The following is a 140,384-nucleotide window of genomic DNA, read 5'->3' as shown; positions in this document are numbered from 1 at the left end:
ATGACCAACTATCAGATGTTCAAAATAATTTGAGCAGCTATGGTAAGTCCTCTAGTTTTTGCTATTGGTAACGGTTGTCTTGCTTTATTCAGGGCAGTCTAGCTCCGTGAATCCCCTTGCAAACCTCCCGTCAGGCTCATTTCCCTCTATTGCCATGAAGACTTCTGGAGACTCTGACAAGCTCCTATGTCAAGTCCAGGGCCTTGATGTCTGCAGACCCCACCTTGCCTTCCAGGCTGCCGTCCCTGCGGGGAAAGAAGCGAGGTCCTGCTGATAGGACACCTTCTTGGCCAGCCCATGCAGGGGCTTCATGATCTCACTTCTTTATCTCAGGTCATCCCTACTCTGCAACCCCCACTGACACCCCCTAGCCCCGCTGCGTCCCCATAGCCCTGAGCCCACCCTGCAGCCTTGTGGATGAGGCTCAGGTCACCACCCAAACTGGTGGGCCCAGGTCTTCTCTGAGTCTCCTTCATGGCGGGGGAAGGGGGAGGGCTCTCTCCACTGTGGGCCAGCAGAAGGCTGGGTTCAGAGAAGGAAATGGTAAAGAATAATGACCTGCCAGGGCAAGAAGTGTCCTGTGACTGTCACCTCTCTGGGCCCTTGCTGTCAGGACAGGCACGCAGGCAGATTTACAGACACAGTGGAAGGGGTCGGGGTGCTCAGCCCCTCCCTGTTGGGGACATGGAGGCCCACTTCGGGGCCTGGGCTGAGTTGGGCACAGTGTCCTGCAATCCTGTGAATATTTAGCTGGTTCTGTCCCCTTTGCTGGCTCCTGCCTATGTAAACAGCCACCAGAGTTGGGGAGGCAGAAGCCGGTGGCAGCGGCGGGGACAGGAGACCGTGGGGAGGGAAGAGGGCCGTGGGGAGGGAACCGTGGGGGACCGTGGGGAGGGAAGAGGGCCGAGGCTCCCAAAGAGGATAGGACGGAAGGACGCTGACTGAGGGAGCCACCTCTGAGCCCCACCATGGACAGCAGGGCATGGGGTGCCTTCATCCTCTGCTTGCTGAGCCCATTGCCAATTGTGAGTAGCAGACACAGACCCTCCTACCTCTCCTGCTGGGCTCCAGATCTGGGAGCCACAGGGCTATATGGGGGGTCTAGCTGGAGCCTGGTGGGGCCCCCACTGCTCTTCCCCAGCACAGGAGTTTCTTCCTATTAAGCAGGTTGCTGGCCATGGCTCAGAGACCCCCTGCCCCCTCTCCCCCCCTTCCCTCCTCCCCTCTCCTTCCTCCCTCCCCTTCCCCTTGCAGCTGCTTGGCTCCAGGTAGCTCTGACTAGGAAAACCTGGCTAAGCTGAGTTAGCCTCCGTTGCTTCCCTCCAGGCCCTGTCTGGGCCCTCCGGGGGAGGCTGTTAGGGCCTCTCCGGCTCTGCTCGTGTCTCCCAAGTCTTCTCTGAGCTACAGGTCTCTAATTCTTCCACAAAATCTCCAGACCCCTCCCCATTCCCAGCATCCCAGGAACCACATTTGGTTGTGGCCTCTTAAGAGGGTGTGGCCGGGGACCCGGTAGGTCTGCGCAGTAAGTGGAGAACAGCTGCTCCCTTCCCGCATTTGGGGGACTGTCCCTCTCTTGATACGCCCGGGGCTGGAGGAGCTCTGGCAAACTGATGTGCTGGAGAGTGGGGTGCCGGTCGGGGCCCTCCCTGAATGTGTTGCGATTTCCCAGCATGTTCCAGGTATACCGCATAGCGATTTGACAAGTTTCTATGTTCTGCTGTGCTCTCCGCAAGTGTAGCTCCCATCTGTCACCCCACAACGCTAGTACAATACCCTCGACTTTATTCCCTGTGCTGTACCTTTCCTCCCTGTGCTTCTCCTTCACCTGTTTTGCCCTCCCCCGCCTTTTTTTTTTTTTTTTGCCATACAGGTAACTTCTTTTGCCTTCCCTTCTGCAGTGAAGAAGTCTTCTTCATCTCATCTGTGTGCACCCCACCATAACCACGCGCGCTCTCTCTCACCTCCCCACCAACCCCCCAGCCTCCCCCCGCCTCCCCTCTGCCTCCTTCACATCTCCTTATCTGGCTCTGACATTCCTGCCTCCCTCTTATAAGGACCTCCTGTCCACCCAGATAAGCCAGGATAGTCTCCCCATCAGAAGATCTTTAACTTAATAATCCCCAGCTACAAAATCCCTTTGGCCCTGCCAGAGAGCATATTCAGTTTTCAGGGATTAGGATGTAGACATTGCGTGTACGAGGGACATTGTTCCGCCTACCAAGGTACTCTGTGCAGAATTGCATCCAGGGAGCAGGAGTGCAGAATGGAGGAAAAGAATTGCATCCAGGGAGGAGAGCAGGGATGGAGGAAAAGCCCCGCACAGATGAGTTGTGGGCTCAGCCAGCTCCAGGAGATCTTTGGAAGACTTGTGTTCAATGTGTCTCAGAACTTACTCCCATGAAATGAAATCGGGACACATCTGTCCAAATGTCCATCTTTCTTTCCTTCCTCCCTCCCCCACTTCCTTCCTTCCTGTCTTCCTTTCTTCCTTCCTCCTTTCCTTCCTTCCTTCCTTCCTTCCTTCCTTCCTTCCTTCCTTCCTTCCTTCCTTCCCTCTTCCTTTCCCTCCTCCACCAAATGCCTTTGCCAGTGCCATGAGCCAGGCCCTGTGCTTAGGAGCAGGGGCGCAGAAATGCACCAGGCTTTGTCTCTGTCCTAAGGTCACTGGGACCAGAGAGCCCCGAAGGAGCAGCCGATCAGCTTGGCCTATCCCCTTACCTCCTTCCCGCAGGTATCCAGCCATGTGCACCCAGAGTGCGACTTCATCACCCAACTGAGAGAGGATGAGAGGTCGTGTCTGCAAGCAGCAGAAGGGAAGCCCAACACCACCCTGGGTACGCCGCTTGGGAGGGAGGGGGTGGCTTCTCGATTCCTTTATCTCCTCCAGCCTCATCACTCCGAATGCCGGAGGGGCCCGTCCCCCCGAGTCTGCTCTGCTCCCATCTCTCTCTGCAGGCTGCCCGAGCACGTGGGATGGGCTGCTGTGCTGGCCGATGGCAGGCTCCGGCGAGTGGGTGACTCTCTCTTGCCCCGATTTCTTCTCCCACTTCAGCTCAGAGCCAGGTGAGGGTTCCGGGTGTGGTGGTAAGTGGGGGAGATGAGGTGGTTTCATCTGGTGATGCCAGAATATGGCAGGCACATCCTGGCTTTGGGCGCAGTAGATCTGGATTTGAACACCAACTTCCCATCTTCCTATGTGACCTTGGGCAAGTCACTCAGCCTCCTGACCCTCAGCTTCCTGACCTGTGACCTGGGGAAAACAAGAACATTAACCTTATAGGGGGTGAGGATTGGTGGGCAGAGCATGGAAGTGCCGGACCCAGGCCCTGACCCCAAGTGAATGTTCTGTGGGTGTTAGCGGGAGGGCTGTCTATGGGGTGGAGGGGGCAGAAGCTATCTGACTGTTCAGGTGCTACCAGCTGCCTAGTGGGGGGAGGGAGGAAGGGCTGCACCTGGAACCAGGACCCTGGAGGGAGGAACACCCCCTCTCTGCCAGTGGGAGGAGCTGTCTGCAGACCCTGCCAGTGTCACTGGATGGTCCACAACTCCCCCACCCGTCCTGGAGAGAGAGAAGGAGCGATAACCAGTTCTCTGTTCCCACCTCTGCATGCCTCCCAGGGGCTGTGAAGCGGGATTGCACTATCATGGGCTGGTCTGAGCCCTTCCCACCTTACCCTGTGGCCTGCCCTGTGCCCCTAGAGCTGCTGACGGAGGAGGTAAGAGGCTTCTGGCATCTTGGAGGAAAGGTCATCATGGATGTTTGTAAGGATGGTGGCCTGCATAACTGGAGGGGTTACCATTTCCATTGTAGCTAGCAGGTTGGAATACTAATTGCAGAAGTTTCCAGAAGATGGTAGTGTCTGGAAAAAGAGGGCCCAGGTCTTTTGCTAATTGCCCAAGGGTGACACGTGGGCCACGTGGGCCATGGTGCTGGGAAAGAGGGGAGGCAGAGGGCAGGGTGGGAGTTGTGCTGGCTGCCTTCTCCCTGGCATGCCCTCTCTGTGCCCAGGCCTCCAGGGCAGGAGTTTTGAGTGGTTCCAGGGAAACAGAGGCTCCTAGTGGTCCTGGGCACGTTCCTTCCCTTCTCTGGTCCTCAGTCCGTGGAGTGGTGTGCACGCCCTGCACTTCCAAATTGAGCAGGGCTTTTGCAAAGTGCTTCTGTACCCCCAGTCCCGTATCTCTTTCCCCTCAGCCCTGCAAGGCAAGGCATGAGTCTGACCATTTTTCCGATGAAAAAACAGACAAAGTTTGGTGATTGCCTGCATCCCTCAGGGGTCCGCGATCCCCTCCCTCAGGCTGCACCCTCCATCTCCATCTCAGGGTGGGGGTAGGGTGCCCAGGCTGGACTTTGATGGATCCAAATACTTGGTCATAGAAAGAACTTTTCCCTGTGGCTATTGCTGGCTGCACCCTTTCTTTGGGGGACGTTGTGTGCCCAAGATGGTGAGGCAGTAGGATGTCAGTAAACAAGCCCCATTTCCTTGTGAGCTTTTCTCATTCCTCAGTGAATGAAGAATATACCAATGAATGAAGCTGTAATTTCTCTGCTGTCTGTCCCACCCCAGGAACAGTGAGAGTCAATCGTCTCCCTGTCCCCTCCCTCACCACCCCCCCACCTCCACCGCCCACCAGCAGGTCAGGTGCGAGACAGGCTGTAAGCAAACACTTCTGTTCCTGAGGGAGCTTGCCACGGTTCCCACGGGTGCCCCTGGCCCCAGATGGGGAGTTCTGGGGTAGAACTGAGAGCCTTCGCCTGCTCTATCATCAAGCCTCCCCTTCCCCAAAGTGCAGCCACTGAGACTTTCTCTGTCTCTACCCTCCCAGAAATCCTACTTTTCCACAGTGAAGATCATCTACACCCTGGGCCATAGTATCTCCGTCGTGACCCTCTCCGTGGCCATTGCCATCCTGGTTGCTCTCAGGTTTGCCGTCCTCTTCGCCTACTCGAGAACCTTCACTGCCTCCTTATTGCCCACAGCACTAAGCCTGATTCCTTGCCTGGATGTTCCAGAGGTTCCCGGATCTAGGCACCATGGCCATTCCTGGCTTTTCCTTTCCTTTCCCCAGCATGTCCTCTTTCCACCCCTTGCAATCCAGGACTCCCTGCCATCTCTACACCTTTGCTCATGTGGAACTTACTCGATTGGCTTGGAATGCCCAGTTCCTTTGTTCTTGATATACTGATGTCTGTCAAAATTCGAAGCCCAAGTCCCATTTGCTTTAAGAATCCTCTTTGCCTCTCCCCATGATACCCTTCTTGACAATCCCAACCCTTTGACCATTGCCTCTCTTGAGACCCCCCAACTTCAGAGTCTGAGCCCCACAACATGGCTTGTGCTGTTGTCTGTCTCATGGGGCTGTGCCTCATCTCTCTGAGCATGTAGGAGGCTCCCCTGGGCAGCACCCTGCCCTTTCTGACTCTGTCCCCCGCCTCTGAGCTCCCCAAAGGCAGGGGCTGGTCCTCTCTGTCTTCTCGCCCATGCTGAGCCTGGGGCAGTGGCTGGTCAGCTGTCCTGCATGGCTACACCTGAAGCTCCAAGTGCAGCCCAGTCTGACTCGAGTCAGTTCGGTTTGCCTCCCACCATGCTCACCGTCCTCCCTCCCTGCTCCTCCAGGAGGCTGCACTGTCCCCGGAACTACATCCACACCCAGCTGTTTGTCACCTTCATCCTCAAGGCGGGTGCTGTGTTCCTGAAGGACGCCACCCTCTTCCACGGGGAGAACACAGATCACTGCAGCTTCTCCACGGTAACAGCTGTGGCTGGAGGGCCCCGGGGTGGGTTGGGGGGAAGAAAGACTGCATTAGAGACAGAGATGGGCCCGTCCAGTCCTGGGGGCTGACCCTGGGGCCCTGCAATTGTCAGTTACAGGACAGGAAACACCCTCTCCCTTCCCACTCCTCCCCAGAGTCAGGTCCTAAATCCCCATGCCAGTTCTTGGATCCTGGGGCTGATCCATGTCATTTCCATATCCCACGTTCCCCTTCCCGTTCCTTATTCTGTACTCCAACCTAGCCCACACTTCGCCCCAGCAGTCTTTGCATTTCCTACCTCCCTGAACATGCCAGCCTGTCTGTGGCTGGGTGTGGGTGTGTGCAGGGGTGAGGCAGAGCTGGGTCCCTCCCTCAAGAAGCACCCAAGGGGCCTAGGGGACAGAATGTACCAGGTTATGGGACCACTGAGTGGGGGAGGGAGTGTTGAGAACTGGGCCTCAGGGAGCAGGTGGCTTTGGAGCTGGGAGGGGGTGAGAGGGAGGGAGGACACGTTAAATGGAGGGACCAGGGTGAACAGACTCTCACAGACAGGAAAACATGAAGCATGTCCAAGAACCAGAGAAGGCATAGGGGGACAGGAAGGTGGGAGAAGCAGAGGAGAATGAAAATAAAAGACAGCTGGGGGCAACATGGAGGCCCTGCACTCTCCAGGCACACTAAAACTGTGCTGGATATGGACAGATACACAGGCGGACAAACCAACAATGACCTTAATGAACAAATGAAAGAAATAATAATAATGATACATATTGAGCACTTACGTGGTGGCATTGCACTAAACGCTTTGCATATATTACCACCTTTTATTTCCTACGTGTATTTTCATTTTAGTCCCGTTTGTACGTGAGTGGGCCTGGGGCCAAGCTCAGGCCACCTGAGCTCAGAGGTGGTGCTCCTCACCCCCGACCGATGAGCAAGTCTTGCGGTGAATGAGCGAATGCAGGGTGAGGGCCCGTATGTTTGCAGAAATGAATGGGGATCCATATCCACAGCTCTGGGGATGGACATGGGGTCAGGAAGGACTGAATGCAAGTGAAAATAGTAGCAATTCATATGCAGAGTTTCCATCCAATCCTCATGATGAGGCCATGTGAAAGGTATTGGAAGTATTTCCTTTGACAGATGAAAAGGTGAGGTCTGGGAGGTTACCCAGCTAATACCTGCTAAATGTGAACGCAGATCCCAAATCTGTGCTCTTAACCACCACATTATTCTACCACAGCCCCTCTGGGGCAGCCCAGGGTGGAGGGGCCTGGGTCAGGTCGGGGCCCCAGTGGGTGTCCAGCTCTGAAGAAGCCAGGCCCCCGGCCCACAGGTTCTGTGCAAGGTCTCCGTGGCCTCCTCCCATTTCGCCACCATGACCAACTTCAGCTGGCTGTTGGTGGAAGCCGTGTACCTGACCTGCCTCTTGGCCTCCAAGTCGCCCAGCACAAGGCGAGCCTTCTGGTGGCTGGTTCTTGCCGGCTGGGGTGAGCACCGAGGCTGGGTAGGGCACCAGGGGCTAGGGGAGGGCTGGGAATGCACAGGGAGCCCACCCAAAGGTCCCTTCAGCTCACTGATGATGACACAGGGCCCGGGGGGGGGGGGGGAGGGACAGCAGCCTGTAGTCCTCCAGCTTCCGGGTCCCACCTTCCCGGTGCCCCATGTGGCTGGCAGTGGCGGTGGCAGGTAGGGACAGATCTCTGAGCCGAGGACGCAGACCCCTTACTTGTGTCTCCTCTGTACCCCCACAGGGCTTCCTCTGCTCTTCACTGGCCTGTGGGTGTGTTGCAAGGTGACCTTTGAGGATGTGGTGTGAGTCTGGGGGGCTACCTCATCCCACGGTGCTGGGTCCCCCTGGGGTGTGGGCTGGACAATCAAGCCGTGTGGCGGTCCTCCAAGCTGCGGAGAGGAGGAGGAGACCCCAGTCCTGCCTTCAGGGAACTCCCAGGCTCGGGCGCGAGATGGGAAGGCCACCGCGGACAGCATGGAAGGGGCAGGACCTGGGGTGGGAGGGGCCCTCAGATTCTCAGGGTGCTGGGTTCAGGGAGAGGTGAGGGTTGGGGACACAGTAAATAGGGGCCTCCTGGAACAGGGGAGGTTTGGGGGCCAGCAAGAAGCAGCTAGGTGGAGAGAGAGAGAGAGGGTAAGCCTAGCATGGATTGACACGTCCCTTTGGAAGGGGGTCCCCCTGGCTGAGAGAGGAGACCAGGCTGGGTGGGCATTTTTGGTGCCCCCATCAGTCCCGGCCTGTCCTCTCCTTAGGTGCTGGGACCTGGATGACAGCTCCCCTTACTGGTGGATCATCAAAGGGCCCATCGTCCTCTCTGTTGGGGTCAGTCCCTGGGGCAAGCGCCCTCTGCTTTATTCTCCCTGGGTCGGCCGAGGGGGTTTTGGGCAGGAAACATGACTCCTGGCTGGGAGTCAGGATACCGGGGTTCTTCAGCCTGGCTCTGCCAGCTTCTCTGTGAGGCCCTCTCTGGCCCTCAGTGTTGGTAAAACTAGGGGGGTGGTCTCCATAGTACTTGGGCGCCTTCTAGCTCAGAGTTGTGATGTGTCTGGTGCCTGACTGTAGATCATGTGCCACCGCAGTGAGGCTGCTGTGGGGGCAGTGGAAGGAGGGCGGTAGCTGAACCCACCCCCGGCCGCCATGCTGAAAACAGGGCAGCCGGGTCTGGTTTGCATGGCCTTGGGGAATGTGCGCTTGCCCCCAATTTTACCAAAAGTGGGGGACACCTACTTTGTGTCAGAGTAGACCCTGGGAGGCACTGGAGGCAGCATGACAAGGCCTGACCCCCCCACCCTTTATTCCAGGGGCTGGAGAGGGAGGGGGACCCTGAGCCCCTGAGTTCCACATGGGACCCCCCAGTCTCTAGGATACAAGTTCTAGAGCAATGACCTATACAGCCCTCTACCTGCACATCCCCTCTGTCTCAAGGATTTGGGGTTTCTAATTCCCAAAGAGGCCCCGACCCAGGCCACCAGGGCCACTCCTGACTCTTGCCTTTTACCTTCCCACATCTCTATTTCCAGGTGAATTTTGGGCTTTTTCTCAATATTATCCGCATCCTGCTGAGGAAACTGGAGCCGGCTCAGGGCAGCCTCCACACCAAGTCTCAGTACTGGTAATGTGTGTGCACACGTGTGTGCATTCGGGGACACTGGGGAGATAACCGGAGTGGGAGTCAGTGTGGTTCTGTTTCATTCACTCTCCTGAACCGTCCTCCTCCCTAAGCTTCCAGGGAGAGAGTAGATCTGGTCCCTGCCCTCTAGGAGGTTCCCCCCAACCCCCAAGTGGGGACGATGGAGTCTCCAAATACCCAGTTACCAGGCCAAACGGACTGATGAGTGCTGGGGTCCATTTCTGTGGGATCCTGCGGAAGGAGAACTTTTCTAGATGAGGGGATGGGAGTGAGGTTTGGTTAGGGAAGACGTCCTGGGGGAGGTGGTCTTTGAACTAGGCTTTGATGCATAGATGTTGACTGGAAAAATTTGAGCATTTGGCAGTGAGAACAGCAAGATCCATGGTCCCGAAGTAAAGAAGCCCTGCATTGTACCACACTGTGTTTGGGGAGGCTGGTGTCCTCCAGGGTCCCTGGTGCAGAGAGTCTGTATGGGGAACTGATGGAAAGTGGGAGTGAGCAGGGGACATGTGGGAGTCTCTAATTCCAGCCTTGGGTGCCTAGGGCTTGTCTTCCCCTGCAGGCGTCTCTCTAAATCAACGCTTCTCCTCATCCCGCTGTTTGGAATTCACTATGTCATCTTCAACTTTCTGCCTGACAGTGCTGGCCTGGGCATCCGCCTCCCCCTGGAGTTGGGACTGGGCTCCTTCCAGGTGAGGGCCCCCAGAGGGACTCTTCCCACCAAGTCCTTGGGCAGGAGGGAGGCAGTGCTGCCCACAGGTTTGGTTGAGTTCATGGTAGGTTGAGGGTTACGAGGCTGGTTATTCTTTCTTTCATCCATTTGTCTTTCTATGCATTCAACTTTCCCTGAACCCATCTACTCATCCATTTACCCATCCATCCACTGATCATCCATCCATCCTCCATCTATCTATCCATCTATCCATCCACCTACCTATTTACCCATGCATCTATCATCCACTCATCTGTCCATCCCTCATTTACTGAGCATCTCTTATGTGCCAGGATCTGTGCTCAATACTGGGAGCTGCAGAAATAAAGAAAATCAGAGAAACAGGATCAACAGTACAGCCTTAGCAGGCTTGTTGTGATGATTACATGAAACAATGTGCCTGGCACCTCCTTCCCTTTCCCCAAAGACGTGGCCCAGGCCACAGCCTGCGGGTAGGTGGAGGAAAAGATAGTAGAAAGGTGGTGGACATCTTATGGCCAGGCCATTGTATTCTGATGTGGTCCTTTCTCTTTGGCCCCACAGGGCTTCATCGTTGCCATCCTGTATTGCTTCCTCAACCAAGAGGTATATAACTCTCCAAGCTATCCTTAGTCATTGAGTCTTCCCTCCCACCAGACCTAAGGCCACTTCTCTTCTTTCCAGGCCCTGTAAATTCCAGCTCAAACCTTGACTCCTATGATTCTTTGGGAAGCTTAGTCTGCCCTGAGCTTCTAGATCAAGATGAACCTGATTGCTTCCTGTTAATGTCCTTTATCCATCCCTCCTCTGGGTTGGACTAAATATACTATCCATTCAGGACCAGGGATGGTCTAAAAGGATCCCCCAGTTCTGTGCTCCTAAAACTGAACAAAAGTGAGAGTGGAGGAGGGAATAAGCCAGCTCTAGGAGAGACAGAGAAAACAGAGACAGAGGAACTGAAAAAGTCAGGGCAGACATAAAGGGGACTAGGAAAACAGAGTCAGGTGCAGCAGCAGAGACTACGATGGAGAACAGAGCCAGGGATCCGGAGAGAAAGCACCTGGAAGAGAGGGCCTTATGAAAAGAACAGACCAAACAGAGGAGGACACACCCATGACTAGACAGATAGTGCCGATATGCTTGTAGAAATATGGAAAGATGGCAGAGAGAGGAAAATGAAAACATCCCACCCAGGAGGCACCTTACACCTGTCCCTTGGGACAGACTAGCTTTGTGGGAGAGGTGGGAGAATTTAGCTTAGTGCCCTGGACCCCAGGCCCTGCTGCTGTGTGCACGGCAGAGTGATGGGCTCCCTCTTGTGGCATGGATTTGCCGTGGGCTCTGATCTGCCGAAGACCTGGGTGCATGTGCCATCTGTCAGCTGTGAAATGGCGCTCGACCCTCTCCTGCCACCTCTGTCCCTGACTGGCTCCCCCTCCGCTGACTCTTCACTCCCACCCCAGGCACCCTGAGTCTCACGCAGCCTTACCAGGTGTCTGGGTGCACACACAGTATTGCAGTATCTGTTTGTAGTGGCTGTTGGGTCCTGTAGGCATTGATAGGGGTGAGGAACAGCCCTGGCTGAGGCTGGGGGGACCTGGGAAAGAGGCTTCCATGGAGAGCTGTGAAAGGATCCGTCCTGGGAAATCATATTGAAGACCAGATAGTTGTATAACTCTGGTGATGGGGAGTTTACTACTCATAAATAGCTCTTCTGTTGTTAAGCACCTGTGGGGAAGCTCACCTTTACGTTGAACAGAAATTTGTCTCCCTTTTGTCTTTCACTATAGCCCAAGTTCAGCTGTCGGGAGGGGGGTTGGTCACAGCCTCTCAGCTCCCTCTGACCCCAACAGCCCCTTGGAGATGTGACAATTCAGATTCCCCTGTCCTCCCCCACCCCCACCCAGGTGCTTTTCTTTCAAGAATCCCAGTCCCCTCACCTGCAGCTCCTTAGACAGGGTTCCGTCTTCTCTCCCTTTAGGTCATATCCTCTGGACAGGTTCCCAGTGGCCATAGTTCAGTTCAGTGGGCAGGGAAGGACTGAATCCCAGAGCAGGGGATGGGAAGTACTCAGGGAGGACAGTGTGGTTAGTTGGCCAGAAATGGAAGAAAGCACCCATAGAAAATGTCTTTAACCGGACTCACATAAAGGCAGTGCTAAAAGTTAGAGAAAAGAGCTAAAGGGAATGGCCAGGAATACTCACAGGAAGGAGGAAGTAGTATCTTCCAGAGATAATACTTAGTGGTAGCTACGGCCAATCATGGCTTCTCCTCTCCCAGGAGTCCATGTCTATGTCTCTCCTGTGTGGGTTCTCCCTATACCCTGGAGTGGAGCACAGAAGTAGAAGTGGGACCTTCCTAACATCTTCTCCCTTGCCCCTGGAGGTGAGGACTGAGATCTCGCGGAGGTGGCATGGCCATGACCCTGAGCTGCTGCCCGCCCGGAGGGCCCGCACCAAGTGGACAATGCCTTCCCCCTCTGGGGTGAGGGTGTTGACGTCTGCCTGCTAGGCTGGCCACATCACGTGACTGGAGCCCACACCTGAACTTGGGCAGCTCCAGTGGGCCCACCACTCTCTGCAGGAGCAAGAGGGACGAGCGCCCCGGAGAGCCCTCAGGCCACACCTCCGCCACAGCTGCTGCCCCGCCCTGGGCAGGGGCAACCCTTTCACCCTGTCCTGTACCTGTCCCGCACCTGACCCTGGGTCCCTGAGTGTCTACCTCTGACCTCCTCAGTTGCTCTGCCTCCATTCTCCTGTTCCTCCTCCTGGACTCTGGGCCATAGCCAAAGGCCAGAGGAGCCAATAAACTTGTAAACGAATAGATACGGAGTTTGAGTGAATACACGTGCCCCAAGGGGAGGGACCTACAGCCTTGATTTGATCTCTGGTGCACAAATGCCTTTATCATTCCTCTGCTGTGTTCCATCCCCATTATTAGTCTGCGCAAGAATCCTCCTGCTTAATTTATTCTTAAGATGTATTCTTTTTTTTTTTTTTTTTTTAGATTTTATTTATTTATTTGACAGAGACACAGCAAGAGAGGGAACACAAGCAGGGGGAGTGGGTGAGGGAGAAGCAGGCTTCCCAAGGAGCAAGGAGCCCGATGCGGCACTTAATCCCAGGACCCTGGGATCATGACCTGAGCCGAAGGCAGATGCTTAACGACTGAACCACCCAGGCGCCCCTCTTAAAACGTGTTCTCTCTTGTCTCTATTTCTAATCCCATCCCTCTCCTCCCATAGGCAAACACCCCAATGTGTTTAATGTGAATATTTGTGTTTCTGTGTGTTCTTGCAAAATAGGTAGTATTTCGTGTGTGTCTGTACTTTCGATTTACAGAAATTTTGTTGGTTATATGCTCCATCCTGCTTCTAACATTTTCCCCTCAGCATTCTGCTTTGAAGACATCTACCCGTGTTGCCGTGTGCTCATCTGGTCTCTTGTTTTGACTGCCATATGGTGCCACATGGTGTCATCACCCACGTCTGACCCGTCCTGTCTCCCCCTCTCCCCCGCAGGTGAATATTCACGCACTTGTCCCCTCATGCACCTGTCCAAGTCAGCCTTTCTCCAGGACACAGACCCAGGAGCAAAAGTGCCGGGTCATCTCATATGCCTTTTCTTCTGTGATGAGGCACTGCCAGATTGTGCTCCAGAATGCTTGCAAAATCTGCACTCCCACCAGCAGCTCCACCAACACTTGGCATTACCCAGCTTTTTAATGTTTGCAAGTCAAATGGGTGTAAAGTGACATCTCATTGTTGTTTCAGTTTGCATTTCTCTGATAACTAATGAGTGTGAGCATCTCTTCCAGTGCCTGTTAGCCTTTTGGGTTTGTTCTTCTGGAAATCGCTTGGGTCCCTTACCCTATTTTCCTCCGGCATGGAGATTTCCCAATTCTAGGTCTTTCCCTTATGTTCTCTCCATTGTGTGCCTTCCTGTGTCCTTACTGCCTGCTGCCCCCAACTCGGGTGAGGGCCCCTGATGTAATGCATCATCACGGTCAGTCCTTCCCCCACCCTAATCCTTGGCGGCAGGGAGGAGAATGAGAACTGGGTGCTGTCCCTGGGAATGTGTTTGTAGACTGATGGGAGATTTGAGTGCAGAGAACAGGCAGAAATGGACCCTGCAGATCAGGATGAAATCGTTCCCATTCTTGGTCAGCCCACAGCAGATCTGTGGTGTGAAACTCAGCTCCATTCCCTGGCCTCCAGGAAGCCTTCCAGTCCTCTCTGCCATTCTTGCTCTGATGCACACACCCCAACCCTCAAAGTCATGAGGGTTCCAGTGAAAGGAGACTCAGCCAGATGAAACCCAAGGTCACATTGGTGGCCACGATGCCCAACTACTCAGCACCTTCTTGGTCAGACAAATGTCAAGGTGTGATTCCAATCTAAGAACCTTCCTTTAGCCTCAGATCATAAAAGTAATTCATATTCATTGCAGGGCATTGAGAGATGTAGACAAGATTTAAAAAGAAAATAAAAAATCAGCCATAAAAATCAGCCATAATCTTATTACCCAAAGATAGTCACTGTTGATATTTTGGTATGTTTCCTGAAAAATTTTTTTTCCTCTGCATTTCTGAACCATCTTGAGATCATACTGTATTTATAAATTTGTATTTTTTATACTTAAAACAAACATATACTGTATAAAAATGGCCAATAAGCACATAAAAAGATGCTGACTGTAATTAGTCTTTGGGGAAACTGCGAATCAAAACCACAATGAGATATTGATTCAGCCCACTAGGACGGCTGGAAGGAAAAAATAGATAGCAACAAGCATTGGCCAGGTTGTGGAGAAATTGGAATTCTTCTACATTGCTGGTGGGAATGTAAAGTGGTGCAGTTGGCTTGGCAGACAGTTTGATGGTCCCTCAAAAAGTCCAGCATTGGGTTGCCATACAACCCAGCAAATCCACTCCAAGGCACATAGGCAAGAACATGGAAAACCTCCATCTGTACAAAAACTGGTATATGAGTACTCCCAGCAGTGGTATGCCTCATTGCCAAAAGATGGAAACCCAAATGTTCACCATTTGGCGAATGGATAAACAAAATGACATAGATCCATATAGTGGAATATTATTCTGTAATAAAAGGGAATGAAGTACGGACACGTGCTACATGGATGAACCCTAAAACATGTGCTCAGTGAAAGAAGCCAGGCACAAAGGGCCACCTATCATAGGATTCCATTTCTGTGAATTTATGTCCAGAATAGACAAATCTGTAGTGACAGAAAGTAGGTTTGAGGTTTTCAGGGGCTGGGGGAGGGGAAAATGGGAACTGACTGCTGGTGGCTGTGGGGGTTTCTTTCAGGGGTGACAAAATGTTCTAGAATTCGCTAGTGGTGAGAGTTTCACCCTCTGTGCCTGAAACCCCTGAATTGTACAGCTGAAAAGGGTGACATTTATGACATGTGAATTATCATCTCTCGATAAAGTTACTTAAAAAGAGTCAACAGGTTGTTGCTACAGAACACTGTAAGACTTTTTTCCTGCCACATAATTTGGGAGGCCTATCGAATATTCTTTGTTTAGCCAAAAATTACTTGACAAGTCTTCTACTGGTGCAAGTTTTAAAAAATCCATAGTTGCAATGGCAAACTTCCTTGCAGACAATTCTTCATGTACATCTCAAAAAGAGAAAAGCTTCAGAACAAACTCCTAGACCTAGCATGTTTGACCCCATGCAATGCACACGAGAAGCCTTTTAATTCCTACTGGCAAGCTGTCTCCCCGAAGAGCTGGCCTGTGCATTCTTGCACAGGAGGGGTGAGTGTGACCGTTTCTCTGCCTCGTCATTATCCTCAACAGCTTTGTCAGCCCAAGAGTCAAATGGTGGGCTCTCGGAGCTTCGCTGGTGTTAGCAGTTAGTGTTAACGGTTAGTTCATGGTTAGTGTGAGTGGTTAGTTAGCAGTTAGCCTTCGCAGTTACTTCGTGGGGGTAGCAGTGGTGGAAGTGGAAGCTCGTTCCCTGAATTGCTCATCCCTTTGCTAGAAGCTTCACTCGAAGCTGGAAGTCTACACCTTGCTCCCTTCCGGTTTCAACTGGAACCTCAAATTCCTGCTACGTTTCTAGTCTCTTCCACCATGGGACCTGGACTGGGGCTACGGTGATGGTTCCGATGGTGACTGGGCCCATTCCTTGACTGGCCAACCCTTCCCTTCTCACGGCTCAGCATGCACATCTGCAGCAGGAGGAGGAGCTTATCAGGCGACTTCCGAGGGCTCAGAAGGGACCTTGAACGAGGGGAGTTGAGAAGAGCAATGCTCAACTTGGCCACCAGGTGGCGGAACAACCGCGGCCGAGAACCCTGGCTGGGCTGAGGCAGTGCCGTAGGAGGACCGACCACGGGAACAGGGCGCTTGCCTCCCAGGACCTAGCCTGGGGCACAGTGGGCCCAGGGGGCTGCTGGAAGAAGGCGCTTCTGCTCTGGCCAGCATAGGACGGCTCCAGTTTTGAGGTGGACGAAACTGGGAATCGGAGGGCGTGCCGGAGAGAGAGAACTGGTGTTCATTGGAGTCTGTGCAGAGTTCCGATGCGAAGGGGGTTGCCTTGGGCCCCTGGTTTTGTACGGGATGGCAGGGCAGGATTTGCCATCACCCACATTGATCTCCCTTCCAGCAAGCTGCTCCCTCAGGCCCTGAAAGGAGTTTCCGAAATGGAAGGAAGAAATTTAACTTCTCTCGTGTTGTGGTCAGCCCGTGTTCCTTTACACTGTGCGACAGAAGCAGGGATAAAAATGAGTGGCCCCCCTCACCCCAGGAGTGTTGGGGTGATCCCCAGAGGTGAGCCCTAACCTGGATGTAAGACCAGGCATGTGAGACTCAGACTCTCTGGACCGTGGGAGCTCAGAGGACAGAGTGTGGGTGAGCGTAGGAACAGTCAGGGAAGGCCTCCTGGGGGAGGGGACTTGTGTCCCTTGTATAGACCTTAGAACCTCACCAGGCCAAGTGCCACCATCTGCTGGGCAGGAAGCAAGAATGTGGCTGGTTTCAGCTGGGGGAACAATGCTTGGAGGAATGGTCCGGCAGGATGGGAATGTGAGCATTAGATCCAGGCTTGGCTTCCCCCAGGGACGTTCATGGGCATTCCTGTTAGGGCTCTGGGCCCTGCTGGGCTGCCCATTCTTTCACTTGGTAAGGATTTCCAAAGTACTTGCTTAGGCAGCAGGCACTCTGCTAGAGCCTAGAAATAGGGGCAAACCACTCCAGAGCGTTCCTGCACAGGAGGCTTCTGGTCTGGTTAGAGCAGATAAGACTGAGGACTCTACTGGGAACAACAGGACCCCTCAGGCTGGGTTAAACAGAAACATGGTGTATTCGGGGACATGAGGGAGCTCGCTTGTCTCCAGGAGAGCGGCCAAAGCAGTGCGCAGCCCCACCAGGGGATCACTGTGACGAATTCCCCACTGCACCAATTTTGCTAGCTGACACAGCTGCTCACACCAATAATACCGTGGACAGAATGCCAGACACACTCACGGCTGTCCTGAAAAGCCGAACTCCTCCACTGCCATGCTTGCTAAAAACTTGATTCCACCTGGCCCTGGCTTCCTCTTGTTTTTCTCTTCCCAACCTAAGTCTACAGACTAGGTCCTGACCCTGCCCACCAGGGGCGTGGCGGGGAGGCTGGGACAGCCAGTTCTGACTTCTGCCTTTGGACAGGGTCTGCAGACCATGGCAAGCTCCTCAGACGTAGGAAGGGCATTCAGAATATGCTGGCGGGCCACAAACATGACAGATGTCCAGTGCTGGGAGGCGATCGTGCCACTCAAACAATTGCATAATAATGGTGGCAGGTAATGCCAGGAGAAATAGAGGACCCTAAGAACAAATATCTGAAGGACCAAATCTAGTCTGAGAATGTTAAAAAAAAAATGCTTTCTGGGGAAGGGACATCTAAGCTGAGAGCGAGAATTTGGGGTGATACCACTTTCCTTGGGGGGCACCACCTGGCAGAGAGAGTCTTCTGGGGTTTTGCCCAGAAGACTTCACTGTATTTGCAAACAAGGGTCTGTGCTGGGACCTGTGGGTCAGGGCGCGGAAGAGGCAGCAGTTTAGGTGAGGTGTTGAGAGAGAGATCTGGCAGGACGGGCGGGTACGTCGGAGGGGAAGTGTGGGGCTGCTTGTGGGGTCTTTAGCCATGGACAGGCCCCCACTGGAGCAAAAGGCAACGCTGTTGGGAGTCTGGGAGAAGGGCCCTGGAGGGAACGACAGGAGGGGCTGCATCCCCCAGGCACGGGGGTTCCCCAGCATGAAGGCTGGTGATGTCAGAGGGGGCCCAGCCAGGGGTGGGTGACGTGGAATGGGGAGCACAGGACGAACTGGATAGACATCCAAGACAAGGCCGCAGATGCAGAGGCCCCCCGAGCAGGTGGCAGGGGTCACGGAAGACCCAGGCACTTGCCCCCACCCTCTGGAAGCCTAATGTGTCCAGCCTGGCAGTCCCACGATGGCCTCATCCTCCCAACTTCGGGGCTGTCAGGTGCCCAGGCCCTGGAACCATTAGGAACAAGCCTGCCTACAGAGGTAGAGCCAGACTTTGGAGACCAAGAAATCACAAACCACAGGTGATGTCTGGGAGTTTTGTTTTTGAGAGTCCGTTCTGTCTCTGTGTGCTGTATGCATCTCTTGGGTGGCTACTTCTCTTCCAGAGAGCTCCCACTCTGGGTCTCTGTGCCTCCGCCCCCTACCCCCCTTCCTTTCTCTCTGTCTCTATCTCTCTGGTTCTCCCTCTCTCTGGCCCTCTCTCTGTCCCTGTTGGTCTGTTTCTCTCTGTTTCCATCTCCCTCTGTCTTTCTTTCTCTTACGGGGCCCCAGCTTCCTGCCGTGGGAAGCGGTGGGACAGCGCATGGGGTAGCTGGCCTGTCTCTATGATCCTGGCTGTCTGGGCGCCGGGGCTGGCCGGAGGTGGCTGGAGCTTTCTCTTGCATCCAGATGGGCCAGCTGCCTGCATCTGTCAGAATTCTTCTCGGCTCCCCTCCACCCAGCCCCCACAACTGCTTTTCTCTGTCCTCCCTGTCTTCCCTCCAGACTGTTCTAACCCCTGCATGCCTTCCAGAGCCGGAGTGCTGTGTGTGTGTGTGTACTGGGTACCAGGGGAGGACAGGTGGGATGACACAAGCCAAGTTCACCGACCCTCCCTGTGGGCGTCCCCGGGAGCAGGTCAGGCTGCTGGGGCTGCCGGGCAGCCGGTCCCCTGCCTCAGAAGCACCGTGTAAGTGGTGCAGCCCGGGGCACATTCCCATGGTTACAGGGCTGGGAAAGGCCAGCAGCTGGGTGGCCCCCAGCTCCACTGGGTGTGGTGCTGGCACGGAGCAGCTCTGGGCTCCCGCTGGGCAGGTCTCCCCCCCGGCCCCCCCACCCCACAACAGCCCATGGCCTGTGGAGTCAGGTGGAAGGCAAACAGCCCCTGGAGCAGCCTCTGGGAAGGCCGAAGGCTCTGTGGGGGGTGGATGGCCATGGGAACGAAAGCCTTGCGCACCAGCTGGCTCAGCACAGACCTGACACCGAGTCCTGGCCTTGCCCCCAGGCCAACCCCTGACTGCAACCCAGATCCCTTCTGCAGCCCCTTCCTCAGTCCGAACCGGGCCGAACTGGAGCCCTCACCAAACACAGCCTCAGCCCTCCACCTGGGCCCTGCCGAAATCTTGATCTTGACCCTGACCCCAGCTTTAGTCTTCTGGTCTTCTGCATACTCCCACTGGAGCTGTGCCCTGGGGATCAAACAGAAAGGAGGGAAGGATCTGGAGACCTAAGTCCTGCTTTTGGGGGCAGGTATGCATGCTGAGAACAGATGTGGGAGGGACTCGGGCCAGCCACACTGGGGGTTCAAAGGTCAGAGGTCAGTTGGGGGGTCAGAGCAATCCGAGGAGTCCTCCTGGGAGAGGCAGTGGCATGTTGGGCCCAAAAGGATGAATAGGATTAGAAGAGGGGAAAGATCCTGGCAGGGGGAGCAGCTGACACGAAGGTGGGGAGACCCAGAGCACACGGCCCGTTTGATCAAATTAGGTCTTTCAGAAAGGGATAGTGCTGTGTGTGTAGAGGTTTCTCTGGGTTTAGTTGTGCATGGCTGGAGCACAGGAAGTGTCCTGGAGGATAGGGTGAGGGACAGTTAGCAGGGTCCAGTGAAATCTCTTTAAAAGGAGACTTGCAGAGGCCCTGGCACAGCCTCGGTGGGAAGATCTTCATGCCGGGCGCCCGTGAGCCTCGACAGCTGGGGCATCTCCCACTTGGCAGGGGCAGGACGGCTCCTCCTGCTGGTGTCCCAATTCTGGAAGCGTCAACCTCCTCTGCCTGGAATTCCGCCCCCCCCCCCCCCCCCCCCGCCCCGGGATCCCAGGAGTAATTCCTGACTCTCCATTGGGAGGTTCTGAAGCCTCTTCCCGACGTGACAAGGAAGTTCCTTTCCACAGCCTAGGCTGGACCAGCACAGCTCCCCAGCCTCATCCTCTTTCACCCCCTCCTCCGCTGCTCTGCCCTGGCCATGCCCACCTTCTCCAGGTCCCCAGAACCCCTGGGGCTGTGCTCCTATCAGCTCAACTGTCACTTTCCCTGGCACCGCCCACAGCTGCTGCCTTCCACTTAATCCCTATTCAGCGTCAATGTTACCTCCTCAGAGAGGCCTGGCCTGACTGCCTGGTGACATCGCTCACTGTCATATTGCATGTGCTTGTTTTTATTTTCTTCATGGCACTCAGTGCTAATCCCAGTCGATTCTCCATATTCGCGGTAGTTATGTTCCATAATGTGGCTGGGAACATTGAATTAGCAAATACAGAACCGTTGCTCCCAGGAGAGATGCAGGGCGGGGCAAAGCCTCTGTTCACCACATTTTCGTCCTCCAGTCTATGTGTAACCTTGTTTTCTGTGTGCTTCTGTTTGCAGACACCTTATTTAATATGCATTATTGACTCATTAACATTGAGCTCAAGGCCAGTGGCGCTGTAACTCCTGAGTGAAAGAAACTTGCCTAGCACACGTAATTTTCTCCATGAGGCGCATCACCGCCCCCTGGCACCGAGGAACCCTGGCCAGCACATCTGCACTGGGCTTGAGGGCCATTTTAAATAGCAGGATCACCAACAAACAGCACAAAAATGTGAAAAACGTGCCAGTAAACAGACCATGAAAAAGATGGCTTGTTTACAGTGCGTGAGCTGAGAAAAGAAGATAGGGAGTCTCCTTGCTGCACCTCGGCCGGAAACAGGTGCTTCGGGCCCCTCAAGTTCTCCACTGCTCTGTTCGGGTCTGAGGTGACTGACAGGTTGAGTATTGACTTGGGCTACAAACAACCTTAGCTGGCAGGCAAACGCGCGCACACGGAATCTGCAAATAACAGGGGTCGACTGTATGTTAGTTATGTTTTCATGTTCATGGCCAGGCCTCCCTATGTCGTCTTCATTGCCCCATTCCCAGCACCAGAGTCAAGGTCAAGATTCAGAGTAGGCACCTGATAAAGATACACTCACACCCACACCCTCACACATTCATTTACACACACGCATACGCCCAGAGTCATTAGGAGCTCTCAAAGTAGAAAAGATGGGACATCTCTCTTCCTGCTGCCCCTCCCTTGGGCACCGCAGGCAAGGGAGAAAAGGAAGATTCTGGAAAAGGGCGGTAGGTGAGAGTCCTTGCCCTAAAACTTTCCCTCTCGCTGGCCTCCCGTCCTGACGGCCATGCCTGCCATCCACCGGAGGGAAAGCGCTGTGTGGGCACGTGTGCTGTTTAAACTCCCTCCCGTAGGAATCCGTGTGGACCCACGCAGCGGGTAGGCAGCCTGGCCGAGGTGCTCTGGGTCCCGGCCGAGCAAGAGCAGGTCGTGCGTGCGCGCGTGCGCGCGTGCGTGCGCGCTCGTGTGGAGGCGTGTGCGCGGGCACGTGCTCCAGCCCAGCCCTGCCGAGCGAGGCCTGCTGGCTTGCCAGCCCCTGGCGGAGCCTGTAATCATGGGAAATTTCCCAGCCCGGAACTAAAATGAAGGCTGCCCCTGCCGCCACAAGACCTGTTGGGCAGCCAAGCAGCCGGGAGGAGGCTCTGCTAGGAGCTGGGGCTTCTGGGGGGGCTGGGGTGGGGACCGGGCGGAGAGGCCGCGGAGCGGAGAGGCCGCGGGGCGGAGAGCGGAGGGCAGCCTCTTGCACTTGCCCTGCACCTACGAAGTGTCAAGCCCTGGGGCCAGTGAGTTCTGCGCCTCGGCCAGCTTCAACCTCCCAGCAGCCGTGCGACGTAGGGACTGTCCCAGTCGTACCGATGCTAGACCTGGCCTCCCAGAGGTTGTTCAGGCCATGACGCTCCTAACTAGCAGAGCTGGGGTTTGAACGCAGCGCTGGGCAGGGAAAGGGGTGCCCTATGGGCCAAGGAGGAACGGGTCCCCTTGGGGCAGGTTTGATTCTCTGCTTTTTAGTATTTGGTGTTTGGCGTAAGGAACGCCCAGAAGAGGCCCTTGCGCACCCCACGGTCCCCCGCAGGCGGCTCTGCTGGGCCGGAGGGCCCTCCTTGCGAGGGTCTGAAGCAGCCTCTCAGGAGCCTCTGGCTCTTGGGTGTGTCTGGCGGGCCTCTTGATGGCCCCGCGGGGACCTAGTGAGGATGGTCACGTGGCCGTGGACACGTGCACCACCAGTCCACACAACCCCGAACCAGGCTGGTGGCGAGCCCCACTGCTTCACACCAGCCCCTCAGTCCTTTCCGTGTTTGGGTTCCGACCAGCATTTCATGTTCTTAATGAAATGGAAGAAAATAGAGCACATCACACCTAGTGGGGGTAAGTACAGTGTCTCGAAATGTATTTTACATATAGATGCATGTTAATGCTGAATCACAATGAAAACTGTATTTTGCACTGAGGGTGAGGTAAAAACAAGTCTGGGAAACAGTCCTCTAGGTTTTGGGTCCTATTTAGGTTCCTGCAGCCGCTGCCGCGGACGGGGCTGAACCCGGAGGCCCCCAGCTCCCCCGACTGCTGAACCCAGCCTGGCTGGGGTAGGGGCACGCAGGGAGAGAAGCCGCCTGATTTATTGATGGGTCCTAGCTAAAAGGGACCACTGTGCAATCATGCTCACTTTAGTTGTAACATCTCTTCAGCCTTGTGGAAATCAGTAGCATATCCTCTCCGTTCCACAGATAAGGAAACTGAGGCTCAGACAGCTTCATCCGCTGCCCAGTCATGCAGCTCATGCACATCCTAAGTGGGTTCAAATCTAGGTCTGAATGACCCTCTTCACGTGTGATTGCAGCACTTCCTCTGGGCCCCTCTGGGACTCAGGTAGGCAGTGACCAGAATGTACCCTGAGCCTCGCACCCCACCTCCGTGGTGGTCACCTCCTCCTCCCTCCTGTACCCCCAGTGGTGGCTCCAGCCAAGTTCCTCTGAGGCTGCCTCCCCTGAGGGCCTGAGGGATTCTGGGGGTCTAATGAGAAGCAGCTTATTAATCCTGTGACCCTGAGGCAGGGCAGCTCCGGGGAGGCATGCTGGGGGCGTGGGGATGGTCCAGCCTCCTGCTGAGCCTGTTGAGCAATCCTGGGGCCTGCAGCACAGCCCAGCCCTGGGTTCATTTCTCCCTTCTCCTTTCCCCAGGCAATTGGGCAATTCACAGCAGGCCGCCTAAGGGCCAAGGCCACATTGCTGGTGCCCTGGAGGGCGAATTCTCCTGTGGGAGCCCCACCTTCACAGAGCTTCCTGGAGCCCCACGAGGCTGCCCCTTGGGCCTTTGGCTTCCCTCCCTCTGCCCTGCCCAAGGCCCAAGCCCAGGCCTCCGCCCTCAAAGCTGACATGTTCCTCTGGGGTACCAGAGTGAGCATGAATCTGGAGTTAGTCGGACCTGGGTTCATGCCAGGGCTGGATTCAAAGAACAGGGTGCCTACTGCCACCCCCAATCACTGTGATTCAAAATAAGCCCCATTATCTGCCAGCCCTTCCAGTAGCTCTCCTGTGTCCTCAAAGTCAAATGCCAAAAGTCTTCGGATGGCCCACACAGGGCTACCAAGGCTTCCAGGTTCTGCCTCTTTGGACTCATCTCCTTTTTTCTTTCCTTCCTTCGCCTGGCTCCAGCCGTGCTGGCCTCCTTGCTGTTCCTGCCCCAGGGCCTTTGCACTTGTTATTCCTTCTGCATGGAGCAGTTTCCCCTCAGATGCCCACACGGCTACTCCTTTAACTCAGACCAAATGGCACTCTGCAGTCCCAGCGGCAGCTCACGGCGTGCCTTCTGCCACTTCCTTGCTTTACAGTCTTCTCTATGGCACCTAGGACTAAAATACAGTATGACTTACATACCTTGTTTATCATCTATCTCTCTCCATTAGAATGTAAGCTCCCTGAGGGTGGGGTTTTTTTTGTTTCATTTGTTCAACAGTGCCTAACACAGAGCAGGCATTAGAAAGATGTTTGTAGAAATGAATTGAAATAGAATTAACGTGTCAAGAGGTCCAGAATTCTGATTTCTCCCATGACTTCCCTCAAGCTTCCATATCAAATTCTTTGAAACCAAAGTCATTAAAGAACTCTTTCTTTGATGTCCCTGCTTTGCTCTAGACCTTTCCTTGGGCAGGATCGGGCTCTGATTTGGGGCCTGGCTCCACCACGGCTTTCCTGGGGGCCAGGCCCTGTGCTAGGCACTGTAAATACAGATGCCCTCCTGCAGCTCACAGGCTATGGGAGGAACAGGCAACAATGACAGCCGTGTGTCGGGGAGGCTGCGAGCACCCACAGGAGGGGACAGTGGTGCAGACAGAACAGCCTGCAGAGAACTGCCTGGGTCCCAGAGCGGTGGGTGTGTGTGTGGGGGGGGTCACTTAACATCTTAGAGCCTATTTTCTCATGGTGGGTCAACTTGCAGATCAAATGGCATGGGATCAGTACTGAAAAGTGACATGCCTCCAGAAGGGCAGGGCAGAGATTAGTAAACCCATTATACAGATTTTGCCATGTTGATCTTTTCCCATGTGTCGCTTCCTCCTTCTTCCCTACATTTCAGTCACATTGAGGGCTCCTGCAGCCTGGGACCCTGTCTGCTTCTCTTGCCTCCTTCTTGCCCCCATCTCAGCAAAGCCCAGACTTATCCTTGGCCTATTAGGACATTGGGACTCAGAGAGGGAGAGTGACTTGCCCATGGTCACACAGCGAATCAGAGTTTGGGCAGGGGCTAGGACCCAGCCCAAGGCCTTCCCCCTACCAGATCTGTGTTCTTGGGATCCCCTGCCTCTAGTCTGGGTTTCCCTGGAGGATGCCATGGCCCCTGACCCTGCTGAGCCTTCACTGATTTCTCCAGCACCCTTGGGGCCACCAAACTCGGGCCTGTCGGGGCAGGCTGGAGGCGTGGGAGTCAGGGCAAAGCCAGTTCTCACTGAGGCCTTTGTGTGCCTCCTCCAGGGCTCCCCACTGCCCTCTTTCCCCACCCCCTCCTCTCTCTGGAGAGCATTTTTTTGGGGCAGACTCTCCCGAGGCTCAAGAATACTGATCTTCAAGGCTCGAGGAGTTGTCATGAAATTCAAGATTGCACCTCTTCCTGCCATACTACAGAGAAGGAAACTGAGGCCCAGGGAAGGCGAGAGGACCGCCCAGGTCCCAGTCTGAGAATATCTGCTCTCTCAGGGCCTCAGGTGTATTACCTCTGGGCAGCATCCTGCACTTCTGATGTCTAGCTAACCTTGCATGCCTCGAATGACAGGGGGCTCACTACTACTGTGCACTTTGTCTTGGCCTTTCTCCCTTTTGGTTCTTCTGACTTCTGGACGCAGACTTTAGAGGTCAAGTTTCCTGCTTCTAACCCTCCCTGTCTTCCCAGCGGGTGCTCCTAAGGACCCTCACGTGCTTCTTAACCATGTTTATAGAGGGGACTTCCTGCTGCTATGACTTGTCTACTCTACACTGCATACCAGCCGCCTGAGACCAGATTTGCTCATCCTTGTCACTCCTTTATGGAAAAATCTTCCTTGAACATATGTCCTAATATGTACCAGGTGCTGTTCCAGGCACTAAGGATACACTAATGAAAACAAGCAAAAATATCAGTCCAAAAAGAGAGAGAGAGACCTGAACAGTCCCTGACTTAGACCCCTCTCCCCACTACAGAGCCTCATGCAGCCGTGAGACTGATGGACAGAAGGGCAGACTATTAGGGCAGTAAAGAGACAGAGGTACAGAAAAAGTGCTCAACACGGAGGTGCAACGAGGCACATGGAAACGACATGATCACAGCCCCCGTGGCTGGCTGTGGTTCCTCTGCCAGGAAATTGCAAGGCTGCCCTTTGACTCTCTTCTGGACTTGGAGGCTGAAGATCCCTTGGGGACATCTGGAACATCTGGAACATCTGCTAGCTGTCCTCTCCCACTGAGGGAGCCTGGGCCAGAGTTGGGGGGCGGGGAAGGACAAGTAGGTCCAGCGAGAGGCCTCGCAGGCCTCCTTCTGCGTCCAAATCCCCAACAGCTCTTCCAGAGCTGGGGCGGCCTGGCGCCTCCCCAACCTCATCACAAGACCCTTCTCATCCTGCCTGCCGCCTCTGGCCTCTCAGAGTGGGCCAAGTCCTCTCCTTGCACGGCCTGTGCAGGGCCCCGGGGCGATGTCCACTCTCCTGCGGGGGCCCCAGGCCGAGGGGCAGGGGCAGGGCTGCAGGTTGGGCCCGTGGGAGCTCAGGCTCTCGGCACAGTCGGGGAGCCAGGCTGTGGGAGATTAGAGGCTGCATCCGGGAGGGGGCCTCTGACAAGAGCGGTCAGAGAGTCGGGGTGGTTGAGGTGCTGTTGAAAGAATGGGTAACTGGTGCCGCAGCCTGTGCTGGGTCCCAACGTCCCCCACGCCTGCTATGGGGGATAAACTGGAGGAGGTGTTACAGGAATGAGGGAATTGTGTGCCCCCCCCAAATTCACATGTCCAAGTCCTAACACCCAGTACCTCAGAACGTGACTGTATTTGGAGACAGGGCTTTTAAAAAGGTGATTACATTAAAATGAGGTCCTTAGGGTGGCCCCTAAACTGACTAGTGTCCCTGTAAGAAGAGGGACTTAGGACACAGGTTCTGAGGGAAGACCACGTGAAGACACAGGGAGGCGACGGCCATCGGCAAGCCAAGGAGAGAGGCCTCAGGAGAAACCAGTCCTGCCCACATCTTGGTCTTGGATTTCCAGCCTCCAGGACTGTGAGGAAATAACTTCTGCTGCTGAAGCCTTCCCCTGGTCTGTGGTATTTGTTATGTAGCCCCAGCAACCTAATGCAGGTGGGAAGCTGTTAGAATATGGCACTGCCTTTGTCTTAAGCCAGGGCATTTTCAGTTCCCATGGAGGCCCCGTTGTCCAGATGCTCTGCCAGGGAAGAGACACGTACGCATTTGGGTCGTACTCCTGGTTTGTTTTCCTGTGGATTAGGGTCACACCTGGGGCAGCTGGAGAAGCTGGTGTTCTTCATAGAGAATAGACATAGAGGCTAGTAGGGAGTTGTAATTGCCTTTAAGAATGTAGGAGAAGACCAGGCACTGCTCTTGACTCCCTCCAGCCCCAGGTCAGCACGGGACTGGCCCTGGAGTGGGCCGACGGGCAGGGAGCATGCATGCTTTTCACTCACTGGTCTTGGGGTCAGGGACTCTTGAGACAGCCTTATTCCATATCTCATTCTCGGGTGGCCTTTTTCCTTCCTGAGGCCTCAGTTTTACCCCCTGCGATGGGGAGAACAGGCTGAGACCCCCAATTCACGCTCAGGGCTGTTCGATTGAGGAGTCTGGGGGAGAAGGATGGGCGTTCTCTCATACTCACCGGCTGATTTCTGTCTTCCCTTGAAAGAATGCCAGCACACTTGGCCTCTTCCCAGAGAGACTTGAGGAAAGAGGAAGGAAGAACTTGCTGTTAGCGAGAAAGGAGCAAGATGGCCGGAAGAGACCCAGCTGGCTGTGGAGTCTTTCTTGCTGGAGGCCGGCACAAACAGGACAGGGCTGGGGGGCGCATCTCTGGGGTTCCTGTTTGGAACGGGAGACACGACGCCCACCTCCAGAGAGCTGTCGGGAAGAACCTGCCCTAATTCTCAGCCAAGGATTTGGGCTCTCTCTGTCAGGGCGGCAGCGGTGGCCCCGCAAAGGTAGGCGGGGGCCAGAAATGTGATTATCCCTAGGCTGTGCCGGGATTTGCCACCAAATCAACACCTAGCAAACCTAGGGTGCATTCATGCATTTCACATTTAATAAATAGAAAGAAAGCAACTCAGTGTGAAATTGGAAAATCAAAAGGGAAAGGGACAATGATTTGAGTAGCATCTTTGCTGTGCACTCAACAGCATTCACCTGGGGACGTGTATGGGCCTGGCTCACTTGGCTGCACTTCGGGGAAGGAAGCTGGCTCAGGGCGGACTGATCGGTGTGTGTTTACAGGTCGGACTGGAGGGGAAGGAAGAGGCGGTGGGGTGGCTGCAGTGGCTCCAGGGAAGCGAGGCATGGGCTTGAACTAGGCAAGGAGTGGGTGATGGCAGGAAAGGGAGGGGATGAGTAGGGGGCACCGGTGAGGCTAATTCTCGGGAGGGGGTGTGGGGGCTGGCTGGCTGTGCAGACCCTTGTTTCCCCTCATCTACCACACCTGGCCAAGGGCTTCGTCTTCATGGAGCCTTCTGGGAAAGGCTGTCCCTCCTGGTCTTCGGTCCTGTGGGTTGGCGGGGGTGGGGGGGTCAGGCGGGTCTGAGGAACCCATGCTTCCTGCCGCCCCCACCAAGGAAGGCCCTGTCACCAGGAGAGGGATGACCCTCCCGTGTCCCGAGTCCTCATTTCACTTGCAGCTGGGCGCTAATCCAATTGCCGGCTCTAACCTAATTCTCCATTGATGCTTGAGTCCTTTGCCTGCCGATATTAAAACTCTTTTCATTTAATTGTGCAGAAGATAGATCCTCCTCAGCCGTCAGGTGGTAAATATAGAATAGCTGATGTGTAGCTCTCGTTTCTTCTCTGGCAGGCCTCCCGCAGCTCTGAGTAATTGGGGACCAAGATGTTCTGGAAGGAGGGGCCAGGAAGGAGGGAAAAGGGAGGCAGGCTGAGGGACTGGGACTTTGCCATGCTCAGGAGGTTACAGATCCAAGGGAGCCGGCTCTGTGTTCCTGACCTGGTCCATTTCTACAGGGCCAGTCACTTCTTTGAGTCTATCATGTTGCCTAGTAACTGGCATCCTGAGATGTTGTGTGAGGAGCTAGTGTTTCTGAACCAAGGGCAACCAAGGGGGAAGGGTGCTGTCCCATTGTAAAGAGTGAGGGAGGTCATGGGATCCCCCAGAGTTGGGGGTGTGGAGGAGTGGTCCGGATAATTCCCCTTGACCTTGCTCATGACAGAGGGATGCTTCAGGCTTGAGAATCACCAACAAGCCCCACAGAGTCATGGCTTATGATGTACCATTTTGAGATGATTGTCTGTAGCCCCCTTGTTTGCTGACTGTACCTGGTCTCCCAGCAAGGCAATGAAGGGTTGGTGACAGAGTGTAGGCCTCTTGATTTCCAGTCCAGCGTGGAACATGGTGTGTTCCCATGGTGGGGAAGGGTAGTGGCATCCCAGTGAGACCCCAGGAGCCATTAGAGGCGCTTGGGCTCAAGGTCCTCTTCCATCCACAAAGAAGAGGCCACTTGAAGTCAGTCCTGCCCATCTGTGCCACGCCCCCACCCTCAACACACACAGGGAAAAGCAGGATAGACGTAGAGACCACATGGCCCAGACAGTGGGTCAAGGGCAGGACCCCGGCCTGTTACTGACCTTGCACTTGGCCACAAGGAGGCAGGGAGCGTTCTAGGAAGAACCACTAGTCACCAGACACTGCCTCTTGCAGCCCAGCCCCAATTGTGTTTTCCCACAGCTTCTGAGGTTCCCTTGGGCTCTGGAGGACACGATACCCAGTCCATTTCCTGGGGGGAGGGCTACTTCTTCCTCTTGGCCACCTGCTTGCCTCCTCACACCTCTGAGCTCCTGTGCCCGACCACTGGTGGGTCTAAGCTCTGTAGACTGGCCCTGCTTCCCTGTAAGAGGCTTTGCTGTGCCTTAGCTCCCTGAACCACGCTTCTCCACCCTTGCCACTGGCTGGTGGGGACCTCAGAGGACTCTTCTCTCCTCTCTTTTCCTTCCCGCCTTAGAGCAAGGCACACCTCCAGCGTTTTCCGAGGGCTCCTCACTCCTGAACCCATAGGAGATGCTTGGAGCGCCATCCCTTGCTGGCTCAGCCACCCCCGACACTCTGTCTGAGTCCATCCCAGCCACTCCCAAGACCTGCTCCTCCTCTTCTCCCCAGCCTCTAGCCCTGCTGAGCCAGGAGATCCTTGGGCAAGGGGAGGGCAATCTTGGGGCTTGGGACAGCTGCTGAATCCCCTGACCAGGAGGTCCTGAGGAAGGTGACAGGTAGCTTCCAAGACCCCAGCCCAGAACCCCATCACTATCCTTTCCTTCAGAATTAGAGCCACCCCTGCTGACCTGCTGACCTGCAAGTTACTCTCCTCCATGGCACTGTCAGAGCAAACACCCACAGGATGTGTGACTGCTGGGAACATGGGCCCAGAGGGTCCAGCCACAGGATCCCTGAGTATCAGGGCCCGAACAGCCAGCACAGCTGCCTTACTCCTCTGCTCAGAGGAGGAAATCGAGGCCCAGAGACAGCAGGTGTGTGCTCAGCCTCGTGCTCTGACTCCATCCTGAGACCCTGGCTTCCGGGCTCCAGACTGGGCTCTATAGACATTTCTGCTAGTACAGTCCGAGTGACAGGGTGCTTCCACACCTGGAGGTCAGGATGATAGGGTGTCAATTCCGGCTCCACCCTCTCCCAGCTGTGTGACCTCCAGGCAGTCACCGGACCTCCCTGGGCATCAGTTTCCTTATCTGTAAAACGGGGATGACAAGGGTATCAGTTCATGCGAGGGCAGGAGTGTGCACTGAGATAAGCCACCCAAAGCCCCAGCATGGCATCTGACACATGGTGAGTGATAATCAGCTCTCACGCAACATTCAGTTCCACCAAACCACGAATGTCCCTAAAGCCAGAGTGAACCATAATGAGCATTAGCTATTCAAGCAGTGAACAGGCATTCGACTTACTCCCTCAGAAAATTGAAGGGTCCTGTGTCAGGGGACTGTTTGGATGGCTTTTCCAGAAAGAGAAGGTTTCACGGATGTCATTTTTCCCTTCACAGAAGTTGCCCAGCACACAGTAGGGGTACCAGAGTCATTCCACTCATCCTGAGGCTGCCCCCAGGAAGTGGAGGGAGCCAGCAAAGTCAGGTTGCTGCTGGGTCTTTTCTGGAAGCTCTCCGGATGCCCAGGACTGCCCTGGGCTACAGCCCACCCTCACCTGAGCAGTGTGTCTCGTGCTGTGCCTATGTGCAGTGATGATGCTCCACAGTTCAGGCCCTGGTGGGGCAGAAGGAGCAATGCTGACCCTCACCAGGGCCAGAACTAGGGCGAGGAGAATGAGGCACTCACCTGGAGTGCATAATTTAAGAGGCACCCCAAACTCAGTAAACGAGATCAATCATGTTTTAATTTCTTACCTCCTATACCCCCATTCTCAGGAAGCTACTCGGAGGTTGCACACCACCGATACAGGGGAACAAGCCCAGGAGGAGAAAGAAAGAGAAAGAAAGAAAGGAAGGAAGGAAGAAAGAAAGAAAGGAAGAAAGAAAGAAAGAAAGAAAGAAAGAAAGAAAGAAAGAAAGAAAGAAAGAGAAAGAGAGAGAAAGAACGAAAGAAGAGAGAAAGAGAGAGAGAAAAAGAAAGAAAGAAAGAAAAGAAAGAAAGAAAGAAAGAAAGAAAGAAAGAAAGAAAGAAAGAAAGAAAGAAAAGAAAGATTGATTGATTCCAGAAATGAGGACTTGAACATAGGAAGTAGAGTGAAGGCATGTCTCAGCGTGAAGAGGAGGAGTGCCCTACGAGGACAGTTGAGTCTCAGGCCCAGCAAGCAACATGCCCAAATTCAAACAAGAGGATGGAGGTAAAATGAAACTGAGGTGTTTGATTGAACAGAAACTACTATTGATAGGTGAGTGGTGGAGATATTGAACACTTAGCACAAATTAACAATAGATACTAGACATCAGGCAAATAAAAAAGGCAGTTGTTAACTCCAGGAAAAAAGGGTTGTACAAAAAGAATGTAGTTATAATGTGCAACTGGGCTCAGTGGTGCTTTTGTTCAATGAAAAATTGGAAATAACCCTGTTGGGAGAATGGAAGGAAAGGAAGCAGGGGACGGATGGGAGATTTAAGTCCTTATTTACCATGGCAGGAAGTCAGGAGCTAATGCCCCAAATTGAAATATCAAGAAATACTGTGTATGCATATGTTTTTAAAAAATGGAGCTAAATACTGGACGATATACTCAAAAGGATTTTAAAGGTGATTAGAACCTAGAGGTGATGCTGAACTTGGAGAAGGCAGAGTAGAGATTGTGCCGTTCCTTCCAACCTCCAAGCACAATTTCACTTTAATTATGTACTAGTATTATTTTCAAGTTCCCCAAGCATAATAATAAAAAAAATTTAGTCCTTGTTATCTCTACAACCCAGCCTATCACATAGTAGGTTCTCAAGCATGTGCTTGTGGAATAGAGGGAGAGAGCCCAGAACTGAAGGGGTTTCAAGGGCTGCTTGGAAGGGGAAGGAGGGCCAAACTGGGGCTGGAGTCAGCAGAGGATTTAGAGAAGCAGAGAGCCAGGGACCCCAATCACCTGGAGAGGAGCACAGGGTCCTGAAAGACTGAGCAAGCTAATTTCTTGCATTGCTTAATCATTCTGAGTTTTTGAATTCTAAAGGAAACCCCACAGAGAAAGCCCCAAAGGAATGAGGTGGGGGGAAGCAGAATCTCAGTGCCCCTGGCAGATGGGGGCACTGTCTGTATGCATATAACTCTTCCACAGCAGCAGGCATCCCTTCCCTCCCCCTCTGCAGCCCTCAGACTTACCCTTGTTACTTCTTTCAGAGCAGGAGTGCTCTACCTCTGCACAGCACCTGCAGCACCCCAAAGAGCACCTCTGTCTGGACCCGCTTCCTGGAGAGTCTGACCCTAGGGGACTAGGAAGGGAGACTTGCTTCCACATTGGGACTAGGGTGAGGTCAGTGAGGCACTCACTCTCAGGGCCCTGCAAGGCCAGGAGCAGATCCTGCAGGATTTAAAAGTGTGATGTTTTGTTCATCATGGATTTTTTTTTTTAATGAAAAGAATGTATTAAGGTATAACTGACATATAACATTGTATTAGTTTTAGGTGTACAACATAATGATTTGATATAAGTAGATATTGTGAAATGGTTATAACAAGCTTAGTTAAATTATTTTTAATATTTCCAAATATTTTGGAATCTAGGAGTAGAGGGGAAACAGCTGAGAGATATTTCAGAAATGGGATCCGTAGGAGGAATAGTTTTCCTGAAGTTACTATTTTTTGTTTGTTTTTTGCTTACTGAGTTTTCATGTATCTGCTGTGATTCTTCCCAAACTCTCCAAGAAAACCTAAAACTGCTCTCAATTTGACCAACCTCCTCAGATAACCTGTACATTCAAATCACATCTCTTCCCCAGCTGTCATTCTAGAACTGACCTTCCCCAACTGCCTGAGGAGTTCCCTCTCTTTCTCCTTAGTTGACCCCACTGTGTCCTGGACCCAGAGCCTTCCTATTTCTTGGCTAACTTCCTTGTTTTGGTGTAGCACATTCTCTAGGTATTTCCTGAGAATTGTACAAAGGAGGTAAATTTTGTGAATCCTTGCATGTCTGAATATGTATTTATTTTACATATCCTGAATATGTATTTTTTTAAAGAACCTATATTTTACTTACACAATGGATAGTTTGGCAAGGTATGGAATTCTAGCCTGGAAATAAATTTCTCTCAAAGATTTTGAAATCTCAAAAGATTTTTGATTGCTCAGTTGTTTTCTATTTTCCAGTTTTGTTTTGAGAAGTCTGAAGCCATTTTATGTTTTTATATTTTATATGTGACCTATCCTCCCAACTTCTCCTTTTCAGGTTTTTTCTTTGTCTCTGGTGATCTGGATTTCATGATAATGTGCTTTGGTATGGATCATCTATGATCCATTGCTGCTGGGTGCTTATGAGGGCTTTCCAAATAGAGACTCACATCCTTCAGTTCTAGAAAATCTTTCTTCATCTCTTTGAAAAATTTCTCTCCTCTATTCTCTCTGTTTGCTCTTGCCAGAACTCCTATTAGCAGGACATTAGACCTTACAATTTGAACCTCCAATTTCTTATCTTTTCTCTCCTATTTTCTGACTTGCCATTTTGTTCTATTTTCCAAAAGATGTTTTCAACTTAATCTTTCAGCCCTTCAATTGATTTTTAAATTTCAGCTATAATATTTTTCTTTTTACTTTCCAAGTTCTTTTGCTTATTCTTTGAATATTTTTTTCACTTACATACGATACCCAGTGCTCATCATAACAAGTGCCCTCCTTAATACCCATCACCTAGTTAACCCATCCCCACCCCTCTGCCCACCTCCCCTCCAGTAATCCTCAGTTTGTTCTCTATAGTTAAGAGTCTGTTTTCTGGTTTGCCTCTCTCCCCCCACCCCATGTTCATCTGTTCTGTTTCTTAAATTCCACATATGAGTGAAATCATTTGGTATTTGTCTTTCCCTGACTTTTTCACTTAGCATAATACTCTGTAGCTCCATCCATGTTGCAAATGGCAAGATTTCATTCCTTTTTATGGCTGAGTAATATTCCATTATATATATATACCACATCTTCTTTATCCATTCATTAGTTGATGGACATTTGGGCTCTTTCCAAATCATTTTGCTATTGTTGATAATGCTGCAATAAATATCAAATATACCCCCTTCAAATCAGTATTTTTGTATTCTTTGGGTAAATACCTAGTAGTGCAATTGCTGGAGTGTAGTGTAGCTCTATTTTTAACTTTTTGAGGAACCTCCATACTGTTTTCCAGAGTGGCTGCACCAGTTGGCATTCCCACCAACAGCATAAGATGGTTCCCTTTTCTCTGTATTCTCACAAACACCTGTTGTTTCCTGTGTTGTTAATTTTAGCCATTCTGACAAGTATGAGGTGGTATCTCATCATGGTTTTGATTTCTATTTCTCTGATGATAAGTGATGTTGAGCATCTTTTCATGTGTCTGTTGGTCATCTGGATGTCTTCTTTGGAAAAATGTCTATTCACGTTTTCTGCCCATTTCCTAACTAGATTATTTGCTTTTTGGGTGTTGAGTTTGATAAGTTCTTTATAGGTTTTGGATACTAACCCTTTATCAGATATGTCATAATATCCTCTCCCATTCTGAAGATTGCCTTTTTTTTTTTTTTAAGATTTTATTTATTTATTCATGAGAGACAGAGAGAGAGAGAGAGAGAGAGAGAGAGAGAGGCAGAAGGAGAAGCAGGCTCCCCAAGGAGCAGGGAGCCCGATGCAAGACTCGATCCCAGGATCCTGGGATCATGACCTGAACTGAAGGCAGACGCTTAACCATCTGAGCCACCCAGACACCCCTGAAGATTGCCTTTTAGTTTTGTTGATTGTTTCCTTCTGTGCAGAAGCTTTTTATCTTGATGTCCCAATAGTTCATTTTTGCTTTTGTTTCCCTTGTCTCTGGAGACGCATCTAGTAAGAAGTTGCTGTGGCCAAGGTCAAAGGGGTTTCTGCTTGTGCCCTTTTCTAGGATTTTCTGTCTCACATTTAGGTCTTTCATCCATTTTGAGTTTATTTTTGTGTATGGTGAAAGAAAATGGTTCAGTTTCATTCTTTTGCCTGTTGCTGTCCAGTTTTTCCAACACCACTTGTTGAAAAGACTGTTTTTTTTTTTCCATTGGATATTATTTACTGCTTTGTTGAAGATTAGTTGTCCATATAGTTGTGGTTCTATTTCTGGGTTTTCTATTCTGTTCCATTGATCTATGTGTCTGTTTTTGTGCCAGTACCATGTTATTTTGATTACTATAGCTTTGTAATATAACTGAGCCACCCATACACCCCTCTACCAAATATTTAAAGAAGAGTTACTACCTATTCTTCTCAAACTATTCCAAAAACTAGAAATGGAAGGAAAACTTCCAAACCCCTTCTATGAAGCCAGCATGACCCTGATACCAAAACCAGACAAAGACTCCACTAAAAAAGAGAACTACAGGTCAATATCCCTGATGAACATGGATACAAACATTCTCAATAAAATACTAGCTAATCAAAACCAACAGTACATTAAGAGAATCATTCACCACGATCCTGTGGGATTTATTCCTGAGTTGCAAGGGTGGTTCAATATTCACAAATCAATCAACGTGAAACACCACATTAATAAAAGAAAAGATAAGAACCATGTGATCCTCTCAATAGATGCAGAAAAAGCACTTGACAAAGTACAAAGTATAACATCCATTCATGATATTCTTTGAATATTTCTTTAAAAACTAGCATTCTGTTCATTTTCCCTTTCCTCAGGTATGCAGTACCTTTTATTAATTTTCTGAGGATATTTTTTAGCAATATTTTTAGTTTTTCCCTCCCTACTTGTCTCTGTTTCATCTAAGTTTCTTTCTCTGTCTGCCAAATCCCTCTCTAGCTTCCCCCTCCCTGTCTCATGGCTTTCATGTCGGAGGCCTTTCTAAAATGTCCAGGGACCCTTGGCAGCAGTTCTTACTTAAGACAGAAGCACCAATAGTTGGACAGCAAGCTCTGTGTGCATAGACACGGCTTGTCCTTGGAGAGGCTTTCCTGGAGGTGACCGGGTGGCAAGCCCAAATGCCACCATCTCCAGGTCTTTCCTCTTGAGCTGGGTAGATCCCCCCCACGCCCCCACCAAGAGGAGATCTCTAATTTCTCCTGGGGGTCTTCAGCCCACTCTGCAGGTGGAACAGCAGGTGGAGGTCCATGATTCTGTATTCCGTCCCCACTTACGTATGGTGCCTTGTCCCCACCCTCCACTGCATAGTCCCAGTGTCACCAAAGTTTAGTTTCTCTGGAGAGGAAGCTTTCCCTTCTCAGCGACGCGGGAAGGGAACTTGCAGGGGGATGGGGACGGTGGCTCTAACCGCTTTCACGCTGCTGCTCCTTCCGTTTCCAGCCTCACTCCTGCTCTCAGAGGGATCTGGCAGCTCTCCTTCCAGAGTCTTTCCAGGCATCGAGGCGATCAGGCTTGCTCCTTGCTGCCTCCCCCTCCAGGGGCACTTAGGTTTCTGCTTTCTCAACTCTGCCAAAGCACTTACTGCTCCTCTGTTCACTTTCCCTTTTGCAGAATTTTGTTGTGTCCTCTTGTCTCTTCTCTGGCTGGCTCTCTTTTTCTGTCATTTCAGTTGGGCTTTGCGGGAGTGGGGGCAACCCACGGGGCTTACTTGTGCGGGCGCCGCGACAGGGCTGCGTCACATCCTGGCACATCTGCATGCTGGCGGTCCCTGCTTCTGCTCTTCAGCCCAGCTCTCTCCCCAGAGCCCAGACCCCTGCACTCAGCCATGTCCTGACACTGTCCTTCTGGGGGTTCCCAGGCCGCTCAAACGCAGCACACCTCCAGCTGAACTCATCATGGCTCCCTCCACACCTCTTCTTCCTCCTGTGTCCTGCAGGAGTGAATGCCCCCACCATTCACCTGCGCTCCCGGGACTGGGTCCTTCCACTTGCCACTGAGAGAGTCAACCATTACGCATGGTCAGTTCCACTTCCTGATCACCTCGTGAGCCCATCCCCATCTCTCCGTCCCCACCGTGACCAGTCTAGGCCATGCATCATTTCTCACCTGGATGGCAACAGCTGCTGGCTGCTCTCCTTTTCATTACTGGGGCTCAGAGATACCTCTCTCAATCTGATCACGCCCAGGGGGTTCTCCTTGCCCTTCAGATAACCTAACCCTGTCACTTGGCCTGTGAGTTTTGCTGTCTGTCCCCAGCCAACTTCTGCAGCCCCATCCCCTGCTTCTAACCCTGAGGATTCTATACTTCACATATGGCATGATGTGTTTTCTCCCTGCCAGGCCTTGGAGTTCGGCCTATCTGTTCCCCTTGCTCCTTCCCCTGTCTTCTGGCTTCTGTCTTCTCCCTGCCTCTTTCCTGTTCTCCGATCTCTTATTTATCAAGCGTCAGCTTAAATGTTACTGCCTCTAGGAAGCCTTCCATGACTGCACCCCACTCCACCTCACCAAGATTGATGAGGCGCCCCCTACTCTTGTACTTGTTACATTATTAATGAATCAATCCATGAACCAGTGAAGTCTGCCATGGTCGGAGCAGGGGTCAGTCTTTGGTGTGAGGAGGAGACCCGTGTCAGGTATTTTCAGGAGCTTATTGAGACACCCCTTGAGGGTTGCATGTAAATCACTCTGTGCTTGCCTCAGTGGCACCCAGGTTGGGGGGGGGGGTTCGCTTGAGAGAAGGTGGGTCAGGAAGCCCTCACCTCTCCTTGGTGAGTGGGGGCTTTCCCTCCTCTGCAGTTTCCCTGGACTGCAGTGCTGCCTTCGCGGCAGCTGGGATAGAGACCCGCGGCTGGGCTGGAAGCAGATCCAAGCCTGGGTGCTCTGGGGGGCTGAGTCACTGTGCTAGCTCCTCCTCCGGGAGCAGCTCCAGAGGCAGGATGGCAGCTGGGGAGAGGCGGGGCCACTCCAGGGGGATCAGAGTCCCTGGCCAGTGTCCCAATCCCATCCCCATCCCACCCCAGTCACCACTTCCTGCCTCCTTCCTCCTCCCTCTCACTGCCTTTAAACTAAACATCACCCTCCTCCCCCAGTGTCTCCCAGCCTGCTTTCCTTTCTCTATCCCCATCACCCTGCCTGCCCTAGATCAGGCTTCCTCTTCTCTGGGCTGATGTCTTGTGGGGACCAGATTTTATTTGTCCCCAACACCTGGCACACCAGAGCAGGCGGGCATGAGGCAGGAGCCTGGGGTGGTCAAGGGCAGAGACTCTGGAGCTGGGCGGCCCGGGGATGGAAACCCTCAGAGACCTTCATGGCTCCGGGTCTCACTTCTCTCATCTGTAGATTGTGTGTGAAAACAAGCTTAGCTCATCGGACTGTTGTAAGATGAAAGCGGGGGACATGTGTAAAGTACTTGGAACGGTGCCTGGTGCGCATAAGCCTTGCGAAAGTGGTGCTCATTATCGCTAAGTAGGTGTTCGGGGAAGTCTGCGGTGTAGAACTCTGTCCGGGATGCTGGAGAGTGGGCTGTCCTCTGCTCCCTGGACAACCGTCGCCTCCTTGCTGCTCTCCCTGCTTCCCGGCTGACCCCTTCCCCTCTGCCCTTGCACTGCGGGACGGCCCCGGCTGGCCTCTGCCTACTTCTCGGCCTCTGCCAGCTACACGCATGCGCGTGTGCGTGCGCGTGCGCGTGCGCACACCTTCCTTGGGGTTCCATACTATGCACCCCCGGGCTCTTGCTCACAGGCTCTCTGCCTCCAAGCTGCTGCTTCTCCTGCTCCAGGAAGTCCTCACATGGCCTTAGGCTGTTATCACCTTCTCTGGGAAACCTTTTCTGCTCAGCTACCTCAAACTCAGGTATAAGTGTGCCCACCCTTCCCTACCTTGTTCCTCCCACTGGCAGCTTCCTAAGGAGCCTCCATCCTCACAGAGGGTGCGTGGAATTGTAATTGCTTGCCTGGTGCCAGGGATGGGCGTCAACCCCCAGGGTACAGGGGCTGTCGGATCCCACAGGTAGAAGCTCCTTTGCCTGCCCCGGGCGGGCAGGGTTGTTGGCTGTCTTCGGGGAGCAGGGGGCAGGACCGTGTCTGCCTGTGCTCACCCCTCCACAGCCACCATCCTTCTAGCCCTTTCTTCCTTCCACACCCCAATATTGAGTGCCTGGTGGTCAGAAGTGAAGGGGAGCTGTCTGGCCCTGTCAAGCTCCCAGGCTTATGGAACATCACTAAACTGTGCTGTCCACGGCAGTCCCATCCAAGCCCCCTTGGTACCAGGAGGCCAAGGCCCAGGGAGGGGAAGAGTTTGCTAAAGGACACATTGTGAGCTGAGGGTAGGGCTCCTACCAGACGGTGCATCTCTTGCGCTCGTATGTACAAATATCAAGTCTGTAAGGCTGGCCTCTGCCTTCCTCCCATTCCTCGTCGTTCCCTGCCCTTCCTCCCTCTGCAGATCTTCTGGGCCCCTTCTGTGGCCAACCACTGCTTCCTAGCCTGGTCCATCTTAGAGGGATGGCACGGAGGGCAAGATGTCCTTAAGCTCCAGTGGTGACCGTTCCCATGGCCCCACGTGTGGGGGTGGGAGAGTGCTGTTAGGTTAACGTGGCTGCTAGAAGACGCTCCCCAATGCCCAGCCTGGACTTACAGCCATTATCATCAGTCACATATACCTCAGGATGAATGAGATCCTGACTCCTTTCCCAAGTTGGCTTTTAAATAATGGGAGTTAAGGACGGATTCAGGGCACCAGAGAGGGAAATGCATTTGTCTGAAGTCACACAGCGTGGACCAGGCAGAGATAGGGAGCCTGGGCTCGTTCGGAATGTACATCCCAGAGCTACAGCTGGTCCTCTGGGCGCCCACACTGCCCCCTCTGTCCTCTGCCCCAGAATGGAGGCAGACCACATGGGTACTGTGGAGAAGCTGCTGGGACAGATGGAGGCGGTGAGCGGGTGTGTGGAAGATTAAGATGAAACATCCCTTCAGACCATTTACTCCCCCACCTCTGGCCAGCTGTGGGTTCCCCAATTCCCACCTATGCACTTATTTCGGGGGGCTGTGGGAGAAGAGTGGGGCATCAACCACGCGCCTTCCCTTTTCGCCGACACCTGGCCATTACCTCCTTTCCTTCTAGTGGAGGGCGGAGCTTTTGTTGTTGTTTTTGTGGTGTTTTTGGCATAGAGGGTGAACTCTGGTTGTCATGGCAACTCCAGCAGAGGGAAGCAGGGAGAGGGCCTGAGTGGGGTGCATTTATCCCACTGTCAGCTGCTTCTCTAAGTGGGGATGTGCACAGGACAAAGACTAAGGGTCCAGAGAAAGGCCCTGGCCTAGAAGGCCCTGTGAGCTGACCCCCGCCCCCTGGCCTTCTCCCTGCCTGACCTGGCTGCAAGCTGGCTTCGGCACCATGCAAGCCTTTTTCCTACTGAGGGAGACATGGGCCTCCCCCTGCTGCCATGTGATGTTCTGGGTCTAGAGAAGGATGTCTTAGTGTGGCTGAAGAAAGGTGAGGGAGAGCGCCCCAGAGAAATGTCCGGTGGCTGGGGGGCACTTATGCTGACTCCTTGGTCCTACTGGGGCAGCGGGCAGGGAGTGATGCAGGGCCAGGGTATCCGCTGGGTGGCCTGAGATACAAATGCAACCACTCTAAGCCTCGGGCTGGGTGGCCACATAAGAGCATGGGGCCAGGCCTCTGATGGTTTCAACATTTTTCCAAGGCAGTGGTCTCCTTTTGCTATTGGTTCTTACAACACGTCCCTCCAGTTCCATTTTCCACTTTGACAGTGACAAAGAAATAGTTTTCTACTAAAACAACAGCACATGGCCAGTGCTCAATGGCAGCTGGGATTGGGCATGGGGGCGATGGGGAGCAGTAGGGACTGTGGCCAAATGGAGAGCTTTGTTTCTGCATGACGGGCACTGTGCCTACTCACTCCAGTTGACTGTTGCCATGTGGACATGCTGGCTCAGTTGCTCAGGAGAAGCCAGAAATCCTAATTCGGGGAAATGTCCTGAATTTTATCTTTTTCCTCACTATAGTCCTGTGCTCACCTAGATGCAGGATTTCTCAAGATCAAGACAAGGGGACCCCTACTATCACCTAAACAGTTAGAATGGACCAAGCCTTTAGAAATGATCTCATGTGCCTCATTCTGGGCCAGTTAGGGACACTGGGACCCAGAGAGGGCTGGGACCTGTCTGGCCAAGGACACTGCATGGGTCTGTGGCAGAGCTGCCACTGGAGGTACCCAGGACGGATAAACAGAAGACAACCCAAGACTGCATGTGCTGCCGAGCCCCATGGCGAGCACCTTGCCCCATGAAGGTCAGATAGGACTGAGAGGACCTGGGCAGTATAATCATCTTAGCTAACATTCACTGGGACAGGCACCAGTCTTGGTGCTTTGCATGTATGTGTCCAACAAGCAGAGCTTGTGTCTATTGAAAACACAATTTTATTTCTGTATCCTAGAGCCCCTTGAAAGATGCATTGTTGGGGGAACTTGTCTCCTACTTTATGAGATGAGAACTTGGGCAGATCCCATGTCTTTTCTGTTCACTCTTAGGCTACAGAGAAGATGTTAATTATAACTCAAATTGACTTAACAGCCCCTTTCCCTTGCCTGGCTTGGGTCTGCAGTGGGAAGGGGACACATGGCAGGCTTCCTTGTGCTTCTTCCCTCCTCTAGTCCATGTCCAGCTTGCTAGCCAGTTTCCGACCCCTCCTGGGTGCAGGAGGGGCAGAGGGAGGTGGCACCATCATGAGCTGGCTTCGTGTTTTGAGCCTGGCAGGTGGGTAAAGCTGGCTCTTCCTCTGCAATACCTGGGTGGAGGCTGTCTTTATTCTGGTAGTCCAGGGAAGAAAATGGCACTCATCATGAGTGGCAGTGCCCACCCCATGGCCCACCACCCAGCCACAGGGGCCTCTCATCAATGGGACCATCCCAAGGCGCTGGATCTGTGTTGGATGCCTCATACCAGCCACTTGCCTGCTATGTGACCTTGTTAAAGACCTTGTTCAAGACTCTCTTGGTCTTAGTTGTCCTCCTCTGTAGAGTAGAGGTTACATACTTTTGCATAAGGCTGTCTTCCTGCTGACCAGGAGTAGGGAGGCCCTCTTTTCGCCTGACTCCCATCTGGGCCCCAAGCAGAAGAGCGAAGCCACTCCCCAGCTGCTTGAGGATTCTGAGTTCATGTCCCCATCAGAGCCTTTAGGGCCATTGCTGCCTGCTGGGGATGCCCTCCAGTCTCTGAAGTCCCCCCTGCCCCTCTGTGTACCAGGAGAGAGGTCAGAATGTCCCCCTCCTGCCCTTATGATCCTCCTCCTTCCCCAGCACCAGGTGAGGGTGGGGACGTGACCAACGGGGGGGACGTGACCAACGGGGAGGATTTGACACCTGGTGGGTCCCCAGACTTTCTCCTCCTCCCTGTCCTCCATCTCCTGACCCCACTCTCACTGAGCACAAGGCCCTGTGGATGGGGAACTAGCCGTGGAGGAAGGTGAGGAGCCCAGAGGGCCAAGGCGGCGTGCTGCTACTCTTGGGCAGAAGGAGAGTTTGCTCTGAGACCAGGGGAGTGGGCGCAGGCCTCCCACCTGGGAAGGGGCTCAAGTTCTGGGGACCCTGCGCTTCCTTTCCTCCCTAATCCAAGAGCTGGGCAGGCAGGCCCCTGACCTCCGGCTGGCCGGGGGACAGGGCTGTGGGGAGGGCCGAGACTGCCTAAGGGGAGGGGCTCATTACCAGGAGTCCCTGCTCCTCCTTCAGGCCTCAGCGCCTATGTCCTTCACGTTGGGAAGTCACTCTGATTTTCAGATGAGATGGGGCAGGTCAGGTTAGCCAAGAGATGTCTAGGCATTGGCCCCTAACATCTTTGTCCTGACTCCCAGAAAACAGCCCCAGTGCCTAGGCTCCCACAGGCCTCCTTGCTAATGCCCCGGGCACAGCCCTTCACATACTGTGGGGAAATGATCACTGTGCCCATCCCCTTCTTTGAGGCCAGGGCTTGGGCTCTGTTCTGCTCACCTCTGGACCTCTGTCCTGGGCTTCATACCCCGTACAGAAGAGGCTTCTGACCAGTGTTTGCTGAGTGAATGACTGAGTGTATCCAGGAAGGAGGGGGGATGGGAAGAGGGGAGGAGAGAGAGAAGGGGTGGGAGTATCAGAGGAAAGTCTGGGTGTGGGTGCTGGTTCCGGCTGCTGGGTTCGTTTTTGCCTCTTTGCAGGAAATGCGGGGGCGCGGTGGAGGGCACTTAAGATAATGACCTTTTGCCTGCTTGCTCGTGGGGTGGGAGGTGGCCTGCTGCTGGCCTGCCAGCTCTCAGCCAGGGCAGGCAGTGAGCAGCTTAGCCCCACACCCCTCCCATCCTGCCCTCTCTGGGCCCTGGAGCTGCTTTGGGGGTGGTAGGGGCGGGCAGGCACAGAGATTTGGAGAGAGCCAGAGGCAGGAGCAGGTAGAAGAGGATGAGAGGGGAATAAAGTGGGGGTGGAGACACGCAGAAGGAAAGAGGTCAAAGGACAGAAGCAGGGATGGAGAATCTGAGAGCATTCTTGACCTGACAAAGGGAATCCACCTGTTTGTGTCCTGGTTCCTGATTCTGGCCCAGCTCCTCTGAAAATGGGTGGAGCTCCCCTGGGGGACTCCAGCCCAACTCCCGGGGCATGGCTGACCAGAGCCAACCAGGCTCTTTCCTGCAGTCCTTCGAGTCAGGGGACTTGGTAGTGAAGGAGAGCGGCACTGTGCCAGCTGCTCACTAAATATCTGTATGGGCCAGTTGCTTAAATGCTGTCTGCCTCAGTTTGCCCATCTGTAAACTGGGGATAATAATGGGACCATTTCATGGAGGTGTTATGAGCTTTGAATGAGATAATCCAAGAGGAGGCCTGAGCCTGGGATGTCACACCGTCTCCAGAAATATGTGGTTATTATTACTTGGGGTTCTGTGAATGGATGCTGCAATAGGCCAACATTGAACTTCTGCACACCTGTGTTTTTACCCACTGAAAGGACGAGAAGTGATCCTGGCTCGGACAGCCTGCAAGGATGGAAAGAGAATCCAAGCTGATATTAGACAAGGACAGCAACAGTTTACAATGATGGGCCTCTGCCTTGGCTTTTGACAACATTTCTAATCTCTGTCTAATCCTTTGAAGAAGATATTAATGCCCATTAATGGAAGGAAGCAGAAGGAGGATCAGTGTTTTGTCCGGGGTCACTTGGCCAGCTGGGGAAGCTGGGAGCCCCTGTGCCAGGGAAGACTTCTCCTGATTTGGGCTCTGGGGATGGGGTTAGAGGTGTTGAGGGGTGGGGACAGGAGGAGGAAGTGCTCCTGCTTCGTCCCTGTCATTATTTGTCCCACGTACTGCTTCTTGCTGATTCTGAACAACAGACACCAAATCTTAATGCCTCAGTCACCTGTCTACTTGAGGAGAAAATTGGACTAAAATGGCCTAGAGCTTTCAGCCTACAGTTCAGGAGAAGGGAGGGCAATGAGTTGCACAACGGGCAGACAGGAAGAAGGTGGCTTCTGCCTCTGAGGGTGTTCTCCCTGCCAGGACCTCAGGAAGTGGCCACCCCAGGCCCAATGGATGCCTGGGAAGGGGGTAAATGTCAGGTGTCAGGGTCCTAGAGCCCGACCTCCCTGCTGCGAGACGGAGGCTCCTACACCCTTCCCCCACAAAAAGGGCACAAAACTCACCCAGGACCACTAGGCCCCAAGGACTTTCCCTGAGAAAAATAAAAATAAAAGTAAGATTGGTCCTTCCAGATACTGAAGGAGGCCTTGCTTTGCACTCCCTCCCCTGCATCCTGGTCTTCATGTGCTTGGCCTACTGGAAAGACTGGGATAGAAGACCTACCTCCTGCCCTCAGGAAGCCCCTGACTGGTGGGGGCACAAAACTCAGCCCAGGTCAGCCACAGAAGAGCCCAGGTTGAGGTGAGAACTCTGGCGGGAGGGTAGGGCTCAGTTGGCTGGGGCAGGGAAGTTCAGAAAAGGGAGGTTGGTGGGGGTTGAGGCAGTTGGGGAGGGTCCTATCAGGGGGTGGATTGGGCTGGTTCTTCAGGATTTGGACCTGGGGATTGAGGAAGAAGAGCCCTCAGGTGAAGGTATTGTCTTACTCTAGCTGGGGCAGAGTTAGCAGTGAAAGATGATGAGATGGGTGAGGTGAAGGAAAACTCCACCTAGTTGGATCAGGGAAGTGTGGTATGGCCAGTGAGTCAGGAAAAAGCAAACATAGATCTGGAAGCCAGCTGCAGAGAAAGTTGGGCTGGGGGTGTTAGACATGGTGCAGTGGGAAATAGGGAGCCATTGAGGATTCTAGAGCAGGGGAATGGCTTGGTCAGATTAGCAGGTGGCAAAACTCACTCTTCCCCTGCCTGGAGAGTGGGTGAGAGTAGAAGCTTGGTGACCAGTTGGGAGAATATTGTAACTGGTGAAAGGCAGTGGCACCCCAGTTTGGGCAATTCCCTGTGGTTGGAAAGGAGGGACTAAATACCTTTGCAGTGTAGATGTGGGATAGACTGGGGTGGAGTAGATGGAGATGGGATTCATCTATGCAGAAAAGGCTAATTTCTACCTAGGTTTCTGGTTTTGGCAGTTAGGGGGGTGGAGCCATTTGCAAAGACTGAAAATACAATGATGAACTTGACTTTGAACTGGCTGACTACCAAGCATCTCTGAGACATCAGTGCAGAGACAGTCCACACTGTGGATGGTTGGATAGGTAGAGGCAGGGCACAAATGAGAGATGGGGGCCCAAATGGGGGATGGCAGATAGATGGGGGGTAGAGTATGGTGCTCAGGTGGGTAGCTGTGAATAACAGAGCCCGTGGGGAACTTTTCGACCCCCTCCCACAGACACTGTGCTGTGACCCTGTTCTAAGTGTTGTCTGAGAGTTTCTGCTAAATATGAGAAGTGGGTCGGAACCCAAGCCTGGGGACCACCATCATTTAAGGGGAGGTAGAGGAGGTATGGCAATGGGCGGAGTCGAGGAAGCCGAGGGGTATGGCCACAGGTGTCTGGTGTCGCAGAGGGGAGTGTGGTGAGACAAGAGGCTAGCAGCTCTGGAGTCGCAACGTGGGGTCAGCTGATGGAAAAGCTCAGAGCCCAGAAGTCAAGTCAGGTCTGCTGCTGCTGGTACCCATCGGGGGCGCTGGGGTCTGTAAGCTGTCTTGGAAGCAATGTGAGGGTGTACTACTCTGGGCCCCCAAGGCCCCAGGGAGGCCCCCCATCTTGTGCTCACGGGGTGGAGGAGCTGACCATCTGGCATCTCTACCCTTTCCCAGCCCGTTTGTCCTATGTCTTGACCATCTGTACTCTTGGCCTTCCTACCCCCTTTCCTGTCTTCCTCCCTATGCTGGAGCCAGAGGCCTAGACCATTACAGGCCTGAGTGTGTTACCAATTTCTGCACCCTGCTCCCAGGACCCAGGACTCCCTTTCCAGAGGTGCAGGAGTGCCATGCGGACGGAACCCGAATTGTACGCTGCTGTTCAGATCTATTACACGAATAACCCATGGTGGGGATTGGAGGTTTAGACATGGGGGGAGGCTTAGGCTAAGACCTGACTTTGAGGTGACAAAGTACACCAGGAGGTTGGCCATAGGAACACTGCAGGGAGCCCACAGCCATGCCCATGCCTGAGGGAGGCCGTCAGCACCTTGATGTCGGGGAGCTGATAACGCAGGCTCTGAGGTCTACACAGGAGCCACCGGGGGGTCTAGCGGTGGCTGAGTCATTCCCGAAGCTGCTGTGGCTGGAACATCCAGTCCCTGCTGGTGGACAGGAGCTTATCTGGGCCACCCGCCTGCCTGTCTGATGTGATCTCTGCGAGGAGACAGTGTCCTTGGCACTTGCCTGCAGCGTGGAGGTCCTGCAGAGCTGGGCTGAAGAGGGGTCAAGAAGGGTCCTGAAGTCCATGGCCCCTGCACCAACACTGGGTCTTGCCCTGAGGAAGCCCCTGGCTGTGGGGGTGGGGGGCCAAGTCTTGGGTCTTAGAGGCACCAGATAAGCTCCTGTCTAGAGAGATAAGGATCCCTAGCTTCTGTTTTTAGCACCCCCTGCCAGGCGTGAGCCCCTACACTATAGCCCCCTGACAACAGGCACCTGTAACTCACCCAGTGGGCTCAAATGTCCCTTGAGATCAGGAATGCCCAGCTATGCGCAGAACAAGGGCTTGGTTTGAGTAGGGGGCCAGCAACAGAGGGAGAGGGGGAGGACTTTAAATACCGAAGGACTTTTAGAGAATGTCTTGTCTGGTGTGGGGTTTCAAACATTTTTATCAGAAGCTCAATGACTAAAATACAGGACAGTAGTCACTCTGATTGCAGTGGGGGTGGTGGGCTGGGGCCCACCTATTGACTCCTTTCCTTGAGGCCCACCCCCAGCAGCCACCGGAGTGTCCTTGATTAAACCCTAGTCGCGCCAGGTAGCACAGTTTGAAAAACTGCTGACCAACTTCACTCTCTGCATGATATACTCGGTCTGCCAGTTTTACAGATGGGTACACTGAGGCTTAAGAAGGAATAGCAACTTACATAAGGTTGTTCATGGCAGAGCTGGGGACAGGAATCCAGATTCCTGCAGCCCAGCCTAGGGCCTCCCAGCTGCCTGATAGAACTCCAGCTTCTCTGACTGCTGATTGGATTCCAACAGCTCTGTTTTAAAGAATAATTGTATTGTTCTAATTATGCATCTCAATACCCTAAGCCACCTTACATCTGCTTTGGAAGCAGGCAGAGTAAGCCTTGTAAATGCATATGTAAAATCATTATGCTTCCTTATGTTCACCTCTCTTCTCTGCTTCCGGATGGGAAGAAAGAAAAAGAGGGTCAGTCTGGCCCCTGCCCTTGAGGTGCTCATGGTCAGGGTGGGGGATGGGGGAGAGAGGACTCTGGCCCACTGTCAGGAGCTGCAGGCAAACTGGGGATGAGAGCTGGCACCCTGTCGTGTGCCACATGGTGGTGGTGGTGGGGTACACAGCCTCGTGGATTCCCCCAGGGCATCTTCCTGGCTAGCTGCAGGGCAGAGGCACGTGGTCCGTATTTCCAATGGCCCCGGCCTGAAGGCTGTTAAGAATATGGACTCTTGTCACTTGATAGCTGCGACGTGAGGCAACTTTGCTAACCTGTCTGTGCCTCAGTTTCCTCATCTGCAATGTGGAGATTATAAATTACAAACCTCAAAGAGTCGTGAAATTTGGCATGCATCCATTTGTGAAACACTTAGCCCTGCCCCTGGCATAGGGTAAATGCCCCTGAGCAGTTAGCCAGTGATAACGATGATATACATGACTGGTTGAAATGGGCTCTGGTGGAGCGTCTACCCTGGGAGGGGGAGCTGTGGTACGAGCTCTCCCATGGGCAGCGCCTCTTGCCTGAGGCTTGGTCACCGGAACCCTGCTCAAATGTTGCAGCCTGTTGCAGAGGACATAGCCCCTGGCCTGGGAGCTTGAGGCTTGGAGCTCAGATCCTTGCTCTGCTGCTGAGGACCTGGGGGCAGGTCTATGTCTTCTCTGAGCCTCTGTTTTTGCATCTGTAAAGTGAGGAGCATTACACTGAACACACCATGATGCTGAGAGTTAGATCAGATGAATGTGTACAATTGCTATCACTTGACCTGGCAAGTTGGAGGCATTCAGAAAAAGTTAGTTCCCTGCCCCTGCCCCTGCCCCCGCCAACAAGAGGGTAGCAGGAGGACCCTGGGTATGTATCACACAAGGATCCTCCTAGAATTTGGGGAGATGGTGGGAGCAGCAGCTAACACAGATGGAAGCAGGTAGAGAAGCCAGGTTGGGACAGAGGAAATGTGCATTTTCATTCACTCAGCACATTTCCCAGATGTTCGCTGTGTCTGGCCCTTGGGCTGGGTCCTGGGCAGACAAACACAGTGACATAGGCCTGCTCGCAGGAGCTTTCGGTGTGCGGGGAGCGGGGTGAAGACATATGTTCAGGTGAACCCTACGCCAGGCAGAAGTACAAAGCCTGGCCTGTGGGCTGAGGGCCTTGTAAGCAAGGGAGGGTTAGGGTTGGGCTTGGTTTTGTTGGGGTGGGCTTGAAGGACAGCTACAATAGAAGAAATTCAGGTATGCCAGTTAGGTTGAAGAGCATCCCAGGTGGAGGGCACCCATAGGCCAGTGCCACGGCAGGAAATCATAGGCACGCGGATCTGAAACCCCACTACATCCCTACCTCCTACCTAGGTCACCCCATTCAGGCAGGAACAGAATCCCGCCCCACCCCCAGAGGAGTCAGCAAGTCTTTATGCCCAGGATTATTTCCAAAATTCCTACATAACCATAAGTTGTACAACCAATAGTCCTCTTTTGCAGTATTGACCAAAGCCTTAGGACTACACAGGGGAATACTGACTGAAAAGTCACCGCAGGCCCAGAGAGGGTCCAGTGCAGCCTGAAGGGAGCCTGGGCAGGGTCAGCCTAGGCCTGGCAGGCTTCTCTGAGGACGTGATGTTGGCGGAAGGCTGCTTGGGTGTCAGGAGAAAGCCAGGTGAAGAAAAGCTAAATGTGCTCATTCACTTCCTATTGCAGATCAGAGCGGGGAGTTTTCCTCAAATTACTTCTCACTAATAAGACAGGCCTCTTCTCAGGCACGACTGCTGACATGTTTTGTTTTCCCCAGATGGGGATAATCAGCCTGTTTGGTAGTCAGGCTGACAGCTCAGGCAGCAGGCGGGGGGGGGTGGGGGGGGGGAGGCGCTGGGGGTGGGAGGCCCGGGGCTGCAGGCAGCTCTCTGGGAGCAGACTCTGCCTGGTTGCCTGGCTGCCTGGGTGACAACCCCTAGCACGTGGGGATTTCCATTTGTGCCATGGAGGAGAGGGCTGTGGGGCAATTTAGCTCAGTTATGGGAACCCCAAGAGCCCACCTGGCTGTCTCCCCACTTAATTCATGCCTGATGTCAGTGCTGAAAAGCATCCAGCCATCCCCTTGCTTCATAAGAGGAGACCGGTCAGGATCTGTGCTCGGAGCTCCCTCCCCTTCCCTGGGAAGACGTCCATGGCTTCCCCATCCCACAGCCGTGAGAGGCCCAGCCTCAGACTCAGCCAGGCATGCACGCTTCACCCACTCATGAACTGGGGGCTGTGGGGAGGTACCCGCCCACCTTGGAGTCTCTGTGGGCAGGCCATGGGTAAGCTCTTCGGCTCCAGGGTCAGCACCCAGGGCCTTGTCCAGCTCAGCAGCTCTAAGCACTTGGCCGGAGGGCTTGGGAACGCAACACAGCAGAGCTAAGGAATGGGTAAACAGCCATATCCACCTTGAGGATGATGGATCCCCCACCCCATGGGTCTCTGGAGGTCTGAGGGAGGCCCCAGACCTGCTTCACCCAGCTTCAAGGTTCCCTTCCTTCCAGGTGCCCCTTCCCCTCCTGGACAGCCTTTCTGGATGACTTGCACTCTTTCCCCACCCAACACACACTGTGATTTCCTCCTGCGTGGAAGGAAGGGGGTAGACCGCTCCAGCTCCAAGGCCCCACTGCCCCTACCTCAGCACCCCTTTTCTGGCTCCCCAGCCAGAGCCCAGCAGCAAGCCCAGCTCTGGTCCCGGTGTTCGCTTCTTCACTTCCGGTGCAACAGGGCCGGGAGGTTTCCTCTGACTCTGTGGCTGCATGTTCCAGCCCCTTCAGAGAGCAAGGTGTAGTAGTGGCCTTTATAGCAACTGAGGCCTTCCCAGAGGGGCCTGGGGGACACCTGGCCCTGGAGACCATATGCCCCCTGGTTCTGTGTGCCTGGGTCGCCGCCGCTCCCAGGCCCTGCCTCTGTCCTTGGTTCCTTGCCACTGACCCTCAGTGTGTCAACGAGTCAGGCCCTCCTCCCGCTTGGCACCTCAGTTTTCCCAGTCTGCCTTGTGGGTGTCTAGAAGACCCCAGCAAGATGCATATAAGGCGGTGGCCCCCAGGAGAGGCACCTCTGGGACCACTAGCCATCTGGCCCCCGGGAGCCATGTGGAGCAGCTTTCCTCCTTCATGGTCTCCCAGGCAACGCCTAGTGCCTGCCAAGCTCACCGCCGAGGCCTGGTTCCTGCGCACATCTTTAGTGCCACACAGAGACGGCTGATGGCAGGAGCAGGGGCAAGGCCCAGCCTCCCCAGCTGTCACAGGGAGCAAATCAGATAAGAGCTGAGTGGGGCCGGCAGGAGGGAGCACTGGAGCCAGGGGTCCTGGGAAAGTAGCTCAGAGGCCCTGGCTGTGCCCCGCTCTCCACCCCACCTCACCCTCTTAGTGCTGCCCTCTCAGTGACCCCCTCTTTTGGAACACTCCATGTAGAATCTCACCGCCCTGGACCTCGGTTTCTCCATACATCAAAGGAATGGGCGGTGATCTCTAGCCCTCCAGACTCTAATGGCCTGAGACAAGGACCCAGCCAAGATGGCAGAGGCCTGTGGAACGGGCCCCGAACAGTCTTTGGGAGGGTGCTTCTCTCAAGGGCATTTATTAGGCAAAGTCTCCAGGATCATTTGCTCCAAGATCCTAAAACCACCCTCTGCTTTTCACTCCGTGCCCCAGCTGAGGATCCTTCTCTGGATTGGATTTGCTGTTAGCCTCTCCCTCTGCCACTCCCAGGATTTGCAGGCTCTGGTGGCTGAGCAGTTCTTTCTTAAATTATAGTCACTCGCGCACTAAGGCCCTTAGCGCATTTGGCCTCTATCCTGAGAGATGTGGAAGCTGGAGCTGGCCCTGGGAGGGGTCTGAGGAGGTGTGCTGAGAGGATAGATTTTGGGCATTGCTGCTTCTGTATGTAAAGAGCTGAGATGCATGGAGAGCTCTCAAGGGTGCTGGGGAAAGGGGTGCTGTCCTGCCTGCAGGGTATTCCCAGGTCTGGAGGAAAGATCCAGGCATTCCCTATCCAGGCTGGGCCCCCAGATGCCCACCAGGCCTGGGGCACCAGAAGGGACCATTGCTATGGTGGGGAGTTCTGCTGAGACTGAGCTGCTGGCCACATCAGGTGACCACATCAGCAAGGATGCTGTCAGCCCCCATGGCCGCTCTGTGTGAACTGGAAAAAGACACCCTCTCTGGGCAGATATGGCATGGATTTCAGTCCCTTACCACCTCCGCAGACTGCCATTGCACGGGGCAGTCTTGCTTGCCATCCTGACCTGACTTGCCGTCCATCGAGGTCTGCCAAGCAGAAACTGGAGAGGCAGCAACTCTGACTGACACACTGGAGAATCAAGGGAGATTGCTGGCACAGTGGGTGAGGGAGGCTTTGGTGACTCTGAGCTGAGGCGGGAATGCCAGGGCAGAAAGGGCATGGATGCCTTCAACAAGTACTAATTGAGAACACCTACTCGTTGCCTTGCACTGTTCTGGATGTTGGGACCACAGTGATCCTCAAGATAGACAAGGTCTCTATGGTCCTGGAGCTTACGTTTTGCAGGGGAGAGACAGTCATGAGTAACCTAAAAAAAAAAAAATCAGGGGGCATGCAGAGAGCTTACATGATGCAGAAGGATAGTGAACGAAGGGCCATGATAGACCGGGGACGGGTGGATGAGTCTGGTAGGCCCCACTGAGCCTTCAGCTGAGACCTGAGCGAGAAGGAATCAGCAGAGTGAAGGTCAAGGGGAAAAGCATGGCAAGTAGGGGGAACAGCTGGGCCAACGCCCCACGGAGGGAAGGAATTTGGCCTGTTCAGAAAGTGCAAGGAGGCTGGGAAGACGGGAGCGTGGTGAGCGCCAAGGAGGAGAAGCATTTAGCGGACAGAGGCCAGATCTGGGGACTCTGCCAACCACGGTGAGGAGTTTGGACTTTGTCCTCAGTACAGTGAGAAGCTAGGGGAGGAGTCTAAACAGAGGACACTCAAGAAGAGTGATTCTCAACGGCAGTGACCACCCCACCCCAGGATATTTGACAATTCTGACGGGGGGTAGAGGTGGGTGCTACTGGAACCCAGTGGGGAGAGGCCAGGGATGCTGCTAAACGTCTTACCGTCGGCAGGACAGCCCCACAACAAAGAATCATCTGGTCCAAAATGTCTGTGGTGGGTGGGGTTGTGAAACCCTAGTTTTAGTGTTGGTGCTCCCCGGGACTGCTGTTTTTTTTGAATATCCCAGGGTCACACTGTACTCACATCTAGCTCTTTCTATATATACTCCGGGTTCAAATTCTGTTTCCAGCACTTGCCCAAAATGTCAGTGGTGCAGAGGTTAAGAAATTCCACTGCAGAGGAAGAATGGAAGCATCGAGACTGCTTAGACCTGCTCTAGCCAATGCGGTGGTCCCTGGCCTCAGGGGGCTTCTGGACTTTCAAATGTGACTAGTTCCCGTTGAGATGTGCTGTGAGCCTAAACCGCACACTGCATTCCAGACTTGGGATAATACAAATGACATAAAATATGCATATTTTATATTGACTGCATGTTAAGATTGTTAATAGTTGTGATACGTTGGGTGAAGTGGTAAGGGAAGGAATCAGGAATGCTCCCCAGGCTTTGCTTTGGACAGCAGGTGGGGGGTGATGCCATTCATGGAGATGAGGAAGCCAGATGAGGAAGCCCAAATGTTCCGTGCTGGTTCTGCCAAGTTCAAGATGACTGTGGACATCCAACCAGAGGTGTCAAGAAGGTAGTGGGGTTTGCAGGGAGGCCTTTGGGGTGGAGATAGACACTTGGGGGTCAGTAGCAGGTCGAATTTAAGGACATGGGGGTGATTTTACCACCCAGAGAGAATACAGATGTGGAAGAGAAGGTTGCTCAGGATGGAGTCCTGGAGCACGCTGACATTTAGAGGGTGAGCCACGGAGAAGGAAGCTGAATGGGTGGCTGAGAGAGAGGCCAGTGGCACAATGGAGCAAAAGGAAAACAAGGCAGGAGAAAATGTCTTGTGAGCCTCTGGCTGGTTGGAGCAAGATAGCAGAACTCACGGGCCCAAGGAAGGACGTCTGGGCTGGAGCCCTGCAGGCTGCCCAGATGCATGCTGAGTTCCTAGAACTAAGCATCTCTGGTTCTCAAAAGATGGGGGAAGGGCCTTGTCAAGAGGCCCCAGCTAAGGTGAAAGGAAGGCCCAGGGATGTGTGTGGCTTATTTCATTTGATAGTCAGGAAGTCCTTCCTCATGTCTGACTGTAATCCTGAATGCCTCAAAGTGAGCCTACAGTTCTTTGTAGCTAAGCGGAGCAGACCCCCTCATATACATCCTTCTTATGGCTGAAGACAGAAAATGCTACTCCCTGCCCACCCCTCCCCCCAAACCCATCAGCCCCATCTTCCCCAGGCTATTCCTTCTTCCTTCGCCTAGAGGAGAAGTTTCTCCTCCTTGCAACAGCCTACAAATTCAGCTCAGGGCTTGGGCAATTTGGAGTTCAGGACACACTGCGGAACTCTGATCTGAGCTTCTTGGGTCCTGGCTCGCCCTAGCAGCTTCCAGCTGGCCCCCATCCCTAACTTCCACTGTTTCTCTCAGCTGATTAGAAAGATCTCTGTCTCCAGGAATCTGATCTCAAGAGCATTTGTTTCTGGCTTGGCAACTTGCTCTCTGCCACCTGGCTCCTGACTACAGCCCAACCTGGCTTCTGTTCTCAGTCTGTTCACTCTTGGCCGTCCGGGGCACCCCCGCCCCTCGCCCAGGCCTGGTCTTGGCTCTCCTACCACTTCCTCAGAGCTGTTGTCCCAGAGCACCAGCCCCTGCGTGTCCCCCATCGCTAATCTCTCCATCGGCAGCTTCTCTTCAACCGCACTGCCCACAGAACCAAGTGCTTTGTCAATGAAAAAGCCCTTTGGGGGCAAACACAGGAAATTAAAGCCTCAGAGCACAGTAAGAAAATCCATTCTTTTTCATGGATTTCTGCAATCCGATTGTGTTAGTTTCTCTCCAAGTGTTGCTCACACTCACAGGGGCTGGTCAGGGGAGCCGGGGGTGGGGGGTGTTTGATGTTAACCAGGAGGGTCTCTGTCTGAGATTCTGCCGACCACAGTTCATACCACTGGGGCTGCGAGACCGGCCACTCGGTCAGCGGGGTGTCCTTGGCAGGAGGGAGGCTTCAGGGCCCTGTCAGAAGCTAACACTTAGAGTGGATTTGTTGAAGGCCAACTGAGAAGCTCACGTCCTGCCAGAGGAGAAGTTGGCAAGACCAGCTGAGCTTTGTGACCCTGCGTGTAATGTGGGAAGAGAACAGACTAATTCAGGGACAGGGGGGACCATGGTCTACTCTCCATGGCTGCATGGCTCAGTCTCAAAATGAGGGGGGTTGGACTGATGGTGTTTAAACTCCCTTCTGGGTATAATTTATGCCACAAATGTTAGTAGAGCTCTATCCATGTGCCAGAACTTTCCAAAGCCTCAACTATTAGTGCCCAGAGCTCCAAATCCACCAGGCAGCTATGCCCCCTTACCTCCCTTGGCCACCACTGAGACCAGGCTCAGCCTGCAGCCCCGTGAGCAAGCTCACTGGTTGGGATCTTTGGAAGCCATCTTGCCACTGAGGGCCTCTGGAATGCTGCACTCTGGTGGGCTTCTTCTCCTCTGAGAACCCCAGGATTCCACCAAGGGCACTTCAACACCATGGCTGGGTTCTGCACCCCTGGGCCACTGAGAAGGCAGGCTAAGTGCTGGGGGAAGAAAGGCAGGGAGTGTCCTGGGGGGAGGTGGCAGGGTGCAGGAAGACATGGCCTCAGTCTGGGGCCCTACTTTATCATTTGAGGGAGCAGAAAGAGAAGGAATGCAAGGAGAAGTTGGGAAGAGCAGGGCTTTGGGGTAGGATACATGGAGGATTCCTTCAAGTACTCGGGCCCTGCCAACATGTCCCAGTGGGGGGACTGTGGACTGAGGTTGCAGCCAGCCCTGGGAAAACCCTCCAACTCAGGGCTCTGGGAGGTGGCCACATGCCTGGCATTGGGAGAGCAACTCCCACACGGCAGACTGGACCATCCTGGCTCCAGGCAGCAACAGCAGTCCCAGATGGGGGCAGGAGGATCTATTAGCCTCAGGGTAGGGGCTCAGCATCAGATTATCCAAGTCTGTCATGCCTTCTAGTCCCAGCCAGGGGCTCTAGGATTCCATCCATTATCTATCCACCCATCCAAGAAACATTTTCTGGTAGGCCTTCCTTTGCCCCCCTACCCCACCCCACCCCATTGCCACTGACCTCTTGCCCCTGGGGCTCTTCCCCCACCCGCAAGCTGTGGATATTATTCCCTGGCCCTGTGTCTGACCTTTCACATCTGCTCAGGCAGAGAAACTGACTTCCTACTTTGTAGATGGTCACGATAGGTGCTGGTCGTCGAAGCCCTTTCCCCTGCTAGTCCGTAACACAGACAGAGACCTTACCCTTACAAAGCATTGGCAGTCCGCACCCTCTACACTTGCAATACACTGAAGCTTTACTGGATTAAACTTAAAGGAAGAAAGGAAGGAGGACGCACTGACATCCTCCAGGTCAGGCATTTTCCGTATTAGCTCACAACCACCTGAATTTGGTAAAATCCTGTTAACAGCAAACGTAGCTAATATTTATTATTAACTACTGCTATGTTCTAGGTTTTATGCTAAGTAATGAAGACACGGGCTTAGAAAGGATAAGTGCTTCATCACTCACCCAGGGTCACATAATCGGAGTGTGGCAGTGTGGACATTCAAGCCGGATCTGGCTGACCCTTGCACCTTCCACTTTGACCTCCCAGAACAGACATTAGTCCTGTGCTGTGTGGACCCAGTGGAGGGAAGAAAATTATTGTTCTTGAGGAAATGTTGGGACTAGGGCCCGCCTCTGGAGAGCCTTCCTGTTCCCTCCCATTCCCACTGACCTCTGCCCTCGTAAACTGTGGGCTCCTCCTGACCCAAATGCTATGGGCTTTTCTCCTTCTGGGCTTTCACTTATGTCAGGCATGTTCTTCTGTAAGGGAGTTATGGGTCCCTTTTCTCTCTGCCTCCCTCCCTGGCTCTTCCTTGCACCTGACCCGAACGAGAGAAACTGGGCAGATAAAAGGTGCTTCGTAAATTCTTACAGTTTCATTAAAGACCGCCTACATACTCACCAAAATCTTAGTGCGTTGGTAGCATTGAGTAAAGGATAGCTATCCTGTTTTACACATGAGCAATATGAGGCCCAGAGAAACAAAATGGCTACAAAGAGAGGAAGTGGCCGCTGTCCCGAGCGTTCCCTCCTGGGTGCACACACGATCCCAGTGCAGGCTGGCTGGCAGTTGCCGAGAGGGCCCCTGGCTGCAGTGACGGTGGCTGGAGTTGTCCTGGGCAGGGGGGCTCCTTCCTCAGTAGCAGGCTCTGGCCAGCGCAGCTTCCTAAGTGACTAACGAGTGACCTGCAGGGAGCCCCAGGAAGAAGGGAGGGAGGGAGAGAAGGGGGAAAAAACCAGTTTTGTTGCTCCAAAGCCTGGCACTCCTGAGAGGACCATCATGGTGTTTCCTATTTGACTCTCCTTACTGCGTTCCATGTGAGGGCTGTGGTGCGGGGAGCTGGGCGGCTGCGCTGGGTCATCGGCTCTCTCCTCTCTCCACCGGCCCAGGAGGCACCAGAGGGCCTGCAGGTTGATTCTCCCTTCCCATTCGCACCCCTTCCTGAGGGGTCCCATCCGTTCCTGTGGTTTCAGTTAGGGTCATGCCAATGCTTCGTCCACCCCACCCCCCGCACTGCGAGGATTACTGGGGGAGCTTTTAACCAATGTGGGTGCTGGCCCTGTCCCAGACCTACTAAATCAGAATGTCGGGGATGGGCCAGGCTATCCGAATTGGTTGCCCCCTCTTATGCAGTTAGGATTGGGAACCACCGAGTCCCCCCTGGTCACACTTTCTTCCAGCTAGCACCTGTCCTCAAAGCTCCCCACCTGCTCCCTTCACGCCTCTTCTTGTCTCCTCTTAGGATGCCTCCCGCTCAGCTTGCCCGAGTTGAGTTGAGTTCGTCATCTGTACACCCTGTCTCTCTCCACCATGAAGCCTGTTTCTCCTTTGGGGCTCCCTGTCTTGGGGAGCTTGACCAGCTCCATCCAGCAGCACAAGTCAGAGACTTGAGGGCAGCTCTGCCTCCCTTGTCCATCCGTGTGCTTAGTGTCTAATTGCCGCTCCGTGGAGATCTGCTTCAGCACCTAGGACAGAGAGACCCAAAATAGCAGTATCCACACAGAATGGAAGTTTCCCTCTTTCTCGCATAAAAGCTTGGGTGCCCAGTTCAGGCTGGTGTGGCAGCTCCATAACCACTGGGGGCCCGGGCCCCTCCACTGTCGGGTGTATTTGCCCTCCTTTGTAAGCAGCCTTCTTCTCCTCGTCCAACATGGTGCTCTCATTCTGACCATCTAGTCCCCGTTCCAGCCAGTGGGAAGGGGCAAAGGGGAGGGGAGGTCATGCCTCTCCCATGGGGGCACAAACTGGATGTTGTTCACATCCCTTCTACTCACATCCCATTGAGCAGGATTTAGTCACAGGCTCACACTCGGCTGCAAGAGAATCGGGGAAACGTCCTACTGAGTTCTTCTCCTCAGATGGCCTCCAGTCCCCCCACTTCTCTCTACCTCTCCCACCATTCCCTTAGTCCAAACCATAATCTCCTTCCTCGTCTACTGTGATAGCCTCCTCATTGGTCTCCCCACACCCTCCAGCCTGGTTTTTCCTTTGCATCCTAGGTGATATCATTTCAATGCAAAGAAGACCTGATCATCTGTTCAGCAACTTCCCACTGCTATTAGGATAAAGCCCCACAGACTTTTTTGGCCCTTGATCAACCCCCAAGACCCTCATGATGTGATGTGCCTTCTGGCCTCAAATCAAGCCTCTCTCCTGTGCTGTCTATCCTCTAGCCACACTGGCCCGAGTCCCATGGGTTGAGCATAGGCAGCTCCATCTCTAATCACAACCTTTGCACTTACTGCTTTCACTGCTGCAGCAGTCCCCCTTCGCACCTTCCAATCCCCTTCTGCTCCCCTGTACTTGTCCCTCAGATCTAAGATAAACTGACAGTTGCTCTGGAAAACTCCCCTCACCCTTTGAATGAGATTTGGGCCACCTGGTCCCCAGGCTTATGGTACCCTATTCTTTTAGTTCAGCATCACAGGTTGTATTATAATATTTGTGTGATCATTGCTTAGGTTGTGTGTACCCATCTGACTGTAGGCTCCAGGAGGGCAGGACTATTGCACCCCCGGGGACCTGGCATGGTGCCTGGCCCACAGGACATCCCTTACTAACTGGTGGTTGCCCTGGTGAACCCTGAGGATTTTAGAAGTATGAAGGGTGATTCCCAGGTTTTTGGCTGATCAAGGAGATGAATGTGGTGCCATCTGTGGAGATAGGGCACCAGAAGGGGTGCAGACTGGGCAGGATCTTGCATTTAGTGTTGGAAATACTGCGCTGAGATGTCAAGTAGGCTGTTGGACATATGGATATGGCCTCTGGGGAGATGAATTACTTGAGTCAATTGACATGGGATTCTCCACCTGACCCAAGGTTATCGTAAGTCAAGCCCACCAGAAAGGCAGCCATTTGGGGCGAGGGGTGGGAGGGCATCCTGACAATGTGTTCAACGTTAGAGGGGAAGGACCAGGAGAACTCCCTACTGAGTCTTGTCGGAACGGCTTGCTCAGAGCCCCCTAGCCTGGCAGGGAGGCTGAGGTTCTGAGTAGCACGCACCGTGAGCCCGGGAAGGCTGCAGCCTGCGCCCACCTGCCTGGTGACAGCACACAGCTCCCACCACGCTCCGCACCCACAAGCAGTCTAGCTCAGCAAACACAGATGGAGCGTCTGTGGAATGCCAGCCCCCTGGGGATCAGTCATGACAGCAGTGGGAGGGGCAGGGAAGTAGAAGTAGTACTAGCTACTGCTTGCAGAGGACTCACTCACACCAGACACCATCCTAGGCGCAAGCTCTTTAAGCACATTTAATCTCTGTGACATCCTTATGGCATAATAACATGCCGTTCATTATTCTTCACATTTGGCATCTGGGAAAACTGAAGCAACCCAAAATTAGAAATAAGACCACAGCGACTGAGTGGCAAAAAGAAGAAAGACCCCTTTGCTTAAGCAAGCTTAGAGGTGTAGGACGATCTCCTTGTAATAGTGGCGATCGCTATTGTCACTCCCATTGAATAGATAGGTCCACAGAGGGGTTTCTGGTGACTATGATGCTTATCAGCATGCATTCACCCCCCACATATATCCTCAGTGGTTTTTGTTCAAACTTCCTGCCTTCTCTCATAAAGCCTGGAGGTGGGTGGTGGGCTGATGTTGGCAAAACAGTTTTGAGTCCGTTCCCCTTGTGAGCCCTGCATAGACCATCTCCCCAAATGGTTCTCAAGGGGGTAGAGAGTGGGCAGCTGGAAATGCATAGGGATTTTTTTTTAAGACCTTATTTATTTGCGAGAGAGAGAGAGAGTGAGCATGAGCAGAAAGGAAAGGCAGAGGGAGAGGGAGAAGCAGACTCCCCGCTGAGCAGGGAGCCCAATGCGGGGCTCGATCCCAGGACCCTGGGATCATGACCTGAGCTGAAGGCAGACGCTTAATCGACTGAGCCACCCAGGTGCTCCCTGCATAGGAATGTTTTTAATGTCACAATGACTGGGCAATGCCACTAGCATTTAGAACTGGACTGAGGATGCCAAAGGATTTGCACTGCCAAAAACAGCTTGGCAAGGAAGAAGTATCCTAACCAAAAGGCCCCTGAGACTGCCCTCCTTGAGAAACGAATGCGGGGTTAGGTGGCAGAAGCGTCTGTGAGAAGCAGTGCTGTGACCCAGATTAGCAGGCAGGCCTCTCCCCACCAGACAACAGTGCCCTGCGCCGCACATTCCCACTGGTCACCAAAAGAGAATGAGTCCCAGTGGGGAGCTTTGAGCGAGGCGCTGAACAAGGCAAGTTGTCGAGGGGAGTCGAGGGTCTTTCCCTGCGGCCCTCACACCCCGATCTCACGGCTCCCGTGCCATGTAGCTGGCAGAGCACCCGCCCTGTGGCCTACGCTCTCTCCCTCCTCTGTCCACATGACTGCAGCTGAGGGGTCTGGGGGCCCATCCATCTCTTCCAAGCAGGACTCCCTTGATCTTCCTGGGAGTGAGCGTGTGTGTGTGTGTGTGTGTGTGTGTGTGTGTGTGACGTGTTCAGTGCTTCCGGGGGAAGCTTCCAGTTCTGCTGTGCAGCCTACTGATGGAAGAAGACAATTGTCCCCCCACCTTGGAAGAAGAGCAGGGGGCACAAGAAGACTCACATTTATTCCTGAGTTGAACTGGTATAGAGTTCCTCCTTGAAAAGCGCCAGGCTTGTTAAGGAAAAACAGTGGCCTCTTGCAAGACGCTAAAACCAGCCACGCTGAGGCCAAGACAGGAGGTGGCAGAAAGGAGGAGAGAGTGTAGTTGAGGAAGGGAAGCTGGGAGACCCGGATGGGTAGGTGGCCACTGCCGGGCTTACAGACATTCACCTAGATTGCCATCGTCAAGGTCAGCATCCCCATGGCCACTTCACCTCCACCACCAGCAGGACCACCCCCTCAGTTACTCCACCCAACCCTCTCGCCACGGTCAGTGTCTCCGCCTCCACCCTCTTGGTCAGGTTAAACCCTGGTCTGTCAACCTTCCAGATTCTCTTTCTTATGTTGGAAAGAGCCCGGGGTGGAGCAGAGCTACGTCCGGACAGAAGACCCTTCCACACAGCGAGGGTGAAAGTCAGCTTGCTCTGAACTCAGCAGGAGTTCAGCTCAGGTCTTTGTAGTTGTGTTTCTAAAAGCCAACGTATCTTAGGGGGATCGATTTTACTGTTTTAAAGAATCCTACTCGTCTTCTGGGTTCTTTGAGATGAAGCCTATTTTCAGAGATCTGTGTGCTCATGAAGGAGGAATCCATAGCTGGAATCAGGGATTGGTCTTGGATTAGGGCAAGGGGTTACAAGTCAGGCTGTGGCCAGGGCAGGGGCTTCCTCTGAGACTGGGATTAGAGACTAATTTGAGACAAGGTCAGGGTTCAGTGTCCAGATGGGTCAAAGCGCTGGCTGGGGCTGAACCAGTTCTCAGGGTAGAAGTAGTATCAGGTGTCAAAGTACCACCGTTTTATTCTGGGTCAATCCGTTTCCTTGAGGGATTCCTCCACCCTCTAGTCAGTCCCCTTGCCAACATCCCCCTTTTGGCTCTTAGTCCCCTGGGGCTCAAGATGCAGCCACACTCCTGCTCTGGGGTATGAACTTCAGGATAAGCTGGAGACCATTCTGAATCCAAAGCCCTCTGCAGCCTGAGCCTGTAATTGGAGGAGAGGGCAGAGCCAGGCCTGGTGCCTAGCCAGCCCTGGCAGCTGGATGGCCAGTTGTAATGGGATTAGGGCTGGCCATGCCCGCCCCCCTGTACTGTGCCCCAAACCTCTCCCTCCCACCCTCCCCCTGCATCCTGATTAGGATGCAGCCCTCAGCTCTACCTACCCTGTCAGCCTCATTGTCTCAGCCAGGGCCAGTGCCTAGCAACCCTCACAGGGGAGCCCTTTCCCACCACCGTCCTGGCCCCCAGCCCTGCCCCTCCGCTCTGAGCACCGGCACCACTTGTGTTTTCATTGCTGCAAAGAAGCCAGTGAAGCAGAGCCAGCGGGTCTCACCAGATGCTCCCAATGACCCGATTCCAAGAGTCTCTTCTGAAAGTCTGGGCCTCCTTTCCAAGATTCCTAGGTCCTATCTGCAATTCTCAGATGACATTCTCAGATTCCAGAGCTCCGTTCTGGAATTCTCCAAATCCTACAGTCCATTCTAGGAATCCACGAATTCTAGAATTCCAAAATTTTATGACATGGGTCTCAGACCATTCAATTGTATTCTAGAATTTGGCTTTTGTATTACAGAGGGGTCTGCGGCTCCAGACCGGACTCATAAGCCAGGGTGACAGAGGTTAGAAGATGATGAGGGCCTGGGAACTGCATTTTTTATTCTTTTTAAGGAGGAACTTGGAAGAGCACAGAGAACAATGAAACTGCCCCCTGGGAAGGGGTGGGGGGACTCACTTGGGGATTTGACACTGTCCAAGCCCTCTAGGTGCTGAAACAGAGCAATGAGCAAAGGGAGACCCTGCCCTCGAGCAGCTTTCACTCTCTTAGGGGAGACAAATATTGAACAAATGGACAAATGATATGCAACATGTCAGTTAGCGCTAAGTGCTACAAAAGAAGAGAGCAAACAAGGGAATAATTAATACTTTATTGTACCTACCCTGTGCTAAACACTGTTCTAATGCTTTACATAGCTTATTTAAATTTTATAATACTGTGAAAAAGTAGATGCTATTGTTTAGTCCCACTTTAGAGATGAGAGAATCGAGGCACAGAAGGTTACATAGTTTGTCCAAGTGGCAGAGCTGGGATTTGAACCCAGCAGTCTGGCTCCAAAATGTTTACCCACTGTGTGGTAATGCAGGGTGAGAGGGTGGAGGGTGATGGAAAGAGGGTGCTGTGACACAGGGAGGGCGGGGACATTTGACCAGAAACTTACCAGAAGGTGAGGGGGCGATGCGGGTGCCTATCTGGGGAGTAAGCCAGGTCTCTTCTTGCAACATGGAGGACCTGTGTTCTCTGTGCTTCGGGGCTCGAAAAAGGCTTCTCATGGGGATCTGGTGGGAGGGGCCAGGCTCAGAGAGGTGCTTGTCTTTGTGGCCAGAAAAGGCCCCGTTGCTCCCCCTGGTCAGATGCCCTTGTGTCCTTTCTTCCCTCGTCATGCAGCTGAGTCCCTTCCTTTCCAGAGAAGTGTCCTCAGAACACAAAAGAAAGAACGAAAAGAGAATCCCTTCATGACAGGGCTAGTCAGCTTGGCGAATTATGAGTAATTAGAAACCCTTCCCCACCACCTTGTCAGGCCCTGTGTGGCCCAGAGTGAAACCGAGTGACACCGTGAGGACTAACCGCCCCCCCACCCCCTGCCCCGAGAAGGAAGGGGAGAGGGGGAGTGGTGGTGAGAAGCAGGGAGTAGGGGAAGGTGGCCAAGCATCCTTGACCATTCCCGCACACCTGGCTTCCTGATGCTGTTCTCAGTCTGTCCTACCTTCAGACACAGGCAAGGCAGCATAGAAAGGAGGGGGGCATCAGGGACAGTGGGATCAAGCGGAGTGAGCTTGAGTTCTGGCTTTATGATCGTGCTAAGAGCATCTTTGGACAAGTTACTTTGCTTCCCTGAGGCTTGTTCTTTTCATCTGTAATCCTGGGGTAATCATAATCCCTAATCATACAGTTTTAGGATGATTCAAAGAGCTAATGAAATAAGTGACATGATGCCTGGCATATAGGAGATGCTCAGCAAGTGGTAGTGCTCATCATTGGTTCACCTTCGTCATCTGTCGCCCTGGATGACTTGGAAGAGTTCTTTGTTTTCTCTGGGCCTTGGTTTCCACACCTGTACAATGGAGTTAGGAATTGATGACTTGCTTATCCAACTAAAAAAATATTTCCTGAGCACTGACTTCATGCCAAGCGCTGGAGATGGAACAGGACTGACACAGGCTCCGAGCTCAGGGAGCTTTGGTCAATGGCTTGTCCCTACCCCATTCATCACACTCCAGGCTCTAAGTGATGGGAATTGTGGTAGACAGAGTTGTGAAGTCCCCAAGATCTCTGCTCCCAGTGTACAAGCCCATACAAGCCCCTCCTTCGAATGTGAGAGGACCTATAGATAGAGTGGAATTTTACTTTTCTGGTTAGGCTAGTTATTTAGCAAAGGAGAAGGGATCTTGCTGATGTTGTTAAAGTTCCTAATAAGTTGACTTTAAAATTTGCCAAAAGAGAGATTACCATGAGAGGGCCTGAGCTAATCAGGTGAGCCTTTTCCAAGAGGGTCTATAAATCAAAGACAGAGAGGCAGAGTCTCTCTCCCGTTAGCCTGGAAGAAGCAAACTGCCATGTTGTAGAGAGGGCTACATGGCAGGGATGGTGGGAACCTTCTAGAAGCTGAGGGCCCTAGCCCCACAACCATGAGGAATAGACTGCCTACAACCTTGGGAGAAGACCCCCAGCCTCGGACGAGACCCAGGCCTGGCTGACACTTTGACTGCAGTCTTGCGGTACCCTAAGCAGGACATCCTGCCTGCGCTCTTGCCCCCCAAGGAAACTGAGATAATGAATGTGATTCGTTTGAAGCCCCTAAGTTTGTGGTAACTTGTTACACAGCAATAGAAGCCTGATATACAAACCCTGCACTTGAATGTATGCGAAGCCTTGGGTCAGTCCCATCCTGCCGGCTGCCACCAGCTTTCCTGCCCCTGCTCAGGGCTAGGTCCCCCAGTACCCCAGTGAGGTCCTTGCAGACAATGCTCCCCTCTGCTATGGCAAAGGGTTATTTCATCAGCTGCCAACCTGCTTCCAAAGTTGGTCATCAAAGAATGTTCTATTTGCCCTACTTTCAATATAATTATCAGCATCGCTCGCACGGCACCGAGTAAGGGCTCAGCCTGTCACAGGCCCCTGTTATCCTGAGCTGCTTTTCTGGGAATGGCTGTATCCAAGCCTCATGCTTGCTGCTGCCTCCCACACGAATTATCTGTAATTTCCACACCTCTGTGCTTGCCGAAGCCCTGCGTTAAAGCCAGGACTTGTGGTGGGCTGGGTGTACTGTTATTTTCAAGGCAGCCAAGCCAGGCTCCGAGGAAACTGGAGCAAGAACAAGTGGGACCTGGCTTGGACTGTGGGATCTACAAGGGGGCAGGGAGAGCAGGCAGAGGGGTGTGGGTGTCTGTCCCAGTAGGAGCCAGAGCCAGACTGAGGGCAGTGACCGAGCCCCTGGCAATCAGAGGGCAGGGCATGAACCATACGGCTCTTGAACACACACAATATGGCCCATTTGTAGGATACCCAGGAGGGGTCCTTTCTGCAGCAGAAGAGTACTACACACCAACTCCAGAGTGTGCCAGAGAGGGAGGAGGGGATGGGGGGTATGGATAAGAAAAAAAAGCCCTGAGGATAGAGAGGAGTTGGAGATGAGGATAGTGCACTCTCCTTCAACCTGGTCCCCTGCTGCAGGGTATTCAGCTGAGTTCCCTGGGAGGGGGGCTCCGGAAGGTGAGTGAGAGAGCGAAGAAGGTATGCCTGCCCCGAGAGGCCCACTACCTGCATGCAATTCTGCAGGAGAGAAAGGATGTCTCTCTATCTTGCTCGAGAAGATGTACTTTGACACCACATATCTGTGGCTAGGGCCCTGGTGTGTGCATGTGCACATGCTTGGACCCTATGTGAATGCCCCTCTGGGCAGAGAGATTGGATGGAAATGCACATGTGTACGTGTGCAAAGTACACTTACGTGTCACAGGGATATGTATTCAGGAGTCTGCATAACTGAGCATGAGGCTGCATTTGAGTATTTGTGAACATGGGGGAAGGAGCCCGTATCACTTTTACTCTGAGCTTTAAGGGATTACTTCTTTGGCCACCGGCCTTCCAACACACGCATGTTTTCCAGCTCCCTTTCTAAGAGTTATCATGGTTCAGGGGAGAGAGCCTGGGACTGAAAGTCCAGAGGCCTTGTATGTGGCCCAACTCTGCCACTAGCTAACCTTGTCACTTTGAGCCAGTCGTTTCTGCTCCCTGAAACTCATTTGCTCTGTCTGTGAAATGGGGTGCTAACTGGTCACATCTGCACGTAGAATTCAGGACTCCACATCCCTGGTCCCCTGGTCCCCCCAACCCAACTCTAGACAGTCCTCCCATTGCTCATCCTTATCCACTGCCATGCGTTGTGGGGGGCAGGACAGAGAGGGCTCGGGACTCCTCAGCTCTGAAGATGAGTCTCCTTTCCTCCTGTGCTCCAGGCTTATGGTGAGACAGGATTTCCACAGCTCCTGCAAGCCCTAGTTTGAAAACCATGGATCTAAGCAGCCTTACGATCATTGCCTTGGTTTTTCAGAGAAGCTCTAGGATCCTGAGGACCAGAGTCCACAGGGTAACTGAAAGGGTGCCTGATGGCATTGGTTCATTGGATGAGGATGCTGGCCTCAGATGGGAGGGCGGAGGATCAGAGCGTACCTGACCTGCGGGGTCTGCTCGGGGAATGGCTACTGTCTCCGGGGAGCCCAGGCCCTGACGCCTGCAGCATCCCCAGAGCCTGTGTATCTGTGAGAGAGGGGACCTTTATGGGGCAGTGGGCATGGCTTCCACACTTGCGTGGGGCTGAACATTCCAGAGCCTTCCTGCTGCTCTGCCCTACTGTGCTTCCAGGCCTTCCCCCAGTGGGCATTCCCTGGGGCTGTCTGGGTCCCGTGCAGATGCAGAAGGTGTTAAAAGGCCTTCGGAATCAAGCTTTTCCCCCAAGCTGTATAATACAGGCTTCTGGCTCCCCACGGCCTGAGTGAGGACTGACCCAGGATCAGTATTTTCTACTCCACAGAAAGAAACACATACTCCAAAGCCTGGCATTCAAGGCCCATTCCATTCCCCAGATATGAGTTAAATGGGTTAATGGAGAGAAGTGGAGAGGTGCCCCCTCCAGGACCAACTGCACGTAAGGCAGTTACTTCCCATCCTTCTCATGTCTTGGAGCACGTAGAAAACAAAAATATTTATATAGCTCCTGGCTGCCTAGCAGGCTGAGGGACAGTATTGCAGGACACATATAACGAGTGCCGGACATATGAGCATGCCACCTGGGGACGATCACATGTAAAGCATTTAGCAGAGGGCCCGTGACGGTGGTTCTGAACCTTAGCTGCACATTAGAGTGAGCTTTAAAGAAAATACTTTTGCCCGGGCCTTACGACAGACCAACCAGCTAGTGATTTCGGGTGGTGAGGCCGGGGCGTGGGTATATTTTTAAAGTTCCCCAGGGACTCTGGAGCACCAGGAGAGTTGAGAAACACTGGCCCAAGGCAAGGTGAGCATTCGGCACATGTCAGCTACCTGTAATGAAAATGCTTCCTTGTCCTCCCATGTGCTGCTCTCCTTGGCTGAGCAGCAGAAGGGCTGGGCTGGGGGGCCAGGAGTCATGGAGGGCACTGCTGTTCAGGAGAGATGGATGCTGGGTAGGGCAGCCTGGCATCCATCTCCCTCAGCCATGTCTCAGAAAATTGAATTTAAAGCCGTATTTTTCAGCCACTGCCCGCCTGGCTGGCTGGCATGTGGAAGGGAGCTGAGGCAGTGAGCACCTCAGGGTAGGGAAAAGGCTGTTGAGAAGGCCTCTAGCCTCCCTCCCTAGAAGAGTGAAGGCAACTCAGGGGGTCCTTTGGGAGGAGATCATTCCCACGGGTGGGCTCTCAGCCTCCAATCTTCCCAAAGCCAGGCAGGGTAGGGTGAGAATGGGCTGACTGGCTTGGAAGAAGGGGGAGACTCTGGCTCTGTCCTTGGGGAGGTGCCAATCTGGGGAAACAGAATTAGTGTAGCTGCTGCTCAAGGAGAACCATGTTTGTTTGGAGAGACCAGAGCCTCTGCCTGGAAGAGCAGAGAAGAGTCCAGGATGTGAGAACCCAGCCTGGGCCTCCAGCATGATGGAGGCAGTCCACCAGGTAGAACACCACTGAGTTGAACACCGGGACCCAGGCTTTGGTCCCCATTCTGATGAGAGAGTTGCCTGTGTGTCCTCAGCCTAGTCCTCTCGTCCCTCTGGACATAGGCACTTCATTCACAGGGAAGGGGACTGGACAGCCCTCCTGGATCTGAGCTCTGATAGTCATCTCCATGCCTCACCCAGGCTGATGGTCCCTAGGTAGGGCTGGGATTACAGTCCACCTACAAGGCTGGCTGGCCCATACAGCACTTTGGAGAGAAGTGGAGAGGTGCCCCCTCCAGGACCAATTAACAAAGTGCTCACTGCCCACACCAAGGCATACATGTGGGGACACAGAACAGACAGCAGGGGATACAGAACCCTGAGTGGGACTTAGAGCACTAGGTATAAAAAAGGGAATAAACCTGGAACAGAATGAAGAAGCTCAGAGCCAAAGGGACCTCTTCCGGGGCCTTGGCCATTGACATTTCCAGGTTGAGCTGGTCTGCCGTGGGTGACTCTTGATTTCCACCCTTCCTCACGCTCCCAGGCCCCCAGCATCCTGAATGTCCTGCTTCCCTCCTGACTCTGAGACAGCCTTTCCTTCCCTCTCCTGACATTTCACAGTTTACGGAGCACCTTCATACATAGCATCTCATTTGATCTTCACAGCAGAAGGAAGCAGGCTCTCAGGGGTTAGGGCAAGGAGCTAGGCAAGGGATTAGCCAGGTCCAGAGGGAGGTCCTGTCTGTCTGTCTGTCTAACTAGCACAGCACCTGGCCCTCTTCTCTCCAGAGAGGTCCCATTCTTTATTGACAGAGAAGGACTGGCATTCTCTTCCTCCAGAAAGTTTTCCTGGATTGAAAGGAATGAGATTCATGCAGACCAACAGTGTGGAGAACCAGCAGGGGCTAGTGTTCCCTTGCAATGAAGAGACACCACCAAGTCACTGTGTGGACCTAGGAGCTCCTTGCCTCTTTCTGGGGCCTCAGATACCTCTTCTAAGTCTCCATTATGGATTCCTCTTCTCAGTTGGACTGGAATCCCCAACGGAAGACTCATCTCTTCCTCCTGCCCCCTCCTTCTTGAGGCTTCCTTAATAAGGCGGCTACCCCCAAGGCTTGGCCCACGGGAGGCTGGACAGTAACTTACTGGGATGGGGGAGGACAGCCTGGCTGCAGGACTGTGGATGGGGGCATGGAGGGAGCTCTTGGGATGCTCAAGCCTGGGGTGTGACCAGAAACGGAGAGCGGCAGCGGCAGACGGCAGTGGGGGCTGTGGGTGGGCAGGGGTTAAGTACTTTGCCTGGGAGTGGGTAACTGTTTTCAGTTAGGCTTTGGCTCCACTACTGACTGGCCACAGGACCTTAACCCGTTCAGTTCCCCTCATTAAGCCTCATTTATCCAGTACAGAAGAGGCTGAGTAGGACTACAGTAACAGTAGCAATAGTAATTTATTCATTAATGAGTAAATAAAATCAGTGAAAACCTAGTATGGGGTATATGTACCATTCTTAGTTAATGCTGCTGTCAAGATGGGGGGGGGGATAGGTATTCCCATGTACAGGTGAAGAAGTTGAGGCTCAGAGAGGTCAAGTCACCAGTCCAAGCTCGCAGAGCCAGCCCTGGGGACTGGAGCACAAGCTGACATTTTAAGTTGTAAGCCCCCTGCCCCTTTCTAGCCATAGAGATGTTCTCCAGGGGATCACATTTGAGGACATCCAGGCAGGCCAAAGCTAGCTGCCCTTCCCAGGCCCCGGCTGTGGGGGCAAAGAGTAACCCAAGCAGAGTCTGGGACTTGCCCGGTAAGGAAGGCTTCCCGGAGGAGGAAACACAGGCTCAGACAGATGGACAGGGACTCGTGAGGACGCGGAAGGGAGAAGGAAGAGGGCTTTCTCACTCTAGGTATCCTGGGGAGGGTGGAAAGGAGGGCAGTGAGCTCCAGCGAAGACCGGACTCTGAGCTGCGGAAGCCCAGAGACAGAGGGGGTCTTCGCCTCCGCACCGCCGGCCCAGGGGTCTCCACCGCAGCTTTTGCTAGTGTCTGTCGAGAGGCCGGGCGAACGCGCCGGGCGGGGTCCCGCTTCCCCGCACAACCCCGGCCTAACCCCTCCCCCGGGCGCCCATTGGTCTACACCCGCCCCCAACCCTGAGAAGTGCGCGGCAGGGGCGGTGGTCGGTCGCCTCCCTCCGGCCCCCGGCCTGGCTTCGCGGCGGAGGCGGCGCCTCTCCCGCAGGGCAGAGGCGGCTGGGCGGCGCGCGGCGCGGGGCGGGCGAGGGCAGGCGGGGGGCGCCGCGCTCGGGCCCCGGGCGGGGACTGACGGCGGCGGCGGCGGCGGCGGCGGCGGCTCTAGTCGAGCGCGGTCCCCGCGTGCGCACACGCACACGCCGCCGCGCAGGGACCGCGGACACCGGCCGCCGGCGGACACACGGACGCGGAGACCCGTGCTCGGCGCGCGCTCCTCGGCGCACACGCTCCCCATCCCCGGGCGGCGCGGGGCGCGGACTCGGGGCTGTGCGCCCTTCCCCCGCGGAGTCTGCCCCGGGCCACCCCGCAGCCCACAGCCCCGCGGCGAGGCCCGGTTGTGAGCAGGTAAGGGCCGCCCAGCCGCCCCTGCCCCTCCACGGCCCGTCCGCCCCCTCCCGATCCAGAACCCTCGCCCCCCGCTCCCCCCCTCCCGGGGGACAGCGGACCCCTTCCTCCAGCTCCGTGATCCCCGCAAGCCGCGTCCTCCACCGACTGATAGCGGGGCCGGGGCCAGCGCGGGCCAACCTGCCGAATCCGAAATGAAGCCCCCTCCCGCTGCTGCTCCCTTCCTGCGCGACAGTCTGACAACGCCCCCCCTTCCCCCCACCCCCCAGTATCTGGGATAGTACTTTGGGCAGCCGATCCCTGCAGCCCCCAGGGGCTTCCTCTCGCCCCTCCCCGTGCCAGAGCGAGGACCAGGGGCAGGAAAGGCACTGCGGCCAGAGGGACCCAGAGGGACCTGTCTCCCTACTCCCAAGGCAGAGGGACGCGCCTACGCGGATCGGGAAGGCAACGCTGGAGGGTCTCTGGGTGCTGGCTACCGCGGTCCTCACGGGGTTTGAGGGGTGGGCAAGCGATGTGCTGGGTGGGTTGGGGGGGTGTAGGGGCCAGCCTAGAATGTCCGCCTATAGTGACACATTTGGGATTGTTCAAAAGAGCATCGTCTCTCGGTTTCCCGCGGCGCAGAGGGGATGGGGTCTTGATGCTTGGGCTTAGGTGGTCTCTCAGGGAACGCCCTAAGGGGGCTGTGGGAGAAAGGCTCCGGCTTCCCTGGGCCGAAGTGGGCTAGCCCGAGACCCCTGCCGGCCGCCTTAAAGGCACAGGCTCCTGCTGCAGCTGCGGGAGGCGGGGGCCACATCCTGGGCGGGACGTTGGCGCTTTGAGCGGGTCAGAAGGGGCCAGGGCTCCAGTGGATGAAGCTAGCTGCTCAGGAGGGAGCCCGGCCAGAAGCTGATTGCATTTCACACGGAGCTAGGGAGTGGAACCTCACCACTGGAAGGAGTTCAGGCCCCCTTAGGAAGCTGCCTGGGGGGAGGGGTGGTGGACCCCTGTGACTTTTCCAAACCATTTCTATGCTTTTAGTGCAGTTAGTCTCCCTGACTTTACCCCCCCCCCCCCGTTACAGTGTCCCACAAGCATCCCCCCTCCCCCTTAAAAAAGAAAAGACACAGCATTTAGCTTTTCTGGTGAACAGCCCTGTGTGGGGGGGGGGGGTTGGGGGATGGGGTGGGGCTACACAGGGTCTCTGGAGGGCCACTTGCCTTGGGACTGCTGCTGGGCAGAGAGAGACAAGCATCAGGTCAGGCTAGAGGCTTTTGAGTGTATGTGAACTAATGAAGAGGATGACAACCTATTTATGAGCTTGGGGGGTGGGCTGCAGCAGCACCCAGATTTTCTCAGGAGGCTCCAATCTCAGTTTGGTGCTGGCTGCAGGTGGGGTTGGCAGAGCCCCCAATGCCCAGCTGACTCTGGGGCTCCTGCTCCCTGCTGACCTTGGGGAGGGCAAGGAGAGGTGCCAGTCTGGATACAAACCGAAATTGGAACATACAGATTAGAGACAGAACACATTGGGGTGGGCCCATAGCCAAATCTTCCAGCCAGTCCATCAACAGGTTGTGAGGTGACCAGGGATGTGGACCTGGTCCCTTCCTCTATGGATAATTAATTGGTGGGTCTGTATCTGGGCAGTCTCCCTCTGGTCTGTTTGCCCCTATGTGTAGTGAGGACAGGTCTCTGTGGGGAGCCGCTCGAGGGACTCTTCCTTGCATTCTGAGGACTAATCAGGCTAGAGCTTCCATTAAAGTCCCCTTCTGTGTAAAGTTCAGTCTGGCAGGGGGTTGATTGGAGAAACACTTTGGGACTCCCCCTTTTTTTTTCATGTGGCCACCCCTCCCTGCCATGCCCCTACTTTGGGACACTCCCTCAATTTGCGTTGACTAAACAAACACATAAAATGGGTAGTTACAGATCAGTATGTGCAGCTGAGAGGCTAGGAAGAACAAGAGCTCAGGCCACAGGGTGGCTTTCTTCCTGGGGATGTGGCCTCAGACTGAGTGTCCCAGGCCTCTGGGGACCCAGGGACGAAGTCTTCCGTGACCGAGGGCTGGCTCCGATTAAGTGGAGGGCACTTTGTGCTGTCTGCCGGAGGGCAGAGCCAAGGTGTGCCAAGCACAGAGCCGGAGCTCTGCTCGGTGCCAGGAAGGCCTCGCTTCCCTGAGAACTGCCCAGCGCAGAGCCCACCCCTGGGGTGACAGTGGGTTTCCTGTCTCGGGAGGTATGTGAGCAGAGGTCTGATACCCCAAACGGGGCTGCCTGGGGGCTTTCTACACTGGTAGGGCCTGAAACCTTGGCTGCCCCTCGACAGAGGAATCTGAGTCCAGAGACTGAACATGCTGGGCCTAGTGGTCCAGCTGCCTGGCAACATAAAGGCTTGAAAACTCCTCAGCAGCGACATTTGTACTGAGCCCTGGATGCCGTCAGAGGCACATGGTGACAGCCACCCCCACAGTGACACACAAAGAGGGAGTGACACACTGCCGGGAAGGCATGTAGGTTTCCAGTGACACCTGCCAGAGAGCTGGGATGGGACACGCAACAGCAGAAAGACGTACGGGCTTTGGGACACACTGTCTCACCCAGATCTGGGCATACCTGGGGACTCAGACACTTGCCCTAGGAAGATCACGAAAGTCTTCCGTAATGAAAGTCCAGATGCACGCGGCATCGGACAGAGAAAGTGTATGTGTGGCATGAGATTCGATGGAGGGCTGACACACTTTTTCTGTAAAGGGCTAGATAGTAAACACTTTGGCTTTGCTGGCCGTTCACCCTGTGGTACCTACTCGGTTCTGCTGTCATAGTGGGAAAGCAACCATAGGTGATATGTAAGCAAATGAGCATGTCTGGGTTCTGATAAACTCTGCTTAGGGACACTGATGTTTGAATTTCATACAGTTTTTATGTGTCATGAAATATGAGTCTTTTAATTTTTCCTGACCATTTAAAAATGTAAAAACCATTCTTAGCTCCCTGGCTGTCCAAAAGTAAGTGACAGGTTAGGTCTGACCTGCTAGAAGTGTTTGCCAACCTCTGGGCCGGAGGAAGGTTAGAGAAGAAAAGTGGTTTAAAAGATTAAAGGAGGGAGGGCTTGGTCCTCGGGAGCCCGAGCTGCCCTAGGGGGCCTGGATGCTTCCCTCCATCTGCTTAATGGGCCAGTGCCAGGAGAGCCTCCCTGCCTGGTCTCAGCACTCCACCCCAGACAGGCCTTTGCTGTGTCCGTGTGGTAAATCTACTCTAAGGACACCTGGAGACAGCATTCATGAACATGAAATGACATTGTGTCACTTCAGCTCACCAAATAGGTCCCGAGTTCCCCTTTCCCATTCACCCTCTGTGTCCAGGTCCACGCCCACTTCCACCAGGAGGGAGATGCAGGGACACCTGGACATGTGCCACGTTTCCAACAAGATTTGAAATTCAGTGAGCAGGATGGGACCTGAAACAGCCCAGGCAGGAGGGAGGGTCTCCTTAGCTGGGGCTGGTGTTTCTCAGATAAGGGTGAGATCAGTGGAGGCAGATGCAGCCAGGGTGGGCTTCCTAGAGATGGTGGTGGGAGGTGGCTTTGACCTTGAGGAATACCTGGATGCTCTCATCCCAGTGCCATGCATTGCCTTCGTTGTCCTCAACCTTCCGCCCTGACAAATAGGCACCTCAGAGGCTTGGCTGAGAAAAAACAAAACAAAACAAAACAAAACAAAAAAAAACCCATAGCTCCTTTGTAGGCTCCTGCACATTTCCCAACTTCTGATTTAAGGCTGTGTAGTGAACCAGGTCTTGCCTTTGGTTTCTTCCCTTCCCTCGTGTTCCCTTCTGACATTTCCTTCCTGCCATTTTGTCCGAGGTGGGCCAGGGAGACTTTCCTCTCCCATTTTCCCTGTGTCTGTGGATTCTGTTCCCTGCTTTCCGTTCCAGCTGCCCTTCCCCGCCCAGGGCACCCTCACCTCTACTCTGAGTCCAGAAAATGGCCTCAATGTGGGTTTTTCCTTTTCTGCTCGGCTTGCCAGCCTTCTGAGGAATATTGCCTCAATGGAAAGCTTATCACTTCACTCCCCAGCTTAGGGCTCTTCAGTGCTCCTGTCCTACCCCGGGACCAAGGCTGCAGTGTCCCTGGCACCCGCCAACTGGCACCAACCTCCCATCCTCTCATCCACCCCTACCTCCTGACATCTTGCTGAGCCCCTCAGCACCCCCAAGTCACCTTCCCAAGGCCATCCACCAGGCGCTCGGCTGAGATCCCCAGGCCCCCACTGTATGTCGGGGGCCCATGCAAATCAGAGCTGGCCCTGCCTTTTAGGGGCTCATACCCACTCAGGAGGGACTGCTGGTTGACAAGGGTCAGCAGATAGAGAGGCACTCTCAGTCCCTCCCTGCCTGCGAGGTGCTCAGGAGACTGTCAACAAACAAGAGTCTGCTCCTGGCATCCGGTCCCCTCCTTTCCACCCTCTCCCTCCATGCCTCCCACCACCTTCCACCAGGCCCCTCCCTGCTATACGGACTCTTTCCTCCCTTCTGTTATCTTCTGCTAAATCCTTCCCCTCCTCTCCCCTCTCACTCTCGATGGGTGGAGGGGGGCGGGTCTCTCCCTGGCATTGAACTCCCAGCACCCCTTCCAGGACAGCAGAGGTGCCTGGACTAGTCAGCTGGAAAGGCTTTGCAGCATGACCTTGGGAAAGTCTCCTGGTTTCTCGGGGCCTCAGACCCTCACAAGTGTGATGGGGTAACACCACCAATGTGTACACGTGCGTTCCAGCCCAGCCCTTCCCTGCCCTGAGCCCCAGTTTCCCACATGTCCCAGTGGAGGGTGTGGGTGGAATCATGAGGGATCCTTCCAGGGACCTGGGTTCTGTCACCTCCTGTGCACAGGACTCCAGTAGCCAGGCTTTGAAAGGGGAAGGTTTGAACACCCGGAGGAGCATCAGCATTAATGATTAATCCTGCGATTGACAGGATGCCCTTTACTCAGCATTGGGCTCTGTCCTTTATCAGCTCTGACTCTGTTGAGGAGGAAAGAGGTTCTAGAGGTTTCCCTGTTCCTTCCCAGAAGCAAGTGTAGTTCCCTACTTTTGAGGGGTGAACTTGGTGGGGGTGGGGTGAGTAACATTTTATCTTTCAGTCTTCCCTCCCTGCTTTCCTGCCATGGGAGGGAGAGGAGGAAGTGGGGGACAGGTCCTGCTCAGGTGCATTAAAAGGAGTATGTGGTGAGCAAGGGAGGCCAGTGAGCCACTTCTTGTGGGTCATCTGTCTCGTGTCAGGCTTGCACTGCCTGGTGACAGGGAGGGATGCTGAGCAGCCAGAGGAATTCACGGGGCCCCAGCCCCATGAGGGCAGAAGAAGGACCTAGATCTATGTGGCCCAAGGGAGAGGGAGGGTGGAATTCTCCCCTCCCACTGTGGGGGCGTCCAGAAGGCAAAGGTTGGCCCGGAAGGCCATGGTGGAAAGACATCAGAGCTTTCCCCTGAGGGCCTTGGACCAGCCGCTGGAGGGGGGTGAGCACCCCGTCCCAGGAGCTGGGCCATCCTCAGCTGGGGTGCAGCGGAAAGGGTCCTGCAGGGTGCAGGGCAGAGGGGAGTGGCTGGAGGGTGTCAGAGTCCCCTCCCACTCCGAGGGGAAGTGGGAGCCCTGTGAGTCACCCCGAGCTCCGGTGTGCTGACTGCTGATGCTGTCTTCCTGTGTGCTTGGTGCAGCGGCTCCCCAGAGGACACGGCTGCTCTCGTCTCTTCCCGCTGCCATCAGTCACTGGGCTGGAGGGGCCCGAAGAGGGCTCCCGAGTGTGGACAGGGGAGCAGACTCCCCTCTAGACCATGTATCTGTCACACATCCATTCCTGCCAGGCAGGGCTCCAGTACTCTCTGCTGTGGGACCTTGGGGAGTATCTCCTCTTCTCTGGGCTCAGTTTCCCCACAGGAGAACTCAGTAGTAATAATGGAAGGTGGCCTTTAAAGTCCATCTCAGGTGTGAAATGGTGTATCTATAATGAACTCTTTCTTTCTTTCTTTTTTTTTTTTTTTTAAAGATTTTATTTATTTGACAGAGCACAAGTAGAGGGAGAGAGAGGGAGAAGCAGGTTCCCTACTGAGCAAGGAGCCCGATATGGGACTCGATCCCAGGACCCTGGCATCATGACCTGGGCCGAAGGCAGCCGCTTAACCGACTGAGCCACCCAGGCGTCCCTATAATGAACTCTTTCGAAGGAAGGTATTACAGATGTAGAAATATGGGCAGGGGGTAGCAGAAGGTCTGACCAATCCCCAAAGGTGTGAGAAGGATCACTAATAACATACAATGAGTTCTGAGCTGATCTTCCTTTTATCAGAGACAGAGAATGGCAGGAGGGTAAGGATGGAGTGTTCAAGCTTTAGAGCTAGGCTGCTTGGGTTCCCTTCCCAGCTCTACCACCTATTTGCTGTGTGACCTTGGAGAAGCTATTTAATCTCTCTGTGCCTTAGTCACCTTAGCTATAGAATGAAGATAATGCTAGTCACTACTTCAAGGTTTGCGGCAGGTGAAAGGAGTTAATGCAAACTGATGGCTTGGAAGAGTGCGTGGCACATACTGAGTGTTTAATAAATGTTAGTCATTAGCAAATAAAGGTGCAGTGGTCCTGCCGCTCCCATTTTGAAAGTGACACAGGGCTATGGGGACAGAGGTGACAGCAAGAGGTGCAAAAACCTGAACACAATACTAAGAAATTAGTAACGGTTAATGCCCTACTGGGAACCAGGCTATATTATATACTCTGTAGTTTACTTACGTGAATTTGTTGGTGTCTCACAGTAGTATCTATGAGATAGGCATTACTATTATTTCCATTTTACAGACAGTCAAATTGAGGCACAGGAAGAACGGGCATGTCTGAAGTCCTAAGGCTTAAAACGCTGGCAAAATGGTCCCCACGTCCACCACCATAAATGCCAGGGAGTAGAGTTTAATTGTTCTCAGATCAGTTGCAAAAGCCAATTGCCCCAGCAGAGGCTGGACCCAAGAGAGCGAGCCCAGGAATACTGGTGACCAGGTCGTCCTGAGCCAGCTGCGTGGCTGGGCCGAAAGAGCCCGGTGTTCATCCTCAGGGAGGGGAGAGTCCAACCCTAGACTGCAGTGGCCGGGCCTAGCCTCGTCCTGGGCGAGGGTCACTGGCAGGCTGGGGGAGTGCAGAGGGAGGAGGCAGCCAGGACGAGGGGGAGGAGGAGCAACTGACAGGGCTGCAGGTGACAGGCCCGGGGGATGCATTCAGGGGCACCATGCCTGTGGCCCACAAGAGGAGCAGGTTTGGGGCAGGTGGCCTCCAGCTGTAAACTCTGACCGCTGTCCAACAAGGATGGGGCAGGGAGGCGTCAGAGCGTGGACAGCAGGGCGGGCAGAAGTGCCAGAAGGGGCTGAGGAGACTGTTGTCTTGGAGAAGCTGGAGAAGGTGATCCCTGAGGTCCCCAGCCAGCGTGGGGGCGTGGGAAGATCTAGGCCCGGGAGCTCCCACGCTCTCTCTCGCGGGTGAATCTAGTGGGCAGGGGAGTGGTGGGGAGAGTGAACAAGAGACAATAGTGGGCTAAGGGAGTAGATATTAAGAGTTCTCATCGTGAGAAAAATGTTGTAACCGTGTGGTGACGACGTTAACTCGGCTTACTGTGGTGACAATATATATAAATATCAAATCGTTACGTCGTGTACCTGGAACTAATATAACCTTATATGTCAATTATATCTCACTTAAAAAAAAAAAAAAGAGGGCAACGGTGGGAATGGGGAACCCGGGTCTAGTTCCAGGTAAGGCCCTGTGTTGAGCATACCCCAGCCCCTCCACCCTGCGTCCCTGGGCTGCTTCCCATCCTTGCCGAAGCAGCCTAGTGACAAAGCAGAGCTGGGGGATGGTTGGGCTGGGGCCTCCGCTCCGGCTTGTTTTGAATCAGTGCAGCTGTGGCCGAGGAACGGGGCCTGCCGAGAGCGGGCAGGAGCATCCTGCGAGCCCGGCGTGCCCGTGTGAGTGCGTGAGCGTGTGCGTGCTCGCGTGGCCATGTGCGCATGTTTGTGTGTGCGCCTGTGCCTGAATCCAGATAGAGCTCATTGCCTCTGTGTATCTGAATGCCTTTGCAGAATCGGGGTGTGTGTCACTACATAGATCGAGAATCTGATAAACATACGCGAGTCTCTGCACCGCCGTCTGATTGCATCTGTACGTATCTTCATTCTGTGTTCTGCATGTGCTTCTGCGTTTCTGTGAAGGCGAGTGTGCAAGAGTGTGTGTGGAGTTGTCTGCCAGCCCCTGAAGGAATCTGCCCCTTTGCGTATTCCATGCGTGGCAGCGTACTGATGCCTCAAGTGGGTGCCCTGGGGGTAAATGTCTCTCTTTGTCTCTGTGGGGTTGACATGTGTTTATGCTCTTCTCTGTGGACCTGTTTCTATGTATTTGTGTATGTGTGTGTGTGTGTGAGAGAGAGAGAGAGGGAGGGAGAGAGAGAGAGGAGATAATCAGAGATCAGCCAGCTCTCAAACACAGATTCATTCTCTGCCTGCTTGCTGCCCCCCACTTGCCCTTAGAGCAACCGGAGTCGTGGAAGCTGTTTGGTCTTCCGGACCAGCATCCTGAGTTCTAATAAAGGTCAAAACAGGGGCTTTAAAATCCTACTCTCCATGAGAGTTACCTGGAGAGCCAAAACCAGCATCGATGTCCGGGCTCCCGCCCCAGAGAGACTGACTCAGTTGGGCAGGGGTGTTTTTAAATGCCCCTCACTCCTCGGTGGTCCTGATGGGTGGTCCGGGCTGAGTGTGGGCTAAGAGGTCAGAGCACGTCTTCAGACTGGGGTTAGGGCTCAGGGAGGGGGCAGCCAGTCTCCGTTTGCGGGATCTCCATCCTGAAGGAGGCAGGAGTGCTGTTGCCATCTCAGGATGTCGCTGAGAGCAGGGAGCCCTGATTTCATGTCTGAGTGCTCTTGCCACATGTCCTTCTCCAGGAACTTTGCTCTGTGCCCCAGGGCAGAGGTCTCTCCCCCAAGGGACAGAAACAGCCGCTGGCCCCTGTTTCTGGTGGCACCTTGCTGGGAGTACGAGGGAGGTGGCCTCTGAGGAAGGAGCGCTGTGTCTGCTTGGTGATACGGACTGTGCACCCATATCCCTTCTCTGGCTCTTGTCTGGGCCCTGCTGGCCAGGAGGGAGCTGAGATGAGGAGTCACCTTCCTCCTGGCTAAGACAGCTGAGATCCACAGAAGCCAAGGGTCTAGACTGTGGCTGGGCGCAGGCTGTAGGCTGGGGCTGCTGACACCCACCCCCCAGATGGGCGGATGGAGGTGCTGGGGCCCCCTGGCATGGTCCTGGGTGGGGGCCCACCTGACTTCACATCTCACCGGCCTTTGGCTTGACATTGTCCTAGGTGTGGAAGAGTCAGCTGCAGATCGCAGACGTTTGCTGCCTTGCGGTGGCTTCTCTAAGCCCTTCCCTGGCCGAGAGAGACAGCCTGCGGGTTCTGCTGTGGGGCATGGGGCTAGGCATCCCTCTGTTCCAGCCAGGCGGGTCAGAGTGTCAGCTCCTGCCTCAGCACACAGGGCTTTAGGCTCCCCAGGGAGAGCGGAGGTGACTGAGCCCACTGGGGACCAGCAGTGCCGGGTCATGCCAGAAGCAGCCCATGCCCAGTAGAGGTGTGGGGGGGCTTTGGGAATGGGTATAGAAACCCAGGCCTGAGAGTCGAGCATAGATGGTGCCTCGGGGTGCCCAGGGATGCTGGGGCCGGCGCTCCCCCCAGCCTGCCCAGTCCTTCCTGACCCATAAGGGAGAGCCTACACCAGCATCCTCAGGGCCCCCTGGGCTTCTCAGAGCATTTCTTGGGGATACCTGAGGCCTCCCTCCACATCTCTGAGTGGGCCCTGAGTGGGTAGAACAACAGGTGGGTAAGACAGGGCTCCCTTTTGTTGAGCTATCCTGGGCTTGTTTTCTTTCTCCTTTTTGGGTACTTGCTGGTCACCAGAGTGAACTTGGAGAAGCTAGGAGAGAGGGTCGGCAGCAAGCCAGGGGCACAAAGGGAACCAGGGTCATGGCAGCTCTGCCCAGTGAGGGGCGTTATGCGGAGACTAATGGCTGGGGTGCAGCCCCCCATGGGTCTCTGAACCGGGCACCTATGGTGGGGGCCCTGACACCGGCCGACTGAATTGTTTTAATAATAATAGGAATACAAATAATAATTTTTAAATTACTGTGTAGTATTCCCTAGCATGGCTGCTGGGGCCTATTAACCGGGCCTGCTTGATGGAAGCTATGTTGCTTCATTTTCTGCTGTGGATGCTATTTTAGGTGATGCTGCAGTAACTATCGTTGCACATGCTTTTTTTTCGGGCGAGTGCAAATATTTCTCGATAAAAACCCAGATGTGGAATTGCTGGGTTGAAAGGAATGCATGTTAACGATCAATTTTAGAAGCAGACCAGGCTCTACCCCCTGGGAATGTGCCAGAGCTCCCACATTCTCCCTGCTGGACTCCTGGTTCCCTGTCCGGTCCCCACCAGCAGCCCCAGTCCTCAGGGACCTCCCCCCTTGGAGCGTGCTCTTCAGCAGTCGCTGTCTGGCATGTCACGATGGTAGAGGCTTTCTCTTGGAGGCCGAGTGGGCTGAGGCAGGGGGAAAGGAGGTTACGTCTATTAGCAGGCCGGCTCGGCAGCTGGAACGAAGCGATGCTCTGTGGTGAGCACATGAGTTGAAGTGCAGTTCTTTCTCACGTAGCAGTCTGGAGCTAGGGAGGCCTTCCAGGCTGGTGGGGTGTTCGCGATGATCCGGTTCCTTTCGGTGCGTGGCTCCCCATGCCCCAGGGATTAGCCCTGGCGTTTGGGCAGGGTGAAAGAGCAGAAGCCAAGAGCAGGTACTGCCTCGTGGACAAGGGGTCCAGAGGTGGCACCTGTCACTCCCACCCGTATTCCATAGGTGGGACCTTCGTCACAGGCCCACACCTGCGGGCAGGAAGGACTACGGAATGTCCTCTCCAGGTCAGCATGCACGTGCCGGCTAAAATTCTGTCGCGTGGAGAGAGAGATGGGGAGACAGTTGTCTGCTACTGAGGGGAAATGCAGACCCTTCTGGTGGCCTGATGGGGGCCCAAGCCCATGTGCTCCGCACTGTATCCCCAGTGCCTAGCACTGCGTAGGCGCTCAGCAGATGTTTGTTTGGAAGAAGAACAAAGGCAGGGAGGGGCTTACCCTTGGAGGCTGAGAGCCTTGCTGCAGGTAAGGGGGTGTCAGGCGGAAGGGCTGTCCCTGCCAGGGGACCCACGGCACTCATGTCTTCCTTTCTCTCTAGCCCATAGACACCGTGGGGCTGACCAGCGGCTGCTCTGAGTGGGAGGCCGGCAGTGCTGGCCTCAGTCTCCTTCTGGATTGAGAAGCGTCATGGCCAGCATCTTGCAGGCCTCCCTGGCTGTTTTCCTCCTGCTGCCTATGGTAAGGGCCCAGACCCTCCCCTCCATGACCCACTGGAGCCCCAGGCTCACCGGAGCCCACACCCCAGAGAACCTGTGTCTTTTGTGTGTCCTCAGCCAAGCTCAGTTCTGCTGGCTGGTATCTCTGCCTGAACCCCTACTGGGTCATTCAGTGCCTTTGGGTGAATTACAAAGGGTGGCCCTTCCTCAAAACCCTGTACTGATTTGATTAGAAATTTTGACACAATTTACAAGTCTATTATGATGGTGCATGTGTAGCAATCTTTAGAGTTGTACAGTGTACAACCTGTTCAACTGTATGCAGGGGCCCTAGTCACAGCTGCAGAAAGCTTTTTGATCCCAGGCCCTAGCCCATAGTCTCTGCCAGGTTAGAGCTCAGAAGCCTGCTCTTTACTTATGCCTCTTCCCTAACAAGGGAAGGGTAGGGGAGGAGGGCTCCTCGGCATTGACCTCTGCCCCTCAACTTGGGAATTTAGACCAGCAGTCAATGCAGCTGTCTTCAGAAACCTGGATGCCAGTTCTGTCTCTCTTCTGCCTTACTGTGTGACCACAGAGAACCTTGCCCCTCTCCCTGGAAGCCTGCACAGCTGTGAATAGTCAAAACTCAACCGGATCCCTCAGCACTGTCCTTGGTGGCTCAAATGCCTGAGCCTGCCCCCGCACTTGCAGACATCCCCTTGAGGAGCCGTCCCTGTCCCAGAGTTTTACCTTAAAGTGACAGCATAAGAACACAGCTATCATGGACTTTGAAGTTACTTGGTCTTAATGCTTAAACCCAGTGCCTGCCACTAACTAGCTGTGTGACCTTGGGCAGGAACATTTAATTTTTTTGAGTCTTGGTTTCTGCTTTTGTAAAATGGGGGCAGGAGTGAATGAGAGCAGCTTGTGGGTCCCACTGAATGCAACCAGTGCTCCTTTGCCCACAGCCCCTGGGGGTGCACCTCCTCCTGAGCCCCCAGAGGAGAGAGAAGATGAGCTCCCTCAGCCTCCTCTCTCTCCCACCCTCTGCTTGCTTCCCTGAGGTACAGTAATAGCCTCGTGGTCTCTGGAGCCAGACTGCCTAGGTTCAGATCCTGGCTGTACAGCCTACTAAGCTATGTGACTTTGAGAAAGTCACTTAATGTCTCTGTGCTTAGGTTCACATCTGTCCAATGGAGAACGATGAAAATAGTGCCCGCTTTGTAGTGCTCTTGAGCGATGTATGTATAAGACAGAATAATGCATGCACACAGTACAGTGCTGTATATGTGTTTGCTAATATTATTACAACACATGGAAACTGAGACCCAGGGAGGAGTGGAATCCACTGAAGGCCACATGCTGAATTGGTGAAGGAGAGAGCCCTCATGGTATCTGTGGCCCCTGCTGGCCCCGAAATCTCTCTGGGACTGTCCTCTTCCTGCTTCCGCCCCCCACCCTCCACACTGCCCCGGGGCTTAGGTAGCAGGGCTTGTGGGGGAGCGTCCTGCTCTCGCCTCCCATCCATCCCATGTGTCCCTCGCAGGCCACCGCCATGCACTCTGACTGCATCTTCAAGAAGGAGCAAGCCATGTGCCTGGAGAAGATCCAGAGGGCGAATGACCTGATGGGCTTGAACGACTCCTCCCCAGGTGAGTAGGGTGGTGAAGAGGTCACGGCGTCCCCAGCACAGCCAGGCCAGCCTTTAGAAACTGGCGTCCCAGCCTCTGGCCATTTTGTAGAGAGTGGTGGAGGGTACAGGTCCCTGGGTCCTTCTGAAAACCCTCCGGGGTGATGGAGTCCTGGATCTGCTCTGGGCAGTGACCCTGGGGTTGCCCTCCTCGGGGACAGCCTGCCCTGGATGCCTCATTCTGGAGGAGGCTGTTCGGGGCGGCTGGATGTGGCTGCGTCTGATCCCATGGGGGCTGAGATCGGGCTGTTGTCTGGGCTGTGGAGCGGCCGTTAGAAAGCTTATTAGCAAGCAGCCTGGGCCTGGTGGCAGCAGGGACACAGCTGTTGCCAGTGGCCGAGCTGGAGAGCACCTGGTCAACCCAGGGCAGGCAGGGTAGGGTCATTTCCCTCTTTCTGTGCTCACTCCACCAGAAACCAGAGAACAGCCTGTAGCAGGAACCCCACTCCTAAGCCTGCTGGGTGCAAAATGCTTCTCTTGGGGCTGCTGTTAGCATTGGGGGGTGGGGGTACTGCTTCCTGGTGCTGGATGGGGCCATGCACTGCAGGACACTTAGCAATCATAGCTCTCCCCGTTAGATGCCCAGAACACCCCAATCCCAGTGACAACCCCAGCTTGTCCAAGTTCCCTCATGGCAGGGCCCCTGGCTGAGAACCAGAGGTCTGTGTGAGGCTGTTCCTGCTCACTGACTCCCCACTGTGCAGATGGGACGCTGAGGCCTACGGGGCAGAAGAGGGGGTGTGTGGGAGCTTGGGGATTTGGGGCTGGGGGCATCCCTGGAGGCCTTGCCAACCTCACCTGTTCCTAAGTTGCTAGAGGGTGGGGCTCTCTGCCCCAACTAGAGGGCTCTACTTTTCCCTCTGGATCCTCCCCATTTCTGAGGAGCTCTTCTGAGCACCATCTGTTTAAATACTTGATTAATCGGCAGCCCAGTTAAATGTAATGGTCCCTGCGGGCTGAGCTCCCTGTACAGTCAGTGAACATTAACTGGTAATGAAGCTGCTCCTGGCCATGCTGGCCTTTCCCTCTGGGCCGAGCGCTGGCTCAGCCCTAACCAAGGCCAAAAGTGGATTCTAGGCCCCACCACCCAGGGAAGCTAAGCAGGGGGCCCAGATGGGCATAGTTGCAGGAGACCAAAAGAATATCTGGTCCAAGCCTCTAGTCGAGGGGGTGGGAAGAGGGGCGCCCTGGGGGCAGTGACTCGTTAGACCACACAGGGAGGAGTGGGTGGCTGAGGTGTCCTGCCTCCCAGCCTAGGGCTGTGGCTCCTGCATCGCAGGTCTCAGATACACTGGGGGTTGAGCAATGAGACGCATCCAGAAGGGAAGAGTAGAGGTGGGGTGGGAACCAGGCCTGGGGAGCTGTGTACAGATAAATTGCACAGCGGTTTGGGGAGCCCTGGGTTGGGAGAGGACATGAGGGCCTGGCCACAGGGGTGTCCTCGCAGAAGCATGAGTGAGACAGATATAAGGATGGACACCCTCCCAGGAAGGGGCAGGCCAGTGCTGGGTTGGGGGGTGTCTCACCCCCAAGTGATGCTCGGGAGAGGAAGAAGGAGTTCTCTGTGGGGAAAGTGGGCAAGGATTCGCGGAAAAGGTGGTATTTAAACCAGATCCTTGGTTCTCAAACCTGGCTGCACATCAGAAATCACCAGGAGCTTTTAGAAAAATGTACCCAAGCTACAATCCAAACCCATTAAATCAGTACCGCTGTCCATCAGGATGTTTAAAGGCTCCCCAGGAGATTCCAATGAGAAGCTAGGCAGAAACCCCTGAGTGAGACTTAGGGACAAGCAGGCACTTGCTGGCAGGTGAGAGCTGAGGGCTGGATGAGTGGGGAGAACATTCTAGGCTGAGGGAGCCCCAGCAGGAAGAGGTGGGGGAGGGGAATGGGTACCTCCCTGTATGTGGAACCCTGAATTAGGGTGGGTGAGAGTGGGCTATAGCGAGGGTCTGGCTGAGGGTCCCAGGGGCCCTGTGAGTCATGGCTGACCACAGGTCACCCTCAAACCCGGACGTGGGTGAGGGACCCCAGGCCTGTGGAACAAATTCACTCATCCACTGACCTACTCACTCATTCATTCACTCGTTCATTCACTCATTCGTTCACTCACTCATTCATTCACTCACTCGTTCATTCACTCACTCATTCACTCATTCATTCACCCATTCATTCATTCACTCACACATTCATTCACTCACTCATTCACTCATTCATTCAGGTGTTTAAGTGCAAGTTGTTACAGTCCCGCCCGCCGTACTCACTGTGCCCTTCCTCCCTCCATCGGGTCATCCCCCACCTGGAGCTCTGTCTCCCTTTCCCAAAAGGTCCTTGGGGCATCCTTGTCATTGCAGTTGAGCCAGGCCTCTTGGCTTCGTATTAAACCTGCTTGTGAAATCCAGGCAGCCATTGATCTCCTTGCACTGTGCAGCGCCTTAGAACCCCCAGGAGCACTTAAAGATGCCAATGGCCAGGCCCTTCCCAGACCAGCGTGATCAGCATTTGGTGGTGGAGTTTGTTGAAGGCATGTGTTAAAAGCCTTCAGATGATTCTAAAGCATATCCAAGTTTGAGAGCCATTGTTGTGGCCAGAAGACAGCATCCACTGGATGCTCATGCCATCTTGGACCAGAGGGCAGCCCCCAGGGTGCAGGTAAGCCATGCTGGGAGCTCATTCCTAGCCAAGAGTCAAATGGGAATGACAAGGAGAATTGGCAGTTGGCATGGTGTTGCCAGGCTGTGCTGGGGTGACCTGAGAGGCCAGCCCTCCCCCCGCATCCCTTCTTTGCCCCTCCCCTGCCCCTTCTGTGCCTAAGCACATGCACCATGCACAGAACTCTGGCCAGAGGCTGGCTGATGTCCCTGAAGTGCACTTGAAAGTGGAAAAAGAAAATCTCTCCGCTTGTTCTAGTAACTGTGAGTTACGAACTCACCATCATGCTTTGCTATAATTGAAAAATGTATTTCTATGTATTTTATATATTTCCCCATAATCTTTTAAATCCAATGAAGTGAGTGCATTGGAATGAGGACACTCATCTGCTGGAGGTGAGGTGTATCCATGCTGCAGTGTGTGTGGCTGGGGTGGGGGGGTGCTCCCAGGAAGGCACCTGCTTCCTCTTAAACCCTGTCACTGGGACACCCCAAAGAGAACATGGGATGGTAATGCACAGAGTGGCCTTTGGGGTGGAAGCCAAGGAACAGAGAGATGCGGGGGTGGGGGGTGGGGTGGGACCAGAGCTCCGCAGCCAGCTAAAGAGGGTAGAAAAGTCAGGTGAGGCCGGCAGAGTGAAAGCAAGCTTGCTGACTGCGTGGCTTTGTTCACAACATCCTTGGTGTGTTTTAGATGTGTATTGGGACCGTTACTGAGGCGATCCGTTTAGTGGTTTTGTATCTCATCCCAAACCCCTGAATGCTAAATGGGACTAGAGACAACAGCTCTGTCATGTGACCCAGAGAGAGGTTGAGGCTAGACGTGGCAGTCACTGGCTCAGTCACACGGAGCACTGGAGCCAGCTCTGGGACAGGACCCAGGTCTGCCATCCCATCCGGGGGGGTGCCCTTTGTGTGGCAGTGCTCTTGTGTCCAGAGAGAAGGACAAAGGAGTCCTGTGCGTGGGAATGGGGTCTCCACTCTTAAGAGTCGTCGGTCCCACACAGGTCCCAGGCATGGGCTGCTCAGCCCGAGCAGCCAGCCTGCGCGGGGTGGGTCCGGCCAGCGCCTCTTCTTTGCAGGACCGTGGGCTTCCGTCAGCCTGGAGGCCTTCCCTGCATTTAAGCGGAGCTGCTTGTGTGTGGTCCTGCTGGGGGTCCCCCTACTCCGGAGAAGATGAAAGAGGCCTGCGGTGGCTTTGGCGGGGGCAGGAGGGAGGAGATTTGGAGGGAAGATGAGGAAGCCTGCTCATTGCTATTCTGCCCCAGCCTCTGAGCCCTGTCCGGGGTGCAGAGTGCTTCGCCCCAGCCCCCACCTCCACTCTCACCACGAGAGAGGCCTGGAGGAGGGGGCCACCTCAGGGCTGGGCCCAGGCTCCCCAGCCCTGGAGCAAGATCGGCTTCTTGACTGCACCTGCCAGCCACTCTGCCACAGAACAGGCACTCAGCCTGGGAAGGGGTGGGGTCCACAGGCACCCTCACTTCTGACAAAGGGTTCCATTTCTGTCCAAACTGGTTTTCCTTTAGTCCCGTAGTTCTCAGACTCAAGCCTGCATCAGAACTTCCTGGAAGGCTGTTAAAACACAGAATTCTTGGACCCAGCCCCAGAGTTTCTGACTCAGTGGGTCTGAGTGGGGTGCCTCTCAGTGGTGCAGATGAACATCTGCATCTCTGTCAAGTTCCCTGTGGTATTCCTGGGCTGGGGACCCCACTCTGAGGATCACTGACTTCCAGAGGAGAGGACTGCATCTTCATTCCTTCCCCACCGCCCCCCACCCCCAGCACTGAGCTCACAGCTGGTCCCCATTTTATGGATCAGAAATATTGGCTGGGAAGTAAATTTCAGGAAATGGAATCATATTTTTTTACCCTTGAATTGTGATGCTAAAATGAGGGGCTTGTTCTAACAATACCCGAGCATCTTCAAAGGGAGGACTGCGTCTTTGTCTGAGTCCCTTTGGTGTCCCTGGTCTCATGGGTTTTGAACACTGTGTGGAACTGGACAAAATCATCACCATGACAACCTGTGATTAGCTCCTTATTTTGTTCCAGTTGAGGCTAATGGTCCTTGTGTTCTCTCTCTGTTCAGTGTGCCCAAGTGGTCTTTTCCCCTCCTGCTGTCGCAAGGCACTGCGTCTCCTTGGCTGCTTTGTGTCTAGTGTCTTAGTGTGAGCAGCACCCTCCCACACCCCCAGAGTGTGCACAGCGCTCTCCCCTGAGCAAGATCCCTGCTGCGCCTGGGTTCCTCGCACCAGGTTCTGTAGAGGCTTTCAGGCTTTCGGGGGGCGGGAAACAGACTGAGCCAGGAGGGCACAGGTGGACTTCGTGTAGAATTGGGGAACCAGAGGACAGGTGAATAAGGAGACTTGGGGGTGTAAAAGCAGAGAGCTCTCCCAGGGGAGAAGAGCCATTCTGATTTTCAACCTCTTTTGCGGGGGAGGAGAGGAGGGGAACAGGGACTGATGCACTTGACCATGTCTTCCTTGAAGCAGGCTTTCCTGGCTGCTCTGTCGCTAACCTGTCCTGGTTTTCCCCGGGTTTCTGGCCACCCCTCCTCAGTCTTTTTTGCCAGCCCCTCTTCTGAATGCTGCATTCCTTCTTCTGTTGGGACCAAGCCTTATTCTCTTCTCTTCTCTAGTGCACACCCTCTCACTAGACCCATCGTCCCGGTCCGCGATGGGTCCTACCTAGCATCCCTGTGCCGACCACCCCTGGTTCTCTTCCCCCTGTTCCGACTCCCTGTCTGCACTCCGGACTTGTATCTAACCTCCTGTTGGAAATCCACCTCTACTTGGCTCCTGGCACCATCTCAGACTGAACACACTCCAGACGAAGCCCTTGAACTCCAGCCTGCCTCATGCCCTCCACCATTTGCTTCTCATCCGGTTTCTCTCCACTGTGGGGAAAGGCTGACCCCTCCAGCCACACAGACACTCAAGCCAGACGCCCAGGTGCCATCTTTGGTACCTCTCTCCCTTTCACTGCATCAGTCAGGGTAGCCTAGATGTCACTGCAGTAACCAAAAAAAATAATAAAATAAATAAAAAAATAAAAATAAAGACCTTAAGATTTTAGGGACGCAGCACAACAGCCTTTATTTCTTGCACACACAGGTTACAGGCCTGTGTGGTTGGTAGAGGCGGGAGGCGGAGCTTGATTCTGCACCGTCATTCAGAGCCCCGGGCTCCTTCCATCTTAGAACACTGCCACCCTCAACCTGTGGCCTCCCAAGGATGCTGCAGAGAGGGGAGAGGGAGAGAACGGGCGTGGAACCTGTGAGGGGCGCCTCTGAGAGCAGTCCATCACCTCCACTTACTTACCATTGGTGAGAACTCAGTCACGGGGTACGGGTGAGCACCAACGGTCGCTGGCAGGCTGGTCTGTCACTGGGCCCTCCAGTTCTGCCACCTCCAGGCTCCCCTACACAGCATGCCTTTCTGTCTTGGCTGTCCTGGCTCCGAATCAAGACCCTCTGCCCTCCCCTGGACTTCTGCCATATCCTAACAGATATGTCTCCGTTTTGATTTGCTGCTCTTGAAATGTATTACCTTCCCGGGGCGCCTGGGTGGCTCAGTTGGTTAAACGACTGCCTTCGGCTCAGGTCATGATCGTGGAGTCCCGGGATCGAGTCCCGCATCGGGCTCTCTGCTCAGCAAGGGGTCTGCTTCTCCCTCTGACCCTCTTCCCTCTCGTGCTCTCTGTCTCTCATTCTCTCTCTCTCAAATAAATAAATAAAATCTTTAAAAAAAAAAAAAGAAAGAAATGTATTACCTTCCCACACAGCTGAATCAGATCATGGGACTCCTTGTCTTAAAACGCATCTGTGGGAGGCAAAACAGTGGTGTCCACGTCCTAATCCCCAAAGCCTGAGAATGTGTTACCTTACATGGCAAAAGGTACTTGGCAGGTGTAATTAGGTTAAGGATCTGGATTATTCAGGTGGATCCAATATAATCGCAAGGGTCCTTTTAAGGGAAGGAAGGTGGCAGGAGGGTCAGAAAAGGAGACAGTTGAGGATGCTATGCTATTGGCTTTGAAGACGGTGAAAGGGGCCACTGGGCAAGGAATGTCTTGAATCTGGAAGAGATAAGGAAATGGATTCATGCTAGAGCCTCCAGAAGAAACGCAGCCCTGTAAACATCTTGATTTTAGCCCAGGGAGGTCAATTTTGGACTTTCGGACCTCTAGAACTGCAAGATAAGAAATGTGGCGCTTAAGCCCCTGAGTCGGCTTTGTTGCAGTAGCACTAGGAAGGTAATTCATCATCTAAGAGCTTCTCTTAGCATTTAGCCTCAAGTGCAAGATCTTTCCCCTGGACCACCGGACGGTAAGCTCTATGTAGGCAGAGACCGGGGCTGTTCTATTCACTCGTGTATTGCTGTGCAGCGTCGGACTCATAACTGACACAGAATAAGAGGGGGGGAGGGAAAGTGAGAAGAAAAATAGGGTAAAAGGAGGAGGGGGAGGAGAAGGAGAAGAGGCGTCTTGAAATCCTCCAGTCCCAACAACACCAAGCTTTGTTGGGACTAGAGCCTGGAACAGATGGGGATAGAGAAGCTGGATGTATTCTGTGGGGGTGGAAGGAAAATGAGTTGCTGTCCTCAGTTAGAGAAACCCAAGGCTCTTTCCCATCCTCCTCATCTCCCCGGAAGCGGTTTCTGGGGGGATTCAGAGCAGGCCCCATGAAGGAGGGGAGACGAGATAGAGCCCACACCACCTCTGAGAGGTGAGAACTGTGGAAGTGTGCATGGGGCATTCTGGGAAGCCCCGAGGTGGCGACCTGAGTCTCCTGCGACCCCAGTGATGTGGGCCAGAGGGGTGGTCGGAGGGCTTTGAGCTCCCGATGGGGTCAGGGACATTGTCCCCTAAAGGAAAACTGTTTTTCTGCTCACAGCATTTCTGACATTGAACGTGTGGGTTTTCCAGGTTTCTGTGGACACTGACTGGTGTCCCTACAATTTAATTCACTTCTGACACTAACTACCTGGAGTTAGCACAGACCCTCCTGGCTAAGAGCTTGGTCTGAAGACTGTCTCCTCCCCCACTTCAGACGCCAGTTGTAAATCATGGGTCCCCATGTCATCCACACTTCTGTCTGACTTGACTACGAATTGGGGGTTCCCATGACCTACCTCCTCCTCAGTTTCAATAATTTGCAGTAATGGCTCACAGAACTCAGGGAAACCCATGTACTGGTTTACTATAAAGGATATACAAGAACAGCCAGATGAGGGGCTCATAGAGTGAGGTCCAGAAGGATCCCAAGGGCAAGAGCTTCTGTCCCTGTGCAGTTTGGGATGCACCAACCCAGAAGCTCTTTGAACCCCATCATTTAGGGTTTTTATGGAAGTTCTGTTATGTAGGTATGATTAAATCCTAAGCCATTGGTGATTAGCCCAATTTCTAGCTCCTCCCCCCTCCCCTGAGGTTGGTGGGTGGGGCTGAAAATTCCCTGGCAACCAACCACCATGACCCCAGAGTCACCTCATTAGCATAAATTCAGGTGTGGTTGAAAGAGGCTTATGAATAACTAAAGACACGCCCCTCACCCTTATTAGGAAATTCCACAGGTTTAGGAGCTTTGCCTGGAAGCTGGGACTAAGACCAAATACATAATTCTTACTATGTCATGGTACGGCAGTTCCCTAAACCCAGACACTGGGATTGGGCCCTTGAATTATGGATTTCAGTTCTAGTCTTTCCACCTGCCCTGGTGCTGGAGGAATTGCCCCTAGGAACCTTAGTCCCTGGAGGGGAACCAGGCTGGGAACCTAAGGAGGGCAACAGGAGGGCTCCTGTAGTGTGGCAGGCCATGGGGTAGGGTGGGGCACCTTGGCAGGTGCCCCTTGGGAGATGTTTGTCTTGGCAGTGGGGTCAGAGAGTGCAGCCCCGGACTCCCTAGCCACCCTTCTGGGCACCAGCAGGTCGTGAGTGAATCTTGAGCTCTGGTCACCCAGAGTTGGGCATATGCTCAGAGACACCCTGCCCTTGCAGTGCACACAGGGAAACTGAGTCAGAGTCATGAAGTGAGCCCTTGGCAGAAGTCAACCCAAATTCAAGTCTTCAGGCTGCCTTGCAGGTGCTGAAGGGACATGCAGGTGCCCTTCTGCTTCCTCTGCCCTCACGGCAAACTTCTCAAATTTGTTTTCTGCCCCACTGTGGCCCCGGGCCTGATGGATGCGGGAGGTGGGGCAGGTGTTGAGTAAGTAGTTGCTAAGAGCATGGATTCCCCACCATGCCTCTATGCCTCTGCCCTCCAACCTGGGAGCCCCCAGCTCCCCTCATGGCATCTCTGCCTGGGGCCTGCATCTTTCCTTGCACCTCAACCCTCGGGAGCATGCACCCTCTATCTGAAGTGCCCTGAGGAACGTCAGCTGGCTGCAGCAGCTGGTTGTGCCACGGCCTAATGTTCCATATTTTGGGAGTATCTGTTGGCTGGGGCTTCTAGGGCACGGGCCAGACACAGCCCTGCTCCACGGCCGTTCCACGGTTGGTCTTCGTGGACCACGGCAGCCAAAGATGTGCCATTGGGTCTCTTTCAAGGACATGACGTCATAACCAGCCACGTGCCAGCTGGTTTCCTGCTGTGAAGGGTGGGCAGGAATCAGCAATAACTGGCTACTGCTGTGAGACCTGGGACGCTGCTCCCCTCATGTGGCCCTGGTGTCCTTGTCTTCTTGGTTTGTTACCCTCTGAGTTTTCTGTGGTGCTTCCAGCTCCCAAACTTGGTCATCCCAGGAGCCAGGAGACCATAGGTCAATGTGACTGAGTGTGAATTCCAAAATAGCCAGGTCTGAATTCTGAGAGACCAGGTTTTCTGCATTTGGAAGCTTGGAGTGCCTTCTTGTCCAAAGGCTACCCGTAAGTCCATCATGGACCCCAGCAGAGAGGCTGGGAGCCCATGAGGCCTGCCCTAGGCCCCCTTGCCCTGCCTAGAGCCTGCCCAGGCATCCTCTGTGACCGGTTGGTGGCATTCCACTGGAATTTCTCCTCACCTTGCAGGGCTCTGCTTCATCTCCTTGTCTGGGCCTCTCTCAGGGGAATGATTCTCAGGGACACCTAACTGAAATAATGAAATTAATGCCAGTAACAGCAGTGACCATGCATTGAGTGAGCCTGGAGTTCTAAGAGCTTTACATGTATGAATTCATTAATCCTCAGGACAGCTCTGGGAGGTGGGACACTCTCTCAGTCACCCGCTGATTGTCCTTTATCTGGTAAAGAAGCCTCTCCAAAGCCCATGTTTACAGACCCCTCAGCAGGATGTGGGTCCCTTCCTGAAACTGTACTCTGCCATCAGACCCTCCACGTGGCTGCCTCCCTCCTCCGCCTTTGCCCCCCCCTTAGGAATTCTATCACCGCATGCACTTCCTCTGCCCACCTGATAAATGTGGGGTTCCCTGGGGCTTCCTTCTCCATGCCCTTCTCACTTCATGCCCTTTCCCAGGGCCTCACCCCCTCCCCATGTGCCAGAGAGGGAGGCAAGGCCTGGGCCTTGGGAGCCATGTTGAGGACTTGAGGTAGGTTCTCTGAAAGGTGTGCACTGCTGGGGGTGGGTTGGATGTCCCGACCAGATTTTCCTTTTGAAAAGATCACTGTCACAGCCTTGTGGGGTCAAGTGAGGAGACCATGGTGCTAGTAAAAGGTAGTTTACCCCTTAACTCAGTGGGGGTAGGGGGATGGAGAATAGGGCATGGATTTCACAAATACCTGGAGGTCAGACCGGCAGGACATGGTGGCCAGTTGGATATGGGGGAAGAAGGAGGAGACATAGCAAGGGCGGTCTATTACCGAAACCCAACTTCGGCTGCCCTTTGTTCGAAAAGCCAATACTCAAGAGATGAGTTTTGCTTGGAAAGGAATATGAGCTTTATTCAGGACACTGGCCACTTGGGAAGAAGGCAGTCTTGTCCAAAGGCCAACTCTGAGGTTTCTGCCGGCCCAGAGATTTTTTAAAGGGTTTAGGGCAGTTAATCAGTTAAGGGAGTGCAGTGGTCTGTACCATTTCTTGATTGCGTGCCCACCACAGACGCCCGCTGCAGATGTTATCGGGGTGCTCAGAGGTCATACAGGAGAGTCTGGCGACTGCTGCACAAGGACTGTGTTCTTTCTAGGACAGAATGGGTCATCTGTAGGTATACAAAGAAAGGTTCAGTTAGTCACGTGGGTTAAGGGAGCTTGCGAAAGCCTGAAGACGACGAGCGTGGCCAGAGGGGCCGAAATGGCTTCAAGTCTGTCTGGCTGGGGCTGAGACAGGAAATGGGACTCTAGTGGGAGATGCTGAGCTGAGTCTTGCACAGGCTGGGTTTGGGTTACCTCAGGCCTTCCGTGGGGGGGATACCCAGCCACGGGAGGCTGTTTTCAGGGAGTGCAGGTGTCAGGATCGGGGGGTGTCTGTGTGTAGCTCCGTCCCTAAGTCCATGAGCCAGTGATGCTGTCCGAGGTGGGAGGGGTGAGGCGCTGGGGCAGGGCAGCCGCCAGTGTCTGTGCTCAGGCCCAGTTAGGGAAGGTGGAGAGGTGGCCAGCTGGTGGCCAGAGGCATTTCGGCGGAGAGAAGAGGAGGGATAGAGCCAGAGGAAGGGGTGGAGCACGAAGGGAGGTGAGGAAGTGGCCACGGGGGTTGCAGAGAGCTCCAGGCGAGGCTGGCCGAGGCTGGAAGGAGAGAGAGATTGCATGGTAGGCAGAGGGGCAGGAGGGTCTGCTGAGCCCCCAAGGTAATACCTGGTCGTCAAGCTTGTCATCCTTCTCTTGCTCCCAGCAGCGCATATCCAGCGAGGCCCCAAGTCTTGATGATTCCTAAACACCCCTCGGTCTGTCCTTGCTCCCCCTCCAGCCCTCTGCCTCGCCTAAGCTGGGCCTGCGCCACCGCAGCACGGGCCTCTTCTGTCTCTGGGCTCTGCGTCCCTTCACAGTCCTGGGCCTTGGCCATGCAGGCCTCTGCCTGGACGGCATTCCCCCCCTCCCCGTCGGGCGGTTGCTGCTCCCCCTCCAGGTCTCAGAGCCTCGCCATCTGGAAGGCAGGGGCCTGGAGCAGCACCCTTAGGCCAGCCAGTTCCTGGCCCTCCCCTCGGGGCAGGGAGGGCCCACCGAGGAGACCGAGCTGAAGCTGGACCCCATAATGATGGCAGAGGCTGGGAGGACTAGGGGGAGCTGGTGTGGGGTGATGGTAGGATGCTCCAAAGACCCCCAACATCTCATGCTTAGTGATCCCGCCCTGGCCTGGTATTGGCCTGCTTCTCCCTTCCCCACAATCCTTCCAGCACCGTGGGGCTGTGGGGGACGTAAAGTTAGGTGAGAGCTCCCTCTCCACTCCAGGAGCTCCTGAAATGTCCAGCTCCTCCTTGATGGGTCTTCCAGGGATGAGGCTGAGCCCTGCCTCACACAGTGAGCCTCACCTTCTCTCCCTGAAACCGTTCCCTCCCCCTGCAAGGGCCTGGCTCCCCAGGGTGTGTGTGCCCACCCGCATGTGTGTGGTGTGGGCAGTGTCTGTGCATGCAGGTGGTGGGGCCCCCTCTCACCAGGGTTCTCTCCTGCACAGGCTGCCCTGGGATGTGGGACAACCTCACGTGTTGGAAGCCTGCCCGCGTGGGTGAGATGGTCCTGGTCAGTTGCCCTGAACTCTTCCGAATCTTCAACCCAGACCAAGGTGAGTTTCCCCCTGGGGCTTCCCTAGGCCATGATTGGTCTAATCTGCTCCCCACACTTGGGCCCCAGGCCTTCCTGGGACCCAAGTACCAAGGACCTGCTGCCCTCTGCAGGCCAGTATTCCCTGTTCCAGAGCTCCCATGCTAGTGGGAGCATGAAACTATAGACCCTGTTCCGCACAGGGACATGGAAGCACCTACAGACATGGCTCCCAGGGTGATGTCGAGATGCGCCCTTGGGTGTGAGGCCAGGCTGTGCCCTTGGATGTGGGCTCTGTCACTTACCCAATTTGGACCTTGAATGAGGCAATTCACCCCTCTGTCCCCTGCCCCCCATTCCCTGGTCTGTCAAATGGCAATGTGGCATAGTGACTGGGGAATCATGTGGAGGAATGCACATGGTAGCCCAGGTCTTGGCACATTTTAATGGTCGGTAGTGTTAGTTGGTGTTACTATCAGTATCACACGTACAGGGATGCTCAGAGACCCAGAGAGATACCCAAAGATGGACACACAATGAGACGCCTTCAGGCAGCTGGGCACAAGACACTCACCCGTGTCCACACCCGCATACCCACTTAGATCCTAGGTATGGTATCGCAAAGAGCTCAGCTTGGGACATGTCTGTGTTTGAGGTCTCGGGGGGGCCACTGATGTGCTGTGGAGATATTCAGGGCCCCAGACCCATTTGAGAGTCCTAGGGGTGGACAGTGCCTGAGCTGTGTGACTCAGGATGTCGGGACAGGGGGCAGAAGTGAGGGGGCAGTGCTCTGAGAAAAGGCACAAGGCCTTAATGACCACATCTCCAAGGGGAAGGGTCTGACAAAGAGGGGTTCGTGCAGATCTCTTCTTCAGGTGTGAGCTGGCCTCTCTAGGCCAGTTCCCACCTTTCAGCTGGGACCTTGTAGACTCCTAAGAAGGGCTGCTCTCCAGCCAGACTGCCCTAACTCTGGGAAGGGCCTAGAGTTGGACCCTGGTCTTCCACCCCACTCCTTGTGGCTGTGGAGGGAAGCAGGACACCAAGTTAGGCAGGGCTGGGCTTCAGGCAGGTGATGTCCTGAGAACCGCCCCACTGACTGCTGAGCCCTGGGTTGGGGCCTTGTTTAGGGGAGGATGGACGGCAGGGACTCTTGAGGGGTTTAGAGACATCTGAGTCACTTGTGTGCTCATGCACAGGACCTTGTGACCTGGTCTTCAGCTTCCTCTTTCACCTACCTAAGGCTTAGGCCAGTGTCCTTCCAGACCTGGAGAGTGCTCGAACTCCACTCCACTACGGAGTCCTGCCTCCCTCCATCCTCCGACCTGTCTAGGAGAAGCAGAAGGCATATTCTCTTTCACTTCTGGAACTCTAGCAACCGGGACTCTGCCTGGAGGGGCAGGTGCTTGTGGGAGGTGGCAGAGGGGAGAGGGGCAGTATGTTGGGGTGCAGGGCCCCATCCGAAGACCAGGGGAGGCAAGGTTTAGCTAAGATGCCTCCCTTCCCCTCCTCCCACTTCCCCTTCTGGTTGTTTAGCCACACCTCCCACCTCCAGACCTGCCAGCCCAGAAGGAGGATGGCTTTAGGCTCTTCCATCCTGACAGCTGGGGGGCTGGGTGTGGCCCCAGAGCCAGACAGGAAGTGAATTTGGAATCAGAGACAAACTCGGGGTACAGTGTGCATGGGGGGGCCTCGGTGCGGTGGCAGCTGGTGACTCAGCCACATCCTGCTGCATTCCTATGGAAACCGCCTTCCCCACTTCCTCCATTCACGTACTCCTCTCATTCATCATTTACTTGAGGCTTCTTGAACATCTACTTTGTGTCAGGTACCATGACGAGACTGCTTCTTTTCGACAACAACCAAAAAGGCAAAATGACTCAGTGGTGAACTAAGATTTTAAGGAAAACTTTCCTTCACACTCCGTCCCTCCCTTTGGCAACTGCACCATGAATGTGTTATTTACACCTGATCCTTAATGGCTCATTAAGGCAGGGCCCTTTAGCGTCTCTGTTCACAAAGCTGGATTAGTGAGACTTGCCTTACATGCTGAGAAAGTTGAGAATGGCGTTTCTCCTTCTATGTCGTGGCTCCCAGGGCCGAATGTGTTTTCTGTAGTTGTTGCTGCTTTGCAGGCTACTGAAGATACAGGGGCCCTGAGCTCCCCTCCTCCTCTCAAATGCCTCTACTCATCTCTCCGCAGCTGGGTCGCATTCTGGAGGGAGAGGTAGAAGTCTCCCATGTCTGGCCCACCCGCAGCCTATAGTCCTCATGCCCCTGGGTCCCCGGCAGAGTTTGGGCATGGGGAGTGGGGGAGGGAGGAATTCAGCAGGACCCAATGAGAGCAGACCCAACTCTAGCTCCCTCGTTCACCTCTGGGTTCTCTCTCTTTCTCTGTTTCAGTGTGGAAGCTAGAAACCATTGGTAAGAGGAACCTTGGCGAGGACAGGCTGCTGATCATCTGTCCATCTGTCCATCCAGCGGGAGCCCAGTTCTGACTGCTGGGAATGGGTGGGGGTGGCATGAGAGGCTCCTCAGGGACCAGATTCCCCACCCCTACCGCCTGCCCTTAGCCATCTGGGGAGGTGGGGGACACAGGCAGATGGAAGATATAGCGCTTGGCCTCGGGGTGCTCATGGGCTGATTTGGGAGGCTGAGACACACTGGTGGATGGGATAGAAAATGAGCATTGTACAGGCCTGAATGTGTGTGTGTGAGCCCGTGTAGATACTGACATCCTCAGTGGCCTTGACACTGGAATGGAGGGCAAGCTTGAGAGAACTAACTATGCAGCATGCAGGCAGGGTAATGAAAAGGTCAGGAGAGGCTTCTTGGAGGGGGTGGCATGTCAGCTATGTGTTGGAAACAGAGGATTTTGAGAAGTAGAAAGGAAACGAGGGCTCATTGCTAGCAGGGGGTTCGTCATAAGAAAAGGATGGAGGTGGTATAAAGAGTCAGGAGAGAGAGAAAAAATGTCCATGGATGAAGTCCTGGGCTCCCTTGGATTAGAGAGTTGGGGGCTGAGATGGAGGCTTGTAGACCCAAGAAGAAACCCAAGTCCAGGACCCGTGTTGCTGTTCCTGCCTTTTTCTGGAAAAGGCCCAGTCATCCTTTTCCATTCCTCTCCCAGTCTGGAGGCCCTCCCACCTTCCTGACGATATCCCATTTCCACTTCCTGTGGCCCAGTGGGGAGAACTGAGTCATGGGCCATCATCAGCATCACGGAAGTACAGAGCAAATGGGATTGATGCCAGAAGGCACAGTGTGTGTGTGTGTGTGTGTGTGTGTGTGTGTGTGTGTCAGAAAGGTGTGTGGCTGCTGTGTGTACTGCAGCCTTTTGGCTGAGACCCCACCTCTGTCCTTCAGACCAGGGATGGCCTTGACCTTCCAGGGTAGAGAGTACACCACGCACAGCCCTGGCATGCTGATGGCTGTGCGTGCTGACTCATGCCCACTTCTGTGCTTTGCAGGGGAGTTCGATTTCCCTGACAGTAACTCCTTGGATCTCTCAGGTGAGCGGATAAACTGGGGCCCACCATGGGCTGGCTGGAGGGAGGGCATGTGCTGACACGGGAGCTTGGCGGCCCCGTTCCAGGGCAAGCAGGGCCTTTCTGTGGCTGTGTGATCTCTGGAAAAGCTGTGGATTTTCTCCACAGAAACTTGCACTCACGTGCTCAGACAGAACGTTGTGCGTACAATTTCTGGGAGCACAGATCTCTCGAAGCCACACTGTGGACTCCAAGTACAAATCCCCTGGATTCGATGACCCCTGATAGTTTGGAACTCCCAGGTGCAACGGTGGTTCTCCGACTTTCAGTGTGACCTCAGTCACCTAGGGGGCTCGTTAAAACTCGGATTCCCAGCCCCCAGAGCCGCTGATTTAGTGGGCTTGGGGTGGGGCCTGAGAATGTGCATATCTAGCCAGTCTTCCCAGTGATGCTGATGGGCTTGTCTGGGTAGGGTGCCCACTTTGAGAACCAGTGCCCTAAAATCCTGTGCTCCTACGAAATTGCTGGGGCAAAATAGTCTAGTGAAGTGGGCACAGTCACGGCAAGGTTTTGACAATCTAGAGAGTACTCCATCTTCTGGAGATTTCCATCAGAACAATAGAGCGGCAAATTCGTGGAATAGTTCTGAACAAAAAGGTTTATATGCCTCTGTGCCCACACTGTCTTATAAAAAGAAACAGAGAAAGGAGGAAAATAAAAGAAAGGAAATGGCTTCTACCTCTGGGACACTTTTAAATAATTGCTTTTCAAAACAGATTCCCTTTCCTCTTCCCACCACCCTGCTGTGGGCAAAGCAGAGAGGAGAGGAGGCCCAGGAATGGGAGGGGACTTGGCCAAGGCCATGACTCCCCCAGGACATGCAGAGTTTCAGAGGGACTTGGAAGGAGGTCGCTAGTAACAGCCTGACATGGATTTGCTGGAAGAAGGAGGAATTTGGCATCAAAATGGGGGACAGAATTGACTCCTCCTCTCCCTGGGCCTGTCAGGCATCCTCCTTGTCCTATGTCACAGGACTCCAAATTCGAGAAGCGGTAGAGACCAGTAGTCTCCCCACTCTGGGCAGAGCTGTCTTCTGTGGCAGGGTCACTCACCCTCTGCTTCTTCCCAGAGTCCCAGGAAGTGTGTTTCTGACTCTCTTGGCAAGTTATGACTTGGCCTCAGCTCTTCCAACTCAGCTGGCGAGGACACGGGGTTGGAAAAGTAGAGGGGTTTCCTGTCTTGGCCTCTGCCCTTGCCTCCTTCCCAACCTCCCCAGAGGTGGCCTTGGCCACAGCAGGGGGATCTTTCCAGCAACATGGGTGCTGGAGCTCCTTTTCTGTGGAAGTGTCTTGTTTTACACAAGTTCCTGGCCCCTGAATCTTGTGAAAGAAAGAACCATTGCCACGTGCCCTAAGAGAACAGGTAAACTCCCAGGAAGCCAGTCTGGGAACAGGGGTCGGTCTGGGGCCACAGTCCAGGGCTGGAGGCAGAGGGGGCTGCTTGCCTTCTCCCCTCCACGGGATGGCCGTGGTTCACCCTTACAGACAATCGGGAGAGGGGAAGATAAAATGAGCAATCATTAAAAGCTAAAAGGCCCCAGGCGGGGCCAAAACCAATCTAGATTCCACCCTACAGACCGTAAATGACTCCTTCCCCTTTGGTGTCCTACAAAATGGCCTTTACAGTCTATCAAAAGGAAATTAAAGTACATTAGTGACAGGAAACAGACCTCTAAACCTGGGAAGACGAAAGTTTTTTTTTTTTTTTAAACCTAAATACGTATCTTAATAAGATCTGGCGCTAGGTTAATGGAGGTCTGGTCCTTGTTAATGAAGCAAGCCATGCATGTATCCCCTTGGTGCGGGATCTTGCAGCTGTTGCAAGGCTCAGAGCTCCTGATGTGTGAGGGGCACTCCGGCTCCAGAGTCACCTGAGTTGACTCCTGGACCAGAATCCCAGGGTTGGAGTGCGCTGGCGGCTGGAGTCTGCAATGGTGATCGCACATCATTCATCTCTGTTCACCGACGTTTGACAAGTGCTGACCCAGGGCCTAGGGAAGAGGCTCAAGCCTTTCGTCAGTGAGCGTTTGCCAGTTCCAGAAGAGAGGGGGGCCCAGTGCCCTCAGCCCTTGTTAAGAGATCAGCTGTGCCTTGTCCTCCCCAGTGTCCTTCGTGTAAAGGCTGAGCTTGAGGTCACCAGCAATTCCTATGTTCCCGCGGACGGGGCAAAATTTCATGAACCTTTAATCACTGTGCTTCCCAGATGCGCGTATGGGTTTCTAGAAATTCTCCCTTAAGAAGTAAATTTCAAGTAAGAATTGCAGGGTTTTCTTAAATCATTCCCGTGCCCCACTGAGTTTTTGTTCTACTGCAGACGTGAGGGTGGTGAGCCGGAACTGCACTGAGGATGGATGGTCAGAGCCGTTCCCTCATTATGTAGACGCGTGTGGGTTTGATGACTATGATGAATACGAGCCTGGGGACCAGGTGAGTGGCTGTCCCCACGGGGAGGTGGCGGGGGTAGGGCTGAGGAGGCTGGTGACCGGGTGTCCCCACCAAAGGCCTTGGCTCCTGTTGGGCCTAGGTGTCCCTAGGCAGCACGTGAGTCCCTGCTGTGTACCCAAGCCAGACGCACAGAGACCAAGGCCTTCATTCACTCGTTCTGGGCCAAGAAGCATCTGCCTTGCTTCCTGAGTTCCCCCAGCCCCCACTACATGGCCCCTACCTCCCTGGCTACTCTTCCAGGACACACATCCTTCCTGTGGCCCAGCAACTGAAGGGTTGAGGCAGGGCCCAGCGGGGGGCCTCCTGGGAGCTTCTCAGGCTAAGGCTGATGCCTGATCTGATTGGTCAGTGCCCTTGTGTTCAGCAAGCATTTCCTGAGCATGGGCAGAGTACAGACACTGTGGAGGGGAGGAAGAAGCTCATGGGGGATGGGGTGGGGGGCAGGGTAGTAGAGGCACTGAGCGGGGAGAGGAGGAGGTGAGATCAGCAAGAGGAGAAGAGAGGAGGGAGGAGCTGGGTGGTGGACCCCTGGAGTGGGCAGGCCCTGGCCCAAGGGCGCTGGGGGCTGGGGCAAGCCCCATGTGGAGCCCTGGACGTTTTGTGCTTTGCTCCAGGATTATTACTACCTGTCAGTCAAGGCCCTGTACACAGTTGGCTACAGCACATCCCTTGTCACCCTCACCACTGCCATGGTCATCCTGTGTCGTTTCCGGTAAGGACCCCCCGACACATACCAGCAGCGTTCGAGCCAGTGCAGCAGCCCCTAGCTCAGAGCCCTTGCTGTGTCCTGCCCGCCCCTGCCTTCTCCCCTGGATGTCAGCCCTGGAGGTCCCTTAGAAGGCAGTTCCCCCACCCCTCTGATAACAGATGGGAAACTCGATCTGAGAGAGGGCAGCTGACCTGTCCAGGGCCATGGACGGACCCTGGGCAGGAGACCTCCATGCCTCACGTTTATCCTCCTGGTCTAGATGGACCAAGGCCACAGGAGGGGAAGGTCTGGGCTCTCGGAGTTGTGGAGCCAGGCAACAAAGGCCTGGCAGTGAGTGAGGATTTAGAGGGGTGGGAAGGAGGTGGGAAGGTGGGGAGCCCCTGAGACAGAGCCGTGGAGTTGGCCCCGAGCAGACCTCGGAGCGGAGGAGGGGCTGCTGTGGGGTTGTTGCTTTAAGGCCTCTCCCTCCGCTGGCTTGCTGGCCTAGGAAGCTACATTGCACCCGCAATTTCATCCACATGAACCTGTTCGTGTCATTTATGCTGAGGGCCATCTCCGTCTTCATCAAGGACTGGATCCTCTATGCGGAACAGGACAACAACCACTGCTTCATCTCCACGGTGAGTGCGCTGACCCCTGGTGGGAAGGCCCTTCCGGGGCTCCCTTCCCTGTGATCCCCCCTCCCCCCGCCATCCAGGTGTTCTCCTGAGGGTGAAGGCATTGTCCCCAGTGGATGCAGAAATCCGGGAATGACCATGAGTTGCTAGTAACCGGCGAGACCCCTGCTCCATGTCCTTTCCTGTCCCTCAGTCTGTGTATGTACTTGGCCAAGCAGATGTGGAGGGTCGGGTGGAAACGCCAAGTCTCGCTTGCCCAAGAAGGGAACTAGGCTTAGAGAGAGGGTTTTCTGGGCCCCTGGTCATTTAACTAACCCGTGGCAGAGCCGAGGGGCTGCTTGGCTTGGGTCTCTCCAGACCATCTCCCCAGTTCTCATACCTTTGGAGGTAAGCAGAGGAGATAGGTTTTGATGGAATAAGATGGAAAGAACAGCCCAGAGCACAGGGTCTTGACCCAAGAGGGCACATGTGGAGGGGGCAGGGGGATCTGTCTGAGATTTCTGGGGACCGGGAGTCTCCCCCTTGATGTCTAAAATCTTCATTTGACTTAGGAGCCTCCTGCGGGGTCCTCTGTACTCCCCTTACCTGGAGGGGCTGGAGAAGGAGCAGGAAAGTTAGGGGAGAATGAGCCTAGGGAGGGGAGCGGGCCCCATGCTCACCCTACCCCCATCCTTTTCTGACACATGTAGAGTTGCCTCCATGGGCAGCTTCGACTCAGAATCATAGGATGCTGCCATTTTTAACTCTTCGAATCCAGGATTGTGGAGTCTTTCAGATCCATGGGATGTTTGAGCCCAAGCATGCCAGAGCTGAAGGGCCCTCAGGATTCTCCCTGCTCCTGCTGGGTGGGATTTTCAGGGCTGGGTGGGGGCCAGCGGAGGGAGCTTCCTGCCTCCCTCACCCTCCCCACCCTCTCTGCAGGTGGAATGCAAGGCCATAATGGTTTTCTTCCACTACTGTGTCGTGTCGAACTACTTCTGGCTGTTCATCGAGGGTCTGTACCTCTTCACCCTGCTAGTGGAGACCTTCTTTCCTGAGAGGAGATACTTCTACTGGTACATCATTGTAGGCTGGGGTAGGTCGCTGGCTGTGGCCTGGGCAGACTCAGGCCTCATGGCCAGGTATGTCCTTGGTGCTGCTGTCAGGGAATGTTAGGTTGGAGGAGGGAGGCGCTGTCCTGTCCCGTAGTGGATGCCACACCTCTGGTTCTTGGGCCCTTTCTTGCTCTTCCTGCCCATAGAAAACCCACTGTCTGGAAGATGGGATATGCTCAGGAATCCTGAGAAGTAAGATAGCCAAAGGCCTGGCGGATACATGGACCCCCAGGAGGCACAGGTGTGAGGGACAGTTAGGGTCCCCAAGACTCCAGGTCTGAAAGGGAGACCTGCCCCATGGGTCAGAACCCCCTGTTTGACTGGGGGACAATGGCCCCCGGGGACCCCAAATCTGAGGGGACCCTAGGGCCTGTTGGTTTTCCTGTTATCACCAGGCTCCTTTTCTTGTTCTCCCAGGGACCCCAACGGTGTGTGTGTCTGTGTGGGCCATGCTGAGGCTCTACTTTGATGACACAGGGTGAGTACGTGCCCAAGAGCCTGGGCCAGAGCCCCGAGGAGGTTCTTACAGATGGGTCTCAGTGGCTGCCCATCCCCAGCCCCTGCGGCACCCTGATCGCACCGCGGGTGGACCCACCCAGCCACATCTCAGCCGGAACCTAGTGAGAATGTGCAAGGTTTTCAGAGTCTCTCTGTATTTCTGGGCCCAGCTCTGAGTGTCTGTTTTCCTTTTAGGGAGGGGAGGAAGGGTGTCGAGGGTGAGGTCACACCCTCACAGTCCTGAAGGGGGAACATGGCCCTTGCCTGGGAGCCCACTGGTGATTCTAACTATGGGGCTTTACTCCCTGCTTTGACAGGGAGCAGAGGGAAGGACCAAGGCACTAGAAGAACCAGAACTGGGCTTGGGTCTGAGCATGCCTGAAAACTCTCTTTCCAGCCAGCCCCTGGTCAGAGAGCTGCAGGGGCAAAGAGCCACAGTGGGGCCGGGGGCATTGGCTTGCAGGCATCCCAGACCTGAGCTTAATCTCTCTTCTTTCTCTCCATCTGTCTGTCTTTCAGCTGCTGGGATATGAATGATAACACAGCTCTGTGGTGGGTGATCAAAGGCCCTGTGGTTGGCTCTATAATGGTGAGTATCCTTGGGACAAGGATGAGGAAGAGACGGGGGCCTGGGCAGAAAGCAGGAGAAGGAGACAAATACAGAGGTTACTGCACAAGCCAGCCTTCTCCTTTTTCCTGGCTACATTATATTTGGCAACATGGACACACTAGTTAAATGTGTTGGACATTTATATTTTCTCATTTTTCCTCATAATGAAAAATACTACTAGGAGCAATTCTGTGCATTGTTTTGAGCATGAGCATTCCTTTCGATTAAATCTCTAGAAATGGAATTGATGGGTTGGAAAGCGTACCTCTTATCATTGTCTGTGCTTATAACATCAATCATTTAAATTTTTGCACAGGCTCCTGGGGGATAATGGTAGCTCATTGTTTTAATGTGAATTTCTCCATATTGCTAGTGCAGTGAGGTACTTTTCCCCAAACATTTATTGACAATTTGTTTTTATTCTGATTATTACCTGTGTATTTCTCTTGCTCATTTCTCTTTTGCTTGCTTTGCTCAATTGTCTTTCTAATTGTTTGAAAGATAGTAATGCTTTATCTGTTAAGCATGTTGTAAGTATATATCCAAGTCTGCATAATTTTATACAACCTGTCAGGCTTTGTCTTCGTAAATTCTGAAATTTATTTCTTATTATGGAAGGCTTTTCCAATCCTAAGACATAAAAGTATTCTTAGTTGTTTTATAACATGTTTATGGATTGGATTATTATAGATATGTTCTGAATCTAGCTAAATTTTTATTTCTTTGTCTGATCTGAAATGATATCTAATCATCTTTAGTTTCTTTTTCTCCCAGTAGATAGACATTCCACCCTTTAAACTGTTTTTATTAAATAGACCCTTGTTTCTCAATTATGTTGAAATGTCACTTTATCATGAGCATTCAGTATAGTCTACTTGTATTCTATGCTATGTTACTAATCTGTTTGGCTGTTTCCACAGTGAATGCCCCCTCGTGCTAGTTATTATAACCTGGTAGCAGGTTTTGATATCTGGTATGTTAATATCCCCTTCTTTATTCTTCTTTCCTTCAAAATTTTCTTGTACATTCACTCTTTCAGGTGAACTGTCAAATATCCTTGTCAAGTTACAAAAAGAGTGTGGTTGAGATTTTTAGAGAAATTGCATTAAATTTATAAATTAATTTGGAGAAGTGATTTTCTTAAAATATGGAATCTTCCTCTCCAAGAACATGGCCTGATTCTCCATTTATTCAGTCTTTCCCGTAGAGTCATTTTGTACAGCTTTTCCTTTGTCTTGTTCAATTTACCTTTAAAGTGTTTTCCAGTTTGGGTGTGTGTTGTGCCTGGAACTCATTCTGTCATTGTATGTTCTAGTGGGTTATGGCTGGTGCATAGGGAAGCTGTTTGTTTTTGTGCATTTTTTCTTTTCTTGGTTACTTTTCTAAACTCTTAGTAGTTCTTGTCCCTTTTCAGTTGGTTCTGATTCGTTTTCCAGGAGGAAAATGACATAATCTGTATATGAAAATAGTTTTACTCTTTCCAGTATTTATACCATTTATTCCTTGGTTTTATTTTATTTTATTTTTTATAAAGATTTTATTTATTTGTCAAAGAGAGAGAGAGAGAGTGCACCCAAGAAGGGGGAGTGGCAGGCAGAGGGAGAAGCAGGTTTCCCTCAGAGCAAGGAGCCCGATGTGGGACTCGATCCCAGAACCGTGGAATCATGACCGAAGCTGAAGCCAGATGCTTAACTGACTGAGCCACCCAGGCATCCCTATTCCTTGGTTTAGGGGTCATAAGAATGGTGTTTGCTATATAGGTTTGAGCAGTCATTCTTCATTGAATTAGGAACGTTTCTAATCCTGGCTCATTTTAGTGCGTATTTTAAAAATCAGGAAATCAAATGTGTTTTGGAAACATTTATTGGAGTGGTCCCTTCCCTTAGTGATGGACTTTTACAGTTTCCAATTTTTCTTCTTCTGAACAATGCTACGATGGATATATTCATGCATATCTAAGTATGTGTGAATATGTCTTTAGAATAAATCTCTAGGGGTGGAATTTCCGGGACAAGGGTATGTACATTTAACATTTTCATAGATATCAAATGAGCAGAATACAAGAGTGTTCATTTCTCATGTCTTTGTTGATGTTTTGATTATTGAATTATTCACCAATCTTATGGGGTAAGGGTAGCTCACTGTTTTAATATGTTAATGTAAGAAATACTAGTAGATTTGGGTTTTTTGGATTTTGTTTTTGAGGTTTCTTTTTTTGCATTTCTTATATAAGACTTTATGACCATGATCTGTTTGTTCTTTTAATGCACTACTAAATTCTATTTGTTAATATTTGGTTTATAGTTTTTGCATTGCTCTTTGTAAGTCCTCTGGTTGTGTGTGTGTGTGTGTCTATTTGTATGTTTTCTTTGTTGTAGCAGAGTTTTGTTAGCTTGATAAGCAATTTGTGAGGTTGTCTTTTATTTGCTTTTAAACAATGAAGTAGTCTGTAAATGACATCTTCCCTAAAGGTGTTATGAAACTGGTCTGTAAAGTTATCTGGGCCCGATGCCTTTTAACGCACACATCTTTGATTGCTTTTTAAATTTCTCCTAAGGTCATTTCTCTACTCAGATTTTCTACATCTTCTTGATTTGATTTTGTTTCTTTCTATTTTCCCATTTTGTTTGATTTTCTCTTATGATTTAAAATATTCTATACATCTGTTGTCTTGTCCTCATTCTCATCCCTAAATTTATTTAATGGTATTTTCTCCTTTTGGATTTGACTAACCTGTGCACTGAGCAGCAGGCACTGTGCTGAATTCCCGGGACTGGTCAGGCACTGGGCTTGTGGTGGGGAAGAAGCCTGAGAGAAGTGCTTTTGTGGAGCATGTGGAAACAAACCAACAAAACTAGACCCCGAAATAAAGTTTTCATTGATCAACTCCACTTCTCCCCCTCATTTTTTATAATGAATTTTTATCTTTATTAATTCCCTTCTTGTGAAAGTAAAATGTGTGGCACTTTCCCCCTAGCTTTTGATTTGAATGCTTAGTTGTTTTGTCTTCAGTATTTATTATTTTTTCATAAGTTAGTGTCAAGCGCTACATTTTTTTTCTCCAGCTGTAGCTGCTTTGGCTACATTCGGAGGCTGTTGCCTTGTGGTCCTCTCCTTGTGCCTTGTTTCTATTTATTTGCTCCCCATCCTCCCCCCCTTTTCACTGTTTATTTATTTATTTATTTATTTAAAGATTTTATTCATTTATCTGAGAGAGAGAATGGGAGACAGAGAGCATGAGAGGGGGAGTGTCAGAGGGAGAAGCAGACTCCCTGCTGAGCAGGGAGCCTGACGCGGGACTCAGTCCCAGGACTCCATAATCATGACCCGAGCCGAAGGCAGTTGCTTAACCAACTGAGCCACCCAGGCGCCCCCTTTTCACTGTTTAGAGAGACTTTTGTCCCTGATCTTTCTCTGAAGGTAAATGCTGTTATTGCCATTCCCAGGCAGTCCTTTAATTAATAATGCTTATGGTTGTCCATTCTTGTTCCCCATGTTCCATTACTCTGAACTTGGAGTTTCTCCAGAGGACAGTTCCCACCTCTGCAGGAGCCTCTTCTCTATCTGTTTGGTATTGTTTTCCATCACCCTGATCCTATTTGCTCTTTCTCTTCTAGAAATTGCCTACTTTTCTGGCTCATTCATGATAATCTTCCCTATTCCTCAGTACTCCTATGAAATTCTTTTTCTTCTATCTTTTCTGTCATTTTAGCAATAGTAAGTGGTGAGGTAAATGAGTGTTCTCAGGCCACCATCTTGGATTATAAGTCTAGAAGGGATTTTGACTGGATTGTGGAGGGTCCTGTTGGGGCAGTAACAGTCCAGGCAGAGGCAGGGGTGTGGAAAGTCTTTGCCCAGAATCATTTCTATCTACTTTTTCTTTGCTCTTCAGGTTAACTTTGTGCTCTTCATTGGCATCATCATCATCCTTGTGCAGAAACTTCAGTCTCCGGACATGGGAGGCAATGAATCCAGCATCTACTTGTAAGTACCATTATGTGAACTCCATTGTCACTTCCAACAGCTGTGTGGGCCCTGCACTCAGGTCACAGGAGAAGGCCTAGGTTTTGCTGACAGGGTAGACTAGCAGGGGCATTTGCAAGATTTCTTTCTGATTAAAGTGCCTTTAAAATGTAGTTGCCTGCCTATCCGTTAGCCATGCCAGTTGCTAATCTGCATGGTTATTACATGGGAGGGAAGAGAGAGAGGATGAGACGGTCAGATCCTGTGTCACACTAGGAATCAAGATGGAAAACACCAGATTCCTTAGGGTAATTAGGGTCTTAGGTGTTTAGCAGTTGGATTTCCTTTGGGGATTTGGGGTCTATGGGAAGTTCATGAATGCCACTGGAGGCACTGTTGCCTGATGTCCCCACCGCCCAGTCCAGCGTGTACAAGTGGCTCAACCCTCACGAGCAAGATGGGTGGACCTTTTTGCTGGTCTGAGTATTAGAATGGGGGAGTCCTTTCTCTTCTCCACCTTCTTTCAGGGCAGCTCTGTCTCTGGGTCTGGTCTTCCTCCTGCAACTCCCTCCTCCCTGAGCAGAGGGAGAGTTGATATGTGTGAGATCAATCAGGTTTGCGGGCAACCCTTAACATTGCGTGTAGCATTTTCTCCATTTCTGTGACCATTCGGCTTGTTTTCTGCAAGTATTTTTGTAGTCACATCCCTACCAGCATGTCCCACTTGCTCTGTCAGCCTTCCCCCAGCCCTCCACCTGTTCTGAACCAGACTAAGTGCCTTCTATTTCACCCATCTTGCCTGATGATCAGGAGAATGACCAGCTGGGTGTATGGGGTATGGGGACACTTCTGATGCCGGGGAGCAAGGTTGATCCCCTGTGGTTGGCTGGAAGGGCCAGATGGGCACAGAACATTGGAGGGCAGTCTAGGGTTCTTTCTGCGGGCAAGGTAGAAACCATATGTGTTGCCTCCTCAGTTTTTTAAGAAGGGGCAGATTAGAAGGAGCCGAGGTCTTTTCATGGCATTGGTGGGGGATTGGTCCTGCCTTCATCGGTGACCCCAACCAGGGGGCTCAGAGCCTTGATGGCTGCCAGTGGATAAGTGGGACAGCAGAGAGACCCCAGCAGAGGGTTCTCCCCAGCTGACCATTGTCCTGGGTAGAAGGGGATGCAGGATCCAGAGACGAGTCCCAGATCCTTCCGCTCCCTGGGGCTTCCCCAGGGTGGCAGAGCTTGCCCTTGGTCTGTAGGTTCAACTTGGGCACCTCCCCTTGTGGAAGTCCTTCCTGTGGGAGTGGGGGATCTGCCCAGGGCCTGGGTTGGTCAACCTTGTTTTCCCTGTATTTAGGATGATTATATTACATTGGAAAAGACCCTCCACCTTTTTTTTTTTTTTTGCTATCCATTTACTGTCTTTTTTCCCCCATGTTTTTGCAAGTTTTTACCAACCCATGCTTATATGTATGTGTTATGTTGTCAAAAATTGTTCATGCATATAAGTCATAAAGTCTCTGAGACCTGGCACTGGGGGATCCGTGGGGCTGGCTCCCTGCAACTAACTGCCCTTGAAGGATCATCCTTGCCTTAGTCTCCAGGACCACAAAACAGGGCCCTTGTGTCCCCTTCACCTCCCCGTCTGGCGTCAGCCCTCATGCCCTGGTGTCTGCTCCCACGCGGTTATTTCAGACATCTGAGGCTAGCAGTAGCCAAGCCGGCCTCTTTTCTCCTTTGAGCTCTAGCCTTGGTTCCCCCCACTCTCTGCTTCCTGGTAGGAAGCGTTTCTTCTTCTTCGGTTCCTGGGATCTCTTCTCTGGGAGGCTCTCCCCGCTTCCTCTCCCCCCGCCTGGGCAGGGATACACACAGGGGCCCAGCTGCAGCCTAAATAAGGACACTCCACGGCCCCGGACACACACTTCAGCTCAGGCAGCAAGAAGCCCCAGGCTCTGGTGGAGAGAAGGGTGGGGCTGGGAGCTTTCAAGTTATCACAGACCTGGAGCTGTAGAGTCTTCCGGGCTTCCTGATGCATAGATGACAGTTTGTCAAATGGTTTATACATTTAAGTGCCAGTGTTTAAAGAACTAGCTAGTTGGTTTGCTTCCGTTGCTCGTCTGAAGCCCCAGAGATGGAAAGCTCAGATATGGTGTGCAAGCCAGTGGGGAGGTCTCACGCGGGATAAGGGACCAACTTGATCCTATGAAATTTAGCAACGTATTTGAGCGTTTGCAGGGTCAGGGAGACCCAGTGAGGGATAATCAAAGTGACGATGCTGCTGGGAACTGCAGAGCTCCTAGCAACACTTGGCTCTCAGTCCATGCACATTTAATGCTCACAAACACCCAGTGAATCTGGTGGGCCGAGTCACCAACTGTTCAGAATAATCCCCATTTTACAGCTGAGAGAATTAGTTGTCAGTGAAGTGAAATGAATCCAGTAGGAACAGGCGAAGCCGCAGCTCTGGTACAGCAGGGCCCTTGGCTCTAAGCTTGACTGCACCGTCTTTCCTGTCCTCCAGGAAGTTACAGATGAGAGATGGTGCTAAATAAGTATATAAACAAGGCTTCCTGGAAGAAGAGGCCCCAGTGGGATCCAGCCTCGTAGAGAACTGCCCCACCTGGAGTGCTTTGGGCCCGGGAGGTGTCTGCTGTCGGAGAGGGGAGATTATGGGGGGGATGGGAAGGGGCAGGACCTGGTGGAAGAGGAGGTTTCAGGGCTGTGCCCAAGTCTCCTTGGGCCACCAGAGGTATGTGCGGGGCTGAGAAGCCCCTTCGGATCTACCCACAACAGCTTTCTGGTTTTTTCCTCTGTTTCCAGAACAAATATAAGGCTGGGAGTCCCCAAGAAAGCCTGAGAGGACCCCCTGCCAGTGCCCTCAGACCAGCATTCACTCCCTTTCCTGTAGGTTGGTTCTAGCTGCTCAGATGATAAGGGTTTGAGACATGGCTTCTGTTGGGGGCTTGGACCTCCGCAGGGGGTGGCGGCGCTGAGCCACCCACACTCTCACCTGATGCTCCTGACAGAATGAGGGGCTGGCCTCAGGCCTTGGGCAGTGGCCAGGCATGGAGTGTGGGCCTGGGTCAGGGCTTGGCATGTGCTCTGGCTCCCTTTGTTCTTGGGTGGGAGCTAGGGCTCAGCCTGAGGCTGGGGTCAGGGTTAGTCTGCCCTTTCCTGCCCTTAGCTCTGTGAGAAGCCAGCTGGCTCAGAAAGGGGAGAGTGAGCTTCCCGGGCGGGCACCGAGTGTGCTAAGGCCGCCTGCCTCCAGGAGCTGGCTGTCCTCCCAGCGGTCTCCCTGATGCAGGATGGGCGTTGGAAGCCACCTCTTGGCTCTGAGGTGGGGGAGGGAAACCCCACATGTATTTCCCTTGCGGACCTCGCAGAGCAGGTCTGCATGGCCTCTTGGGGTAAAGGAAGGAAAAGAGAAGAGACACCGTGATGTTGATAGTCAGCAGGGCTGTTTCATACCCAGTGTCTGAAGGACGGCAACTACTCTAAAGACAGGCTCTGTCATGGCAGAAATGCAGCCAGGAAGCTGTCAGTCCAGGAACTCAGCCCATAGCCTGAGGCCTGCAGTTCACGTGGGGCTCCATTTTCCACTTCCAAAGCACCCCTCCTCCGTCTAGGAACACCCTCACAACTCCTGTTAAGGATCAGCAGCGGGGAATGGTTACTCCTATTTTGCAGATGGAGAAACCGAGGCCCAGAGAAGGAAAGTGGTACCACCTGAGACCACCCAGCAAGTCAGTGTCTAGACAAAGTCTTGAGCTCAGGAGCCCTGACTCCGCCCGTCCCTGCTGGGCTGGGAAGGGGGCACAGAGCGTGAGCTTATGCTCAGTGGTGGGGGAGGGGGTGGCAGTGGGCAGGGAAGCTCCGAGATCTACTGAGCTGAGCTTCTGGTCGGAGTACCAGCGTGGTGTACAGTGCTTCCCTGGGCACTGGGCCAGGGTTCCGGGTGCATACAGCATCTTAGTACCACGAGGGACCCTATGGAGAAGGTTCAGTCCAGACTGAGATGTTCTGTGGGCCTGCCAAGTGACCCAGCGCTGCACTGATCACTAGGAGCAGGGCAGAAGAGACAGGGGTGCTGCCCTCCAAGAGCTCCCCCACAGGGGTATCTGTCTAGCACTCTGTCGGGTGTTCCCCGGGGCTACATACAGCCACCCCAGGTAGCTCTGCACACGAAAAGCACCAAAGCATCCATGGAGGTTAGCCTGTGACCAAAGCAGGGATCGAAGAAACCATGTGCTTCCTCGCTGGGTTATAGACGGGAGTGCTGAGACCCAGAGGCAGCTTTGACCTTCCTGCAGATACACAGCAAAGCCTTGGCAGAACCAGGCCTGTGAGCCAAGGCTGCCTGGTTTCCAGATGGAGGCATGGGCCCTATGCCTGCTGTGGGGCTCTCCGGCCTTCTGATCCATTCCCACCCAGCACCTTTGCCTGTTTCTTATCTTCCCTTGGGTCCAAATCAGAACTGAGCTCACCAGCCAGTCTAGGGTTATGTCTTCCTCTTGATTAAATTACTTTCCCCTTTTTCACCAATTGTAGTAACATTTTAGAGGTTACGACATCTCTGCCTTTGTCACACCTGTCTCTGGCTTTTCTGCCACCATTTTGTATTCTTTTCAGTGGGTCCTTTTGCACAGAGCCATTGAAGTTTTGGGAGAAGTGGAGTGTTTGGGAGGAAGGGCACTTACCTTTGTCCCTAGATCCTTCTCCTGAGAGCCCTCCCAGGCATCAGCCCCCCCCCCCGCCACTTTGTCCTGCCCCTCCCATCAGAGACCCACATCTTTACCGGGGGTCCGATCTCCCAGCTAACTTGCCACTAAGTGGCCTTTAGCATACTCTGAAGAAATCAGAGGAGTCTGTATTTACTGTGGCCAGGGCCCAGGAAGGGCAGGGACAACCGTTTGGGAGCTCAAGGAGGAGCGGTCTCAGAGGACTGCAGCTGAAGCTTTAGAATTCAGGGTGAGGGCTTAAGCCTGGCACATAGGGGACCGCATCTGAGGTTTGGGCTCTCAGGCTCCTGGGCACCAACCAGGCCACAGTTGAGGAATCAGGCCATTGGCTATAGGAGAAAGTAGCCAACCTTTCGATCTGGGCCAGGCAGAGATAAATCTGGAGATGAGAATGGCTCCCATTCCTGAATGTCCAATTAAGTTCTTTTAAGTTGTGAGAAAAACATACATATGTCCATCCATCTCTTCGTATGTATATGAAACAGACCTCTGACATTCACGAGGACACATGAAGAAACTTCTCAAATACATGACTTCCTCACAACAGTGCTTCTCAGGCTTTGAGTTGTCTGTGGATCACCTCAGGATCTTGTTAAAAGGTGGATACTGAGTCTGCAGGGCCGGGGTGGCACCTAAGATTCTGCATCTCTGAGAAGCTCGCAGGTGGTGCTAATGCCGCTGGTCTGGGCCGGAGAGCATCACGCCGTCCCTCACATCCCACATCTGGAAGGTGGGCCAGTAGTGCCCCCCCGCCCTGTGTGGTGTGAACTGAGAGGTGCCAGTTTTTAAACGAAAACCACGCACTTGACAGAGGCAAGGGTCCTGGGGGGACCTCGGCTTGCCTCATCTTTTAAGTGTGTGACTCTGATTCTTGCCTCAGCAAAATGACATGTCTGCACCTGTCAAGGCCCTTCAGACTTACTCTCAAAGAGCTGGAATCACAAATTATGAACCGGTGAATGCCCGAGGTCTGGTCTCTTTGTGTGTCTCTGTTCTCATGTGCGTTAGATCCCCTCAGCTCAGGTCACCTGCAGGTACTAGGGGCTCCATGCCACATGGTGCCCGAGGAGGGTTTGTGGAGGCCACCACTCTTCTGTCGTCTGACTAGGTGACACAGCACTCGATCCCGGTCTTACATGTTTATGAGAGAAGGAAAAGAAGTTTCTGCAGCTTGTCCCCACCCAAGCATAAGCAGGACCTATGACGAGCTAGAACAGATGGAAATTCAGCCTGACTTCTCTGAGGAAGTAGAAGCTCTCTGTCTCACCCAGTGGAATATAGAGCAAGCCTTTCACCCGGGGCTCCCCTGTGGATGCCTCCTTTAAGATGACTTGTTTCTGCAGGCAGTGGGCTAGTGCCCAAAACGTGCCCCTGTCAGCCTTCAGCCCCTGCCTGTTGGACTTCGATCAGGAAGTCTAGCCCAGCACTGTGCCGTAGAACTCTCAGCAGGGATCGATACGCCCTAGACAGTGCTGTCCAATATGGGAGCCACTAATTACGTGTGGCTCTTGAGCCCTTGCGATGTGGCTAGGCTAACTGAGGAAAGTGGATTTCTAATTTAATTTAATTTTAATTCAAATAGCTGCAGATGGGTCATGGCTGTCCTATTGGATAGCGCAGATTTAGGTTAATTAGCCATCTCTTCCATCCATCCCACCTCTGTTGCCCCGGTTTGCCCATGCTGAGCTGCCTGGGAGCTCAGAGAGGAGGAGGTCCAGGCGGAAGAGTGAGCGGTGTAGAGGAGAAAGACCAGTGAACAGCCAAGGCCAGAACTGGCCTGATTCAGACTGGGTCGGCCCAGGCATGTGTTTCCAGCTGCCCATCTTGCTGAGGGACCCCCAGCAAGGCCATGCTCTGAGCCTGGTGCTGACTTAGTGGACAGCTTCCAGGCCCCTGCTTGAGACCCAGGCCCGCCCCCACCTTCAGAACACATGTGCCCTCCAGCTCCCCTTACCTGCTGTGGACCCAGTGCGAGTGCTCGCTGTGTGCGTATGTCTCCATGCACACACCTGTCCACGTCTGGGCATGCGTTTCTATGTCCAGAGCTGACCATGTCTTGGCCCCTGGCTTCCTCATTCTCTTCCGTGTCACCGCGCCCGCCCTGTCTCCGCACCTGGGCTCCTCTGCCCTCCCCTGAGCCGCGCGTCGCTCTAGGTCCACCTCAGTTCCTTCATTGCCCGATGCCCCCAGCTGACAGAAGTGCTGATCTTGTCATACCCAGCAGCTGCGTGCAGAAATGCTACTGCAAGCCACAGCGGGCTCAGCAGCACTCCTGCAAGATGTCAGAACTGTCCACCATAACTCTGTAAGTGTGCGTGGTGTGGCCGTGGCCGGGAGTCCTGGAGGGGAGGGGGCCGCATGCTGCCGCCGCCCGGAGCTTGCACCTGCCGGCTGGATGAGGGCACAGAGCGAGCTTTCTGCGCTGTTGCATGTTGATGTCTGTGTGTCTCGTGAGTTCTCTGCAACCTCAAGCCATCGGGGCGGGGTGGTGGGGGGGTTGTGGGGACGGAGCTGTGGGCACGGTGGGAGCAGCGGAGCTTGCCCAGCGCTGAGGCTTGGGAGCCTCCTTCCGCTGCCGCGATACGTGGTTTTCTCTGAATCCCCCACTTCTCTGGGCTTCAGTCTTTGCAACCTCCAAATTCTTTCTAAGAGCCTTAGAGCTTGAGTTCCTATAGACTGTTCCCCTGCATGGGGCAGGACCCCTCACCCCAAGGAATGTGTGCCAAGTGGCTTAATCCCCACAGTGACCCTATGAGGTGGGTCCTTGTAATAACTTCATTGTACAGATGAGAGAACTGAACACAGAGAGGGGAGGTACTCGCTCAAGGTCACATCCCTGGCCGGGTGAGGATCTGAACCCAGGGAGTCCTCAGCACTAAGGCCCCAGGGCATCTCAAACTGAAGACCAGTCTTTGCTTGGAAATCCCTTGAAGTGGGGGAGCGCACCATAATTTGGGCAGCTCTGACCATCAGAAGCTCTGCCTTGTGTTTTTTAGGGCTCTTCTGCCCATCGATGCCTCCTTGGGGCAGAAGGACAGAGGTCGAGGCCTGTGTCACCGTCCTGTGGCTTAATCAGATTGTAGGGTGATTCTGTGACTGTCTTCAAAGGGGTCCCTAGGTTCACACCACGTGTTCCCATTCCAAGGCCTCTGGTCAGCCCTGAAGTATAGAGGTCCCAGAACTTTGGACCCTCTTGTCTGCCCCTCCCCATTTCCCTATCTACCAAAGGGGTGACCGGGATGCCCTGGGTCCCTGGCAGAAGTCCCCGACTATTCCAGGGCTGCTGAGGGAAAGTGTGGCCCTTGCTGCCATTTGCCACCTGGCCAGGGACTGGAAGGGCCTGAGCTCATGTCTGGAAGGTCCCTGCTTCTCACACACTGAACCCATCCATCCACTTCGCCAAGAAAGCTGGAGAGGTTTGGCCTTTTGGTTTCCAAGAACTGTCAAACTGCAGGGACGAATCTCTGCAAACAGGCCCATGGAGAGAGGGAGGGAGGAGAGCAGGGACCACAGGCACGTCCCAGGGCCACCTTTCCTCCTGAGCCCCTTCACTTAAACCTTTTTTTTTTTTTTTTAAGATTTTATTTATTTATTTGACAGAGAGAGACACAGCAAGAGAGGGAACACAAGCAGGGGGAGTGGGAGAGGGAGAAGCAGGCTTCCCGCGGAGCAGGGAGCCCGATGTGGGGCTCGATCCCAGGACCCTGGGATCATGACCTGAGCCGAAGGCAGACGCTTAACGACTGAGCCACCCAGGCGCCCCTTCACTTAAACTTTGTTTGTAAGGTAGCCCCTCTGGGCAGGGTCATAGAGAGGCCCACAGGTGCCCATGTGTCTGCCTTTCCAGGCCACCTGCCACTTCTTTTTGGGCTTTCGTTCTTCAGCCATCACCCCCTGCTGCCTCTGGTGCCAGCCATGGGGTACACGGAGGTGAGCAGGGCCCGAGCCCTGGGTCACGGTCAGGTTTCAGAACCCTGAGGCTTTCCCATGGCCTGCATGTTTGTTTGTCCCTTCCTGGGCAGGCACCTTCTGAGTGTGAGCCCCCAGCCGGGCACAAGCTGGGCGGGGAAGGTAATTGGTAAGGAAGCACCTTGCCCACCTTCAAGGAGCCACAGTCTGAGAGTGGACAGACCACTCGAGGACCACACCTGGGCTCAGAGTGGGACCTGCTCCCAGCCAGTTGGCGCCAGCTCTGGTCCAGGGCACCCAGGCCCTGCAGAACTGGCTGCCTGTGGGCAGGGGTGGAAGGGGCGGGTGCCAGCCCGCGTGGGGCTCCTTGCTTCCAGGGCTGAGCCTTGGTCCACCTGAAGGTTTTCTTAGGTCTCTCCTCCCCCTTCCTCTGTGTCTTCTCTGCTTCTCTTTCTTCCCTTCCCCCTCACTCTTTCCTTCTCTCTCAGTTGAAACTGGGAAGCCAAGGCCCTCACGCAGACCCCATGGATTCACCTTTTCCTGAAATCCGGAGGCCCCACATTCAACAGAACATTGACTCCCAGAAAGGCTGGGATGGGGAAGAGGGCAGGGCACATGTGTAACTGTCTCAAATCAAAGGACCATGCCCCCACCCCCCGCTGCCCACCCCCATGGACAGGAACTGAGAGGGAGGGGAGCTGGACCTCCCACTTACCACCCCCACTTCTGTGGCCCAGGGGGCACACCACACCTGCAAGGGCAGGGCTGGCTCTTCCAGGAGATCCAGAGGGAGCCGGTACCCTGTGGTGGGCAAAGATGGGGTCCCACTCTTGGAGACCCTCTGGGAACACCCCTTCCAACAGAATAGGACCCACAAGTACATGCAATGTGGACCCTTTGGACCCCATACCATGGCTTCTGTGTCCCCGCCCCTCAGAGCAGAGCTCCACTTCACTGGGCCTAGTAGCCAGTGGCAAGCAGAGGAATCCCAGAAGAGCAGCCTCAGGGCACAAGGTGGTCCCTTTGGCTCTATCTCTCCCCTCCCCCTCAAGTTCCAAGCAGACAGCCTCCTTTCCCTTGACTGTTTCCCAGGTGGTAGGTTCCTCTGGCTTAGTTGGTGCTTGTTTATTCCCAGAGTCAGTAAATCCTTCCTTGGATCCCTCCTGAGTCTCTCCTTCTGTGGCCCACCCCCTGTGCCCCCCACCCCCTCCCTCATCAGTACTTCCCCATCACTCTCCATGAGTGTCCCTGACAAGCCAACTCAGAAAAACCCACTGCCTCTGTGGCCCCCCAGGGGCAGCTCTTTTCAGGCACGTGGAACTTCCATCCAGAGCAGGAGACGGTTTGCTTTGCTTGAGGGTCCATCATGTCGCAAACCTTCTGAATTCCATATTGGTCCCAATTTCACTTTTCCCAAGGGTTTTGCACCTCCCACGAGGGGTGTCTGTGAACCACACACTCACATGTGCATTTTTAGTGGTTCTACAGGATACTGACATGGCCTACAGGGATGGGATGTGGGCCCAGAACCTCCCAGGGTGTTCTGGAAGCCCTGCTTTGTTGGCCATCATCTCTCCCACGCCCCACGCACTGGGAGAGAATCCTGAGTCTGTGGACAGGAGCCCCGGCTCTGGGGGAGAACGGGGAGCTGGGACTAGCATCTCTGCCTTCCAGGGCTCCAGTAGCAAGACCTGGCAGCCCCAAGAGCAATGTCTTGCTCTCTCCTGACAGACGGCTAGCCCGGTCCACCCTGCTGCTCATCCCGCTATTTGGAATCCACTACACGGTATTTGCTTTCTCCCCGGAGAATGTCAGCAAGAGGGAGAGACTTGTGTTTGAGCTGGGGCTGGGCTCCTTCCAGGTAGGTGTGGTGGGTATGGCAGGTGGGGGGCTCATGGGGAGCCAGGGCTGTGGCCCTTAACCAGCCAGTGGTTCTAAATTCTTTAACCTAGATTCAACCTTGCGTTTCCATCTCTGAAATAGCACTACAAAGAAGGGAGCTGGGAGAGCCCCTTCTGCTGTCTACCCTGTGGGCTCCTATGAGAACACACTGATATCTTCCTGTGGCTACATCTGGGTGTTTTGAGCAAGGCCTCCCTTGGGCTGTCCATCCCTCACCTTCAGCCTGGGGTGTGAGCAGAGTGCTCTCCAGAGACCTCCGTGTCCACATCCTGACTCCAGCCTGTAGACCATGCCTCTTATGAGCACTGGAGCTCTGTCTTACCCACGTTGGGGTCCCCAGCACAGGACCTGGCCATAGAGAGCCGAAGATGTGGATGAGCGAACAGAAATATAAATGATCCAGGGAATAGCAAGTGGGGGGACCATGAATCCATGCCTGAAGGCATGAGTAGATGGGATTGTGAACGTGTGAGTGAAGGAGTGAGCGAGTTGGTGTGAGGATGCCTAGTGAGTTAATGAACAGCTGGCTGCACGAGTGGGTCAGTGAAGGTAGCAGTGGTAACCTTGCGTGTCCCCAGATAGAGCACCTTGCCCTAACCCAGCTCTTTGATCCAGCTTCTTGATGGTCAGAAGCTTATTCAGTGTATCTGACTTAATCTCTCCCTCCCCCAATTTTAATTCAAGGCCATTTTACCTGTTAGGGTTCTTAGCCTGGTGTGGCTGGGAGCAGTGTGGAGGCAGCCCCAGCCTGGGAGTCAGAGCCCAGGATTCCTATCTTAGCACAGGAATTCTAAATACAAAGAGTACATGTAAAGACCATATGCAGGGTAGCCAGCTGCCTACTCTGTGTCAAGCAATTACTCGTGGTGTTCTGTATGCTGTGTATAAGAGTATCTGGCCAAGGAAGGGTGGGCTAGGGAGGGAGTGGGGATAGAGAGACAGGTCTGATCTATCCTGGAGTGGTGCCGCCCTCAGGGTCCTGCAAGCTGGTTAGGGAGCCCAGAAAACATCCTGGGGACATCCAGGAAAGGCTTCTTGCAGAAAGTTGGATAGAGCTGGCCCTTGGAAATGGGAAGGATCTGACCTAGGGAATGTGAGATCCAAAGCCGGGGTGTAGCCACTTGGCCTCCTGGGTGTGGCCATCTTAGTGCAGCAGAAATTTCCCATCTTACCACAGATTCCTGGGCAGGGCGCCCCCCCCTCCAGGTCATTGTATGTTTCTGCTTCCTGGTGTCATTCCCCATTTCCGCTGCTTCCTATGCTCCCTGTGCACAAGGTCCCTGGCGAGCATTCTCAGGTTATTTTTGCTCTCTCTCCCTAGGGCTTTGTGGTGGCTGTTCTCTACTGTTTTCTGAATGGGGAGGTAAGATTCTGGCCCTCTGGCTTCATAGCAATGGAGGTGGGAATTGCTGGGGAGCAGACAGGGGCATAGCCTGCTGCCCACCAGAGCGGATTCTCCTGACCAGGGCAATGCCAGGCTCCTGGGGGAGGGCAGCTGTGCTAGGGTCTCCTTCCTGTCAGCCTCCACCCTGTGCCAGAATCTCTCCCACACTGCCTGCTGTGCAAGGCATCAACTGGACCTGTAAAGGTGTCTCCTGCCTGGCAGGGCTTGCACTGTAAGACACACCTTAGTAAAGAGAAATGGAAAGAGAGGAAAGCCGAGGCACAGAAAATGGTACCTATAGTTTATGAGGCTGTGCCAGGCAGGGGTGCTGAGTAGGGAGCTGCCCAAAGTTCAGCACTGATCTCAGCAGGCCCGCCTGCCTGCCCAAACCCATCCCCTGTAGAGTGGGGACTCTGGGGACCTGGGAGAGACCCCGGGAGAGGCCTGGAACCTTCTTGCAGTTTCCATTTCCAGAGCTATGGTCTTAGGGCTTCCTGCTCCAGTCTGTTAGGGTGATGCTTTTGAGTAGAGTCCAAAACAGAGGTGCTGGGACAGGAGTGGGGGCTGATTGGGGGAGACGGGTCTGGAGAGTGGGTAGGAGTCTTTGCACCTGTGCTTGGGTTGTGGCTGAGTGACCTCAGCAGGGGCTTCCCCTTTCTGCATCTGAGAAACAAGAAAGCTGAGTTCAGTGATTGCCAAGACAACCTCTAGAAAGGTCAGATAAGGAGAGGCGACAGAGCCCGGCAGGGAGCGGCTGGGGGAGGCAGGGAGTGGGAGCAAGTGGAGCTTGCCAGGAGACCTGTGGGGGAGGTGGCAGCTGGAACTGGAGGGCTGGGTGCTAGGACCACTCACTTGCAGTCGTGCAGTCCATGCTCCACGCAGAGGTGCTGGACTGTGGAGGGGGTGTGTGGAGGCTGAAGCTGGCCATGCTGTGTGCATCCCATGCTAAGAACAACATGGGGGTGTGTTCACCCAGAGAGCACCTTAGTTAGCCATCCTCGAGCCTGACTGCATATTGGAATCCCTGGGGAAGCTTTACAACATACGGATGCCTCACCCCAGAGATTTTGATGTCATTGTTCTGGGATATGGTCGGGGCATCTGGATTTGTAAAGCTCTCCAGGTAATTCTGATGCGCAGCCCACTGTTAATGGTCTGAGAGAGGGGGACTCCTTCCCTGATCTGTCTGCCCCAAGCACCTGCTTTTTAAGATTCCCTGAAAGACCCTGTGAGCTAGTCACTTCCCGTGGAGTGCCAAGGCCCGTGGAGTGAACAAGAAGCCATTCGAAGGCCTTGCTCAGGCAGTGACGGGAAAAGGGGCTAAGGTCAGCTCCTCAGAGGCATTCCTTTCCCATTGGTGGCCTGGAGGGCTGCGAGCTGCCATTGGGTCGGTGGGTATTGCAGGAGGTGGTGGTGGGCCCCGGCAGAGCAGTCAGGTAGATAAGGCTGGAGACGCTGTCTGCCCGGAAGTGACCACTGTCTGCCCGGAAGTGACCGCTGTCTGTCCGGAAGTGACCGTCCACGTTGCTCCCTGCAGGTGCAGGCGGAGATCAAGCGCAAGTGGCGGAGCTGGAAGGTGAACCGCTACTTCACCGTGGACTTCAAGCACCGGCATCCGTCCCTGGCCAGCAGCGGGGTGAATGGGGGCACCCAGCTCTCCATCCTGAGCAAGAGCAGCTCCCAGATCCGCATGTCTGGCCTCCCGGCTGACAACCTGGCCACCTGAGCCCAGCCTCCCCTCCTTCTCTCCTCTGTACATGGGCTGGGGCTGCGGGCAGGTGCTGGCCCACGCATGTTGAGCTTCTTTTCTCACTTCGGGCAGGCTCTGGGCTGGAGGCCGGGCTCCCCGAGGTGGGAGAAGGATGCAGGGCGCACTCGGGTATTGTCCTTCCCCGTTTAGCGCTAGCCCCACTCACCATGGGCCCCTGGGCCCTGATACCAGACCTGTAAATACTCCACAAATTTTGAAAAGTTGTCTCATCCCTACCCCTTGACCCCACTGTCCCTGCTCACCTCAAGCAAGTCCCCAGCTTCACCCTACCCTGTTTCCACCAGCCTTAGTGATCTCCTTGACCCTGTGAGTGAGGCCTTGTGAGCTGAGGCTGACGACCTTGCTTTGGGGGGGTTGGGGTGGGGCCTGCCCGACAGCCCCCACAGTGTCTGACTTTCAGTGTGGACTCCTTGAGTCTGCTTGCCACCTGAGGCCCTGCTCAGGCCTGGCCCAGTCCCTGAGGCGTGCCAGAGGTCCGGCTTGGGTACCCAGAGCATCCTTTAGTGGAGGCGAGACCTGAGCTGAGACTCCCTCACCCTTCACACCCAGCATCTTGGTGTCCAGGTGCCCAGCTCCTGGGTATCAGGGCGGTGGACAGCTCCAGGGCTCTTCCAATCAGAGACTTCGTTTTGGGTGTGGGGCTAAGGGTCCCGGAATATTCTGGTGCTCTTCATTTGGTGGAAGAAAAATTGCCAAGATCCAGCAGTGTGGATGTGATTGGAAAGGAGATGGAAAGAGTTTGGAGGCCCGTGGAAGAAGACCTTCACTGGCTCCATTATTTTACTCCCGACCCAAGGTGGGCGGGGGTTCCTCTGGTAGCCTCCCTTCTACCCCTCCCATCCCCAGGCATCAGCTGCGGGAGGTGAGAGACTCATGCCTCAGAGAGACTGCTCCCCACCCATACCTACCACAAGGAGCCCTTCCCCTCCTAGGGAGGAGCCCTAAGCCCTCCGCCTCCTCATTTCTTCTTAAGTCAAAGCCATGAATAGGATGAACCAGCCGCCTTCCTGTGATGTCAGTGAATCCTGAAGCACCTTACCTCCATGTGCCCGAGTCAGGGCCCCCAGAACTCCCTTTCCCCCCACCCTCATGGACAATGAGGAGCCCCAGCAACCAGCTCCTTGGGCTTGGGCTCAGCTACTGAACTATCTCTGAGACCTTTGCAAAGACTTCCCTCCGTGTGTTCTTGACATTGAATCTCCACAGATGCTTGAGTGGCCTAGGGTGTTGGGAGGGGAGCCTCGCCCACCATGCCTGTTAGAAGAAGCTGCAGATGGAAGGCATGGCAGCTCCCCAGTTCCCGTCCTAGTTCTCTGTTGCAAGTTGCTTGGCCACAGCCTAAGAGTTCAAAATGGGGCAGAACCAGGTCGGGGGAGGGTGGAAGAAAGTACTAGAGTGCCATGGCCCGTGTGGGGGCCCATTTCATTCCATGTCAACTTTCGGTGTTCCTGTCCACGTGTGTTTGCAGACCTGTTTCGTGATTGTGTTCTGGAATCCTTGGGGAACTTGGGTGGAGAGGAAATGCTGCTTAGCTTGGTTTTATAAAGAGGAAGGGGCCTGGGGGATTTGCGGGTCCAAGTTTGGAGAGATCCTCGAGATGACTGGAAAAGGACTTAGTTGCATGGTTTAGAGATGAGCCCTGTGTCCTTGGCCAGTGAAGCACTGTGGACCCTGGGTCTTTGGCAGACCTAGAATCTGCCCCCTTTGGGCTCCTACTGCTGAGACTGTGGACACAGAGCTTCCTGTTTGGGGTCTCAGTCACTCCATTTGTAAGATGCAGTGGCTTCTAAAGCTTCTCCAAGCTCTGCACTTCAGTAATTCTCCCATTCAAAACTAAGCAGATGATAAAAGGGTATGCATCATTGTTATGTGTATCACCTAAGGTTTTGAAGTGTACATGTTTGTGTATATGTGGAGGGAGGGGAGAATGCCGTTTATTTGTCCTTTCTTAGAAAGGAAACATCTGTCTCTTCCATTGGGACACCACAGGGGAAGCTGGTGGGCTGGAGAGAGGGATCATGCCAGGGACAATTGGACAGGGGCCTCAGGTGTGATGTGCAGATCCAGTTGTGTCCCTAGCCTGGGCAGGATGCCAAGGCTGCTTGGACGGTAGCCATCTCCAGATCCTAGGAGCGGTGCCCTGAGTGGACCTCATTTCTTAGTCCCCGTCCCTACCAGCAGCTCTGCTTCACTGTGGAAAAAGAGACTTTGATTTTATACATACATCATCACAAAACAGCAAAAACATCATCAGCCCAGAATCCCATGTGCTGTGCTGCTACCTGAGCCCTGGGTTGCATCCTTGTAGAGGTTCCAGGTTCCTGTTGGTTTGTTGGTTTTTCTATCTGAACGAATTATTGACCGTCTTGTGAATAGATGTACCCCATGTATTTTGAATGTTCCAGAAGGTTAGGCAGCTGGCCTGCAGGGTCATAGGCAGTGGGGGGATAGCATAAGGTCTGGACAAAACCTTTCCCTCACTGAGTCTTTGTTCTCAAATCTGTAAAATGGGTAGTAGAACTAGGTGATTTGTTTAGCCCCCTGCGTCCCTGGAATTCTCTGTCTAAACACCAGTCATCTACTTACTGGGAATGGGCGCCAGGCAAAGATTATTATTTGTCTGCCTGGGAAAAGGTAAGAAATGCTGGTGAGTGGGGAGGGGTTTGAGGGCTTTGGGGATGGTCAGGCTGGAGAGGAGCGGAGTTATCCTACTCCATGACTCTAGAAGATCATTACCAGGAGGGTTTTTTTTTTTTTTTCTTGTTTTATGCAATTCTAAAGGGCAACAGTCACCCAGGGGAGGCTGAGTTCTTCTTGGAATGAAGAGATTTTTCAACCTCTTTTATGAATATTCCACCAGGGGACAGACCATGTTAGGAGAGAGTCTCCAACACTGGGGGAAATGGGATTCCAAATTAGGGATGCTGAGGCTGTCAAGAAACCCGTGAGAAGAGAGAGTGTGTGATTCAGGGATGGTGGTGGGGGGTTCAGTAACTTCTTGGTGGTCCCCAGCACTGGGGGCTTCTTAACCACCTACCATACCTAAGGCCAGGCCACATTTTCTATCTCAGTGGGTGTCTCTGTGACCCTCCTTGACCTATCCAGTGGTCTGCAGTGATTCCTTTTCTTACCCTCACCCCTCCCCAAACCAGTTTCTTTGGGGAACAGGGCCAGGGAGCTGGAGCTGGGCCCAAGGCTTGGAATACACATCATCACCCACCAAGTGTGCTGACTCACCTCTTCCATCTGACCCTTTCCCTTCCTGGAAGGAAAGCTAGAAGAGGCTTTCTTTGTGATTCTGTGAGTACCCTTGACCCCCTCAAGGCCACTCCAAAGTGAAAGCAGTGAGTGCTTTGTCATCATCAATTCCTCCTTGAGCCCAATGACCCTGGATGCCTGTCAGAAGAGCTCTGAGCAGGGAATGGGGAACCTGGGCTTCTCCCAGCTTTGCCAGTGACCTGCTGTTTGGCCTTGACCCCTTCCCCATATAGCTTTAGGGAGACTCACAAAGCACTAGAGCTGGGAATAAAAACAGCTCTGCAGGTCAAACCTCCCCATTGGGCTGATAAGAAATCACTTACCACCAGGCTTAGCACGGTGCCTGGACTGTGTTGGAATCCAATATGCTTTACGAGCCTGACTGAGGCAATGGGCCCATCAGCATTTGCCCAGCCCTGTGTGTGAGCCGGAATAAAGCATCCATACAGAAAACATTCAGTCTTGCGCAAGAAAGGGGCTCTGGCTACAGAAGATCTTAGGACTCCAAATTGCAGGAAGAGCAATGGAGTCGATACGGCATGGGGTGAACCGTGTTCTAGCCTGGGGTTTTCTGCCTACTCTATGCTCCAAGACTCAGTCTCTCTGAGCCTGTGCTTCCTAATCTGAGAAATGGGAGGACATGATTTGCAATCTGCTCCCCAGCCCAGGAAGAGGTTGAAGTGAGACATCCTTGTGTATAAAAGGGCTTTGGGAACTACACAGGTATGGGCTGGTTACTGGGGTGAAGACCCCTGAAAGGGACCCCTTGCTGTTTGTCAACTGCTTTGAGCCATCCTGGGTTAACTTTTGCCCCATTTGTAAAACCACCAGCACTGGGGGCAGGGAGGAGGCCAGTGGGCTGTGATGGACACAGGAGTCCAGGCTTACCTCTGTCAACTGATTCAGTTTGCTCTTGGGGTTAGGAGGGGGAGAATTTCATGTGGGTGGTGATTTCTCTGTCACCTCCATGGGAATCCTTCAAGGATCTGGGACAGTCCTCAAGTGGGCTATGTCCTCCTTTCTTCTTTCCCTAAATGTGCGGTCCTGGGATGTGTCTGTGCTTGGCCATTTTTGTCTTGTCTTATGTCCGTGTTCTGTGGTTTGCCCATTGTGAGGGCTAAAGTGGGCCAGTCCCCGGCATCCCAGATGTGCCTCCAGGCTCGCTTGTGGAACCAGGCCCCCCTGTGTTTCATCTCCCACAATAAAGATAAACCCTGAAGACCTCACTGCTCCCGCTGCCGCCATGAATGCTGTGCTCACAACCTTGTCCGGGATTTTAAGGATGTCAATGTGCTGTAGATGACTCAATAAATGTCTTATCATTTTGCCTGGTGGCTGTAACTTGGCAGAAGTGGTGGGCAGTGAGGAGTGGAGGTGGAAGGGGAGGAAATCTGACCACCCCGAGTAATCCGGTCCACACAGTCCTGTGGCCTTCTGGATTTCAAGGGAAAGTGTGAGAACAAGCATGAATGAGCTTAGAACTACGGGCTTGGAAGAGCAAAGTCGTGGCCTCAAAGGGGCCTGCAAAGATCATGCACACTGAGTGGAATCAAGGCCTGTTAGATGTTTTGAGTGGCTAGAAATGGAAGTAATTCACCCCCCGGTTTTTGATGCCCTGTGGTCTTATGTTGTTTTATGAGCGTGGCTACCAGATACCTCAAAGCTTGCCTATATGAGCATTTCATTTCAGGTAAGCACAGGTGCATCATTGACTGCCAGAGTCCCACCCCCTCACCTGGATATTCCGAGCCATCAGCCCATGCCAGACCAGTTAACCAATTCCAGGTAACCTCCATTTCCTTGAATGTCTACTGTTTGTTATAACCTCCAGTGCCCATTTTTATATGAGTCAGAATTTACAGTTGCTAGCCACAGAAGATAATTTTGGCTGACAAATCAGAAAAGGGGTTTAGGGGAAAGATATTGGGCATCTCCTAGAACTCTCTCGAGGCTACAGAAACCAGCAAAAGTGTCTCAAGCCCGAGCAAGCCACAGACCTGGTGACAAAGCTGCTGTCTGCTATTGCCACCAGGCCAGAAGAGGTCTCCTCTGTGCCAGGGACCCACCCTCATAGTTACCAGTTTTGAGAGCAGACAGCTTGGCTGCCATCCTAACCAGCAGATCAGATTCCACATGCAGTCTCTTTCCTCAAGGCTCTCACTTCTGAGTCAAAGCCTCATACGAATCCATTGGGTTGGCTGTGCTCTGGTTGCAAAGGAGGCTGGAAATTTGACGTTTCTGGATTCTGCCTTGGGGAAGTCAGGCTCCTAAATCTGGATTCTACCTTGGGGAAGTCAGGCTCCTAAATCTGGAAATTTTCTAACAGTAGTATTTAAAAGCCTTAAAATAACAAATGCCCATTACAGCAGGCCTGAGGTCTACGGCTGTTGGAGAGCCAGCTCCCTCCAGTGATCAGGTGGGCCATGATGAAGAAGTCAAGCCAATGAAAAGATAAATCCAACCAGATAACATGCAAGCCCTACAACTAGAGAGGCCACTTGCCAAATGTACAAAGTGTCTAGTGGGGCTGTTCCCCAGCTGTTTCTGCTTCCTTAAGATTACCCCTGCTCTTTTCTCTCCAGGTCCACCTCTTCTTTGAACCCTAAAGGATATTACCAGGCTATATCATACGACCCACTTAGCAGATATCTTGAGCTGCTTCCAAAATGGAACCCATCCTCAATGGGTGAAAATCAATTTCTTTGTGTGTCAGACTGCTGACCACTCAGGCAGAAAATTTCTCTAGTGTCTAGAAAAATATCTTCACTGGTTTGACCATGCTAAATTGAGGTTCTATAGGTTTCATTCTTAGAGGGAGGTCATATTCAAGAAGCAAAGATAAGGAGCCAAAAGTAAGCTGAAAGCCTTGAATTCTGTATTAGACTTGAATTTCTTGGCAACTGTGAAAATCCTCAAACTACTCAGTCTATAAACACTTATTAAATCCTGTCCTGTCTCTTCCACCAAATCTGTCAACTATTCCAGCCCTCTTTCCTCCCAAGCCTCTTAAAAGAATGCCTTCAACCCTGGTTATTCCTGATGATGCTCTTTGCTGCTGGTAGTGTGAGCAATTCCTCTTGGGATTTGCTCAGTGGTTCTCAAGCATTAGCATGCATCAGAATCACCTGAGGGGCTGTTAAAACACAGATTGCTGGACCCAAATTTCTGATCCAGTAGGTTGGGGTAGGACCTGCCTGATAATTTGCATTTCTAAAAAGTTCCCAGGTGCTGCTACTGTAGCTGCTTTGGTCTGGAGACAGTACTTTAAGAACCACTGTTCTGGACGGTCTACCCCTTGGGGGTAGACACTGGCTGGACATCACAGTCCCTTTTTGTGAACCTTGGACCTGGACAATGATTAGCTTCCTAAGAGGGGGAGGACAAGCACAGACATCAGCACCATAAGATTTAATCGACTTTTCTTCCCAGGCCACTGTAATAAACATGCATCAGTGCTGGCCCACCCAGCCCTACTCTGGTCCTTTGTTGAGCATTTCTCATGTTTCCCATGGAAATTGGCTGGCTTCTAAGATTCCACTGCCTTCCAGATCACAATTCCCACAGCAGCATCCAAATGCTTAGGGGGCCCAGCCTCAGCAGGTGAAGTTGGATGAAATCCATTCAAGAAGGCTAGATACTGACCTTCTCTCACTGTCCAAATAACCCCAGCTTTCAAAGAAACTGAGTGCCCATTCCAAAGCAGAAGCAAAGGTAAACTGAAAAAATATTCTGATAGCCATATATACTCATGAATGCCAGAAGACTCGTACAAAACCATAATTTACATCTATTCCAACTCATATAGACTTTCACATGGGGATCTGGGAGTGAAGTCCCACCAACTCAATGGAAAGGGTCTTTGTTCTGGCCCTTCAGGCTTTCAGGCCACCCCTCTCAGTCATTCTCTCTTGTTCCCCTTCCAGACATCCCCTATCCCCAGTTTATTCTATTCTCTTTACTTGCTTTCTTTCGCCCTGAGTCCCTCCTCTCTGCCTTTGATCTCAAGTCAGGCATGGCTTGGTGTTCACTGTTTTCCTTGAGATGATACCCTTTTGGTGTCCTTGTCCTTTGGTCCTTTGGGTTTCCCTGACACTTGAGAGTCATCTGTGGTTTTCTCCTTTTTAGACCCTCTCTCCATGGGCAAAAGCACTCATTCATATTCATTAACCATGACATCAGTTCATAATCCCGACTCTTCATCTCCAGGTACAATCTATTGGCATGGGGGGTGGGGGGTTTGTGCAGTAAATACCATGGAGAGAGCTGAGTGAACTTTAAGTCCAGCACCACAGACAGTTCCAAGATACTAGACCTACTTGAGAGTCAAATCTTTGTGTGGCCAATTTATCTGACTTGAATAAAGGCAGATCTAGGATTTATAGGGTCTGAAACACAATTTTGGGGAGGGGGCCCTCTTTAATAAAAAAAGTAAAGATTTAAATTAAAACAGGTATAAAAATGACTTTTTAGAATGAGAAAAGTTGACAACTATCACAAATATTTCAAAATCCAAAAAAATTATATAATATTTGTATTAATTACTCTATGACACTTTTGTCTGTTTTTTGGGTTATTTGCTCTTTGATTCTATCTTTATTGGATAATAATTTTTCTATCATTTTCTATATAGATAATTGAAATATAATTCAGTCACATGATTCATCAAATTATGTGTTTTATTATTGATAATTTGGACTCAGTACCAATGAGAACAGAATCCCCCATTTAAAATTTTACATATCTGATGATTGGATGATTATATTCACAGACTATTGCCTGGCTCCGTATACGTCAAATTTTGTTTCTCCACAACTAATCACAATGCCAGACACTTTCATATTATGATGTGATCTCAAGTTCTCTGTTTTGGGATGTAATGATGAATGAAATATAAGAGCATTCTTATATGACTTAGTAATAATCTAACTATATAATGAAGCAACAACATGCTATTTAATTGTCACTAAAACTGAATGTATCTCTAACTTAACTTCCCTTTAGCTAGATCCCCCAAATCCTCATGGTCAGTTCAACACTACCCACCATGTGAGATGGTGTCAGGTTTTCAGTCTCTTGTAACATATAGTATCTTGACTGTTAGAGGCACCTGATAATAGCTGGAGGAGAGGTTTGGTAGGCAAACTTTTCCAAGAGAATTTCTCTTGAGCCTGAGTGTTAATGAACAAATGGCTATGAAGAGAGAGAGAGAAAAAAAATGCCATTAGAAGCAGAGAAGTAGTATTAGCAAAGACTTCTTCACTTTCTTCTGAAAAGCTTCCCATGATCCCAAGTCTGGTTAAATGCCTCTCTGATGTTTTCTCATAGAATTTGGTACTGAAGTCACACTGAGTTTGAGCACTTGTTCAAGAAATATTAATGGCATGTCTATTAAGTTCTATGTGCTTTAGATCCATGAGTGAAGGATAAGATTTTTTTCTTGCAGGGAATACATTCTAATCAGGAAAGCAAAAAGTATATAGGCAAACAAATAATAAGATGATTTCAGGTAGTGCTATATATAAAACAAAACAGAGTAATGGGATAGAGAAGATTTTAATAGGGTGCTCCAGACAGGCCTCTCAAGAAGGTGACACTTGAGTTGAGACCTAAAAGACAAAGATATGGTCATTCAAAGATCAAAAGAGTGATGATCTGAAAAGTGCAAAGATCCTGAGGTAGGCACAGACTTAGTGGTGTTTCTAGAAACAGAAAAAAGACCAGTATGGCTAGAATGTCTGGTCAAAAAGGCTGGTAAGCAAACTTCACTTTCAAATACATAGAAATTCTGGATGAATTGTGAGATATATATATATATATATATATATATAATTTAGATTTAGATATATCTGCTAGATTTAGAAATCTAGCAGAACTAATGCAAGAAAAGGAAATCTCCAGGTGATGGAAATAAGGAGAGATTTAAAAGATAAAGCAATGAGTGCAGCAAGTTAGGGGGAGGGTCATGATGTTTGAGAAGCCCCGAGTGACCAGGTCAAGTAGCATCTTGTAGGCCATGATAAAAAAAATCTGGAATATTTAAGTGCAATGGAAAGTCCTGGGAGAGTTTTAAGCTGGAGAGTTAGGCCATGTAGTTCAAATCACTCTGGCCGCCTTGTAGAGAATGGACTGTGGACTGATCCGGAGGCTGCTGCCATTGTCCAGATAAGGATAATCTTTTAGCTTGGAGTGGAGCTGTAGCAGTGGACATGGTAAGAAACGACTGGATTGGGAGCATCTGGAGCTCAAACCAGTGGGAGTTGCTTTTGGGTTGGGCATGATAAGGGAAAGATAATGATCAGGTTCTTGGCTTGAGCAACGGCTGGGATGGGGGTAGCATTCATGGCGATGAGGAGGACAGGTGGGCAGACTAGGAAGGAGACTCGAAGAGTTCTGTTACTGAGATGTCACTGACGATCAGTCGGGAGTCAGGAAAGAGAAGCTATTGTGGGTATTCTAAGTATGAGGAGTTTTAATAGGGAGCATTAGAGGCTCACAGAACCATTGGAAAGGCTGAAGGAGTGCGACCCAAGCTGCACTGAGTCCCCCAGCAACACCAGGATCCAAGACTGGGCCATGGCCCACAAAGCAGGCAACATAGAAGCACAGAGAGTGCAGAAGATAGGTGTCCTGGTCTCTGCTTCTCAAACATCATGACCCTGCCCCTGACTTGCTGCACTCATCGCTTATCTTTTAAATCTCTCCTTATTTCCAACACCTGGAGATTTCCTTTTCTTGCATTAGTTCTGCGAGATTTCTAAATATATATATATCTCGGGGCGCCTGGGTGGCTCAGTTGGTTAAGCGACTGCCTTCGGCTCAGGTCATGATCCTGGAGTCCCGGGATCGAGTCCCGCATCGGGCTCCCTGCTCGGCGGGGAGTCTGCTTCTCCCTCTGACCCTCCTCTCTCTCGTGCTCTCTGTCTCTCAGTCTCTCTCGCAAATAAATAAAATCTTAAAAAAAAAAAATTAGAAAGATTTATTTAAAAAAATATATATATATATCTCACAATTCATCCAGATTTTCTATGTATTTGAAATTGAAGTTTGCTTACCAGCCTTTTTGACCAGACGTTCTAGCCACACTGGACTTTTTTCTGTTTCTAGAAACACCACTAAGTCTGTGCCTACCTTATTTGCAGATTGCCTGGTGGGTGACCCTGCCTCCTCATTCGTCTGCATCTCGAGCAGAGAAATACTTAAAACAGGTCATGAACCAACCTGTCATTTAACCCGAATGAGCAAATATAAAAAAGCCCAGGCACTGAGAACCAATTCCTCTTCCAGCCAAAATGGCTGGAGGAAAATCAGTGCGTGGGTCTGCACTGCCCCCTGCTGGTCACTCAGTTCTCAACAAGGCAGAGGTACTCCCTTCTGGAAATTGCAGGAGCCCTTCCCAGGGCTGATTTCTCAGCCAACCAGGCTTGTTTCCAAACAATGACTCATAAATGAGATAATGAGGAGCAAGAGCAAGTTAAAATATTTACTATAATTAACATCTGGAGGAAAAACTTATATCCGAAATCGCCTGTGGAGAGAATGTGGTCCAGACAGGATTTGGCAGTGGGTTTTACCCTTTGCATTTTCAGTTGTGAAGCATTAGTTTACATTTTTTTTTTCTTGATCATACAGAAAGTTTATTTCTGAAGACCACATAAATATAAGAAACATATGTTTGGTGTTATTTAGGAAGTGAATACGGGCTTAAGGATTTTCACACTCAGTCGTAAACATGAATACACTCATTCACTCATTCATTCGTTCCTCAGATTTCCACTGAGGTGTTTGCTATGTCCTCCCTCAAGGACATGAAGGTGAAAGAGATAAGGACTCTGATTGCAAGGAGCTTGCTGTTTGTGAGGAAGTTAATGAATCTGTGGAAGGAAGGCACACGGGGGGATGTGCCCTGGTAGGTGCTGTTCTGCCCACCGAGGTCCAGCTGCTGCAGGTGTGGGCTGCTAATGGTGCCCACCTGGCCCCTTCCCCAGATGATCGCTGAGGGATGCCCGAGGGGTAACACCACCTCCCTCCACATTTCCCTCTGGCGTGGCCTGTGGCAGCGACCGAATAATGGAGGGGTATGACAGCCGGGCCCCTTGCCTCTTGGTGGGACAAGCTGTGTGGTGCCATGTACACATTAGAGCTCCCTGCAGGGGCCGGAGGGGGCTGATTCAGCTGGAAAGACATCTCTGCCCAGCCCTTCCCTCTGCCCCTCCCGGCTTTCCTCACTCCCCTACAGTTTCCCCAGAGGGTACCCCCTCGATAAGTTACTTGCTCCAGATTCTCCAGGCTCTCCTTCTATAGAATCCAAACAAAAACATGTGCCATCGAAGAGGTTCAGGAAAGATGATGTCTATTCTCAGGGTCAGGAAAACGTGCCCGGAAGGTTCGGTTAGATTTGAGCATGTTAGAGATGACTGTTCATTCCACAAACACAGATTGACGGAGTGCCTTCTCTGAACTGGGCACTCTTCTAGGCCTTGGGCACACAGCGGCAAATACGGCAAAGTCTTGTGATGACTAGCTCGTACATTCTAGTGGGAGGGAAAGAGACGAGAAGACAAACGACGGACAGTTAGATAAATTCAGGTAGGTTCCGTAGTGAAAATAAAACATGCTAGCTACTTAATGTCAGATAAGTTTCCAAAAACTTATCCATGGGGACAGATGTTCTAATTCTTTACATCCTATTTTTTTTTTTTTTTTTTAAATAATGGTTCACGTCTCAGTCAGTGTCAACTCCCGCTGTGGATGGTTATTTGAAACCGTGGCATTGCTGTGATCGTATAGTGGTTAGTACTCTGCGTTGTGAAACCGTGGCATTAACCACCGAGCATTTTCAAACACTTCCAAACAAACGCTGTATTTGGGATCTTGGAACATTCTCTAGACTTTCCACATTTAAGGCACTGAAGTATTTCATTTAGTCTCTGGATTCAGAGCCCAGAGTCCCTCTAGAGGACCAGGGATGGTGTGAACCAGTAGGAGGCAAGTCTCTGCGGTTGCTGGTAGTGATCACCACTGGTGGTCACCTGACAAGTGGCAACGAGGCAAGTGGGCCCCTCTGAGAGCCCAGGCTCTACTCGTCCTGCATGGCTATCAGCTCATTCTCCATGCCAGTGCCCTGGGGCTGCACTGTTTTTTGATCTAATAAGCCTTCCCAAGACCTGTAGCCTTAGGAGCTAAAACCTCCTACTAGCCTGGAAACTCTCCCAGGCAGGGGTGTGCTTTAATCATCTTTCTATGCCTGATGGGCACAAAACAGATTTTACTGCACAGGAGTTAACCAGGGACATTTGTGGAGATAAGTGACTTCCAGGACACTTTTTAATCCCTACTTGCTTGCCTTGCTCATGATCCCGAAGGCCAGACTACAGTCCTCTCTCCATCTGACAAGCCCCATGCACTTTCTAGCACAGTGCCTTTGCTCAGCCTCTTCTCTTGTTCAGTGGCTGCCTGGGGAATTTAAAGAAACCTCTGGCCTGCACTGGAATCTCAAAGTATGTGACTTAGGGCAAATGGCTTCTACACAGAAATCTCACATAGAATGTCCCACTCCTGCCTGTACAGAGTAGGGCTTGACATATTTCTTTCTCCAGCTCCCATCTTCCACCCAGTCTGCTTTTGAAATATTCTCCTCAGTTCCAAATAATCAAAAGGCACCCACCTTTCAAATCTCACCTCTTCTACAAAGTTCTCATGATTGCTGGGATGGCAGACTGACCTTAGAGCCAGTGTTTTGTGTTGTTTTTTTTTTTTTTATCCTTTTATAATTTGCATGGGGTAGGATCTTCCTAATGCAGCAGTTACCAATCCTATGAAATCTAATATTCTTTTCTCATCACACTTTGGGTGGCTGTTAGGGCTCTCCTAAATATTCTGATCCTTCTCTTTATGGGGAATAAATTGGATGGATTTCACCCCAGTCCTTGAAGTCAGGCATGGCCACGCGACACGCACTAGCCAACGACCCGTGAACACAAGTGAGCCAGGCCCCTTTGCTACTGAAGCTTTTCAAGAGCCCTGTGAGATTTGTCATGTTCTTATACCCTCTGCTGGAGCAAAGATCAATGTGGACGTGCCATTTGCGCCAGAAATAAACCTTAGTTGTTTTTTATTATTTATTTATTTATTTATTTATTTTTAATTCATGTGACAGAGAGAGAGATAGAGAGAGAAGGAATATGAGCAGGGGAGAGAGGCAGAGGGAGAGGGAGAAGCAAACTCCTCGCTGAGCCAGGAGCCTGATATGGGGCTCGATCCCAGGACCCTGAGATCATGCCCTGAGCTGAAGGCAGATGCTTAACCATCTGAGCCACCTAGGTGCCCCTAAACCTTAGTTGTTTTAAATCACAGAGATTAACACAGCGTTTTTTATTTCTGCGGCATAATGAGCGCATTATGATTGATGCACACATTTTACTTTCCTAAAATGAAATTCATAGTATGTATGTGTCTATATGTATATGCATATATATTTACTTAAATTTTTAAGAAGCAATATAATGGTCTAACTGCTATATAAAGGAGAAAGAAAGGGGCATTAAAGTGTAATGATATATATTCAATAAGTAACTGCCCTCAGCTGACAACCCTAGCAGACATACAGAAATAGATTCTTGTCCCTGTGCATCTTATCGCCACAAATATAGCCGCTGCAAGATTATCTAAGATTAGGAACACATCTCAGTAGGGTTTGTTTTGTTTTGTTTTAGAGAGAGAGATTGCATGCTTGACATGCACAAGCAGGGGAAGGGGCAGAGGGAGAGAAATCCTCAAGCTGATTCCCAGCTGAGCATGGAGCCTGACTCGGGGCTCCATCCCAGGACCCTGAGATCATGACCTGAGCTGAAATCAAGGGTCAGATGCTTCACTGACTGAGCCACCCAGGGGCCTCAATAGAGTTTTTGACAAGGGTTTAATCCTTTGATTAACAAAGCGGTTACTTTCCTGGGAAATGCAACGTATTTTAAATCTACGTCCCTAATACTTTTCATTTAAGTATAAACAGGAGTTGTGTTCTTGGACCAGGTTTAAATGTCAACCTCTTCTGGCCCAGGTTTTAAGTAAAGACCTGCATGTTTTGCCAACACAAAGGTCTGTTAGGATGTTGGAGAACAGTGCAGTGTGTGGGCAGTGGTTCAGTGTGCGGACTGTATCGCAGGATGTCCACTGTTCTTGGCCCCTACCTGATAGATGCCGATTGCACTCCAGCTCTCATTGTTGCGATGATCAAAAATGCCCCCCGAAACTTCCAAAGTAGACTTCGAGAGTGGGTTTATTTCCTTCCTTGAAAGCTCTCCAGTCTTTCTGAAGAAGGATGCTGCTCTATACTTCTTCAGGTTATCTAATACCATCCAAACTGGGAAATATCAAGAGTAGCTTCCTGGCTCTCTTGAGTTGATTTTCTAAAGCTGATTCTGTTAAGCTGAGTTTTTCTTATTAGCACATGCTGAAGGATTGCTCCTAGGGCCAGATCCTCCAGGGCCCTGTCTCTGATGGCGGCGCTAGGACTGGGACACAGGGCAACACATTGCTGCCCAGAGGGCTGAGTACGGCATACCTTCCTGGGCAGCACCATCAAATGCCAGGGATGTTTCTGGAACATCTGGAACTTTTCCTCATTTGGTTGTTAGAGTCGATCATGTAAGTCCTTTCCCACCTCCCAGGAAGCTCTTGGGGGTTTTCACCCCATTCCAGTGCCTTCCCAGTGTTGAATGGCCCAGACCAGGTTCAGGAGATAGTGGTACTTGGGCTGGGCTGGCTCAGCTGAAAATAGCTGTCCAGATCCACTGCAGGCAGCACATGTTCTCAGCTCTTCTGGAAAGGATGGTGTTCCCAGATTCTCGCGGTTCTCTCCCTGACCTCCTCTCCCGACCCACCATTCACCATCCCCAGCTGCCCTCAGCTTCACTCTGGAGGGACTTCCCTCATGCCTTGCCTTCCATAGCTACCTTGGAGAGCAAGCTCTGGGAGGATTACTTCCTGTGGGCATCGTTTTGGGAACCAGGAGATGGTCTTGGGGATTAGTAATCCCTGACCCCCATTTACCAGGTTTTGGGGTTTGATAAAAGGCTGATTGACAATCTGATTCTTGGAAGTGCTGTGCTCTGCTCTCCAATGTCATAAATCATGCACGGTGGCCCCGGACTCAGGCTCCCGCCCTTACGGTTCCTTTCTCCTGGCACAGGCTCTCGCTCTATCTTAGGTCTCAGCTTGGTGGCTACTTTCCTGCCCTCTGCCTCCGAAGGTTAGCAAATATGTTTGTGTTTTGTGGGGGAGGGTAGAAGCCATCTGTTCCAGCCTCCAGACCCCATTTCCAGCTGGTGCTCCTGGATGGCAATAGGCATTATCTCAGACACACAGCAGGGGGCAGGAGGGGACCGAGAATCTCATGTCCCCCATTTCTCTGATTCTTCCACGGCCTGAATCTTATGTCCTGCCATATTTCGGCTTTCTGCCTCTGTTCAAACAGGATTTAGGATACACGGGGCAGACATTTAGCTTTTGTGGTCCTGCAAGATGTTTGATTCTCTGATTCTTGGCTTCCTAGACCTTCTTAATAAGGCGGAATCCTGTTTCCATTCTCATTTCAGATAGGCCAGCTTGAACCAAACCATATAGCTTTCAAGAAGAAACTTAACAGATAAAAAGAAACAGGAGAGGCTAAACTCTAGTATCTATGGATATACAGTGGTGTAATAAAACTTTAAAGAAGGCAGGGAAACGATTACTATAGAAATCAGGATAGTCATTAATTTGGGGGCAGGGACAAGACTGTGATTGGAATGCCACATGGGGGGCTTCTGAAGTAGCCAAGGCAAGTTCTGGGTGCTGGCAATGTGGGTTTTTACTTTATAATTTATACATTTTTGTATCATTTCTATATCCGTATTTATCTTACGATAAAAAAGTTTGAATAAACAATTCCATCAAAAGGCAGAGATTGTCAGATTGGATTAAAAAACATGATCTAGCTCTATTCTGCCTCCAGGAGACACTTTAGATTCTAGGTGACAAGTAGATGGGAAATAAAAGGATGAGCAAAGGGACGTCATGTGAACAGCTACCACAGGAAAGCTGGAGTGGCTATGTTGATATCAGACGACATGGACATAAAGATTTTATAATGATGGAGGGTCCATCAAGCAGGAAGATATGTATCTAATAGTAGAGCACTAAAGTGCATGAAGTAACACTGACTGAAATGCAGAGAGAAAGAGTTCAATAGCATTAGTTGGAGATGTCAATACTCCTACTTTCTTTTTTTTTTTTTTAAGATTTTATTTATTTATTTGAGAGAGAGAATGAGAGAGAGAGCATGAGAGGGGTGAGGGTCAGAGGGAGAAGCAGACCCCCCGCTGAGCAGGGAGCCCGATGCGGGACTCGATCCCGGGACTCCAGGATCATGACCTGAGCCGAAGGCAGTCGCTTAACCAACTGAGCCCCAATACTCCTACTTTCAATAATGGACAGATCAACTAGACAGAAGATCCATAAGGA

The 140,384-nt window shown here is 52.9% G+C and overlaps 2 protein-coding genes across 6 annotated transcripts; both read left to right on the top strand.

The window, feature by feature from the left end:
* The first annotated feature begins 968 nt into the window (after positions 1-968).
* On the top strand, positions 969-12,302 carry GHRHR (growth hormone releasing hormone receptor). Its single transcript, XM_045865122.2, has 13 exons — positions 969-1,025; positions 2,732-2,834; positions 2,956-3,063; positions 3,619-3,716; positions 4,825-4,922; positions 5,616-5,748; positions 7,089-7,242; positions 7,507-7,567; positions 8,018-8,087; positions 8,786-8,877; positions 9,458-9,587; positions 10,151-10,192; positions 11,972-12,302. Exons 1-13 carry the CDS (start codon positions 969-971, stop codon positions 12,095-12,097), a joined length of 1,272 nt encoding a protein of 423 aa, XP_045721078.1. The 3' UTR covers positions 12,098-12,302.
* Positions 12,303-70,822: 58,520 nt separating this feature from the next.
* On the top strand, positions 70,823-128,211 carry ADCYAP1R1 (ADCYAP receptor type I). Of its 5 annotated transcripts, none has more exons than XM_064575094.1 (17): positions 70,823-71,128; positions 82,391-82,530; positions 84,034-84,139; positions 96,366-96,473; positions 98,852-98,872; positions 99,919-99,960; positions 102,310-102,422; positions 103,055-103,152; positions 103,697-103,769; positions 104,688-104,841; positions 105,278-105,338; positions 105,878-105,947; positions 109,861-109,952; positions 116,882-116,965; positions 120,301-120,430; positions 121,793-121,834; positions 123,393-128,211. In XM_064575094.1, exons 2-17 carry the CDS (start codon positions 82,480-82,482, stop codon positions 123,579-123,581), a joined length of 1,434 nt encoding a protein of 477 aa, XP_064431164.1. In that variant the 5' UTR covers positions 70,823-71,128; positions 82,391-82,479; the 3' UTR covers positions 123,582-128,211. The 5 variants fall into 5 exon arrangements, with proteins under 5 accessions (XP_064431164.1, XP_045720423.1, XP_045720424.1 ...); XM_045864467.3 differs by having other exon boundaries at positions 70,824-71,128; positions 103,637-103,769; positions 116,885-116,965; XM_045864465.3 differs by having other exon boundaries at positions 70,825-71,128; positions 103,637-103,769.
* The last annotated feature ends 12,173 nt before the right edge of the window (positions 128,212-140,384 follow it).

This window comes from Mirounga angustirostris, unplaced genomic scaffold (genome assembly GCF_029215605.1).
Source record: "Mirounga angustirostris isolate CCGP_5_RB_7025 unplaced genomic scaffold, mMirAng1.0.hap1 SCAF_12, whole genome shotgun sequence".
Taxonomy (NCBI): domain Eukaryota; kingdom Metazoa; phylum Chordata; class Mammalia; order Carnivora; family Phocidae; genus Mirounga; species Mirounga angustirostris.
This window is presented reverse-complemented; position numbering and strand designations above follow the sequence as displayed.

Bases quoted from the DNA above. Each gene is read 5' to 3' on its own strand.
- ADCYAP1R1 (XM_045864465.3), top strand. From the start codon at position 82,480: ATGGCCAGCATCTTGCAGGCCTCCCTGGCTGTTTTCCTCCTGCTGCCT. The intron at 104,842-105,277 runs GTAGGTCGCTGG...TTGTTCTCCCAG, and splicing joins GTACATCATTGTAGGCTGGG to GGACCCCAACGGTGTGTGTG. The intron at 116,966-120,300 runs GTAAGTGTGCGT...CTCTCCTGACAG, and splicing joins GAACTGTCCACCATAACTCT to ACGGCTAGCCCGGTCCACCC.
- GHRHR (XM_045865122.2), top strand. From the start codon at position 969: ATGGACAGCAGGGCATGGGGTGCCTTCATCCTCTGCTTGCTGAGCCCA. The intron at 4,923-5,615 runs GTTTGCCGTCCT...CTGCTCCTCCAG, and splicing joins GCCATCCTGGTTGCTCTCAG to GAGGCTGCACTGTCCCCGGA. The intron at 7,243-7,506 runs GTGAGCACCGAG...GTACCCCCACAG, and splicing joins GCTGGTTCTTGCCGGCTGGG to GGCTTCCTCTGCTCTTCACT.